The sequence below is a fragment of the Diabrotica undecimpunctata genome, chromosome 7, assembly GCF_040954645.1.
Source record: "Diabrotica undecimpunctata isolate CICGRU chromosome 7, icDiaUnde3, whole genome shotgun sequence".
NCBI classification, from domain to species: domain Eukaryota; kingdom Metazoa; phylum Arthropoda; class Insecta; order Coleoptera; family Chrysomelidae; genus Diabrotica; species Diabrotica undecimpunctata.
In genome coordinates, this window is record NC_092809.1 from 75301995 (window position 1) to 75446173 (window position 144179).

The 144179-nt window shown below is 33.3% G+C and overlaps 3 protein-coding genes across 4 annotated transcripts in view; all 3 read left to right on the top strand.

Annotated features, from left to right (window-relative positions):
- The window catches only part of LOC140445502 (uncharacterized), a 500280-nt gene extending 466129 nt beyond the window's left edge, over window positions 1-34151 (top strand). The window contains exons 9-14 of one of the 2 annotated variants that reach the window (XM_072537554.1): window positions 5385-5595; window positions 7956-8147; window positions 8393-8619; window positions 26882-27108; window positions 28870-29199; window positions 33947-34151. In XM_072537554.1, the coding sequence (XP_072393655.1) occupies window positions 5385-5595; window positions 7956-8147; window positions 8393-8619; window positions 26882-27108; window positions 28870-28954 (942 nt within the window). In that variant the 3' untranslated portion in view covers window positions 28955-29199; window positions 33947-34151. The remainder of the gene's footprint in view (window positions 1-5384; window positions 5596-7955; window positions 8148-8392; window positions 8620-26881; window positions 27109-28869; window positions 29200-33946) is intronic. The other variant, XM_072537555.1, reaches the window with a different exon arrangement.
- A 27726-nt stretch (window positions 34152-61877) lies between these two features.
- Window positions 61878-84448, top strand: LOC140445504 (uncharacterized). Its single transcript, XM_072537558.1, has 2 exons — window positions 61878-61937; window positions 82906-84448. Exon 2 carries the CDS (start codon window positions 83036-83038, stop codon window positions 84332-84334), a length of 1299 nt encoding a protein of 432 aa, XP_072393659.1. The 5' UTR covers window positions 61878-61937; window positions 82906-83035; the 3' UTR covers window positions 84335-84448.
- Window positions 62302-111222, top strand: botv (exostosin like glycosyltransferase 3). Its single transcript, XM_072537556.1, has 9 exons — window positions 62302-62896; window positions 64179-64723; window positions 75634-75871; window positions 76052-76305; window positions 88887-89209; window positions 95661-96038; window positions 105752-105996; window positions 106085-106421; window positions 110890-111222. Exons 1-9 carry the CDS (start codon window positions 62508-62510, stop codon window positions 110992-110994), a joined length of 2814 nt encoding a protein of 937 aa, XP_072393657.1. The 5' UTR covers window positions 62302-62507; the 3' UTR covers window positions 110995-111222.
- Window positions 111223-144179: the final 32957 nt, after the last annotated feature.

Below are 144179 nucleotides of genomic sequence, written 5' to 3' on the forward strand. Positions count from 1 at the left end.
GAAAATTTCTTCTTGCAATACATACAACTAAAGAAGTACCAGATGTACCTGGTAGAAAGTTAAATAAAATCTATTTGTAAATTGTATACAGGGTGGTCCTTAAGTAATTGTACAAAAAGAAACAGTAGATTCTACACTTTAAAATATTAGGATTTAAGCCAAATTGCTTTAATAAAATATTTATATTAAGAAAGATACAGGGTGTTAAATTGCAAATTTAAAATATTATTTTTTGCTATCTATAACTTTCATGTTTGTAAACATTTATGCATAAAAATTTACAACTGGGTTCTTTTAAATATGAGAAATTATAATTTAATGCACACTTTGATGTAACTGATAGAGGGCGCCACATATGCCACATATGTGGCATAAATTTGAACTTAACTTTTTTGCTCCTTGAATTACCTGTATTTGTGGCAAAAAATATTAAAGATACGTTATTTTAACAAAAAAAGGTATACCTGTTAATAACTTCAAAATTCAACAGTTTTCGAGATAATCGCATTTTACAAATCACTGCATAATTCCGATTTAAGGCAATTACTCCAGGCAACGAAGAAAAATAGACAAAAACATAAACAATACAATAAATCTAAATTTTGGTATAAAATACCTTTAACTAAAGTGAATAGTTAACGAAATATTAAGTAAAATAAATATATCAGCAGGATAATTAATAATAGGATTTGACAAAAAACAGAATAATAGGATTTTACATCAAACATTTTACATTTTGTGTTAAATTAAAGTCATAATCAAAACATTTTGTTTACAAACCAAATTAAGAAATAGTTAAACTAAATAGCATAACTTTTTGTCAAAGTAAGTGTTCGATATGTCCACCATTTTCTTTAATTCATTGTCAATATATTCCATAAAAGATCGTCTCATATTAAATAGTATCATTGATTAAATTCTGGGCTACGTGGTGGCTATAATGTATAATGGATGAATATATTCTTTTGGATACATATCAAAATCTTATGGTATATTATGGAACTACATCGTATTTGTAGCAGAGGTTAAATAATGTATTAAACTGTGATGTATCTCATTCATTGGTTACTTATATATACACCTAATAACCTATCGATGACATTACCTATTTATATGATTACGTTACAGATTACGAGTAACTATAATTACATCTCGAACAAGTGGACTATAATGATTAACTAACGAACTAATATTATGCTGAACTAAATTGCCTGTGTGTATACTATATTTATAACAATATCGGTTATTAGGCCAACGATGATGTTTTTGTAAAAATGCTGAGTCTTTAAGGTTAGATTTGTAGCAAAAGTATTATGAAACAACTTTTTTTTTTGGTGAATGTTTTCATAATAACACTCTTTTTGTATAAAAAATAAACATATTTCTGATATTTTAAATTTTTGTAAAATGATCACGAAAGTTTAGAAGAGTGAAAGTTTTGAAATACTTCAATATTAATCAAGAGTTTCTTGTGCGCTTTTAACTTTCTTTTGGTATGATTTGAATTATTTACATTCCAACTTCGTTAACATTGTTTGGTATACACAATATTTCATTATTTAAGTGCCCTTGTTAAAAAAGTTTGAAAAATACCTTTGTGTATTACATTGTTATATAAGTAAATTTTGAAATAAATAAATATACATACAAAAAATTTATTTAAAAATTCCTTTATAATAGGTATATATTATTTTTAAATACATTTTTTATTATCTTTTAGCAAAAGCTGCTATCGCTTTGTTGAATTGAATGGCCAAATATATGGCCTAGGAAGACAAATGTGTTGAACTTCTCTTGGTTGAATCGGTGAAGGACCTCAACATTAGTCACACGATGCACCAATTATTTTACATTTACTATCTACTGTACTTTGTTGTTTTTTTTTGTATTGAGATCTTATCCATATTCTCTCTACTTATATCTGATACGCGCGACATTATTGTTTGTAAATCATCTAAGCTATCTGCAAAAAGGACTTTGTCGTCGGCATATCTAATATTGTTTAGACGCACTCCGTTGACTAATACGCTTTCCTGTAATTCTCCCAGTACTTGCTCGAAGATATATTCAGAGTACATATAAAATGGCACCAGGGACATAATTAACTCTTGTCTCACTCCTCTATCTATGGAAATTGCATCTGTCAATTAGTCATCTACATTAATTTTGGCAGTTTGGTCACTTTGTTGACTCATGCGCCTTCCTGTAATTCTCCTAGCACTTGCTCGAAGATATGTGCAGAGTTCATGTTAAATAGCACCGGGGACAGAATGAATCCTTGTCTCGCTCCTCTATATGTGGAGATTACCTCTGTCAACTGGTTATCTACTTTAATGTTGGTAGTTTGGTTGTAATATAAATTATATATGATACTCAAGTCTCTATCATCTAAGCTCACTTCTTTCAAGATGCTTAGGAGCTTGTCATATCCATCGTAGGTGACAGAAAGTACAAGAATGTCCTAGGCAAAAACCATGTTGTTTATTGGTAATATTATTATTTATATTTAATTAAGGCACAATCTGGTTATAAACTACCCTTTTAAATGTTTTATTAAAGACACTTAGGATTGTGACATCTCTATAGTTAAATGAGAGATCCATTTGTCCTTATTTTAAACAGAAACTAGCTTAGACATCTTTGGAAAAGGTGTACGCCAAGGTTCTAGTTTGAGTTCTACCCTATCTCTACTAGCCATCAATGATATTTGCTCTAATATAAAATATATCGTTAAATTTGCCCTATACGCAGACGACCTTATTATATACTGCCAAGGAAAATCCACAGCTGCAAATCCATGTAGTAAGTCCCTTACTACATGGTCCAAGAAAACTGGCTTCAGGTTCTCTTTCATAAATCCAAAATAATTAAATTGACCAGGAGTCAAATACCCAAAATACCCAAAATAACATTAAACGGAGTAAATTTAGAGTTAATTGATCATTACAAGTTTTTAGGACTAACTGTCGATAATAAACTCACCTGGCATCGTCGTATCGATGAATTAAAAGGCAACTGTTTAAGCAAAATGAATTTGTTAGAGACATTGTTTTACCATCGATGGGGTGCCGATGAAAGTGTATTAATCAAAATATATCGAGCTATAATCCAATCCAAATTGGACTATGATTGTATAGTTTACTTGTCGGCATCCAATAATTTATTACAATCGTTAAACTCTGTTCAAAACACTGCTCTCCGAATTTGCTTAGGAGCATTTCGATCCAGTCCCGCTAAAAGTCTCTATTGTGAACTCGTAAACTCGCCCAGATGTATACTTTCAATCCCACAGATCCTACAACCCTTATGCCAAGATACAAAATTATCTTAAACCTGCATCAATAAAATCAAATGCAAAATGAAATGCAAAATCAGATGCAAACATACTTGCATCTATAAAATCAGAATCCCCGTCATGGTCTCGAACACCTCCTTTTATAAACACTTCCCTCTGTAAACTTAACAAGCAACAAAGAAATCATATCATTTTTCGACAAGCTTTTAAGGATATTGTGAATACATCCCACTATGATAAAATGCTTTATACCGATGCGTCTCGAAATACAGATGGAGTTGGATTGGATGGAGTCTGTCACTACAGTTGAAGTAGTATTAGGACAATACCGAATATCCGACGAATGTAGCAAGTTTTCAGGAGAACTCGTCAGTAATTCAAAAACTCTCGAGTTCTCTTTTGACAATCATCAAAGTGTAGCTCTGTGCACCGACTCCTTATCCGCAGTTCATTAGTTTGAAAATATTTACAATCAACATCACCTAGTGTAAAAAATACTAGAATCGATCCATCTCTACACTCCCCGAGAGACTTCAATAACAATAATATGGGTGCCTTCTCATATCGCCATCCAAGGAAATGAGATGGCTGACAGCGCCGCAAAAGAAGTATCTACATCCAACTTACCCGTCTACAACATACAGCTCCAAGAAGATATAAAATTAATCAAGTGGCAGGAACTTTGGATCACCAAAGACACAAAGCTCAGAGAAATACAACCTAATGTTAACAGCTATTTATCCCGAGCATCTCTGAACAGAAAAGAGAAGATAGCAATACGAAGACTGAGGATAGGACAGACACGTTTGAAACACGGTCATCTTATGTCCTCTGCAGACCAACAGTTATGCTCCTACTGCAACGATATTCCTATTACCGTCAAGCACATCCTCGCAGAATGTCAACACTACCATGCCACTCGCATTGCCAATAATATAACCCACAGTTTAAAAGTACTTTTGAACTGGTCAAGCCTGCTCAAGAGCCTAATAGACTTCTTAAAGACTACACAATTTTTTAACAAAATATAATCTACATGTTGTTATTCTTTACTATTATAAACTCTGTATCATAACTCTGTAGGTACTATTGTATGCTTCCGTGTCAATGACCAAAAAGGTCGAGACATGTTAATTCCAAATAAAAAAAAAAGTAATTTATTAAATTAGTTAGAATTAGAACAATTTATCTGAACATTCTTTCTACACAAAAAATGCTACCACGTCAAATACAGGAGAATTTATATTTTTAAAGTTATTTATTATTTTAAGTACATTCGTTTCAGCATCTGGACTAAAAAAAAATGCACTCACAAGGTGTATTATTCAGTAGCTTATTTAACACTATCGATAAGACTGAGTTAATGAGAAAATCCGTAAAAACATTATCTATATCTTTTAAAGCCATCCCCCTATAGCGACTATATAATAAGTAAGGGTTAAAATTTACATCTGATTCAAAGGTTTCTTGAAAAATTGTACTCTGAATACATGTTGAATATGAGATACCGCTCACATATATAAATTATTTTCCCTAACAGACTCATCGCAGAATTTTGGTTTCGTCTGGTTTCCTATGATTGACTTTAACAAAAGCTGACTTATTTCAATTTAGATTTTTAATTTTTCGTAGGTCTCTGCATCAATTATGCTATCTTGTACAAAATCTTGTTAAATGCCTTTTGATAATCAACAATCAAAAAACACTTCATATAGCAACGTTGAAAAAGCACATCCATACTGAATCAGGTATATCTAGTTCCAAGACTTTTCGGAAAACCAAATTGTGATGGTGATACGTACTTTTTCTTTGCAGATACTCACAAGGCTTGCTATTAAAGGATTGTATATTATTTTTTATTATTTATGATCGCTTATATTACTACTAGGTTACTAAATTCATCTGCAAATAAACATACTGCGTTAATAGTATATAGTCCATGCAGCTAATTTTAAATAAAAAAATTGGTTTTTAATGTCAGTTAGAGATTCATATTTGTTTCCAAAGGTAGCCTGATTAAATAGGGATTTAAAATAACCATTACTAAATATTTTAAACATTATATAACATCATTTTTACATTATTTCAGAAGACAGACTCAATTTCGGATGAAGAATCCAATCCACGAACCGTGCGGTTTATTGAAGAAGAAAAACAAGATAGTTGCAAAACATCTCCAGAAACGGACCGAGAAGTAGAAGGACGGGAGTCAAATAAAGAAGATGAAGCTACTCCGGTCAAAAATGATGCCCCAAATACTGTTATTGAACCTACTGAGATGATGCTGACGTTCAAATTAGGTAATAGTTTATATAAATATATGTGTGGTCGGCTGGACAAAAGCAGACAAGTCCAAATTATGTAATGGGATACATGTATTACAATACAAATTAACAACAACATGAATGTTAAAAATTTTGGATTTTGATTGACTTGTCCAGTTAGGTACGTCTTTCTTTATTGACTTATCTTCTAAGGTACAAATGAAATGGAACTTTTAACTTTACCAACTTTACCAAACACGTATCCCAAAATTCGCTAGACTCCAAACACTTAAGGATTGTATCGTAAATTGACCCTAGAAGGCCCTTTTTTCCCATCTAGGTTGGGATCCTATTCGGTTAGGATAGGATAGCCTAGCCGGATAAAAATGTTTCAAAACTTACAATGATTTTTAATTTGTTTCACTATACACACATTGACTGCAGACTTTATGGGTTCTTTTAACAAATAATGACTATTTAGAGGAACTGATTCATAGCGAAGTAGTTGATAAATTACGAACAATACTTCACTTCCACCCTCATAAGCAGGCAGCTGGACATGTTTTGTCTCTTGTGACCAAGAGATAAATCGGAAATAGGGAAACCATACTATGTTTCACAAAAATGAAAACACCAAAACTTCTAATTCCATTCCTATTTCTGGCGGGCGGACAAAGACAGAAATTTTTGCTTGACTCTCAGATGGGCTAAAAGGGATGGTGCTGGGACAAAACCAGCACCTGACCAAACGCCAGCTCCCTGACCCCTTCAACATCTCAACCAGGAATAATCATATTTCTCACATATCACCCCCATATCAGCGGTAAAAATTCTGCCGGGATAAGAGTGTTCCACTTGGCCTTTAATAGCTTGATGGGTGCGCTATTTTTTCATTGAAAAGTCAGTAATTCTTTTTCAAATTACTATGGGCGAAACAGAGAAAACGATTGAAGGTAAAGACAGTAACTATCTTGGTGAAAGCATCTGACAATGTAAACAACAATTATTGTGCTCAATTTTAAATTGCAATTCTAAAAGCGTTAAATAGGACTTTATTAGTTATACACAGAAACGATTTAAAAAGGACGCGTTTAATTTTATTCGACACAATTAAGACTTTACAAATAAATACCTAGAGTCGGCTTTTTCGTTTAGAATTTAAGTGTTTCTCTTTCGAAGATTTGTAATACGTAGATTAAAACCTTATACAGGATAGAATTTGAAATACGTGAATTAAAATGTCATACACAATGGAAAAAACATACTACAAGATGATGACAGTTAAATATTAGGTAGAAAGCCAAAAGAAAGGCCACATAAAAGAAAAAATTACAAAAGGCCAAGGCTCAATTTGGACATTAAGATTTTTCGATCTTTTAGTATCGATGTATGGCTATAGTATTTATTCGAGATGATGGACTGCCATCTATTCATCAATATATTTGGCGGCCCCCTCTTTTAACTAGTTTTTCCTCTAACAAAATAATCGATAGTCTGTATTGCCCCATTCTTCTCACTTGACTATAGCATTGACGTCGTATTTGTCTTTCCTTATCTTATTTCACCTTGCACTCGACATTGCGCTTTTATGTCTTCCTTTGTTATGTCATTTTTTCTACTTTTACCTGCATTGCTTTGTTAATTATTTATTTTCGCTAGTCTAAGCACATTTTTGTTTTTTAGAGCCTTCATTCACTTTCATTCCATATTTGAAAATACTTTTAGAAAAGTTCGTATATGTTCTAATTTTACTGTTTGCTGTTATATATATATATATATATATATATATATATATATATATATATATATATATATATATATATATATATATATATATATATATATATATAAATATTGTTTAAGTTTACAATTTTTAGACATTCTAACTTAGATATTACTTTTTGATAATTCTTTTTATTTTTTTTTTGCAAAATCTTTGCCACTGAATAGGTCAATTTCTAGATATTTGTGAACTATTGTAAATGTTCTACAGTTTTTCGTCTCCATTGATATTGATATTGAGTTTGCTATTTATCTGATGAAATGTATGCAATTATCTCGGTTTCGGCTTTAATGAGATCCACAAAGCAGACCATACTGATTTGTTTGTTGTTGATTATGTATTTTGTATTTTGAGAACGGGTATGCGTTCTATTATATTATTTTATTTATTAATACATTAAAAAAAATTGACTTATTCTGTCCCATTGTGTAATTCTTATCATCATATATATATATATATATATATATATATATATATATATATATATATATATATATATATATATATATATATATATATATATATATATATATCACCTAAATAGAATAAATAAATCATTTTTAGTTACAGTTTTTTAATTTTAACAATACTGAAACAAATTTACCTGTTATAGGAAATCATGTACTAATTTCCAACAACAGCTTAAAACCTAATTCAGCCGTTCGACAGTTGTTCCCGTGCACCAAAACTCTACCACCCAAAACTGGACAGGAAGATGATCAACAGTACTTGGTTACAGCTGAATCTCTTAAAGCGTTTGAAGAAGCTAAAAGATCAAAACTATCACAAATGATTCAAAATGCTGGTAAGTGTAACCATACATAATTACATTTCATTCATCCGGCTGTATAATAACTCTATTGTCACATCCAAATCTACTTTTTAATTACTTTTTTGTATCTAGATATCTAAAACTATTACTTTTCATTATTGGGATACAATTGTTAACGTAGTCAAGATATTACAAATGTGTGTCGTTTATTTTTAAACTCTTTTTTGAGCAGTATGGCAATATTACTTGTTTAAAATATATACTTTTTATATTCGTAGGTACGACTGACACGATAAAAAGGGTTATTGAAAGAAACACGCTAAGACGATCGCTTGTTCGCTACGAGCCAAAAAGCAAGAAGAACTTGCAAAAGACTGATAATTCTCTAGTTGAGCGAATCAAGCAATTGACTTGTGACATCGATGACGTGAGCCAGGATTCAGATGACCTGTCCGCCAGAGTTAGTCCTACTGGCGAAGAAGGCAATAACATGGATACTAGTCAGGTAAACTTAAAGTCATATTTATATAAAGACATAGTTCAGATAAATACCAAATAATTTGTGGAACATATGGACCAGTCGTCAGATATTTGACCTCTAAAAATCATACGAACACGCTGAATATTGCTGAGAATGTCAATTTTGACACAATTTTACCCCCGGCTTCTCCTAAAACCTTTCTCGTAAGAGAGGGAAACGGAAAATTGTAGTAAATCGCAATTACGGCAATTTAAGTCGTTATCATTTTGACAAAAAGTTTAAAACAGCTGAGATATTGAACAAAACCAATTCCTATATAACCAATTCCCGTAAAGTCTTACGCTTGCGCCTTTACCGCATATGTACGACCTTAAATATTGATTTCAGCAAAACAATGAAAGGGATCAAAATTGTATAAAATATAATTCTCTCCATTTTTGTTTAAAAATGAAGAGAATTGTGTAAAGTGGTTACATGTCGTAAATTTAATAATAATAAACGAGATAATTTGATAATTAGGCTCCTCTCCTTTCCTTATTTCCTCCTTAACTCGGAAAATAGAGACCGCACGAAAAAATTATAAAAAATAAATTATACAAAATCTCATTTGCAACAATTTCAGCCAGTATCATTTTTATCGAACAGTTGAAAATGGCGGACGTATTGAGCAAAATTGGTTCTTCCTTACATTTTAGATGGCGGCTAACGCAACGGTTGGATTCAGTCGCGAACTTACACTACTGTTGACCCAGTCGCCATGCAAGGTTAAGTATTTTTCGTCTAACCGGACTGGACCAAATTCACTTTTTCCCAACTAATAGTTTGGAACAACGTAGTGCAAATTTATCACGCTTTACTTGTCTGAGTTGAGCAATATTACCGTATTTGTGTTCCATCTTCTATCGAAGGTTGGAAATCATCATGGCTATGCGGACTCTATTAACTGCCGCTCTAAATAAATGTGCACTACTGCATTTAAACCATTCCCTTAAGTTCTTAAGCCACGATATTCTTCGTCTTCCCACATTTCTCATTCCTCGAATTTTACCTTGCATAATAAGTTACAATAATGAGTATTTTTGCCCTCTCATCACATAACCTAAGTACTCAAGTTTTGTTTTTTTAATAGTCAACATTATTTCAGCTTCATTTCCTATTCCTCTAGTAATTTCTGCGTTTGACGTGCGTTGAGTCTATAATATTCGTAGAATTCTTCTGTAACACCAAAATTCAAAGGCGGCCACCTTACTCAGATGCACTTGTTTTAATGTCCATGCTTCTAAACCATAAAGGAGAGTAGTTAATACGTAACACTGAAGCATCCTTAGGTGTAGTCCTAACCTTATATTCCGACAACAAAGTTTTAAAGTTTAACGAACGATGCCCATGCATTTCTTTGGTTTGGTCTACATTTGATGTTATCCATGTTACTAAGTATTTGTAGGTATCCATATTCTCTGTGGTTGCTAATGACAGGTATTCTTTTTTATCATTAAATAGCTTTTTAATATAATTGGCCCAGTGACACAATTTCTTTACATCAGTAACAATATCTCCTTTATCATTTTTAAGGATATTCGATCTTTTGCTTTTTAAAACATGTAATTTTTTTTTGTATAAATTAGAGCTATTATACTTTTTATCCAGATCTTCTATTTCCTTGCATCTGTCGGAAGCCACCTCTCTTTTGCCTCTCGAATATTGTTTTCTAGTGTCATCCAAGGTTTTGTTTTTTCCCCAAGTGATTTGAGGGATTCTTTTCCAACTGACACAAGGGCATGTTGAATTTTTCGCCATTTTTGGACAATAGTTAGAATTTCTGCATTATCTTCTTCAACTTTCCTTAAGTTCGCATTTATTTTAAATTTTGTTTCCGCGTGTGTGTTTTCTTGTTTGAGCCGCCTTGTATCCATGATTTCCTTGGAGCTTTACATTCTTAAGTTTTACTCTCATCGATAAAACAATCGGATTGGGATCGCAGGATATGTCCGTTCCTGGATAAGTTTTGGATGATATTATAGAATTTCTATATCTTCTGTTGACGATAATATAATCTATTTGATTTCTGACTATTTTGTTGTTACTGTCAGATGGTGACCTACATGTGTATAATCTACGTTTGGGAAGTTTGAACAAGTTATTTGCAATTATGAGGGCGAATCCATATCACCTCCACAATTCTCCATTTTTCCTTGACCCACTTTATCGTTATACCATGTCTTTTAGTCAGCTTTAATACATTGCCAATTTGTTCATTTGTTCATAGAAGTTCTGTATGGTGTCTTCATCCTTGTCTGTAATGGGTGCTATTACTTGGATTATATTTATTTTACGTTTTAAATGAGAGTTAAGAGACAGCATCAATACTCGATCAGAGTTACAAATAGCTTTTTGGGAATTCATATCAACCATAATGCCAACTCCCTGAATGTGATGGGAGTTGTTGTTACCAGAAGAATACATGGTTCCATTTCTGGTGATGCATTTTCCTGATTCAGACCACTGTATATTGCTAATAGCCAGTATGTTAATCTTCATTTTGCACATTTCCTACACAATGTTATCTAGTTTGCCAGATTGGTATAAACTTCTTACGTTCCATGTTCCAATTTTCACGGCTATAAAGTTATTATTTGTTCGACGGAGATCCTTGCCTGATCTTGGATTCCAAGCTCCATGATCATTAAGTAAATTATCGACTAGTGGATCCATGATGATTTTTACTGAAGATATCCATGCTGATCTTTATTGTGATAGTCATCCCGTGGTTTTCCACATCTCAATGATATTGACTAATTTAGCTCTTCCCCCTTCGGAGTTAATTTCTCACCTCCCGGTAATCGTTCTTTTAATTTAAAACTTGTAGTATCCAATAATAGACCGATTCAGGATCATTTCCCTTACGCTTTATCTTGATACTGGGGATTCCGCTGCCCAACATCAGAGTAGGATAGTTTACTGTAAATCTTTATAAAAACCACGGAGACAACGGAGATTATGTATTTTTTACCAAGTTAAGTTGAGTAGTCTTATGAAATTTTTTGTCCATTGGTCTCACCGACATCGTGCGTTATAAAACTTGGTTCTATAGTTGACGTTGTCCAATACATAATGTAGATAAAATCATTTTTTACAAACTTGTCATGATTCAGTTTCTTTTACCATTGAAAAAATTAAAACGAAACTTTTACCTTTAAGTAGCGTCTTCAGGTTGTTTTGAATATTGTGGCGATCCTGTTACTACACGACCACTTTCTTACAATATAATTACTATACATTTGGTGCTAGACTGTTGATATTTTCTAACGAAATCTTGCTGAAAATATACATATAATTCGCCCTTAAGCCCAGCCAAAGAATTTTTGGTCCGTTTCCACTGTGTTGTTTTATCATTTTCTTTGACCAAAAAAATGACTAGTAACAGGATCTAATAATTCTTTAGAAAAGTTATCTTCTGAACTACCAGAATGCAAGCTAGTGTGATTAGGCACATATTCTAAGGCAGGGTAGCTGAAGCTTAAAGATTCGTCGTTGCTACATAAACTAATTGTCGTTAGACATTTCTGGATCTGCTTACTCTTTTTAGTTCCACTTAGCACTCGGTTAAAATTGTCAGTTGGTGGTAGTTTAGAGGCAAATTGACTAACAACTTCCATCTCTGATTTATCTTAGGTATTATTTAGGTGAATGCGACAGTTTTCATCGGTTTTGTCAATGGCCATTATATATATATATATATATATATATATATATATATATATATATATATATATATAGATCTAGCGGTTAATGTGGGCCCCGTACTAAAACGGTGTTATACTAACTCCAGGAGAATATACACCGTGTATATTATTATCTGGGTAGCGCTTTATGTAGACTCCGACCATCACGTAGGATTAAATGAACTCCGTAATAGGGTAAAACACTTTTGGGATCCGTATGTATTCTTCCCCGTACACAACTAAACTCCTCCGATGTTGCCAATAATTTGATTAGTCGTAGATTTTTAAATTTTACAGCAGGTACGTTTTGGAACTTGAAATTTATTTAAATATCAATCAATTTAGTCATCCCGAAATTTCACAAATACTTGGTTAATGTAGTTAAATATTTTATGGTGGTAATTTATATTACTTGCTTTAATTATTTTTAAACTTAAGTTAGTGTCTGTTATAAGCTTGGAAAAGGCAATTTTTATGTATTAGTATTTTTTTAATGCATTGACACTGAAAAATTTATTATATAAATGTACGTTCCGATGTTTCGATTGCTACGTTTTATAATGTACAATATTTGTTTCATAAAGTAGTAAAATTTAAATTATAATAATATGTAAATCAATCTTATAATTATAATTTTTTACTGTCTAATTTCAATATTTCAATTTTTAAATGTAGGGAATTCAATATCTTACTATAATACTTTAGTATGTAACTTGTAACAGATACTAAAATAATAAGGAGGTATAACACCTAATTTCGTTTTTAACTATAAATGTATCGTATAACGTAACGTAGCAATCAGTAGTGAGTCATTACTCAGATAAAATATTTCGGTGACTTTATGGTAATTTGATTATAGCCAACATATCTATTACAATTATTACATATATGTTCGGTTGTTTTAAAAAATACCTTGTCGCTTGTAAATTTTGTATCTTTCGTTATCAGGCATACGAGTATTTTATTTTTAATTTAGAAGTAAATGTATATATAATATTCTTTTTTCTGTCACTTATTTTAAATATGGTTCACTTATATTCTTCTTGCTTATTTATTTTTATTCGTAATACTTATAACGTACGTAATAACGTACCCGTTGTTGCAAAAAGCAACAACGGGTACGAAAGATATCAGGTATCAGGGGTGGTATTTGTCAATCTAAATGCCGCCTACGACACATTAAATTAGAGGACATTTCTCCAAAAACTGTATGACAAACTGTAAACATCGTTTTATTTGCGTATATCTACAGAACAGAAGATTTTTCGTATCATTCAATGGTAATATGGAGAACGCAGACAAACGGTCTCGCTTGGGGTAGCGTAATGGCACCTACACTGTATTACATTTACACAAATGATCAACAGATACCAGTAGATACTAGGATTTTCATGTAGACCATACATTGCACAACCAAAAACTTTTGTTGCTGGAGTGGAAAAAAATCTAGTAGATGCCTTAAATATAATAAAAATGAACTACGATTTAATTTTAAGCCAAACCCCGAAAATCTTAGGAACGCTCCTTCAATTTTCCCAACACAGGCGCTTTCACAAAACTGAACATCCAATAGTGTGATGAAATCCTTGAACTCTGAATTTCCTATAAATACCTTGTAGATAGTTTATATCGCACGTTGTCAATCACAGAATCTTGTTTAAAACTAAAAGGCAAACTAAGGACCAGAAATAGTATGCTCCGCAAGCTTGTCAGCTAAAAATGGGGCGCACATCCTTTCACCCTTAAAACGTAAATGCTTGCACTTTTCTTCTTGCTTAACTGTCTTTTTCCTTTTATTCCGATATACTCTGTACGAGTACTAGAAACCAATTCGTTATGGATTTTTGCTTAGTTGAGGAGATATGTTGTGGAATGCAATTTTTAGATTCCCCATGTCTCTAATAACAAACAGTTTTATCAACGTCTGTTTTTCCTTGCAATTCTTAGAAGGCACAGATTAAAGCAAAATACTGAATTTGGTTTCAAAAATTAGTTTACGTTTTTTAACCAAGTTTGACATCTTGGCGTCTATGCATGTGTCTGATCTACCTTAAGCGATTTATTTTCCTAAACAATATATTTATAAGAGCTTTCTTTATTTAGTATGTGTTCTTATTCTATACGGATTTGTAGCAATATGATAATGAGGTTAAAAAAGTTTTCTTATTATTTTTCTTTCAAATATTCGGAGTTCTTCCTTATTTGTTTTAGTCATTGTCCATGATTCGCATTCATGTATTAAAATAGGTCTTAAGTGAATTATGCTCTGTATTGAATTGCTTTCTTCTGTTGATTCGCTTGTATTTGGTTTTTATTTTGTTCATTTTAAGTAAAACATTTTTCGTGCTCTCTTCACTTTGTTGAAGATGTCGTTTGCGGAGAGAGTTTCTTATAAGATCAATATTATTAGCAGATGCTAGGACTGCTTTGTACCTTGAGCCATTAATGAATTGCATTTTAAATAGACGTTATTTCTATTTTAGTAAGCTGTTCATTAAATTTTTGAATATTTGAATCGAGAATCTGTATTTTATTCAACTGTTTTATAACACAGAGTTTCTTGGCGCCTATCTTTATCTCTGTTTTTTTTGTTTAGCGTATCATTATTTTTCTTCCTATGCCGTCCCCATTAACGGAGGTTGGCGACCACATTTCTAAAAGTATCTCTGTCTTTTGCAACGTGGAATAATTCGTCTACAGTCATGTTTGTCCAGTCACGAATATTTCGCAGCCATGACTTCCTCTTTCTACCTATTCCCTTTTTGCCATCGACTCTACCCTGCATGATGGCCTGCAGAAGACTTTATATTCCTTAGTATGTGTTCCAGGTATATCTAAAATTCAAAGGCTTCAAGCTTCCTAACTATTTGCGCTTTTACTGTCCATATTTCTACTCCGTACAATAGTTGAGACCAGACGTAACATTCAACAAACCTCAGTCTCAGCACAGTATTAAGATTTTTGTCACAGAACAATTGCTTGAATTTTAAGAACGCTGCCCTTGCCATTTAGTCTTAGTCTGAATCTAATTCTTTGTTGATGTAAGCTCCCAGATATTTATTATTAAATTAGGGTATATATTCAGGTAGCTAACTGATGTAAATATAACCCACATAACACTTTTAAATCCAGAAGTCTAATACAAATCCCTAAAATCAGGATATATAAAACAGTGATTAAACCAGTGCTATTGACTGAAAATGCGACGAGAACGCTGACAAAACAATGTAAGTAAAACTTAGGTATTAATTAGATCAGGATTACTAGAAAAGCCATCAGATCTATTTTCCAACTTACAAAGGTCCGAATACTAACCAATACCGAACCGGAACTAATGCCAAGGTCTAACAGATATATAAAGATAGCAACGTCATACAAGAGACTAAATCTCAACGCCAAAGTTACGCTGGCTACATCCAAAGGCTTTCTAATAACTGCATTGCCAAGTTAAACTGGGAGAATGCCCCGAGAGAAAAAATGCCCTTAGGACGTCCACGAATCAACAGGGGAGGTAACATATGGTCAGATTTAGGAATAATGGGACTACCTACCGCCCCATCATATTTATCAACACATGCCTGTACAACCAACTGCTATCCAACCTACAATCAATACTTATCTGTTGGGAACTATCAAATCCATTACATGTAGTCAAACGAAGTAGGCTTAAAAAAAGTTATCTTAGGAAAGGCACTACAGAAATATTGATATATATTTTTAAAACGTTATTTACGTGGCTAAGTTTTCAATAGGAATGAGGAGACAAAAAGCAGAAAATCCAATAGAACCTTGTTGCGTTCTGACTATACTATGACGATAACCTTTACAATATAAACAATACTTGGGGCAACTGTTTGTCTCAATTTTGTCATTCAGAATAATTATGTATGTATTTTTTAATTTGCTAATTTCCATAGATTCTAATTTCCATAGAATCTAAATATATCTTAAGGCCTTTATTTTAAATATACTTTTTTAGTAATGAAAATACGTAGATAGAACCTGGAATATACATTTAACCTTTAATCTCTGGGATAAATCCATCTCCTAAACAATGGCGCCGATATATTTAGTTAAAATTCTGTGCACTTTATTTTAACCGTTTATGTCCTTATCATTCATATATCAGTTGTGACCGATATTACAAACTCATTTACTTTTCACAAAGAGACTCCATATTAACTATACTTATTACTATACAAATCTGATTCGAAATATCGTCTAAAAGTAACAGTGTGTAAAATTATTTTTAATGAAAAGTTAATTAGCCATTTCTTATGGGGTTCAAAAGAAAAGCCTTTACGAAAATTTGAGTACAAATAAGACCACCGTAATCAGTTGTACCCTGGGTAATGAATAATTAATTAATCGGCTAATCAGAATCACCCGGTCAATATGATTTTTGTCAAATCGGTCCTTTTTAGGATCAATTATTCTAATAATGTCTATAAATATTAAGGGCATATCTAGAGATAAAGACACTTTACTTTACTTAACCTTATCAGACATATGCGCTTAGCACAAATGTGACGTATTTCTAGTGCAGAAAATACATAGAGGGCAAAAAATAGTGTATTTGGTATTAAGCTGATCGCTGAAAATCACATAATAAATGTAAAAGTGCTATCTCTGCCGGCAAAGAAGCAAAGAAAAACTTAAAATGAGTGAGGACAAAACCAGTCAGCTGAAGGAACCGTTTAACGATGATGAGCTTGGATCCACTATCTACGTATATAATGAAGAATAGTACGGCACTGACTGAAGATCTGAGCACAAAGCTTATTATAAAATTTGGACCAAAAATACAACAGTTACTGATATCCAAAGTCTTCAGACAAACAAAGCAAAGACAAAGTTGTTGCCTTGCTTAAACCTGGCAAAAACTCCAACGACCACAAAAGCTATCGGTCAATATATTTATTTTGTCAGCTTTACAAAATACTGCTCAAGAGGTAAAACAGAAGAAAAACTCAAATTAAAAGACAAAAGTTGCTATAGACAGGAAAGATCATGTACGTCACCAATACTAAATCTTGCCCAACACAGCAAAGATGGGTACAAAAGATATTAGGTATGAGGAGTGGTATTTATCAATATAAGCAGCAATTTGCAGTTTTCATTCAACATCTAAGTTACGTTATGCCCTACTCTACGTCCTCTCCCTTGTATGTTAAAGAAATTTATTTAGTCATCTGGGAAAAATTTCTCAAACGATATTAATATTAAAAGGGACTTTAAAGAGCCAAAGCACGCTAAACCGTAAGTCGACTAAACCACACAAAATGGTTATTTGAGAAAAATTATAGCTCGTTCCAGAAAGAATTGTAAATATAACATTAATGTAGATTAAGAAGAAACGCTGAAGAAAAAAACAGTAGCGGTTAGCCTAAATAAAGAAAGACAAAAAGATGTAATTTAATGTTTTGAAAAAATCTGATCCGAAGACTATATGAAAAACATTTCATAGTATAGACATCGAGCGCGGCGATGCCTTTGCCGTCTGGCGGCCTATATCGGAAACTTTTACTACCATTTGACTATTTGTGTACGATTTTGTGTATGGTTAAGTGGCACACCACGAAAAGTGTTTTTATTTTCTCTTTTGTTCAACAATTAAAATGTATTACTATACTTCTAGATGTTCCAATACAATAAAGGATAATAAACATAAAGCACAGGCTACAAAATTTTATTATTTTCTATGTGCTAGTTATTATAAACACATAAGCTATACTACAATTAAAAACTATGACCAATAGGAAAAAATACGGTAGACTATAAATTCATTTGTGCTTTAGCACTATAGTAAGAACAAGATAAAAATCTAAATTCCTACATAATTATATTAACGAGAAGTTAAAAAAACTTTTGTTCGTTATCAGTAATAGAAAGCGCATTTCAGAATATATTATGAAAAATGTTGTTGATATTACAATATCAGATGATAGGAATACAAAAATAAAAAACAACTTACCTTTTCAAAACAACAATCAATCACTTCATTTTATCACGAAAAATTTAAAAATTGCAATGTAATTGAACCCATTTTGTGAGCTATAGTTACATTGACACTTATGTGGCAATTAGCTGTAAAGTCATTAGTCGTTTTCGCCGTATCATATTTTCCTGATATTTTTTGTAGGCAAGCGGTTTAGTTTGTGTAATATAATATCCCCAATTCGTCTCATAATATTTAGTTTTCAAAACAGATGTTACGCTAATTTGTTTAAATTTTTTAAAGCACTTTGCAGTACATTTGAAAATAAGTCGACAGTTTTCCTTGAAATCTCTGAGATTACTCCTTGTTAAATTAATTATTTTCTTAGGTAAGCCTAGTTCTGCAATGGTATTTCATAGTTTTATTCTTATGATTATATCATGTGTTTGTTTAAAATCTATAAATAACTAGTTTAATGTTTTTTTTGTATTCCCAACAATTCTCATTAACTGCCTAATAGTAAATAATTGATCAACAATTTATTAGTTTTTCTAATTCTACACTAATAGCCTCCTATTTGATAGTTCACCTATGCACTCAATCGTTCCAGGTGTATTAGAAAAAATACTGTATATCCTAATAATTAACAGATATATAGCTTATATATATATCTTATATCGCAATAGTTTGTGCAGTACATTTTATTATCCCTTTTGTGTTTGGTATGCTTTTCAGGCCAAAAGGTAAATCTACCTAGGCCAAATCCTGAGACTTGACAAAGAGAACCAAAGTGCGGAAATTACTAGAAGAGCAAGACTAGCATGGGCAGGATTTGGAAAACTTAGTTGGATGCTTAAGAACCGCAAAATACCCCAATACTTGAGGAGCAAAGTGCTCAACCAATACATCCTTCCTATCATGACATATGGAATGCAAACCTAGACCCTAACCAAGGCAAACATGAATAAACTAGCCACAACAGAAAGAACAATGGAAAGAGCAATGTTAGGTATACGACTGTCAGATAAAAAGAGGAGCGACTGGGTAAGATCAAAAACAAAAGTCGAGAACATAGCAACAAAAATTGCCAAACTTAAATGGAGCTTCTCGGGCCAGACTGCTAGACAAAAAGAACAACGTTGGAATACTACAATACAGCATTGGAGACCTTACGAAAGTAAACGACCAAGAGGAAGACCACAGATGAGATGGGTTGATGATATTAAAAGAATAGCCGGAACAAATTGGAAATATGTTGCTCAGGATAGAGACCGATGGAAGGAGTTGGGAGAGGCCTATGTCCAAACGTGGACGACACAAGGCTAAGAAGAAGAAGATGCTTTTCAGCAAGTTGGTACTTGCTCTTACTTCTAAATTGACAGAGCAGCTGTTTAACTGCCTGTACTGAACTTTCTTCTTCATTTTGCAAATATATATATGAAAACTAATAAAACTCTGGCTTACCGTTGATTAAAATATTGGATACCCTATACTATTGAATCAACGAAAATACTAAGATCACACGGGGAGAATATTATGGGTTATTAGTGGTTTCGTAATAATTTACACTGAAATTACTAACAAGAGAGTGCTCTCACTTCCACATGTTCAAATTGATATATAGTACCAACATATGCTAGTTATATACCATCAGTACTAATAAAATGGAAACTATCAAATTAATGTCAATTTTATTGAATAATCAAAACAATCGAAAATATATACTAAAACAACACAATAAAAGTAAAAGAAGAAGAAGAACTAACCGACCCTATTGAAGCTGGCAATGAGATAAGACAGGGAGATTCCCTGAGTCCGCTATTGTTCAACCAAATTATGGATGAAATAATAAAAAAGTAAGAAATAAAAGAGGATACCAAATGGGAGAAAAACAAATTAAAATAATCTGCTATGCAGACGACGCAATACTATTCTTTCAAAGTGAAGATGATTTACAACGTATGCTACACCAATTTCATATAACCGCCAGAAAATTTAACATGTTAATTTCTCCAAAAAAAAAGACAACATGCATGGTTATAACAGCAAGTTTACTAAGATCTTAATTGGAGCTGGAAGGTCAGCTAATAGAACAAGTGATGGAGTTTAAATATCTAGGTATCACATTATCTAGCTACGGAAAGCTCGAAACTGATGTGGAAGATCCACTGAATAGAGCAAACAGAGACGCGGGCTGCCTAAATGAAAAATATGAAGAAATAAAAATATCGGGAAAAAAACCAAAGGCAGAATTTACAAAACAGTTATCAGACCAACAATGACATACGCAGCAGAAACAAGACCTGACACAGGTCATAGAATACATAGAAGCAGCAGAGATGAAACACAAAAATTGATGGTAAGACACCATGGGACAGAGCTAGAAGTACAGATATACGACGTAGATGCAAGGTGGAGAACATCAAGAACTGGTTAAGAAATAGAAGAGTAGAATGAAACGATCATATAAGTCGAATGACAACAAATAGAGTATTAGAGACGGCAAGAGAAGGTTACCCAATAGGAAGACGATCAGTAGGAAGACCACGAAAACCATGGAACGGCAACTTACTGGAGGCACATTGAAAAGCAGAGTCATGTCTATATAAAAAGAAGAAGAAGAAGAAGAAGAAAAAGATACACAGGATAAACATTAAAATAGCTGCAAGAAAGAGAAAATGAATCAGTCATATTATTGTAGAATAGCAGAGGACAGAGTGTTTAGAGAAAATAATGAATCAGTCATATTAATGTAGAATAGCAGAGGAGAGAGTATTTGTCATAGCCTTGGACAAGTGCCCAACTGAAAAAAGAACACAGGTCGTTCAAACAAGACGGAACTCTAGAAAGGAAATAGAATAGATTTAAAAAAATAATAAAAGCATAAACATGTCTTTTCCTACTCTTTTAATATTGAAAATACGCAAATAGAACCTTGAATTAAAATGTAACCTTTGATACCTGTGATAAACCCATCACCTGAACAATGGCGCCGATGTATATAGTTGAAATTTTTTACACTTATTTTAACTGTTTATTTTTTTATTATCTATATACCTATGAGTTGCGAACCATATCACAAACTTATTTATTTTCCACAAAGAGGCTCTTTAATACCTTAAATTATTACTATACAAATCTAATTCGAAATATCGTCAAAAAGTAATACACGGCATGTAAAATTTAAATTTTGAATAAAAAGTAAAACATTAGGCATTACTTATGGGGTTGAAAGAACGAGCCTTTACGAAAATTTAAGTACTAAGAAGACCACCACAATCGGGCATATCCAGGGTAATGATTAATTAATTAATCGGCTAATTCTTCAGTCACCCCTTTAATATGATTTTTGTCAAATTGGTCCTTTAATTTAAATTGCTAGTTGAAGCTAAATATTGCCAGCTTTAATAGGGTCGGTTAGTTCTTCTTCTACTTTTACTTTTATTGTGTTGTTTTGGTATATATTTTCGATTGTTTTGATTATTCAAAGAAATTGACATTAATTTGATAGTTTCTATTTTATTAGTACTGATGGTATATAACTAGCATCTGTTGGTACTATATATCAATTTGGACATGTGGAAGTGAGAGCACTCTCTTGTTAGTAATTTCAGTGTAAATTATGACGAAACCAGAAATAACCCATAATATTCTCCCCGTGTGATCTTAGTATTTCCGTTGATTCAATAGTATAGGGTATCCAATATTTTACTCAACGGCATGCCAGAGTTTTATTAGTTTTCATATATATATTTGCAAAATAAAGAAGAAAGTTCAGTACAGGCAGTTAAACAGCTGATCTGTCAATTTAGAAGTAAGAGCAAGTACCAACTTGCTAAAAAGCATCTTCTTCTTCTTCTTAGCCTTGTGTCGTTCACGTTTGGACATAGGCCTCTCTTAACTCCTTCCATCGGTCTCTATCCTAAGCAACATATTTCCAATTTGTTCCAGCTATTCTTTTAATATCATCAACCCATCTCATCTGTGGTCTTCCTCTTGGTCGTTTACTTTCGTAAGGTCTCCAATGTTGTATTGTAGTATTCCAACGTTGGTCTTTTTGTCTAGCAGTCTGACCCCGCGAAGCTCCATTTAAGTTTGGCAATTTAAATCCAGAAGTGTAATTCGAATCTCTAAAATCAGGATATTTTATATAAAATAGTGATCAAACCAGTGCTAATGTGTGGATACGTGACAAGAACGTATTAATTAGACCAGGATTGCTGGAAAAGCCAGCAGAGGTATTTTCCGACTTACAAGGTCAAACACATATATAAAGATAGCAACGTCGTACAAGAAACTAAATCTCAATGCTAAAGTTGCGCTGGCTTTATCCAAAGACTCTATAATTACTGCATTGCCAAGTTAAATTGGGAGGATGCCCCAAAAGAAAAAATGCCCTTAGGACTTCCACAAATGAAGGGGGAGGTAACATACGGTTAGATTTAGGAATAACGGGACTATCTATCGACCCATCATATTTATCAACACCTGCTATCCTTCCTAAAATCAATACTTATCTGTTGTGGACTATCAAATCAATTGCATGTAATCAAACGAACTAGGCTTAAATAATTATCCTAGGAAAGGCACTTCAGAAATATTGACATAACTTTTATAAACGGAATTTACTTTATTTTCAATAGGAATGAGGAGAAAAAAAAACAAGAAAAGGCAATAGAATCTTGTTGCGTTCGGACTATACGATGACGATGATCTTTATATAAGGTATAGGGAGAAAGAGAGAATAATGTTTATGTTCAATTTAGAACTCGCTGATTTTCACCCTTTTGAATTGGGTATGTATATGTATTACCATAGAAAATAAAAGCAATAAAACTATAATTATGAAACGAAAAGAGTACGAAATGAAAAGATTATATAAATCCCTTATATTTACACAGACTGCTTTACAAAGGGTGAACGAATGAGCATAAAAACACAGCTGTTTTAAAAACTTAATATTATTAGACGAATTTAGGATCAATTTCACTCAAAATATGATATGCTAAAATATGATACGACAGGAAAAAAGGCAATGACTTTTACAGCTGATAGCTTATGAATATTGTCTCGTACTGTTATATAGCAGTTTGTTGTCACATTTTAACCTGTTTATTTTCTTATTATCCATATATGTGTTGTAAACCGATATTACAAGCTCATTTCACAAAGAGACTATATATTAAGTACAGTTATTACTAAACAAATCTGACTCGAAATATCGTCTAAAAGTAACAGTATGTAAAATTTAAATTTTACCATCCAAATAGTCCATCCATGATATTCTGAGAATGCGCCTATAGCACCACATCTCGAAAGCTTCGATGTTTTTTGTGGTCAACTGTTTTAGTGTCCAAGCCTCTACTCCATACAACAGGGTAGAAAAGACATAACACCGCAGCATTCGTATTCGTAACTTTATATTGATATCACGATTGCAAAAGAGTTTGCGCATTCTATTAAAGACTGATCTAGCGATTTCTATTCTACATCTAATCTCTTTTGTTTGATCAGTATCGTCTGTGATCCAAGCACCTAGATATTTATAACAGGACACACGCTCAATCGTTGTATTGTCTATTACAATATTAGCTCTGATGTTCTTTGATTTCGTGATTACCATAAATTTAGTTTTTTTCAAATTAATTTTCAAGCCGTAACTGTTACAGTATATATTGAGACTTTGAACGAGATGTTGTAGTTCTAGTTCTAGTTGTAGTTGTAGTAAATTCTGCTTACGACACCTTAAATTAAAGCACATTTCTCCAAAATCTATGTGATATCCCCTTAGGTAATAAACTCACTTGTATTATCCGCGTATGCCTACACAACAGAAGATTTTCCGTATCACTCAATGATAAGAATAGAAGATGAAGATGGAGAACGTAGTAGAACGGTCTTCCTTGGGGTACCGTAATGGCACCTACACTATATAATATTTACACAACCCATACCAGTAAATACTAGGACTTTTATTTTGTAGACGATACATCTATTGTTGCACAACCAAAAAATTTTGTTGCTGAAGTGGAGAAAAATCTAAATATCATATCTTAAACACAATAAAAATAGATTATAAATTAATTTTAAGCCAAATCCTGGAAAAAGTCAGGCGGGCTCCTTCAATGTCCCTAACAGAGACGCTTTCACAAATATGAACATATACCTGAACCAATAGTGTCATGAAATCCTTAAACACACTTTATAATTCACAGAACTTTGTTTAAAACTAAATGGAAAACTAGAATTAGAAAAATAATATTCTTCGCGAACTTGTCAGCTAAAAATGGGAAGCACATCCTTCCACTCTTAAAACGTAGACGCTTGAACTCTATGCTTCTGCTGCCGAATATACCTTGCTTGTATGGGTGATATCAATACATACTTAACACGTAGATTTAGCTATAAATTAGTCAGCCAAATTCAGCGGATATTAAGACTCACATCCATACATAAGCTCTACAATATCGTAGTTATCAATCCACATAATATCCGAAGATAAGTAGCTAGAGAACAAAAGAAACAAAGTCTAGATTCGTAACATCCACTCCACGAATAACAACCCATTTTATGACTAGAATCGAGGAATAACTAGCTAGACCAACACATCTGCAAGACATACAAAAAAAAATAAGCTGCTTCTCGCCATCTGAACTCTCGAAAGGAACTTCCTTATGGTAGTTATCTTCCTTAAATCTGCAATGAGGACTCTTGCCTTCAAACACCGGTTAACCTGTGTGAATCTGGGGTGATACAAGATTCATTACACTTTCTTAGTTGACTTTGCCATTCCAATCGCTCTTTTCTGAAGGGACAAGGTTTATTTATTTGAACTAAACATGTAAAGTACAGTCAGTAAGCTATTACTTATATTGATCATTGCAAATTTGACACTAACTACACTTATATTGACTACATATTACCCCTAAATAGGAGATAAAACATTCAGTATGTAATATGGGTGTAAGTATGTAATATGGGTGAAGTGGTATAATTGTTGTTAGATAAATTAAGCATTCTTCTTTTTTTTGTGCACTACTATCTGTAGTACACAGATAAAACAAGAAATAAAATAATAAAAAATCTGTATAAAAGATATCATAAAACAATGGATAAAATAAAAGAAGTTCTTATCTATCGAATTCTTAAATAAAACGTATGAAGACATACTCACGTTAACAAAATACATTAGGAAATTTCCGCATGTGAAAAAAATCCAATTTGGTAACAAAATCCTTTTGTATCTATAAAGCTATTTTTAGAAAAGCACGTACCTACCAAAAACAGGTAGTTAGTAGTATTCATATCTGTTACACAATGTAATGCGTTTGAATGATAACAAAAATAAGGAGTCCATATAAACCGTTCAGACTATACGCGAGAAGTATACAGCTTAATGGCAGAGTTGCCAAATTATCAGAGCTTACTTAAACCGATATACCTATGGTTCCAATATACAATGAAAAAGATCTGAACGACCCCTATAAGATATACACGTGAACTAAGCAATATACATTCATGATACAGGGGTACTTAAGGGCTCCACAAAATTTTTAAAAATTATGAAACTATACATGTTGACGAATCGACAGAGCCAATATTATGGAATGGTCAAGTGAGCTCCGTATATCGGTGTCGACTTGACCACGGAGCTCACTTGAACCTGAATTTTAACATGGGCGGAGTCCACTTTATGCCGTAGATATATATATATATATATATATATATATATATATATATATATATATATATATATATATATATACGAGAAAAGGAGTACGACCGTCAATCCAAAATAAACTAAGGTACACTCGAAGAGTGGTGGGTTTTTCGGTCAAAGAGGAGAAATAAAAGACAAAGAAGGTGGCTACTTCATCTATTTATTGAAGACGTTTCGCTTTCTGCTCAGAAAGCATCATCAGTTCATCTAAAAAGAACAATATGAAACCAAACATCCATAGAGAAGTTAAAAAAAAGTGTGTTACCTTACAAAGACATGTAGCAGTCAATGATGTTTAACATCATTGACTGCTACATCATCCTAAAAACACGCTACATTTGTTGATTATTCGGTATTTTCCTAATAATGTATTATTTGTAGTGACAGAACAGCCAACTCCATCTCCGTTTCGGGATGCATCAGTATAAAACACCGTATTATAGTGGGATTTATTCACAATATCCTTGAAAGCTTGTCGAAAAATGATATTATTTGTTTGTTACTTATTAAATTTACAGAGGGAAGCGTTTATAAAAGGAAGTGTTCTATATCATGGCGGGGATTTTGATTTTATAATGCAAGAGTTTAATATAATTGTGTGTGTTGGCACAAGGGTTGTAGGATATGTAGGATTGAAAGTATATATTTGGGTGAGTTTGAGTCCAGGTCTTGGCGAAGTGAAAAGATTAAATACAGGGTTAGTCAGATTCGGGTAGTTCATTAGATTCACAATAGAGACTTTCAGCTGGACTGGATCGAAATGTTCCTAAGCAAATTTGGGCAGCAGTGTTGTAAACAGAGTTAAACGATGTTAACTAGTTTTAATATCCATAAAAGTATAAAAATGCTTTACAATAAGTACTTGAAATTTAACATATTTATTAATCTTATTTTCATTGTTTTTAGATTTCTAATAAAATTAAAGAACCAAGAAACTTTTCTCCCTCCTCGTCCTCAACAGCTAGCTCGAACTCATCCTCGACGTCTTCCACTTACAAGAGAATTACCGATATTTTTGGAAAGCGAGATAAAAATATGGAAATGTCGCCACAATCTTCACTTTACGAACCGAAGGCTGCTCAAACACAGACTTTACCAGATGTAGCCGGTCCATACAATCAAGAATTGTTGGAGTAAGTTAATAAGTTTGTTTTTTGTTTATAACTCGTATTTTCTTCTTCTTTGGTACTACTGTGATGTTAAATGTCATAGAGATTCGACTTCTGTAAAATATTTATTTGATTTAAATTTGAACTTATTTTGGAGGTTTCGTAGCCAACGACATTTTCTATTATCAATCATAACGAACAATGTCTTAAACGAATCTATAACACTTCGCCTAAATACACTTGACTTAAGACAGGTCGAATATAGGCCATTTTATCTAACTTCATTTGACCTAATATTAATTGATCTAGACTAAACCTTAACGTTATTTGTCCAAAGATTCAGCTTATTACAGTTACTTTACCTCACATAATTTAATATTAATTTAACTTTATAGACTGTCGAGTAACTTTCGACTGATTTGACGTCGAGATTCTACTTCCGAGATGATGACAATGCAATTTTTTCTGTTTCAAATGTTTCCAAAGGTGTGGCTTGTGGAAGAGTAGTTGAGGCTTACGGCTTGGTCATATACACAACACACGGACTCTCTTTGTATGATGACGCTGACTGTGTTTGAAGACTGTAATTGCAAAAAGTAGAATTTAGACATGTGGCATTTAAAGACATCACTCCCAAATGGGTCCAGCAGTATACCAGACTTTTCGAAATGTCTTCGCAGCATGGCAACTAGTTTCCACTTTTATGCTGACTCTGAAGAATAATGACTAGTGATTACAATTATTACTTTTTGTTAATTAAATATATAGACATCGACTGAATTTTCTGACGTTAGATTAATTTAAGTTTAAAAAGTAAAGTATCCTTAGATCAAAATTTTTTAGGCCATGTGGTCTTTAGGCGAAATACTTTTAAGTTGTAATGACGGAAGGTTAAATGACCTTGAGTAATGTCTATCGGGTGAAATTTTCATTAGTTCTAATGGCTTTAGTCAAATGACGTTAGATCAAATGAATATTAAGCGAAGTGTATAGACATATAATACAAATAAACTGACTGTTGCTGTACAGACCCGTTTCCCCAGTGCGACAGAAAAAACTGACGCAAAACATTCTCTGCATCTCTTTCTATTGGACCGGGTTTATCAACCACGTGACATTTTCATTGGTCATTTAGTTAGGTTAAGTTAGGTAGGTTTGGGGCAGGAACTGCTTTGCGTCAGTTTTCTCTGTCGCACTGGGAAACGAGAATGTATTGTAACAGTCAGTATATTTTTATTATATGTCTATGGGTCCAATACTATCTCAAACCATTATGCAAAGATGATATTTATTTCTTTAATTTTTTGTCTGCTATGTCGAATTTTGAGTGTAAATCCGTATTTTTTCATCTATCTGATCACTATATCCACTAATCTTCATTGGACTTTGGTACACTCGTGACGGCGTCGGTGTTACGAATATTTTCTAATGAACATAATTACACCTTCCGTGGAAGATGTAAGCTGTAGTTCTTAGTATTCAAACATAATATTTTTAAAGATATATTCTCCATTGCAACTTTTGATATATCATTTCCATATCCTACTATTGGGGTATGGCGTTATTTTGTACCATATGCATGTACTGTATTAGTTAATTTTCCGTTTATCCTACTATCTATTCCAAGTTTTTATTATCCTTCATTATTTCTTCATTCTTCATTGTGTTCTAAAAAAATCGACTTATCTTAACATTGTATCTCAGCTCTCAATATTCGTTTCATTCCATTTATACTCGTTATAGTTACGACGACCAGCTAATAATACCATCGTTTATTTATTGCAGGAGAGATCTTAACAAACCAAATCCACCATATCCAGCAAATCCTAACGACGGTAGAAACAATTTCTATCTACACTCGCTCCCCTAACAGCATGTGTCAGCGGGATGGGTCATCCCGACGATCATTATTACCACCTAAGTAATTCATGGTTCGGTTATCAGTTCTACAGGTAGTGAATACACTCTGGACGATATAGATGAAGCTTTGGTCAATGAGGAAAATAAGAAAATTGCACCGGATGTTTTAGCAGGTACACCAGCTTCCGAATCGGGAGATGAATTGGTCGCTTTCGTACAACAGGATGCTAATAGGATAGAGAGGATTAAAAAGAAGTGAGTTAATTATAATGTATGAAACAGACGTGTTGCAGGAACTATTATTTTGTTGTTCTGAAAGTCTTAGGTAATTGTGGTCGAAAATGTCATATAAGCTTCCCATTTGCTTTAAAAATTTAGTTTATTAAACCTTTTCATACTAATGCTATTAAATACTAATACATTAAATACTAATACAAGCAGATGAAGAAAGAGGCGAAAATGTAAGCATGTGAATATGATTTTTTTTTTGTCTCTTAAATTGATGATATATTTATATTATAAAAAATATGTTATTACCTACATTTTTTTATTATAAATCGAATATAAAAAGAGATGTTCTTATATAAAGATATGAAATAATCGAATAAGAGAAAAAGTTTTATAATATTAAATGTTTATAGGTGTCCGTTTATCCAGCCTCAAAAAAATCGCTAAAGATGGTCATGAGGTTGAAAATGGAGAAACCTTTGGATTCTCCATCTCCTCTAATAAACGACACATAGAGTCCACAAAAATAGAGCTAGATGCATGTGATCAAGGTATCGGTACGGAGGCAGATATATAATTTTTATCTTAGCGATCAACAAGTTCCCACAATTAAGAAAATTCATCAGAAATTTGTAAGCGCGAACTGAATTATGCAGGAAGTAGAGTAGAGTAGAGTATTTATTTAACTACATAACAGATACAAATATTGTTTGTAGCAAGTCAAAAAAAAACATACATAGTATTAAAAAGGAGTATAAAACGTAACTTAAATATATACAAACAAGAACACATATTAAACAGAAAAAACATTTATGGCAAAGTTACGGTAAGCAGTTCAGTGGATGTTCTACAGTGAGTCATATATTCTTCGGGGCAGTAAAAACAATGTTTTAGAAGATATTTTTTGATAACTTTATCGAAACTATTACAGCTTAGCTGTTAATACTTTTTGGTAAAATATTGTAATACATAGTTATAATTAAGACAATTTTTTTCTGAAAGACTTAATCTACAGCGATTTGTTCGTAGGTAGTGACAGTTTCGCGTATTGTGAACATGGACATCAGACTGCTTTATTGAATGGGCACGTTTTCTGTGAATTTCAGTTAGAACTTGAAATATGAACACAGTAGGTAGCGTCATAATTTTGAATTTGATAAAGAAAGGTCGGCAGTGTTCTAGATAACTAACCTCTGCTAAAATCCTGACAGCTTTCTTTTGCATTCTAAAAATTTGAAGTGCATTTGTTGAATTGTCCCATATAATAATTTACACTATAGTTTAGGTGAGAGTGAAATAAACAAAAATATGTCATTTTTAATGTTTCAAAGTTGACAATTCTTGCTAGTTGGGTATAACAAATAACGAACTTGGTAGCTTTTTTAAGTTGTGAGATATGAGCGGACAAATTGAATCGAATATCTATGGTTATTCCCAATAGTTTAACACAGTCTCTTTGTTATCTAGATCATTGTATAAATTACTCGCAGATATAACCAAATTTTGCGTTTATCATAGTTAAGTTTTAGGTTTGTTTGCAGCAAACCATGAGCTAGATTTAATAGAAACTTCTCATCAGACATTTTTAAATCATCATTATTTTTTCCTGATATAAAGTATGTCGTATCATCTGCGAATTGTATGGTTTTGTACGGAGGTATGAATTTAGGCAAATCGTTGATATAAATAATAACAAAAGAGGTCCTAAGACCGAACCTTGTGGGACTCCATATTTTACGGATAGAAAATCGGAGAGATGACCTTTAGACACTACCACCTGGTGTCTGCCACATAGATAAGAAGTTATAAGCTTAAGAGGGATACCTCTGATTCATAGTAATTTAATTTGTTGAGCAAAATTTCGTGTGAAACTTTGACAAGTCGCAAAGAGAAATTGCTATGCGATTGCCGCGTTCAAGCCCCTCAATCACCTTGCTCACAACATTAAATACCGCGTTCGCAGTAGAACGAGCACTTCTGAATCCATATTGTGAGTTGCTAAAGTAATTATTTGACTCAAAATAGGAATAAAATTGTTGTTTGATAACTTTTTCAATCACTTTCCCGAAAGTAGAAACAATACTTATGGGTCTGTAATTGTCAGTTTTTGATGAATCACCTTTTTTTGTACATTGGTAGTACTTTAAAAAAATTAAACCATCTGCACGGGTACTTTTTATTTTAGTACTTCTGGAAATACTCCAGTTGATAGAATTAAATTAATAAGATGAGTGTAAGACGTTAAAACGATTTGGTACGTTTCTTTTAAAATTTTGCTATTAATTTCGTGGACGTCCCTACAATTAGAATTACTAAGAGACTTTATTATTTGAGAGACCTCTTCTTCCAGAACGGGACAAAAAAAAGGACTTGATCGGAGAAGGATGATTTCTATAATTGAAGAGGACATCGACCATCAATAGTGGGAAGAGATGTAGGTAATTAGGTAATGTAGTCTGCAATTGTAATAAAAAATAGATTTATTTCGTCTGGAGGTAGATCAGGTTGTACCGAACTGGATCTTGTGTAGTTTCTTCGAAATTTACTACTTTCCAGCAGTCTCTAGGTTTATTATTGGAATTAGTAATAAAATTACAGTAAGCTGACTTTTTACCAATTTTTAATTGCCGATTTATTCAAATTTTTCTTGTTTATATACTTTGAACAAATCGGATCCTTAGTGGCATCTGCAATGTGTTTAATAAGAGAAAGATTAGATCTGTAAGACCTTAATTCATTATTAAACCATTGCACGGGTATTTTTCAGCCGTTTGTCGTACTTTTTTTAGTGAAAAATGCTTTAATATTAATTGCTATAATTTTCGGTAAGAAAGACTGTTAAAAAATCAGGATAATTATTAATATCATAGAAAAAGCCCATATTTGTACTAGCTAGCGCACATTTAAACTTCTGTAAACCAGAAGAAGTATTAAACCGTTGAAAATATTTGATTAGTGTCAACAACCGTCTTCTTTTTGTGCTGAAAATTTCTGTTATAGTTAAATCTCCTAACGGCAGCTCCTTAGGCCAAAAAATAGAACCAAATATTAGAACTGTAGACTTCGTCAATTTTACCGAAAGGGAAAGATACCTTATATGTGGAGTATTTGTCAGTTCTATGCCATTCAACGCAGTTAAAAGTAATATTTACATGACCTTGTCTAGGAATGGTGTTTACAATAGACGATTCGTTGCTTCCAATAATCGGTTTGTATTTGTTTTCTTTTTTAGATTGGGTGTTCTGAGAATGAGAGTATTGGGTATTCCTTGAAGATGAGTGTCCTGTTTTTAGATTGTTTTTATTTTTTTTTGTTTATCACTCATGTATGAATGAGGTAGACTTGTGTTTTTGTTTATTGACATTTTAATGGGTTCTTGACTGGTAGAACCTGAGTTTTTACGCTAGATGACGTTGGTGAGTAGAGAAAGTATGAGAAGGGAATCTCATAAACTTGGGTTTTACTGAAAAAAAAAACAGTCGACAATAGAAAACTGTTGATAGAGACATGAAATTAGACATTTAAGGCTGCAATACCTAAGAAACATTAGGAAGCTGGAAAAGCAAATAAATTTATAGTTAGACTTATTTATAACGAGTCATATTTTCAAAATATTTGGTGTGACACCAGTAATAATGGACTTATAAAACCCGTGTCAAGAGGGCAACGTTAAATTATTGTTGGGACAGGAAATGAAAAAGGTTTTGTTCCTGGATCTTATTTGAGGTGAAAGTCGACGTCAAAACCTGGATACTATCATGATGACATGAACTTTACAAATTTTAAAAATCGGTTGAAAGAACAACGTTTGCGTAACTTGCCTCCAAATAATGTAATAGAGTTGGATAATGCACCACGCCATAATAAATAGGAATATAAATGTTCTACATCATCATTGAAGAAATGTGTTATGCGGAATGGCTTCGAGAAAGAAATATTCCATATACTGCTTCTATGTTGAAGCCTGATCTGTGTAACATAATAAAATTGCATAAACCTTGGTATGTAAAATATGCAATCGATAAAATTATACGAGCACAAGGACATAATGTATGTGGGAGCCAGAAATGTAGACTTTACATTTACGTCAATACAGCAGGTATCGGACGATTTTTTTTTTAATATTTCCTGTGGAAAAATGGAAAAAATAACTGAAAAAGTCATCGCAACTGAACGCGAATTAATATCAAAAAAGCCAATAATTGATGTAGTTGTGGATAATATGGTTATCAATGTAGACGAAGATTCAGACAGCGAAGATTTGTCAAATCAAATTTTGACAGCAAAAACAGCGATTTTGATGATATTTGAATAAAAACTAATAAGCATATTTTTATACGCTTCTACCACTACCGTTGAAAACAATTTATTTTACCTAAATACCTTATTATAACTTTCTAATCTAATAGACCTTTTGTCATTTTAATAATTATAAAGAATACTTCATCTAATAACATATTTTATCAATTACCTCAAATAACTTATTGATATTAGTGCTCTTATAATAAATATATTATAAAACCATTACTGTAATCATGGAGTAATAATTATTTTACAGTTTAAAAACAAACTTCTAAAATAATAATTGATTAGGCAACGCCGCATAAATGACCCTCTCTATCGCTTCTCTTGTTCGAGGTGTCAGATAAATGTGTTCTAAAGAGCTCCAGACTATGGTATAAAGTGTAATACATACAGCGAGAAATGTAAACTAAAACTATGTCGCAAATGTTGTTTGCTTTCGGTATTTAATTTACCAATATTTTCATTATAGGTACGATAACGACAAGAAGGAAGACGATGAAAACGACGATTACGGATTCAACCACAGACCAAGCGTACGTGGCATCAAGCCACGTTTTGGATCTACAACGGAAATCCTCCAACAAATCCAGAACCAATTCAACTGCCACCAACAAACACCAACGTTTCTTGGCCTTATTATTCAGAAACGGGCTTGAACCGTGATGACGACTCGAACAGAATGAATGTTAAACCAAATGCGACGACTCAATACCAAAACATGCCAGATGAAGCCAAAGTAAGAGGTTACCAATACAGACCCGTATCGTTACATGAAAATTACCAAAGTTGCGCTAATCAAAATTGTTGTAAGGATGTATACAAAGCTCAGGTTAGTATTTTTTACATATAGGTATATACTATTATGTTTATGGTAATATAAATTCAAGTTCTCAATTTGGAAAAAAAATGTTTTCAATAAGCATAACGATATTAAGGTTTGTATTTACAGTAGGCTACTTAAAACAGTGATATAATGTGGTAATACAGGTTTCACTAGTTAACTGAAATTAGTTTATACATTATTTCTCTCTCTCTCTCTCTCTCTCTCTCTCTCTCTCTTTTTATTTTGACGCTTGTCGTATAGCTTTTTCTACGAAGAGTCGTTAGCGGAACTTAACGGTGAATTGATCAACAGTAGTGCCCCATTATATTAGTGTTCCAGCGGCCCTGGTAAACGTTTTCCATTATTTAAATGTCTTATTAAAAATGTCTTTTTCCTTACCAACAGCTCCGACATTGTCCGGAAGTTATCAAAGTGGAATGTTCAAAAAGTGAACTTTCAGGATCGTTAAACATTCTATTTTTTTATTCGTCTTTAACTGTAGCTAGAAGATAAATATATTCTATGGCTATTTTATTTCCTAAGAACTGTGTTATGAATTATTTTAATGATTCCCACGCTTCCATCATTTTTCGAATTTCAGGTCCGACTAATATGCCTTCTTTTAGTTTAGCTTTTGAAAGGCGTTAAATCTATTGGCAGAGATACTTGAAACATAGTCTAGCTTTAAGCAAAGCCTTTATAAACTAACTTCCTTCATAAACTGTTTCATGAGGCCTAACTTTGTATGTAAAGATGATAGGAGAACGTTTTTTGGGTATAAAAGGTTTTTTGCAGTTCTTATTACTAGGTTTTAAAGACTCCCTCACAGATTAGTTCTTTCTGCTTCAACGTTGATGACAGAAGCGATAGTTTAGGCGTTTTTTAATGCTTCTATAATTCTCACATATATATATATATATATATATATATATATATATATATATATATATATATATATATATATATATATATATATATATATATATATATATATAAGAATAAGAAAAAAGAAGTACTTGTGACTCGTTTGGAACAAATATATAACTGTTTTGGATGGGTTGGAGTCAATAATAGGGCTATTGGTTAACTATTTTTTTAATCTCGAGCTTTCAATTGTGTTTACAATTATTATCAAGAGCTAAAAAAGACAAAATACTTACAAGGTTGAACTAAAAGAAAAACAATTTTTTTTGTTAACTTACCAAATAAAAATTAGTTTGGTAAGTAAAAAATCACTGCTTACATGTTCAAAATATTTTATATAAAATGTTTTGATCTAACAAATGTTTCTCCGAAAATTTCTATAATTTGAAAACATTTTTTTTAATATAAAAATAATTGAATTTATAAATAAGTTCAAATAGCAACCAATTACAAATAGCCTCAATGTAAAATATATAATTATATTCTTTCTTTATGATTTATATATAAAAATTGTAAAATGTCATATTCAATTCTCCATATATCTGTCACATTCTTTCAGACATCTGTCAAGGTGAATAAATCTTCTTCTTTTTGTTACTAAACAAAAAGAATGTTTAAACGAAGTTTTACTTTTGGCAATATAATTGTCAAAAATAAAAATTTTATGTTGGCATTTATGACATTGAGGCTATTTGTAATTGGTTGCTATTTGAACTTATTTATAAATTCAATTATTTTTATATTAAAAAAAATGTTTTCAAAATTATAGAAATTTTCGGAGAAACATTTGTTAGATCAAAACATTTTTATATAAAATATTTTGAACATGTAAGCAGTGATTTTTTACTTACCAAACTAATTTTTATTTGGTAAGTTAACAAAAAAAATTGTTTTTTCTTTTTAGTTCAACCTTGTAAGTATTTTGTCTTTTTTAGCTCTTGATAATAATTGTAAACACAATTGAAAGCTCGAGATTAAAAAAATAGTTAACCAATAGCCCTATTATTGACTCCCAACCCATCCAAAACAGTTATATATTTATATATATATATATATATATATATATATATATATATATATATATTATATATATATATATAAGCGATATAAGGTTAGAACTACGCCTGAGAATGCTTCGATGTTACGTGTTCTCTACTCTTCTTTTTGGCTTGGAAGCGTGGGCACTAAAACAAGTCCATCTGAATAAGTTGGCCGCCTTTGAATTTTGGTGTTAGACAAGAATCCTACGAATATCATGGATTTCAAAGAATGTCAAACGTGGAAGTAACTAGAAGGATAGGAAATGAGGCGGAAATAATATTAACTATCAAAAGACGAAAACTTGAGTACTTAGGACATGTGATGAGAGGACAAAAATACGCATTATTACAACTTATTATGTAAGGCAAAATTCGAGGAAAGGAAAGCAAAATGTGGGAAGACGAAAAATATCCTGCCATAAGAACTTAAGGGAATGGTTTGAATGCAGTAGTGCAGAACTTTTTAGAGCGGCAGTCAACAGAGTCAGCATAGCCATGATCATTTCCAACCTTCGACAGAAGATGGAACTTAAAGAAGAAGAATTCTCACAGCCCATAATCCTGTTTTGATCCATATGCTCATCCATAAACAAGATAGGATTATATTATAAGACTGTTTTTCTGGTTAATAATTAAGGGTGAATTACCTCGATACTTACATATGTTTTATTTTATATGAATTTAAAAAAGTTTGTTTTGTGCAGGTCAGTGTCGAGCTGGATTGTCACAATCTACAGAAATACAGAAGTAATCGACCATTATCCCCACCTCCTCAAGAAATATCACGAACGTACCATCAAACAATGGTGTACATACCCTACAACAACATAGAGAGTTACCAACAACCTGTTCCATCGAGCCCGTATCAAACTAATGAGTATTATCGTTACAATCAAAATCAAATTAATAAAAAGTACATCGAACCAATATATCAACAAAAGATGCCGATGGGAGAGGAGCAATATTGTAATACGAACGGACAACACAAAGTGATGGCGAAACCACCATATCCGACCAGCTACCAGCCCATGATGGTACCATCGAGAAGTGAAAGTCCATTAATGAGTAATTACTCCATGGCGAGGTCTACACAGACTTCGGTGGGTTGTATGTCAGGTTGTAGTTTTTACCAAGGTAAGTTACAATTTATATTGCCATTCTAATCAATATAGACATTAAAGTGCAAAGTAGGTTACATTGGTTATAATATTAATGTTTGCTATCGACGGTATTATGTGTTATATAGTATGTAAGTAAATAAAAAGGTTTAATTAAACGTAAAATATAGATAGATTAACAGAAAATCTATAGAATATTCATACTTACATCAAAAAAACTATATGTATCATGTACTGCTTACAAAAAGTCTAGATTTTTACTATATAGCTTGATACATTATATTTTTCTTCTAGGCAATTGATCTTCCTGTCATATTTATGACCTATACATCATCTAATATTCCCAATACTAAACAAACTCTGTCCAGATGCTACTGACGACTTAAAAATTCTGATTGGACAAGTTTCACATCCCAAACAGATATCGCCTTTCCTTCTCTTATATTGTCCGACAATATTGACAATAACATGTTATTAATCACAGGCACCATGCTTTCAGCTGCCAATCTACACATTGGCAAAAGGCGACATAAGGTGGCACTTAAAAATTATCGAAAAAATAACATAGAAAATCTCACGAAATTAAAAAAAAAGCTAGAGCCAAGTCACGGTTTATTATAAAACAAAGTAAAAAATCTTCTTAGAGAAACTATGTATCTTCTATTAATGAAAATAACAATCCTTGTGATCTCTGGAAAAAAATACGGCAAATCCAAGAAATTAATACAAACATTAAAATCTCTATTCATATCTCAAATAATAGTACTATCAGTGATAATCAAGAAATTGCCGAAACCCTGGCAAAACAATTCGGAACAAATTTAAAAGCAAATAAATTCTTCTTTACTTGAGCCATTGGGCAATACTCCTTTCCCATGTTTTATCAAAACAGCTAAGGATATTACATATCTGAATTCGCCATTCTCTTACGTAGAACTTACTTCGGTCATTAAAACTTTTAAGAACACTGCTTCTGGCCCCGACGATATTCCTTATATCTTTATTTAACTATCCAGATTAGGTCACCTTAGACTTCTTAAAATGTTTAATTTAATCTGGTCATCCAACAAATTTCCCAACCAGCGGATTTCAATTATAATACCCATTAAAAAACCTAACACAGCTCGATCGTTACCTAGTGCTTACAGACCAATATCAGTCACTTGCACCTATGTGCAAAATCTTGCATATATATAACATAATTCCCAAACAATAGTCAGATTTCGACGAAATTGTTCAACTCAACACAATTTAGTAATTCTCCGATAATTTAATAAGTAAAGTCATATTTCCGATGCTTTTAACAAAAGTAAAGAAGTCGTCGCTGTTGTATTAGATATTGGAGGCGCATTTGATACTATTAGCAGGTACTCTGTAGTGAACAAACCTCTTTATAATCTTAAGGACAACATATTCAATTTTAGGCAAAATTTATTATCATCACGATCGATTAGAGTATCTGTCAATTTTTTTTTCACTCCACACTTAAACCGATGGGGTACCACAAGGGCAGTATTAAGCCAACTCTTTTTAATCTAGTAATAAGCGATTTATTCTCTAGTATACTTTATCCCATTAGGCATGTCCTGTATGCAGACGACCTAATAATTTACTGCCACGGAAGATCTGTCTCTACAACTTTCAAGCTCATTCAATCTGAAGCAGATACACTCGCTAACAAAACAGGCTCTATAGGCTTATCGTTACCATATACAAAATCCAAAATAAAATTTAGTAGACGACCAACCTCTCCTACTTCTAGTATTATGATTGACAAAGCTTATTTTCCAGTTGTCAGAGAATTGTCAGCTTATTTTCCCGTAAAGTACTCGGTTTAATGTTTGATTCACGATTTGAAACAATATATATTAGAAATAAAGATGAAGCGTACAAAGGACTAAATATTGTCAAAACTCTTTCGCACTATCATTGGGATGCAGATGTAAATTCCCTTTTTAAGATGTATAGATCTCTTATTTGTTCCAAACTGATTTATGGCTCTTACATATACATCTCTGCTTTTAAAACACATATTTTAAATTGAATACATAACACAGCTCTCCATTTTGGTATATGCGTTTTCATCTAGTCTCGTAGGCGTTTCTTCTAATTTCTCTAACCAGTATAACCTCTTTTTGTATTATCCACAAATAAACTGCATAACCTTTCTAAATTACCATCATTAAAACTTATCCCACTAATTTTAGCGCAATTACTTGATGACATTTCTTTATCACAAACAATTCCACTTTTCCTATTCCCGTATCTCGCTGATGCTTCAAAATATAATACCAGAGTAGACTGTTCTGTTACAACGTCACATACTCTTATCACGTTATTCCTAATCCCCTCCTTTTGCAGAGTTCATACTGACGAATTATTCAGCATACTTCAAGCTATTAAATACATTTTATCATCAAATAAGCAAGTCGCTATATGCACATACTCTCTAGCCTCAATCATCTATCCAAAAGGTATCAACTGATCATCCTATCGTCCAAAAGATCCACGACCATTACCAACTTATCTTTTCCCAAAATATAACAGTTACTCTAATCTGGTTACTATGCCCATATTGGTATAACAGGCAATGAGCTTGTAGACCACCACACAAAACTTGCCTCAACATCATCTGTTCCTGCTGTTAACATCCAAGTTAGCAAGGACTTAAAATTTCACAATAAAAGATGAATAAGAACCCGATGGCAACAACACTGGGACACCAACTACTTAACTTTACATCAAATTTAACATTTAATCGACAGTCCTCCTATTTTGGCCCTACAGTTGGTCCAGACGAAATCTTATCGTGGCAAGGAGACTTCGGATCGGACATACAAAATTAACACACATTTACCTGATGTCACCCAGCAACCGACCTACTTGTCAAAGCTGTCAACGATAACACTTGTACGATGACATTTTGTATATTTTGTAACATATTATTTATTATAATATTTTTTTGTAATCGTCCTTGTGCAAGTTGCCTTAGTAGCTGAGTAGATTAATTTTAAAATTTTAGTTTAACATCAATGTTTAAATGTTAAATATATTTACAGTTCCAACACTGAGATTCCGAGATTCTCTCCGGCTTCAGTACAAGCCAGAATACGTCAACAAAGTTCAACGTCACAGCTTCCCCTCAGTGAGATCCAGATATAACACCGCAGATGCCCCTGAACATAGTTACGTAGATGAGAGTAACATCCAACACGCAACCACCTCAATGGCTACTACAACTACCTCCCTCCCAAAGATTCTCCAGCCGGCAGCCCTACCAAAGCTCGATTTATCGAAAGGGGCGTGCCAGAGGGTGCTGCAAGTGTCTCGCCCCAGGATTCTGTAAGCCTTCAGAATTCGAGTACAAACACATCTCCAACCAGCATGTCACACACAACTTCAAAGCCACTTTTCTATGCCATGAATGTTTGAGATTCGATTGAGGCTAAGGATGTAAAGAAGAAAATTTCGATCAGCACTGCAGTGTAATAACGATAACTGATAAAAACAGTGGAAAATGATTTAGATGTCAGTGGTTAAGCAGAGTGAAACCTGATTGTTATTAATTTGCCTTCATCATATTTTGATACGTTAATATATCCATTTTCACTATCGTTAGCATTTATTTTACTTTGTAAGACGTTTGTGGTTACCAAGTTTGTAGCTGCAAGACCGAATACAATAAATTATGTTCATTCATATTCAGTTTCTTTACTACTGCTTGGGTAGTCTATTTGAATTAGATTTATGATTTTTGTCCGTTTTTATGTCCTTAATTACGTCTCTTTTTGTCCTAATTACTCTTTCTATATCCAGTACACCATTCTTTGTATTATTATTGAAATGAAAAGAAGATGAAATTTCTGTCATAGTTCTTGGTACCGTTAGTTACGCTTTTTTCACAAGCTGCCTGATTTCGTGATTTCACTCTGTTATAACAATCGAAAACAGATTTCAAAAAGTTGTAAGTGAAAATTTCGAGCAATAATTGAATTATTTAACGATCTTAACAACAATCAACTGTTCTACTGCATAAATCAAGTCATAAACGTGTATCGTTGTAACATTGTGGTATTTAATTTTTTTATTGTATATAATGGTTATGTTGCTTTAGATAAAGCATTATTTGTTAACATTTGTAGGTTATAATAACCAAAGGCAGAAACATTTTTGTTAAATATGAGGAAATTCATAAGTTTAAATACCAAAGGAATATCACCAGATATTTACCAACTTTAAGCCAAAAGTTTGTATTTAAAAACCAAATATAATGTTAATTAAAAAGTATTATATGATAGTTAAAGGAAAAATATTAAATAAATCCAATATTAATATTTCAGTAAATAAAAATAGACTTTTATAAGAAATATAGAGTAAATAGTGAAGACGAGCATGTATAGGATTTATATTTTGACTTAGTAGTGACGACGCTACTGCAACTTCCGATATTGATTGTAAGTTTTATTTTTACTTTACTCTCTTTGTTTTAAATGAAAAAAATTTAAAAAATTAAATAAATAAGTAAAAAATGTATACATTATAAGTATTATCATTATTAGTACTACCGACTTAGTTGACCTCTGATTTTGCATAGTTGGTTTCGCCAATTAATTCTGTCCATTATCTTTGCGCTCCCATATACTCTATTCCTCCACCTTAGCCTTATTCTGTCCCTACTCGTATTTCCCAAAGTTCGTCGGTAAAGAGATGCAGTGTCCACCAGGAATCTAATTTTTTTATGCAAATTTTTTCTTTCAACATATTTTGAATTGAGATCTTTGAAATTCCCAAAATTTCCTCATTTTCACGAGGTACCATATGTCGATCTTTATAGATAAGCTAGCGCAAGCTTAACTGTTTTTTAAGTGATTGCCGTTTTTTGGTGCACCTTCTCTTGTATCGTCGCTAAAGACTAATCCGTTCGCGTTTGAATTATCTATACCGACGAGAAATTGTTGATTGATGAATAACCAATATTTTGTATCTTAATGCGTTTAGACAACCTTAGCGGCTGACTTTAAGCACAAAGCGGCTTAGATCCAGCAGACAAAAACTTCTGAACGCATTTGTCTCGACATTTCATTTTATGTTTGACGTTTCGACGAATCTAACATAATACATAAATAAATAAATATTCTCGTTCAGTACCAAACTGTACTTTCATTATTCCATTGTAAATCCATTATTCAGATCAATCGACAATTTTTAATTAAAACTCTTGCAAAATTAAAACTCATTATTGCGTACCACGCATGCCCAAGCAACCGCTGAGTTTATCCAGCACAAATAGGTAATGCTTAGTAAACTTAACAGCGGCTGACTTCCAGCGGCTTGAGCTGAAGGCGTCTGAACACTATTGCTTAGTCAGCTGTCCAGCCGCTGATGTCGTGTGAACGCACCCAGAGGTGCGTAAGTTAAAAAGATTTATTTTTAGTAACCGTGTTCGCGGAATACACAATGTGGACTAAATCAGAGGGAGAACGCCTGCTCATTACAAAATTGCGAGTTCGCGGACATCAAATTTTTCCCTCTGAACACCCTCCGGATGTAAAGTTCTGTATTCGCGGTGTACAGATAAAATATCCTGAACATGTTCGGGATGTTCTCCAGACGTTCGAGGATTTTGTTTCGGATTTTAAGTCTGCACAAGCGCACAAAATACTTGAAAAAGAAGCTAAGAATTTTGTTACATCTTGTCAACTTCTTTTTTTTTCCGGATTTTTATAGCGTTCTCCGCTTTCCGGTTCCCAGTTTCCAGCTACGTCGGTCATTCCATTCGCCAGGGTGAAGGTTTCTTTCCGACATTGCCTTCTGAATGCCGCCCAGCCAGGATTGTTTTGGCCTTCTTCTCTTCCTTCTTTCCCTTGGCGTCCATTTTAAAATTTGGTTTGGCAGCCTGTCGTCGTCCATTCTTTTCACATGACCATACCAAATCAGTTGTCTCCTTTGAATTTCGTCAATGATGGTTGACTTGACTCCCATTATATTTCTGATATGGACATTTTGTATTCTATCAAGCCTAGATTTTCTAGCTGATCTTCTCCAGAAGTCCATTTCCAATGCAAGAAGGCGTCGCTCAAGGGATTTAGTAAGCTGTCATGTTTCGCATCCATAGAGCACTATACTTTTAAAGATGGAGTTAAAGAGGAGATGCTTTCTTTGATTTGATAGTTCTTTTGACCATAGCATCGGGTTTAGGCATCCTATCACCCTTTTTCCTTTCACAATTCTTTGCTCTCTCTCTTTTTCGGTGCGCCCACTCTTGTTGATTGTTGTTCCCAAATATATATATTCCTCACAGTTCTTGATTGTTTCATGTTCGCTGACCATTAGATCTTCTACTTCATTCCCGATGCATAAGTATTGCGTTTTGTTTCTATTTACAGTGAGGCCCCATTCTTCATATGTTTTAAACAACCGTCTCGTCATGAATTCTAAATCTTCCTTGTCTGCTGCCACTACTACTTGGTCGTCCGCAAAATGTAGAGTGTATAATGTTGTATCGTCGTCAAGTTGGATCCCCATTCCCGAACATGATCTTCTCCAGTGTTTTAGTGCTTCATTTAAATATATCTTAAATAGTATTGGAGAGTAGTCAACTTCTTAACCTTAATAGTAATTTACGTAACAGTGTCGAAAGTGATATTTTATGAGACGAGTAGGAAGTTTCCATGCGAAGAATCCTACGAGTCACGTAAAATTACTTTTGGATCGTGTTACGTATAATATTTTTTCTGCAGCCGTTTTGTATGTTAAATATGGATAAACTTATAAACTTTTGTTAAACACTTCAAAGTTATTCTCGTGAATTCAACATTAGAAAAATGTACTTATGAATATTAATAACACAATTATAACAATTATTTACATTGAAATATTAACAGAAGTGGCAGTATTGAAATTAGTGTTAAACGTGTCAGTACTTTTACTATTTTTTGAGATATTAACTTGGTTGCGGCCATTTTCAATCTGTAAAGCTATATGAATTTTATTTCTTAAAGAATTTTCTACGCCTCCCTCTGCTACATTAGTTGATTTCCATCCTTCATGTGTTTTCAAGTTGGTTATAGTACCACCACTATCAGCCAGTAAAGTGGCTGGACCCTTCGTACACAGTGCCCGGTGTATTCTTTGGGATGCGGTAATTTAAGAAGTTCAGCAATAGTGCAGACGATTTTTCCAAAAGTGTGAATATCAATAGGTTATATAGTATACCTTCCATTTTTGTAATATACAAATAATCTACGATGCGGTGTGTTTGCTTGACGTAATGACAAATATTTTCTGTATAAAGAAATGTTATTTTCTCCAATAACCACAAAGATTCTTTCCATGTTCGTTTTAGAATTAGGAATTTTAATCACTAACATGGTTATTTTATCTTCTATATCATCTAAACTCATTTTGCAAAGCTCCTCACGACGACAAGCGCCTGCCAAACCAATTATTAACGCAACCTAAAATTTACAAACAAAAAATAATAAAAAAAAGAAATAAGATTTTTGTTTAAAATTTAAATTATAAAAGAAATAATAATAAAAAGGTTTTTTTGGTTTGTAGCCGATGAATTTTCTTTTATGGAAGGCAATAACTTTTGGATAGCGGCTTATATCTATATTATTTTTAACGTTAAGTGTGGACTTAAGCATCGAGTAATTGCTCCAAAGGCTTGATGGCTTCAAGATATTAGATTTTTCCATTAGATATGCAAGAATGACTTCTTCATTTATAGTATGTACATTTTTATCATTGCTCCATTTTTTGAAATAAATCGTAGACCAATTCATACTTCTTTCTTAACTTTACCAGCAATAATTCATAAATCGAAACTTTAGCAGTTTCCCTAATCTCATCTGGAATCATTTCGGCTTCACTTTCACTGCTGATTTCCATTTCTTGGAATTGAAAAACGAAAAACTGAGCGAAAACACACGAATCTTAAATGACAACCGTTGTCACAATAAAATACAAAGTTGATATTATTGTCAAAGCCGTTACCTAGTTACCCAAAATCGTGAAGACCCTTAAGCTAGCGGGGACAAATGAATGGAATCCAATTTAACCTGCGTAATATTTTTTCACCTATTTTTTACTAATTTATTACCACCCTAATAATTTTTCACCACCAAACCACCCTTAACGGGAGCGATTCTGCTGGCTTAAGGTTCAAGCTAGCAGAATTCAAAAAAAAAAACTTTTTGCCGATGGCATATTTTTTCACCTATTTCTCACTAATTTATTACCACCCTAATAATTTTTCACACCAAACCACCCTTAATGTAAGCGATTCTGCTGGCTTAACGTTCAAGCTAGCAGAATTCAATAAAAAACTTATTGCCGATGGCATATTTTTTCACCCATTTTTTACTAATTTATTACCACCCTAAAAATTTTTTACCACCAAACCGACCTTAGGGAAGCGATTCTGCTAGCTTACGCTTAAAACTAGCAGAATTAAAAAAAAATGATATACCACAGTATTCTGCTAGATTTTACGAATTTATTACCACCTTAGTAATTTTTCACCCCTCAACTACCCCTTATGGAAAGTCAATAATTCTGTTAGATTAAAATTAAAGGAGAAAATTTCTTACTTTTTCAAATTCACTGTCGTCTACTTATAACTGAAATAAAAAAGTTTTTACTAGACTTTAAACACCCTGATAATTTTGCACCCCTAAGCCAATCTTATTTGGAATCGTTCCTGCTAGCTTAATATTCGAGTCAGCGAAATTAATAAAAATTATTTTTGAAATACCATAGTGCTCTGCTAGGTTTTTACGAATTTATTACCACCCTAGTAATATTTCACCCTCAACTAACCCATGTGGAAAGTCAACAATTCTTAGGTTAAAATTTAAGGTGATGAAATTTTTTTTTCTCAATTTTACTGTACTCTATGAATCAATCATTCTGGTAGGTTAAAATTTATGGCGAAATTTTTTTTATATTTCACTCTACTCTACTTATAATTACAATAAAAAAAGTGTTCTGGTAAGTTTTTGCTACGGTTTTACCACCCTGATTATTTTCCACCACTAAAGCAATCTTATTTGGAAACGTTCCCGCTAGCTAAATATTCGAGCCAGCAGAATTAAAAAAGAAATATTTTTGAAATACCACAGAGTTCTGTTAGGTTTTTACAAATTTATTACCACCCTAGTAATTTTTCACCCCTTAACTACTCCTTGTGGCAAGTCAATATTAAGCTATTAAGCGAAAGGTCGAATATTAAGCTAATTAGCTATTAGCTAATTCAAATAAAATTTTTGAAATAGGTACCACATGATTCTGCTCGATTTTTACTAATTTTTTACCTCTCAATTAACCTGTGGTAGCTTAGGTTAAAGTCATTTTTAAATACCACTGGATGCTACAAAGCTTTTATAATAATTAATTGATCACCTTCACAATTGTTTACCGCTCTATGGGAAGCCAATTATTCTGCTAGGTTGAATTTTGAACTGACATAACAAAATTAAAAAACGTATTTTTAATAATTTTATACTGTACTTTTACTTCAACCTTTTAGTATTTTTTGCTATCTTCATATTTTTCGCCTAACACACTGAAAGTGAAAATCAACTCTAGATGTGATCGTGCGTAGATGAATGTGCACTGGTTTTTACTATTAAAAATTACTCAAAACTATTGTACTCAGCATAAAACACTCAGGGTCAGTACAAAGGCGCTATATTTGCAATTAATTACCAAAGTTAAATAATAGTGAAGAGGAAATATCACTCTAATATCCAATTAAAACAGCAGCCCCACTCTTTGATTGGCGGTACACTTCGCTCAGGTCTATGGATGTACCTAATAAATACAAATCTTTTAATCTCTAAAATAGGTGCGCAAGGTGTCCCGACCCTCCTTTAAAATTAGACAATTAATGTAATAGACATAATGAAATTATTTCAATTTGAATATTTCTTACCTGGTAATTATTCTGTGAAATATAACAATTCCATTGTATTTACTAAAACTCAACTTGATTTCAGTTATTTTATATTCATAAAAGGGACTCACGATTCGATTTCGCTTAGCCATGTACTCACGACTCGAATCAGAGTCAATTTTTTAAAACAGTTAAAATTTATAATTTTTGGAATAAAGTATTTTCATATTTTCAATATTAAAACATTTAAAAAATAAATATTAGTTAGGACAGAGTAATATTTCAGAATTTTTTTAATTAGGATAGTTGAGAAAAAACTGGCTAGATTGGTAAAAATATAGTAAAAATCTAGCAGAGCACTTTTGTATTTCCAAAAAGATTTTGCATTTAGCTAGCGTGAATGCGTAGCTTGTTTTGAACAGAACTATTGACTTCTAATAAGTAATAAATTTGTAAAAACCTAACAGAGCACTATGGTATATCATAAATATTTTTTTTTTAATTCTGCTAGCTTTAACAGTAAGCCAGCAGAATCTCTTTCCTTAAGGGTGGTATGGTGGTGAAAAATTATTATGGTGGTAATGAATTAGTGAAAAATGGGTGAAAAAATATGCCATTGGCAAAAAGTTTTTTTTTTCTGAATTCTGCTAGCTTGAACCTTAAGCCAGCAGAATCGCTCCCATTAAGGGTGGTTTGGTGGTGAAAAATTATTAGGATGGTAATAAATTAGTGAAAAATGGGTGAAAAAATATTACATAGGCAAAAATTGTTTTTTCCGAATTCTGCTAGCTTGAACCTTAAGCCAATAGAATCGCTCCACTTAAGGCTGGTTTGGTGGTGAAAAATTATTAGGGCGGTAATAAAGTAGTGAAAAATTTGTGAAAAAATATTACGTTGGTTTAATTGGATTCCGCTCATCACAGCTTAAGGGTCCTAAAATCGTCCTGAAAGTGAAGAAATTAGTCCCGAAAGTAGCTACTTTCGGTACGAGTTGTATAAAATGGTACTTTCGATTTAATAAATTATACCGAAAGTTTTATTTTCGGGACGGCTGCAGAAAAATATTGTTTTTTATTAAAATAAAAAAAGATACGATAAGAAAAGACTTCTTTGTATAAACTTCTTGTAGGCAACCCGTCATTACATTCAGAATCCGAAAATTGTTCGCGAAAATCGTGAACATGTCCAATCGTGGACAAGTTTACGTTGACGCCTGCGCCTTAGAAACTAATGTGCTAATCCCGAACTTATTCAAAATAAATGTTCGGGGTGTGATCCGCGAATACAGCTATGGCTTTCATTTGATGTGTGGCGCCCTCTATGTCCTAATATATAAAACATAAAAGACATGCCCTAAAGTGAAAAACAAATTCTTCATTTTAATTTATTTTTTTTTTTTTGGTTGCGATTGTTCATAATGTGCACATGAATTAACCTTCCATTTGCATTATTTGACAAATCCAAACAGTCCCTACTATCTTGTTTGATTTGATGTCCTTATTTAAAATTTGGAATATGTTGAGTGAATATGTACTGATGATATGTAGTACCTAATGCGCTCTAAGTTTGACAAACAAAGTGATAATCCTTTGGTATTTTTGGTTATATCGATGTGTTTTGTTTGTAGCTTAATTATTTAGATAAATTGTTGATGTACGTATTTATCAGTATTACTAAACAAAGGAGATGTTTATATTTATGTGACTTTTTCATATTTTATTACTATTCGACTACTTTACATTGTTTTCAATATTTTGTTGTATTATATTATATCCTTAGGAAAATCTCAAGCCAAAGTGAAATACCGATGTGTAGAATATTACCAAACGTTGAATAGTATATTCTATTCATCAATAGGTCTTTTTCATAAAGTTAGAAAATGAGACAGCGATATATAGTAATAATTATTTTACTACGTGCTTTTTAATATTTCATCCGCATTGGAATTACTACTGGACTTTGCTGTTGACAGATATTAGGAATTTTTTCACTGTTTGGAATTGAAAATCACCAGAGGTGTTTAAAGGTTGTTAATTTTGTAATTCGAATAATATTTATCTACTTACTTTTCAAATGGCCGCTAAAAATTGCTAAAATAGGTGAAAGTGTAAAAAAGTATATGGTTTGGAAATAATTTAAGGGAAACCCAAAGTGATGGAATCAACATCAAACAACAGAGCTAGAAATACTGATCATAACTTTACCATCGAAAATTCTAGCCTTGAGGTAGTAGATAAATTCACGTACTTAGACTTTGACCAATTTGAACTCCCTCACATAAGAAATAAAATGGATAATAATTCTAGCAAACAACTTTGAGCTAAATAGATAATAAAATGATAGAAAGTTTAGTCTAAAAACAAAAATAACAATATATACCTTATTTTACCAGTGCTAACATATATATATATATATATATATATATATATATATATATATATATATATATATATATATATATACCCGGTATTCGGGTATTCCCTACCGGAAGGGCGCCTCGCCCTTCCGGTAGGGATCTATGGAGGAGTATCACTGAGCCGCAAGCCCTTATCTCTTGCCGTACTGCTCCACCATAGGCCGATCAGACACCAGCATATTCTAGTCTAAGCCGCAGATTCATTTAGAATTTTAAACTGCTGCATTAGACTTTTTGCTTTTCTGTACACCGAGCTGGGAATCGAACCACTGAACCACTCGCAGTGAAGCGAGTGAGAGCCGGCCGCCCAGCCCGCTTGGCTATCTGACCGACTATTTACTTTTTTCTTCACAAAAACCATTATAATATATCTGATACCCATATGAGCGGTTTGTGCTTAAAAAACCTGTGCGATCTTCCAGCGTTAATAATATGTAGAAACTATTTTGCTTAAAGTAAAATATAGATAAACCACGAATGAGTGAGTGACCACTACCCTTATATTTTTAATTTATTTGTGTTAAACTTTGTTCTCATTTTACTAAGTGTTATCCGTTTCATAGTTATATTACCAACAGTATGGAATGTCATTAATAAACTACGTGAATATAGAATACAATTATTCATAATTAGGAATTACGTAATAATACATTGTAACGTTATTTTGATCCTGAGAGTAATATCACGTGGCATATGTGAAAATGTAATAAAGAAGAAGATACAACTATGAGATATATATCAAATACAAATATATATCAGGTGGAAAAGGTATCAGGTGCAAACTCTCATGAAAAAAGGAAGCCTGAGATAGAACAACTCTCATAGACTCATGAGTATTTACGCAGAGTATTTATGGCGGAAGTAAATGTAAAGGTAGGCAAAACTTAGATGGAAGGGTACGATTGATTCATGCAAGGACAATTGGTGGCACAAACTGGCAATGGGTAGAAAAGAATAGCGAACAAATCAAGGCTCTACTTAAGGGCTTTAGCAGCAGTGATAATGATATAAAAAATAGAAACTGGATGAAAACAGCTGTCTTTAGTTTCAGCACATTCATTGTAAAAGTACGGGATCATGAGAATGGTAGAAAATGCAGAATTAGATTTAAGGTGTAATAAATGAATAAATGTTCTAATTACTCAGCAAGTGACTTTTAAGCTCAAAATAAAACTGTGCCTTTTCTCTCGTTAGTTATTGGTTTAAGAAGGTAATATTGTCTGGACTTATAATTTGGTGCTGTCAAATAGCAGTTTCTATTAGAAAATTATAAAAAGGCCTGTGGAATTCGGAGAGTTGTAAACAAACAACAAAACTTTTATTATCTTTATCGAAGAGAAATTACTTGAAGAAAAAATATTTGTATAAATTCAATGCAACATTTGAAAACTGTACGATAAATTCCGGAAAAACCATACCGGTGAAAAAGTAATTTGTAACGGGGACTCTGTCCTCTCCGCCAAAACAAACATTAAAAGCTTCGCTTTAATGGAAAATTGATATGTTATATTGTGCGGCGTATTATGCATATAGAAGGCTTGGATGGCTATAATTTATGTCTAACAGTTTGTAAAAGCTGCCTTCTAAATGCGTAATACTCTCTACGGCGCGAATTGCAGCAATGATTCGAAGTATTTCAAATTTTAGCTATTCACATTGACATTTATGTCTTCCATTTCTTCTTGATTTGCCGCGGTTATTAAAGTGTCATCAGCATATCTCAAGCTACTGATTTTTTGACCTCCTACTGATATTCCACCCTTCCATCCGTCTAGTACCTTAACGCATAACGTGTTCGCTGTAGATATTAAACAGAGTTGGCGAGATTATGCATACCTGTCTGACACCTGCCTCTGTTCTGAAATGATCGGAATGGGTGTTGTTTATTTTTACTGTGCACTTATTATTTTCATATACACTTCTAATTAGTTGAATTAAGTGGTGGGGTGTTCCCATTTCCGCTAGTATGGACCATAGCTGGTGCCATTTGACTTTATCGAAGGCCTTTGTGTAATCCACAAAGCCCATAAGCATAGGAGTATTGAATTCACGAGTTTTTTCGATTAGCTGTCTGACATTAAGAATGTGTTCTCTTGTGCCTTTTCCTGGGACAAATCCCGCTTGTTCTTCTGATATCTGAGGCAATAGAAAAGTTTTTAGTCTTTTATGTATTACATGAAGTAGAACCTTGCTTGCATGGGATATTAGGGTTACCGTTCTGTAGTTGCTGCAATCTAGCGGAGTTCCTTTTTTGAATACAGGGATGAAAGTGGATGTTGTCCAGTCGTTGGGCCACTCTCCGGTTTCCCAAATCTTTTTGCAGATCACATGCATAACATTTACTCCAACATCTCCAGTGTCTTTTAAAACTTCTGCGGTGATCTGTTCTGCACCAGGAGATTTTCTATTTTTTAACTTTTTGATTGCTTTTTCTACCTCTGACTTTAAAATGTTTGATTCTCTCTCTGCAGTGATACAATCCCAAAATCGAAACCAAGTTTATACTCGTAATTAATTAATTTAAGACTATACATGCCAGCCTATCTACACACATAATAATTTACAATGTACAAATGACGTTCCATAACGTCATGGGCGTTAGAGACAGAACTCTTATGACGTAATGAACGTCATTGGCAGCGAAAGTGTTTTAAAAAAGAAAACGTTCGAGCAAAGTGTTCGTCCAATCATGACTTACGGCGCCGAAATACTGTTCTTAATCCAGGCTACAGTAACCAAAAAACTTAGAGTAGCGCAAAGAAGAATGGAACGCTCGCTAGTTGGGCTGACTCTCAGAGGCAGGGTAAGAAACGCAGAAATAAGAAAAAGAACAGGCTGTCACAGATGTCGTAGAGCCTATAGCATGTCTGAAGTCAAAATGTCTCCAGAATGAACGATGGGCGGTGGATCCAAAAAATTCAAGTATGGAGACCACGAGCAGGCAGAAGAAGCAGAGGTAGAACATCTACACGATGAACAGACGACGTCAATAGAATCGCTGGAAATTGGCTACAGGCAGTTCAAGACAGACAGAACTGGAACGAAATTAGGGGAGGTCTATGTTCAACTTTGGACGCAGAAGGTTAGATGATGATAATGATGATAATTACACTATGGACATATTGTGTTTTGACAACTCTAAATTTTTATTTTATGATGTAAACTACAAACCCTTTTTCCATGAAACATAAAAAACTATAAAAACTAATTTAAAACCTAGTAAAACTTTTCTAAAATAAATATTGACGTTTGATGAGTGTTTGATCCATTATTGTTTGTGTGATTGGTTTAAATTGCCTGGATAGATATCGGACTTTGTTATATAGCTCATGGGATTCATACCGGTTTCCATGTCTCTCTAGTTCTTCGCATTCTTCATTTATATGTTTATTTTTGTCATCCCTACATGCTCTTTTAATTTCTCTATTTAACCTTGCTAATTCGTTTTTGTTGCTGTCGTTTTGATATATGAGATATTTGATTCTCCTTCGCTCTTCGAGTGTTTTGTGTTTTCTCTTCATGATCTTCTTTTTTTCGGTTCTGATTCTTTCTACAGAGGTTTCTATGGCATTTCTGTAACCTTTCCACATTTCTTCTGGGTTGTCTTGTGTGTTCAACATACTAGTGTCCTTTAAGGCATCTCTAAATGTTTTCGGATTTGAAATCTCCAGCCTGTTTTGATTTTATTGCGGCATTGTTCTTTTTAGCTTCGTCTTGAAGCAAGCCCATAACAATTTATGATCGGATCCACAATCAGCTCTTGGTCTAGTTTTTACGTTTGTAAAACATGTCTTCCATCTGTTTCTAATAAATATGTAGTCGATTTAGTTCTTGCATTCTCCATTTGGGCTGGTCCACGTCGATAAATGACGGGCATGATGTTTGAACATTATGGCCTAACTGTTTTTGGTTGCAAAATCTATTAAACGTTCGCCTCGACTGTTTCTAATACCTAACCCATAGTTTCCTATATTTTGGATGTTATCATTTCTTGTTTCTCCTTTCTTGGCGTTAAAATCGCCCATAATTATGTGTGGTTCTTTAGATGAAATATTTCTTGTTGTGTCTTCAATAACGGAGTATACGTCTTCCACTGCGATAGATAATTCAATAACACAATGCGATAGATAACTCAACGATTTGTACCTTAGAATCTAAAATTTTACTATTGTTAATTAACAACAGTGGCTATTTTTTGTACATACTTAGGCTTTTAACTAAATTATTCATAAATAAGAGTCATTTTGTCTTTTTACTGATGTCATTTTTTGACTAAAAACTATATAATTGTTGTTCCTACCTCTAGTAGGAGACCTTACGAAAGTAAACGACCGAGAGGAAGACCACAGATGAGATGGGTTGATGACATTAAAAGAATAGCCGGAACAAATTGGAAATATGTTGCTCAGGATAGAGACCGATGGAAGGAGTTGGGAGAGGCCTATGTCCAAACATGGACGACAGAAGGCTAAGAAGAAGAAGAAGAAGACCTCTAGTTCTATAAGTTAGTACTAAATGTCAAATTTATTAAGAAAATGTCACTGATGAGATAGATTTTTCAATTTCATTAAATGCATTATTTATTTGTGTTTAACTATTTTTAGAATATGTAATACTTTTTCGTTTTTTGGTGGGCATAATAGCCCACAATAAAATTTTTCAATGGTTTTTAATTGCATTACAATAACTTAAAATTAAGGCGTAGTTGCCACACTTACCTCAATGTATATTACCTATGTCCAGCTGAAAGATTTACGTACTCTATTTGTTAGTGGTAATAACACGTACTCTTGATACTACAAATTGAGAAATGTGGATAAGAGGACTTTTCTGTCTTTAAGTTTGACTTCGACCAAAACTATCAGATGAGTAGGGCGGAACATGTTATAGTGTAGCCGACTTTCAGACATAAAAAAAAGTATTCATGACTTCTAGATGCTCAATACGCCGCTCTCTCTTTTAGAACATGGTTTATATTAGCACTTAAAGTGCTATGTTTATATTTTAGTTAAATAAATGCGTAGCATCACTTTGTTCATCGCTTTGTGGATTCATCGAGTTTGTATTTTAATATATCTGACAGCTAGCCAAGTATAATCTTTATTCGGATATCTGAAAAGTATTAATAATCATCATATCTAATACTAGATACCTAAAAAAAGCAAAGGAATTAAATGGTGACTATTTACAGCCACGAATTAAAAAACAGGAATTGACAACAAATACTAATGGAATAAATTTGTATTTAAGTATTCATTATTTTTAGCAGGTATCGCATAACATTGTATTTTGTAGCTTTATGAAAAAGACTTAAACTCTCAGAAACGTAGCTCTATTTTCGAATATTATAAAACTTGTTGTACTTTGTATTTAAAAGAGTTTATGACCTCTATCACCTGTTTCTTCATAATTTTATTTAGTTTTACTTAACAGTAGCTTAAAATTTGCCAAAGGACAGTGGTTATAGAAACGTGCATACGGGGCGCTCAAAAACATTTAGAAAATAGTCACATAATGCTCAAACTAAATGCGTTGTGAAGGTTATAAGCCCTGTATGTACATCTGTCGTAGATTTAGGTAAAGTTGTCAAAAACTTGGCTTGTCATGAAATGTCTGTTTTAATTGAAAAATATTAGTGCTAAAACTTATTTCTAATACATTTATTAGCAAACAGAATATACAATTATATAGCTTAATATGATGACTACAGAGCCAAATGGCTCTATGTTTAATAGCGTGACAAACTCGTGTTCAGCGACTTCTCCTCCTTTTTACGTTCATAGGTTTGCTGCATGTGAGCGTGTCCAGCTAGCCACAATCTTCAGTCATCTATTGAGGTGTGGTTCAAGAATTAGATGGAGTAGATTATTATTGTGATTTTCAAGTTTATCTTAGCGCAGACATTGTGTGAGATCATCATTGATTATTTAGAATTCAAGTAGTTTGGGCATGATGGATAAAAGGCTTATTGGACTGTAGGAATTGATATTTTTCACCTTTACCTGTTTTCTGTGCTATGAATCATAGACGCATATATACATCTATGCTATGTTAATATACACGTCTATGATATGAATATTTCAACAGCTTTATAATCTCTACGGTGGTAGTTAAGTTTTAGTACCACGTTAAATATGTAGGTGGTATTCTTCAGCCTTAAGCAATTTAACTTTGGACATGGGCCTCCCCCAAATCAATCGAGTGTTTTCTATTTTGCGTCACTTGCTTCCAGTTGTGTCCTCCGATCTTGTTAATATCATCAGTCCATCTCATTTGTGGTCTTCCTCTCTGCTTCTCTTTCCTAACCATGGTCTCCATTGTTGTATTTCGTGGTTCCATCTTTTATCCTTGAGTCGGGCATTGTGTCCTGCGAAGCTCCATTTTAATTTGGCAGCATGTTCTCCTGCGTCTTTTACGTTGGTTTTGCTTCTAATCCATTTGTTTGTTTTTTTGTCTATAAATCTTACCCCGAGCATTGATCTTTCCATCGCTTTTTGTGCCTTTACTATTTTATCATATTAGACTTGGTGAGTGTCCACGTCTGTGAACCATACGTGAGTATAGGGAGGATACACTAATCGTAAATTCTGGTTTTCAAATATTGTTCTGTTTTAGTGCTTTTCAAGATCCAACTTAGTTTTCCAAATCCTGCCCACGCTAACCTTACTTATTCTTCTGGTAATTTCGGCAGTTTGATTTTCTTTGTTGTTAACTTTCATTACCTGTCCCAGATGGCAGGTATGGTAGATGCATTCGCTTACTGTTTCTAAATTTATGTCATTCAACGTTATTGCTCTAATATTCGGTGTATTTGTCATAATTTTTGTCTTTTCCAAGTTCATCTTAAGACCTACTTTTTCTTATCTTCACTTTTTTCAGTTCATATTCTTCTTGCTACACCACCTACCTTTAGCAAGAAGCATATAATATATGCGAACGCGCCTTTTAATTAAAAAGTGACAGTTCGGCGACTAACTTAACCTAACATAAAAAGAGACAGTAACAATGTGGTATTCTTTTTTTATTTTACTGCTTGTTATTCTGTATTTACTTTTATTGTCAGTAGGTACTCATTTATTAATTACAACATCAAGATATCTCAACAAAATATATTTACATTAAAGTATAGACGGTTTCTTAGTTTATTTCCCATCAATATTACAGTTTATAGTGGTTAGTTTCTTTTCTGGATAATTCTTTCATCGTTTTTTGAAGGATTTTTTTCTATTCCATGCACGTTTTTATGGTTAAGGTGACTGATTTGTTTTTGTATCCCTTGTTGTGTAAAGGGGCGATTTCAGGAATGTTAATCACAATGTGTAGCAGGTACTGTTCTAAGTATTCGTCAGTTACATTATTATTATTGATAAGTGTAAAAACATTTGTGAAATTGTTTGGCACATATTGGAGCTGTTTCTTTATCACTTTTTGTCCATTGATAATTATAATAGCTTCATTTTGAACAAAATATATCTGTGTTTTAGCGTCCGTTATGGTTGACAGATTGAATTATCAAATATAAACAATTGGTCGGTACTAAAACACTATTGTATTCAATCAAACTATCGTTATTGACCTATCAACCGTTACTCATACAAACTTGCTACCTCTCGTAACTATTTTCAAGATCTATTTAGCATCCCTTTTAAACTTCTTGAAGTAGACCAACTATTAAATTTCGACATTATCCCCTAGAGATTCCATTTTGATTTCCTAAAGTAATGGCGCTAAAGAATAGGTAGGTAAGCTGTTCGTTTTGACAAAAAGTTTTCGATAGATCGAACTCCAGAATGCCGTTCCAAGGCTTCGTTAAATATTATTTCCGAGTACACTTTAAACAAAATTGGGGATAATACACAACGTTGGCTGACACTTTTTTGAATGAAAATTTTGTCGGTTTATTTGCCGTCTACCAAAATAGAAGCTTCTTTATTACAATATACGTGTAAAAGTCTCAGTTCTCTATCATCATGTTGGACCCCATCAAATGCTTTTTCAAAATCTATAAAGCCGACGTAAATTATTTTCTGTACTTCCTATGATCTTTAAAGTAATGTTAGCATTAAGAACAAAGCTTCCCTCGTTCCCAATCCTCTGAAATTGTTTGTTTCCCATTGTTTCTTTACATTTCTGCTTAATTCTGTTACGAATTATCTCGAGAAGCAGTTTGAGAGAGTGACTCATAAGACTAATCATCCAAACTATTTATATGATGATGTTATGTTATGATGATGTTTTTTTTTGGAAGTGGGATAAATGTAGACTCCAACCATATTTGTGGCATTATTCCAGTTTCATATATGTAGTTATAAATATTAATTCTGAGACGTTTGATCTGAGATACTTGGAACGTATTTTTGATTGTACAAATATCAGCTGCAAATATGACGTTGTTGTTTTTGCACAGATTAAAATTTTCGTTTCGACCTAAACTGCAACTAAGGTTACTTAATTGGTCGTAAAGTAGTTAATAAATTAAGAAAAAACGGAAAATGGCAATTTTAAGTGGTCTATTTCTAATTTTTACATATATGCAGACATTTCATAATTTGTCCAGTTTTTGTATGTAGATACACCAAAAGTCTACGTCATGTTGATTGTAATTCTCATCTCACACTTGTTAAAATATAACAAATAGGTAAGGTTTTAGGAATTGTAAAAGACCAAAAAACTAATAAAAGAAACATATTTCAAAAAGTATATTTTAAGACATTGTAAAAAATATTTTTTGCCGCAGGTGGTATGTAACGTTGTTGTGAATGAAAGGAACCCTTTTAAAAATGTAGATTATCAATGAAATTGATACATTTTTATTATTTTATTATTGTACCTAGCATTTATCTAGGTTGTAATATGTGAAATAATTTAAAACTACAATAAAATTGTATGGTACTTAGCTTTGTGTTTAATTACATCCTTTCCTTTTTTGTTTTTATGGTCTAAGTCAATGGAGGATCTACCATTCACCACTCAAATTTTATTACTTAAAAAAGCATACAATAAAACTGTTTTAAGTATTATGTTTATATGGGATTAAGTCACAATACATTATTCATTATACTTCTCCAAGAAATTAACGCACCACTTCAATAAATCAATTTTATTTGTAAACAGGCAAAGAATAAAAAATGAAACTTTACCAGATTTATTCTACATTTTATTAGCAATTATAGCAATTTGTCTAATCATCAGAAAATGTTGAAGTACGGGAGAAAAAAAAAATAAAACGGAAGATTCTAAAAAAATAATGATAAGAAAAGTAAACTAAAATATGAAAAAAGTCTTAATAACGAGTTTTTCCACCTCTACTACGTATAACAGCCTTACATCGTTGCCCATATTTAAAATTAATTGCCGTATTTTATTTTGGTCTAGTTCTCTCCAAATCTGGATCAGCCTCTCTCCCACTTCCTGTAAGTTATTTGGTTGGATCGGTGTCGCCCTTAATCGCCTACTAAGGATATCCCAGAGATTTTCAATCAGATTTAAATCCGGACTATGTGCTGGCCATTCCATAGTGTTTATTTCTACCTCTTCTAGATAATTTCTGACGATCTGTGCAGCGTGAGGTCTGGCATTATCTTGCATTAGTAAGAAATTTTCACCGATATAAGGAGCGAATGGTACTATATGTTGCTCCAGGATCTCCAATATGTACCTTTCAGCTGTAACATCCATTTTGTATAACCACTAGGTCCGTACGTTCGGTCAAAGAAATACCACCCCACACCATAACGGATCCTCCACCAAAAAATGTGGTGTGTGAGAAGTTACACTAAGCATATCGTACGTTGGGTCGTCGCAACGCACGAACACGTCTGTCGTTATTGTACAAACAAAATCGGGATTCATCAGTAAATAGCACTCGTTCCCAGTCAGCCTCTAACCAATTAACGTGTTCTCTGGCAAAATGTAGTCTCCCACTTCGATGCTCTGCAGTTAATAGAGGACCTCGGGCGGCAATCCTAGGTGTTAAGTTATATTCCATAAGTAGCTGGTGAACAGTTTCAGTACTAATTTGTATAGCATGCAAGTCTTGAAGCTGAATTTGTAGACTTCGATGTGTTACAAAACGTTGTCGAAGAGAAGAAATTCTTAAAAATCGATCTTGAATAGGGGTAGTTACCCGGTTTCGTCCTCGCCCTGGTCTGCGAGTATGAGTTTCGAGGAATCTTTCTAACACCCGTGAGACGGATGTGTGGGACACATTAAACCGACGACCAATTCTTCGGTAACTCTAACCTTCTTCCGAAAGTATCACTGCTTGGGCACATTCATCTCGGGTTAAATTGCGTGATTGACGCTCCATAATAAACACAATTAAAATAATCAACAATTAAACAGTAGCCGAATAAAATTCGTGAACACTTGGAAATTAGTATATTTATAGAATTAGTACATTTTGTGCTTCTTTTTGTTTTGTTGCAAAAAAAACTATAGCGATAAAACACAGTCAATAAATTATAGAGTGTACGAATAGCATATACAAGGGGCTTGCAAAATGTAACATTACAATGGAAATTTTTATTAACGCTAATAAAATATTTTAATATTTCAAATATATTAAAAAAAAGTCATAATTATTATAATGGAATGAAGCAATGTAATAAAAATATGTAAATTTAACAAAATTCATCCATACTATGGCTCTAAAGCCCAATTCGAGCCCTGACCTCTTTTATCAAACTTCTCCAACTATGACAGTCTGTACAGTTAATTTACCATTAGAACTAGAAGAAAATGATCCTTGTTCGGATAGTGAATCAGAATACGTGCCTAACAGTGGAAATAATTCATCTGTTTCAAGTAAGTAACTCTTAACCTTAAAAGTCGGAAATAATTTCTTACCAAAATATTTTTTATGCTTTTTCTGTTTTCAATAGATTAAATGTTAGTAGTAATTGTTATTAAACATAAACACAAAACTTATTATTGTGACTGACATTACATCATATTCATATAAAAAAAAATTTTTGACTTAAGTACACACTTTGACCACTGAAATTTGTTTCAGATGTTTCCAATTTACCTACAGATGATCTTAGGGCAGAAAATAATGTGATTGGAAAAAGGGGCGTTATGGTAGAATCGCCGAAAAAATGGAGAAATCACAAAAAGAATCCAACAGAATGGACACGGACGGATGTTGATTGTAATTGTAGACGACTTTGTTTTCCCAATATAACACTCAAAGAACAACAACTTATTTTTGACTCATTTTATAAGGTAGCTGACAATACAAAGCAGAACATTTATCTTCGTGGACTGATTCATAATAGCTCTGTTCAAAAACGTCGCGTCAGAAATTTTTTAAAGATACCTTTCAAGTTTGTGAGGGGCGTATCTATAAACTGTCTTGTAGTATGAGGCCAGCTTCTTGCATAGACAAAAGAAGTCACAAAGAACCAATCAATAAAATTGATATCACGAAAGTCAAGGAACACATCAAGTCATTTCCTTGCTATACCTAAAAGCCATTATACACTTTGTGATGCTTCAGATAGAAATTATTTAAATCCAGATTTAAATATTAGAAGGATGTATCAACTTTATTAAAAGAAATACGAACAGGATGGTTCAGAACCAGTCACAGAAAAAATCGTGTTTTCTAATCAAATTTTAATCTTCACTTCAAACCTTCATCTAAAGATACCTGTCAGTTATGCGATTCTTTGCAAAATACAATCAAATTTGGGAATAACGACGAAGATATACAGAAAGCAAAAACCGATAAAGAAATTCATCTCAGAAAGACAAAACTAGCGAGAAATTCGCTTGACAAAGATAAAAATTTAGCTAATGAAAACATGTACATATGTTCTTACATTCGATCTACAAAAAGCTTTGCCTTTTCCCAAACTAAATACGTCTGTTGCTTATTATAAGATGAACTTATATGTTTACAATTTGGGAATTCATAGTTTCAACGAGAACAAGGGATACATGTTTATGTGGGATGAAACAGAGGGATCTCGAGGTTCACAAGAAGTTGCCTCCTGCTTGACAAAACATTTAAAAATGAATGCAGGAAATTGTAATAATACCTATCATTTTATATTCGGACTGTTGTACAAACCAGAACTGAAATATTAAACTAAGTCTATCACTGCTCAAACTCATACAAGACCCTGAAATAAACGCTACTTCAATCGACCATAAATTTCTCACCTCAGATCATAGCTACCTACCTTCCGAATGATGCAGATTTTGGAGTTATTGAGTCAAAGGCAAAGAATAAAGAGTATATTTATGGTCCTGAAGATTGGATCAATTTAATTTCCACTGCTAAGAAGACTAATCCATTTCAAATAATTGAAATGAAACGTGAAGAAGTTCTTTCGACAAGAATGTTGGAAAACAGCATAATTAATAGAAAAATCGATAATACGGGGGAAAGTTAACTGGTTGAACATAAAATGGCTCAGATATTCCAAAAATAAACCGAAATCTATTTTCTATAAAGAAACACTACAAGATTTTTAATTTTACGAGATCAAATTGATTTCTTTGCTTACAGTCAGGCTTACGGTATATAAAACATCGACGGCAACAGAGCCAGAACCAATATTCTGGATTATGACTACGCTGTCACGTAAGTGTCATAACTCACATGTCATGTCATTGTAATAAATTTGTTTATTTTTATGAAGTGCAGTGCAGTCGAAAAGTGCAATGTTTGTTTTTAAAACATAATCAGTAATTTTAGGAATATCTGAATAGTCGATAAATGATAGCCGAAATTAAACAATGCAACGGAAATCAAGGTCGAAGTGAGGTTATAAAATAGGACCTCCGTTTAGTAGTATTTAAAATGGTTGTGTTAAATGGAGACTCCAGTAGAGATATTTGCAGTTGGTTAGTTCACGTAAAGCTTTCTCGAATAGTTATAATTCTCCTATCCATTCTTATTCTAACTCCTCTAATTACACACTTTTACCTTTCCAAAGTTGAAAGGAATTCATATTACATAGAACATAATGCACATTCTCATGAAGATCTACCAGAAGATATTTACACATTTAAAGAAGATGATCTTAAAGTAGGCGTCGAAGAGTTGCTTAGAATAAGGGGATCTGTTTTAAGCGAATTGAGAGATATTGAAAGGAAAAGACAGCAATATAAGACAGAAATTCAAACTTATGTTAAAAATATAGAAGAATTAAAACAAGAATTAGCCCATCAACAAACAAATTTAAATAGGTAGGTATTATTATATGCCATTAATAATTAGTAGAAATTATCTATATATCATTTGAATCCCTGGGTTTTTGCTAGATTTTTTTTTATTCTTTATCTTTTGTTCTTCTTTCATAAGATTGATACTTGAGATTTTGCTTCATATATGCTGTGTATGTGTTTATTACCAAATTAACTGTTTCATCTTTACTAATTCCAAGGGTTTAACTTCATACACTTCCCCTTCATGTAATATTTATTTCTCTTTAATTAATGTAATGTTTATCAATGTAATATAATTTCTCCCATATACTCTATTCGTACTACATTTACCAGTTGTCCTCTTATACAAGATATTCATTACATAATATATTAGCTCCCTAAAGCTGAAAATACAATAGTTACTATAGTATAGGTACCTTCTGACTTCAGGATTAGTGCTAAGAAAAAAGCTGATTTCAGTATCAAAAAAACTGCCCCATCTACCTGCCGTTATAACTATACAAATATGTAATGACTTCAAAGCTAGAGTGAAGAACCTCAATCTATACACTTGGTAGATTCACTGAATATAAAGTTACTTCTACCCTGCATTAAAATCAACTCACTCTCATTTAAGTGCCCTAACTTATGTAGGAAAAATATGCAATTCTGTGAACACTACATATAGAACATACTTATCTGACAGCTATCTAAGGTCATCATCTGCACAACCAAATTGCCAGGACTCTAACTTGATTTTATGAGTTAAGCGTATACTCGTCAAATGTCTATTTTTTGCCAACACAGATCAAACTCACAAGGTGATCAAACTTCTAGCTTTTGAATAAAATAGAATGTGTTATAATCTATATTATCTTGTAATTTATGCTGTGTTTTTATTATTTGTTTGTTGTATATATAAACTGTAACTTGTCCTAATAGCCATATAGTTCAGTCATCAAGATTTGACCTCTAAAAATCATGTGAATAAGCTGATTTTTTCTCAGAGAATGTCAGCTTTGGGGCCCAAAAAAAAAGATGCAAAAAAGTTTATCACTTTTACCCTACGTCTTCTCCCTAAAATGCCCCCTCATAAAGGAAAAAATCAATTTATCAAAAATCTGTAAGCCGTAGAAAAAAATGTAGCTGAGATAATTTTAAACAAAAATGTTTATTAGCACTTTGTCTAGAATGAAACGTTTTCTCAGAAACAATGCTTGAAGCAACCAGTAATTTTTGAATGTCAGTTACATGTGTGAAATCAATTTTAATTAAAATTTGTATCAATTCGATGGTAAAAATTTGATATATTTTGATTTTTTAGATTAAAAATATCTGTAGAACAGGCACAAGTTGCGCAAAGGGAAGCTCTACAACAAAACACTCCAGACCTTGCATTGCCCAAGAAATTAACAGCTGATGTACTGCCAGAAGTTTTACCACCTGTTTCAAGATATGTATCAAAAAGATGCAGAATGTTCAGTTGTTTTGACCACTCAAGATGTTCCTTAACGTCAGGATTTCCAGTGTACCTGTATGATCCTGACCAATTTCCAGTGATGCATGATGGTTGGGATGTAGATGGATTTTTAAAAACCACTCTGAAACAAACCCTTGGATACAACCCTCATTTGACAAATGATCCTAAACAGGCTTGTATATTTTTAGTTTTAGTTGGAGAAGCTTTAAAAGATACTGATGATGTCAGTGAGAATGTTAACAATCATTTAAATTTGCCGCCTTTGGATTCTGATGCTTTAAAAAGATTACCATACTGGGGAGGGGATGGAAGAAATCATATTTTGTTAAATTTAGCAAGAAGAGATCTCATGTCTGTTTCTGGAGATGTATTTTCTGGTGTGGATACAGGTAACAAAATTTTATCATAATAATTTTTAGAAATATTTATTTAAATTATATATTCAAACAATTATACATATAATATAGTGTGTGGTACATCTAGAAGTGGAAGTGATGAAAGTGAAGTGGAAAGAAAATGTGAGAATAAAACAGGAAATTTGATATCTAAACCTTCCACCTGTATATTTGAAAGCAACAATGATAGTCATTGTCATAAAAATATATATATATATATATATATATATATATACATATATATATATATATATATATATATATATATATATATATATATATATATATACAACTGTTTTGGATGGGTTGGAGTCAATAAAAGGGCTATTGGTTAACTATTTATTATCTAGAGCTTTCAATTGTGTTTACAATTATTATCAAGAGCTACTAAAAAAGACAAACTATCTTACAAAGTTTGAACTAGAAAGAAAAAAATTTTTGTTAACTCACCAAATAAAATTAGTTTGGTAAATAAAAATTGCTGCTAATACATCTCAAAAATAATTAATATAAAAATGTCCTAATCTAATAAATGCTTCTCTGAAATTTTAGTATAATTTTGAAAACATTTTCTTAACACAAAATCAATTGAATTTATAAATAAGTTAAAATAGCAACTAACTACAAATAAGCCTCAATGTCATAAATGCCAACTTAAAATTTTTATTTTTGACAAATATATTGCCAAAAATAAAATTTTGTTTAAAAATTCTTTTTTGTTTAGTAACAAAAAAGAAGAAGATTTATTCACCATTGATAGATGTCTGAAAAAATGTAACAGATATATGGAAAATTAAATCAAAATGTGACATTTTACAAGTTTTATACATAAATTATAAAGAAATAATATAATTATAAATTTTGCTTAGATTTTGAATTTCTGATCTTTTGTTTAAATTATTATCACTTTTGCTAATACAAACCATTTCCAAAAAAGTCCTTTTGAATTTATTACTTTCACTACATAAAATTTTAATGTTATCAAAATCCATAATATGGTCTTTATCAATTACATGCTATTTATGTAGTGAAAGTAATAAATTCAAAAGGACTTTTTTGGAAATGGTTTGTATTAGCAAAAGTGATAATAATTTAAAAAAAAGATTAGAAATTCAAAATCTAAGCAAAATTTATGATTATATTATTTCTTTATAATTTATGTATAAAACTTGTAAAATGTCACATTTTGATTTAATTTTCCATATATCTGTTACATTTTTTCAGACATCTATCAATGGTAAATAAATCTTCTTTTTTGTTACTAAACAAAAAAGAATTTTTAAACAAAATTTTATTTTTGGCAATATAATTGTCAAAAATAAAAATTTTAAGTTGGCATTTATGACATTGAGGCTTATTTGTAATTGGTTGCTATTTTAACTTATTTATAAATTCAATTGTTTTTGTGTTAAGAAAATGTTTTCAAAATTATACTAAAATTTCAGAGAAGCATTTATTAGATTAGGACATTTTTATATTAATTATTTTTGAGATGTATTAGCAGCAATTTTTATTTACCAAACTAATTTTATTTGCTGAGTTAAAAAAAAATTTTTCTTTCTAGTTCAACTTTGTAAGATATTTTGTCTTTTTTAGCAGCTCTTGATAATAATTGTAAACACAATTGAAAGCTCGAGCTAATAGTTAACCAATAGCTCTTTTATTGACTCCAACCCATCCAAAACAGTTATATTTTTTTCCAAATAAGTCACAAGTACTTCTTTTTTCTTATATATATATATATATATATATATATATATATATATATATATATATATATATATATATATATATATATCGCCTCTTTGCTCTTCAATAACGTGACAAGTACAAAAACTCAATTTTTTTTTATTTGATAATTAAAACCGCTGTGTCACACTTTATTTTCTCCGAAAACGCGGTATCTACTCAGTGAGTAATAGCAAATGTATCAAGAAAAGAGACAGCGGAAAGCATCGCTACTTTGCGATGTCACGCTATCTCTTTCTTCAGAGTGCTTTGTTTCAACAAGGAGACAAGACAGTTGTCACTCCGCACGCGAAGAGGAAGGTTCACTAGTTTTTCGACAAGAATGTGATATCACGACGATATTACATTGTGATTGCAAAGGTATGTATTCATTCAATATTATTTTTTTATTCTATAGTGTGATATGTCCAAGTCTAAGCTGAGAATCTACAAAACAGTAATTAGACCAGTGGTCACATATGGATGTGAAACGTGGACCCTCTCAACCACTGATGAAAATCAACTGAGAATATTTGAGCGCAAAATACTAAGGAAGATATTTGGACCAACCCAATGCAGCGATAGTTCTTGGAGAATTAAAATGAACCACGAGCTGGATGAACTAATGCAGAGCGCAGATATTGTCAGATTTGTAAAATCACAAGGACTAAACTGGCTTGGTCACCTAGAAAGAATGCCAGATAATCGAGCTGTAAAAGTAGTCCAGAGATGGAAGCCCCAAGGAAACAGAACAAGAGGAAGGCCCCGTAAAAGATGGATAGACGACGTAGAGAGGGATCTTAAAACCATGAACATCAGGCAGTGGCGAAGGAAAGTATCCGACAGGGCAGAATGGAAGAACATTGTTAAGCAGGCCAAGACTCACAAAGGGTTGTAGCGCCATTAGAAGAAGAAGAAGAAGTGTGATATGTCTATTTTAAAACAGTGTTGTTGAAAAATGTCCTTGGAGTGTGAATTGGTATATATCTTCGTGTCACACTGTTGCTGAAAATATATAAACTTTGCTTTGTGTTATCTAAGGATACGACGTTATATATGATAAAAGTTTTCCCAGTACAAAAAACAAGTTCAAGTTACATACTGATGTTTCGTTCTTCCAGAAAAAAACAATATTTTTATGAGGATTATTTTTAAATATTACATTGTTCACACTAAAATAAATAACTAGTATGTACTTATTTTTTCAGATGGAATCGCGATCTAAGAGGATCATTGAACTTGCAATGTCAACCGAGAAATCGAACATTCCCGTTCTAGTGACTAGTACAGATATGTAAGTTTTAGTTATCTACGAATTATTTAGGCACCCATTAGACAATAGGTTTTGCTGTCATTTATCGCCGATTCTGCCTACGATTGACCGAAAACTTGTGTAAAATTTAAATATCTGTGTTAGGTAGGGTATGCCTAACAAGTTTGCGTATATGACTTTTATTACTATTATCTTTTGCTTTATTCTTATCTTCTATTATATAATATTATTAAATTTGACATACCGTTTTTTTTTTTCAACATTAAACATACAGAATGGAACTTCAAACATAGAGGACTCAATGTTAACAGAAGAAAAAGTTGATTTAACAGTTCCGAATCGTAGTCGTTGTAATTCGACTAGCAGTAGTTCGTCAACCAGCTCATCAAATAGTAGTTCTTTCAGTGAAGGTAATTTCATGTATTCAATTAATGTTCATTTCAATGTAATCAAAAGCATTTCATTTTTTTTTTACCTAATTCTAGTAATATTCTATTTAATGTAATCAAAAGCATTTCATGTTTTTGCCTAATTCTGATAATATTCTAATCATAATTTTCTTTACAGATACCTATGACTCCGTAAAAGACCCAGACTATGAAGATGTAGAACTAAGACATCGTAATCAAAGAAATGCTTCATGTTCTGACGAACAAAATTTACCTGTTAGCATAGTAAACCAAGACAATATTTTATGTGAAAGTGTGAATCTGCTACCTAGGGAAGACTATGAAATGATACCTAATAACCTTATACCAATACAAAGTGACCCGTCTGATAAAGAAAATATAAGTGCCTCTCAACAGAAGTTAACAAATCCAAATTGTAGTCCAAATAAAATAGGAAAAAAAAAACGAAGACAAGAAGATAATTGCCAAAAAAATGTAGTAAAGAAACTGAGAAATAGTAGAAAATCTTATCAAACACTAAAGGCAAAAAAAACCATTCCAGAACGAACATTGAAACCATCATACAGAGAAAAATGTGCTTTTAGATGTCGGTTAAATATCACAGAGGAGCGACGTTTGCAATTATTTAAAGAATACTGGGATTTAGGAAACATCGAAAAACGGTGGTCATTTATCGCAAACAGTGTTGAAGCAGTCGTCCCAAAATATCGATACGTTAAAATAGATGCTGATGGGAACGTTGCACCTTCTCGTGACAATAACAACGCTTTCTTTTTAACTGTTGCTGGTGTAAAGACTAGGGTGTGTAAACTATTTTTAAAAAATACTCTAGCAATTAATAATCGTCGTATTGAGACGGCCTTAAAGAAGAAAAATAGAGAGAGCAACATTTCAGCAATGAAAGATAATCGAGGACGTCATGAAAATAGATATAAAGTAGATGGAAGCATTAAAAATGGCGTTAAAACATTTATAAGAGCTAACTCAAAAAGATATTACATTGATGGCAGCAAAGCGATTACCGACATACACAGAGACTATGTTACAAAGTGTAAATCACTAAATGTACCTTTTGCCACATATTTGATGTTCTACCGTATATTTACTTAAGATTTCAACATATCATTTTTTGTTCCTAAAAAAGACTTGTGTGATGTGTGTGAAGGTTATAAAAATAGCACTGAGGAAGAGAAACAACAAATAAAAGGGAAATACGAAACACATCAAAGTGAAAAAGTTCTCTCACTTATAGAGAAAGAAATTTATAAAAAAGACAAAAAAATTCTGGTCGCAGTGTATGACTTGCAAGCAGTATTCCAGTGCCCCAAAGGGGAGATCTCGGTCTTCTACTATAAATCAAAATTGAATATTTTTAACCCTCTAACAGACAAGACCGTCTTAAGACGGTCTTTACATTTTATCGTATAAAACTTACACCGAATGTTTTTTGCTACCACAGTAACGACGTCCAACTTTAAAAAACCTTACTTGACGTTATTCTATACAACTAAACACATTCTGGCATCGCGATTACGTTCTTATCGTTAGTCAAGTGCTGACATACCATAAAGTGACAGTGAAAATTATTTATTCATAAACATTATTTTTAAATCATCAAAAAACACGTTTAGATCAAAGTGATCAACTTGATAATTTTATGGTAAGTACATTATATTTCTTGTTTTAGTAATATAATATGCTTTTAATAAAAACTTTTGTGCAAATAGGCTTTATAAACAAAAATATCAAGACCGTCTCAAGACGGTCTTGCCGATTTACGTATGAAATTTTTATCCTTCAGTATCAAATTCAGATAAAAAATATCTCCTTCAGTATGAAATTTTTTGTTATTTTTTTGTGCGTAGGAACACTCTTACTTCCCTGTTCTATTATTTTTCTTTTGTGTGATAGATGCATCGTCTAAATCGTAACCATAAGAACAAAATCAATTTGGAAAAATTGTCTGGTGAACAATTATTCGAATTTATTGATTCCGTTGAAACCGACGATAGCATTTATAGTAGTGACGATAGTATTGTGGATCCCGACTATGTTAATGATAATATTGAGCCTGAGAAGCCTTACAGCCTATCCGAGGTATCAGAGGATAACTCACAAGTTATTGACGAATGCATTCAGGAAATGCTTGAAGCTGAGACAACCGATGCATTGGTAAATTGTATAAATTTGTCACTGGATATTAGCAAAGTTGATCAACCAGCAGCTTCTTCAACATTAGTTTTGGATGATGTATCAACCGAAACATTTGAAGTACAAGAACCCTCTACATCCACTTCTACAAATGCATATTTTAAACTAGTCAAAAGAGCTCGATCTCCATTGCCAACTCTTGAAGATACTGGGCCATTAGTTCAACCTAATGATGGTGGCTTTACTGGAGGAGGTAAGATTATATACAAAACATATTTATACGTTAGGTATATTGTCTTTTTTATTACAGCTTTGAATACAATATCAAAAAACTCGAAAGAGATTTCCAAATTGACGTGGCGTAATCGCTCAATGCGTTTACACGTAAATGATGTGGCTTTTCGTGGCGATTCATCTCTTCCTAGAACAGTCAAACAGCTTCAAACACCGATGCAATTATTTAATTATTTTTTTAACGACGATATCGTTAAACTGATTGTTGAAGAGACAAACCGTTGTGCTTTGGAAAAAAATATAAATACAACATTCAGCACAACTGCAGACGAAATAAGACATTACATTGGTATATCGCTTTATATGTCTATATATCACTATCCTAACATAGATAGTTATTGGGGAAACAATGCTTTTGTGCCAATTCAGAACTGTATGACATCGAAACGATTTATTACCATCAAGAAGTATTTATCCTTTCAGGATAACTCACAACGAAAGAAGAAAGGTGAATCAGGATATGATTCATTATTTCGGATTCGTACGCTAGCTAACAAATTGAATGACAGGTTTAATTCCATCCCCAAAACGACTAGACTTTGTGTTGATGAACAGATGTGCTCTACAAAAACGAAACACCATTTGCGTCAGTATATGCCAAATAAGCCGCACAAATGGGGTGTGAAATTGTTTGTTCTATGTGATTCACATGGTTTTGCCTATCGTTTCGAAATTTACAATGGCGCCGGAGATAATGTAGTCTTGCCTGGTACACCAGACCTAGGAGCAACATCAAATGTTGTCGTTCGTTTATCACAAACGATTCCTAATTTCGTGCATCACATCTTGTATTTTGACAACTTCTATACTTCGCTTCCCCTCTTGGTATATTTACGTGCAAGAGGAATTTATAGTTTAGGCACAGTAAGAGGTAAATAAATTTTCCGTGGTTTCTATTATTTAAAATGATACATGTTTTAATTTTTTATTTGTAGCTAATCGTATACCAGCGTGTAAACTGCCGACTGATAGTGAAGTAAATAAAGAAAGTAGAGGGTTTTCCATAGAATACATGACCTCAAGTTATGGAATCGATGTAAGCACTGTATTATGGAAGGATAACAAATGTGTCCGCCTGGCATCGACATATGTTGGCATTGAACCTTTTATAAAAACCACTCCAAATCAACAAAAAGCGAAAGTACCTCGGTATGACAGGAAGCATAGAAAACACATCGAAGTTGATTGTCCTCAAATCATACGTGAATATAATGCTCACATGGGTGGAGTCGATTTGATGGATGGACTTATGGGTCGATATCATATTCGAGCTAAAAGCAGAAATATTATGATTCGGATATTCTATCATTTTGTCGACATGGCCGCCACAAACGCATTTATTCTATATAAACGTACATGTGCCGAAAAGGCAAATAATTTCAGTGACTGTTGTGAAGAGGAAAGGCTTCTATCTCTTCCAGAATTCCGTGAAAAGATAGCATCTGGCCTTGTTTCTTTCAAGGAGAAACGAAATGTTGGTCGACCATCATCAGCTCGAAATGATGAACCTGGTTCTTCTGGTAAAACTAGTTCATCTGGTGTTGGAAAAAGGGCGGTTCATCAAGTTGCGGATATACGTTTTGATGGTGAAAACCATTTCCCAGTTTGGGTAAACAGAAAAGGCAAGAAGAAATGTAAGCTGTGTAAACAATCTGATACGCAGCTTGTCTGTTCCAAATGTGACCTCCACTTATGCGGTACAGTCGATAAAAATTGTTTTTGGGATTACCACCATCAAAAATAACATGTTCTATACTCATTTTTCTCAATGAAACTTGTTTTATAATAAACATCTACCAAAGTTATTTTTTTACTCATAACCCGGTAAGACCGTCTGTAGACGGTCTTCACTATTTCTCACCTAGCACTCATTCTAGACAAGAGTTTTAGCAGAGAATTTAAAAATAAGTTACTTTTGCCTATATTTACTTGAAAAAAAAAATATCAACTTCAACAAATAATTTATACGATCTTGCCTGTTAGAGGGTTAATTTAACCATATACAACATTCAGAATAACTGTGTTGAAAGCTATGTTTGGGATGAGTCAAACGCCCATAGAGGTGTGAATGAAATCGGTACATGTGTTTACAAGTACCTTAAGAAAGTTTCAGAAACATCCAACAATTTGGACGTTGTGTTCTATTTGGATAATTGTGCAGGCCAGCAAAAAAATAAATTTATGATCTGTAGGTATCTATACGCAGTAAAAACAATTGAAAATCTTAACTCAGTAACGCATAAATAAATAAACGAGGGAGATTCTGCTCATTCTCAAATTGAGAGAGAAATTAAACGTCAATTGGGATCCGGCCCTATGTATACACCTGACGCATTTATTGGTGCCGCAAGGCTGCAGTCAAAAGCATCAGTCAATAAAATAATTATAGCCAGAATAATTGCCAATATTCGGAACGAATAGGCACTGAAAGAAGAAGAAGAAGAAAGGCTGCAAGGAAGAAAAGCGAGCCCTTCCATGTTAATGAAATGTGTTTCGCCGATTTTTTTTATTTGAAGAGTTTATTGAATCAAATGAACTTTTCTTTGCTGAAAGACGAAAATAATGAGACAGTAAAACTAGCAGGTTTAAAGGTGATTCAATAAGTAATGAATTTATTTAAATTTAAAAAATTTAAATTTTTTTTTTAAATTTAAAGATCATAGATCAACCACTTGCAAAATTTTTACATAAATATGATGGATATGCTCCCAGATTTTATTGTCTACCGAAAATACATAAGCCCACATTGAGCATGAGGCCGTTTGTTTCCTCCATTAATTCACCTAATATTAATATTTCAAAAGTTTTAACTGATATACTATCAAAATCTTATAATTATAATAACAACTTTAATATTGTTGATTCTTTTCACTTTAGTGAATTTATTAATAACTTTGAACTTCCACAAGGTTACATTTTAGTGAGTTTTGATGTGGTATCTCTTTTCACTAATTTACCTTTTTTTAGTGTCACGACTTCCTTAAGAAATCATTGGAATTCTATCCAACCTAACTGTCCTGTATCCTGGGATGTATTTTCAGAACTGTTGCAATTAGTATTTTACACTAATTTTTTGGTCTTTGATGACAAATATTATCTTCAAATTTTTGGGACACCTATGGGTTCCTCAATCTCTCCCATCCTAGTTAATTTTGTATTGAATGATTTAGTATCTGACCGTTTGGGCCTTTTAGATTTCCAAATCCGTTTTATTAAGCGGTATGTTGATGACCTATTATTAGCCTTGCCTCCAGACAAGATACAGGCCACCTTATCTTTGTTCAACGAGTTTGATCCTCACTTACAGTTCACTGTTGAACTTGAGGACCCTACCACAAATAGTATTCCCTTCTTAGACATGCGTGTCATTAGAATGGGAGATAACACCTTAACCACAAGTTGGTATAGGAAACCAATGGCCTCTAATAGGTTTCTCCACTACCATTCTTGTCATCCCTACAAATATAAATTAAACTTAATTAAAGCTTTAAGCTGTAGGCTAAATAAACTGATACATCCGGTTAACAGAAGGGAATCCCTCCAATTACTTAAAAATATTCTAATTGAGAATTCATATCCATCATCCCTCATTAATAAATACCTTTATGCACAGAGTTATGGTTCGTCTTTAAATGACATGCCCAATGGTGACCAACTCAGAATAATATCAAATAATTCAATTAATAACACTGTTCTGCCTAATACTGTACTTGGGACTCCAACCACCCATTACTCATCTCTACCTTATTTTCCTCAAGTTACTGAAAAACTTATTAAACTGTACAAACAGGAAAATGTACCGTTTAAAATTGCGGTTAAAAATGCTAAGACTGTCAGGAATTTGTTTTCTAAAACTAAAACACCCTTGTCCCTTCTGGAACAAGTAAATGTCATCTATCACATACCTTGTGCTGAGTGTGACTCATGCTACATGGGGCAGACAGGGAGATCACTGAGAGCGCGTCTTACGACACACCGCAGTGATATCAACTTATCTAAGCATACTTTTGCTCTTGCCCAGCATGCTATTAACACTAAACACAAAGTGGACTTTAATGAAGTTAAGATTCTTGGCAATGAACGCAATATAGTTAAAAGACAGTTTTTGGAAATCTGTGTTCAGTACTTAAACACCCTAACGCTCTTAATAAGAGAACGGACATTAGTAACTTGAGCCAAATTTATCATGCATTAATATTGCAGAATTAGGCTTAATATGTGGTTTACTTTAAAAATTGTCCCCTAAGGTGTAGTTTCTATCATATTTTCATATTAAATAATTTCAAATAAAATAAAATAGTTTCCTACTTTACTTACTTAGATTTATTCAACTTACATTTTATTGATTATTTTGTCAATGTTACTTTTATATCTTTGACTGCTACATATCTTTTTAAGGTAACCCACTTATAATAACTTTTCCATGGATGTTTGGTTTTTCATATTGTTCTTTTTAGATGAACTAATGGTGCTTCTTGATTAAGAAGCATAAAGTCTTCAATAAATAGATGAAGTAGCCGCCTTCTTTGTCTTTTATTTCTCCACTTTGACCGAAAAACCCACCACTCTTCGCGTGTTCCTTAGTTTTATATATATATATATATATATATATATATATATATATATATATATATATATATATATATATATATATATATATATATATATACAAGAAATACTGCATCCCTAATAAACTGATGGTTCTGTATATATATATATATATATATATATATATATATATATATATATATATATATATATATATATATATATAATGCAATACTGCGAAATTCCTGTGAATCTAATACCATTGGTAAAGATAACAATGTCAAAAAATTATATGTAAGTAAATTAAAAAATCAAAAATACCTGTTCTGAACAATTCAGCACAAACCAAAGACTGAGGCAGTGTTACCAACTGTTTTTTTAAATATTAATATGGGATATTTGAAAAACTGTAATTATTGTTCTTTATAGAAATTTATTTACATATATACAGTTTTTTTAAATCATAATATTAGATGGTTAGTAATTTACCATTTTTTTAGGGCGTGCAATTCTAGTACAATCCACTTTTACCTATGACCTGTATCGCCCAGGGTTTGATCTCATTATATCACCAGTTTTGGGACCACCCGGAGGTGATGTATGGCAAGAATGCAATCCAATGTTACCCGCTCGCCGAGATTACCTGCTCACCTTCCAAGGAGAGATAAAGAAACAGAAGTCACCCTCACCTCGACCAAGTTTTGATGATTCTGAGGATAGTAACATGGAACTAAATAGGTATGAATACATCAAACACGTTTTTGCTCTTGCCTCTTGTTTCAATCATTAAACATGTAATGATTTCAATAATAAACACAAATTTCCATAGAGCATCATCGACCTGACATGTTGCACTGGGATATCAGCTACCTCGGCATAGAAGTTTTAAATTAACTACATTTTTTTTACTATTCCTAGGTTTATACTGGATCATCTAGTACAGCTATCTAAAACTACAACATCTGACAAATTTTTGTTTGAATTCGAATGTAATCCTGCCAGTGATAATAACTTAAATGTTGCCAATCAAGATTGGGCGCTTTGTGGAACTGACAGTAGCAGACGGGCGGTCTTGAAAGATTCTACTTTTGTTTTAATATTTGCCCCAGGACAAGAAGATTTGATCTCGACCACTCTTCTTCAAGCCAGAATTTATGAAGCCCTTAGATCAGGTAATAAGAAAGTTACATACCTATCATCAATCTTTGTTCAGGAGAAGTATTTTGTCTTAAATATTATTAGAATAATGTGTTATATAATTATGTATTATATTCGTGCGTGACAATGGAGCGATAGGTAAAGCTATGACAGCACTAGTAAATGGGGGGTTAGGCTAAAAATATGGAAACATTGGACAACTTTTTAGAATAATTTGTATCTATATAAAAATTGTTGAAAGTAGTTCACTCTAACAATGTTTAGATCATGTCATATCTATTCACATGCCTTAGATATGACAGTAAATAATGGATTTGATAAAATTTGGTTGGAGTCCTTATATTATGCGACAAATTCCCTACGAATAAATGAAGAAGACTGACAATATGTTTGGGTTCAGCATGTACATTTTTTGATCTGATACACGATCAGCAAAAGTATGTCAAAAACTCACCTTTATCGACTCCTCCTGTTCCATTATTATAGAGTGACACAACCTTTGATTGTGGTACTTCTATACATTGTTGTTCTTTTTGTCCCATCTCTAACACATACCATGTGGAGCTACTGCAACAAAATTGGAACCAAGTGATATTGAACTCATTTGGTCAAAACAGCACCAGAATTTTGACACATGACATTTTCCGTAAAGCCTCTTTCTATTTTTTTATAATTATATATAGATAGTTTGTAAAACCGATATTTTCGAATTGTGTCAGTTCAATATATTTGGTTTTTGGATAGCCAGTAAGAACTGAAGTAATCATCAAAGAAACTTGACCAAACAACATGTATTCAGTTTTCAATTCCTTAGAAGCTCGCTGATAAATTATAAAATCATAAATAGTTCCAGACACTCCACACAATAAAATCAATTTTACGTCACACTTTGTTGATTTGTTCTTGGTATATTGCTTGATGTATAGAAATCATTTGAGCCATTTGCTCATCGATGCTGTACACTTAGTCGGAATCCAACAGGTTATACCTTTCTCTTATGGTGTTGTACAAAGGTTCTATTTTCCATAGCCCATCGGCAGAATTTTCATCCTGTTGTGTAATGAAGTTTAAAAAATCGATTAAATGACATATTTTCACCTATTAGAAAAGAAGCAAATTTTGGTTCCCAGTTCATGCATACTTTTGCGTAACCCAAATATTAGTCTGAAAAAAAGCCTTATCAAATCGCGCGACCCTAGGAGGACGAATGTAGAACTCTACAACCGACTCTTAGAAGATGCTCTGCGGAATGAAAAAGCTTCAACTCCAGGAACTAATACAGAATTGGAAAGGTATACGGTATCTATCCAAAACAAAATAAGCTATGCTTATAAAAAATCCTGTCCAATAAGGATGGTCCAGGAAACTAGCAAAACCAACTCTTGGTGGTGCACTGAATTGGAACACCTTAGGAAGATAGCAAGAACAGCTTTTAATAGAGCGAAACGCACCAAACTCAAAGAGGATTGGGATTCTTATCAATCAAATCTCAGAGAGTTTAAAAAAGTCTGCAAACAAAGACAAAGAGCTGCTTGAAGAACCTTCTGTCTTCCAGGCTACAAAAAGCGCTCTCAAAGGACCCACATCGGCATGTCGGCATACTAACAAAGGAAGATGGGAACAAAACTTCCAACCTTCGCGAAAGTGCTGAGGTCCTGATGAAAACACATTTTCCCGGTTCTAGTGTCTCAACAGCACCAAACCGGATGGAAGAAGCAATCATACCCTCAATAAACGCCTGGCATCTCACCAGAACAATGATTAATTAGGAAAAGGTAAAATGGGCCATATTGTGCTTCACCCCTTTCAAATCACCAGGAACCTACTACGGTGGGGACTGGATATCCTTCTGCCGCACCTCGTGGAAATATTCAAAGCCTCTTTGGTTTTGAAATATATTCCTAGAAAGTGGAGAGAGGTACGTGTGGTCTTCATACCAAAACCAGGTAGGATGGACTACACCCTACCAAAGGCTTTCCGACCAATTAGCCTAACATCCTTTCTGTTGAAAACGATGGAAAGGCTATGCGAGAGGTACATAAGGGATGAAGTTCTGGTCCATAACCCACTTCACCCAAATCAACATGCATATACTTCGCTAAGATCTACCGATTCTGCACTGCATCGTGTAGTGGGAAGAATTGAAAGATCGCTGGATAATAAAGAATCCACCCTAGGTATATTCATAGACATTGAGGGAGCGTTTGATAAAACCACATTCCCAACTATCACCCAACAGCTCAACGTTAGGAATGTTCCCCTGGCCATAAGCGAATGGATATTCAGTATGCTCTCTAATAGAGCAATAAGCATAAATGTAGAAGACGTTTCTGGTAGAGGCATGGTTACGAAGGGGTGTCCACAGGGAGGGGTGCTATCACCACTACTCTGGAACATAGTTCTAGATACCCTGGTTAACCAACTCAGCAGCAACGGTTTCTACACAATAGCCTATGCAGGCCATATTGCTGTCCTGCAAAGCGGTAAGTTTGAGAACACACTATGCGAGAGATCACAAGTTGCTCTCCGACTAATAGAAACATGGTGCAAGGAACACTCACTATCTATAAATCCTAAGAAAACAGAGATCATCCTCTTTACCAGGAAAAGAAGAATCACGGTCTTAATACCCCCAAGGATTCTAAACTACAGTCTAAAGTTTTCTGACGAGGTGAAGTACCTTGGTATTACCCTTGACAGGAAGTTAACATGGAACTCACACTTAGATGGTAGAGCTAAAAGAGCATATATTGCCTATGAGCAGTGTCGACGAACGGTCGGACGCACCTGGGGCCTCACGCCCAGGGTGATCGCCTGGGTCTATACCGCTGTCATTAGGCCAATGCTAACTTACGGAGCTATTGCTTGGGTACCAAAAGTGCTACAGGCAACAGCGATTAACAAACTAAACCATATTCAGCGGATGGCTTGCATAAATATAACAGGTGCCATGAAAACAACACCAACTGCTGCAATGGAGTTGATCATTGGCATCACGCCTCTAGATATATATGTCAAAGAGGTGGCGCTAGTGACAATGATGCGACTGCGCTCAGCTGGTGCAAACCTAGATGTAGGAATGGGACAATTAAGAACTCGTTTCTGGCTGGGAGAGCTGGATGCGCTACCACTGCTACAGGCAGGCTGCGACTCAATTAAACCAAAGTTTGTCTTTAACAAACCCTACAAAATTGAAACAAGGCAATATATGCAGACAAACGTGGCAAATGCCTATTGCATATACACCGACTGCTCCAAAATGAAAGAAGGCTCAGGATGCAGGATATACTCCAGATCACTGAACCTAAGAATAAAGTGGGGTTTGGGCAAAAATGCCAGCGTAATTCAGACAGAACTGACTGGTATCTCCATAGCCGCAAAAGAGATAACCCAAAAATGTATAGCAGGGAAAACTATAATGATCTGCACAGATAGCAGACAAGCGCTACTAACCTTGAATAAAGTCACTAACTCAAGCTTCGGATGGTAATACCATCATCCTGAGGTGGGTTAAAGGACACAATAGGAATAAAGGCAACCGCATTGCTGACCAATTATCTAGGAAGGCGGCAGGCCTAAGACTCTTAGGACCTGGGGATCTTTTTGGTTGGTCAACTACAACAATCGCGGAAATTGTCAAATGTCACTCCCATACGCAAACCGTAAAAAGATGGGAAGAATGGAAAGGATGTAACTTGCCAGGGTAACACTAAGTAAGCTTGAAGAGTCAACATCAAAGAATTACTTGGGAATAACCAGGAAAAACCTACGTTTGGCAGTTGGTTTTTTAACTGGTCATTGTCAACTAAGCAAACACCTCCACACACTGGGGCTAGCAGACACACCTCTATGTAGGAAGTGCGAACGAGAAGACGAAACTGTAGAGCATGTCCTATGTGAATGTCCGGAGTTATCGTTAATACGAGAGTACGCGTTCGGCGAGTCCTGGCCCACACCTGCCCACATAAGAGAGATGTCTCCTGGTGACTTGTCCACCTTCCTAGAAATGGCAGGATGGACAATGAGCTAAGGGTGACAGCTCCCTGGGAGGATGCACAATGGGTCAATTGTGGCCTAAGTGCTGTGAAACTTAACTCGCCCTCCCTACTCTACAGATACAGATACCCAAATTCCCCATTATATAAAGCATTGCAAAAGATGTCCTTAGTTGAGATACGTTTGTTGCTGGAAAGTTTGGTACAGCATACACATTTGTTTTTTTCTATACACGACTCCAACTAGTCTGCTGTAAAATACTTATAAAAAAACTCTTAAGGTGACAGCAAATTCATTATTTATAAACTAGTAGACTAGATTGTGGATGGTATTTCATAAATTTCTTTTATCCACTTTATATCCTTTTTCTCAGTGAGATTTTGAGAGTACAAATACTCCATCGCAAAATGACTGTTGGGTCTGTCAAGACCCAACGTCTGATTCTTTGGGCTTTGCCCTTGAACTAGTAAAGGTGTCAATTAGTCGAATCTCTTTTATTTCATCAAGAACAGGACGAGTGAGCGCAACAAATAATTCAGCTGAGATAAAATATAGTTTCAATAAAATTGTATGTAATTAGTATCAATGACTTCTTTTTACATTCTTATCAAAACGTTATCAACTTCGTTCCAGCCATCATCTTCTAACCCCAATTCCACTAATTCTGAATCGTCTTCATTGAGAATTTCAAACAACTACCTTTTTCGTCAGTGGCTTCTTCCAGTATCTGTCACTGATGATATATTCTGCAATGTACATATTTTGTTAATTTCATATATTTTTATCTGTTTGGACAGATATTATCTGTTTGGATATAACTAGTTACGGAGATGTTGAAGAAGAAGTACGACAACAAAGCTTAAAAGCAAGTAAAGCGGCGGGATCTCTTAATGACACAATCTGGAAGAACAAACACCTAAGACAAGACACAAAAACAAGAATCTATAAAGCAACAATTAGACCTATATTAACATACACGGCGGAGACAAGACCTGACACATCTAAAACGAGACGACTACTAGAAACAACCGAGATGAAAATACTCCGACGAATATCAGGGAAAAGTCTGTTGGATAGGGAGAGAAGCGAAAACATAAGAAGAGCATGCAATATAGAAGACATAAATGGATGGGTGACAAAACGGAAACAGGAGTGGAACAAACACATTAGTAGAAGGACAGAGGATAGGATAGTACCAATAGCACGAGATAAATCAATAAATGGACGAAGAGGTATTGGCAGACCAAGAAAAAAATGGCGCGATAATTTAAACAATTTAGGAGGCTAATATTGAAGAAGAAACAGGCTTTAAAGTCTACATACAAGAAGGAAGAAGAATAAGAATTATCTGTTTGCATTTTCTTTTCATATACTATTATTGTGTACTTACCTAGTATAATAATTAAGTTAGGAAAATATTTAACACCCTTCAGTAACAAACTTTGCTTCAAGAACTTTAAAAATAAATGATAAGCACATGGATATCGAAAACATGCCGAGTAAATGTTTTCAGATCTAACAAATATCATTTGAAATAGAGATTTGTACTCCCTGCGAGATCTAGCGAGTTAAATATACATTATAATACTGCTGTCTACAATATACCAAAATTTAAAAAGCAGAAAGGTCAGTTTACCACAACGTAAAAACTTACCTAACTCCTTATTTTATCAAGTCCAAACTGTAACAAATGGTCAAGTCATAGCTAATTTATTTATGAACTTCTTCCAAACTGTGTATTCGCCAAATAAAAAAAACCTTTACCTACCTATCCATCCATTAAATAGTAACTTTAGTACAAATATTTCTCCGTCTAAGATTACCATGACTGATATTTTTAATGGCATACATGAGCTGCCCAATAAGCCTACTGCTGGTTCAGATGAAGTGCCTAAAAGTGTGTCTGTACCCTTGTAATACCTTGTAATAAGAATATAACATTTGTTATATTGTTTAATGGACCTCTGGAAACCTCTACCTATGTTTCCTTCTTCATGGAAAGAAAGTTTTTTTGTTCCTATATTTAAAAATGGTCAGAAAGACAATATTAAAAATTGTATACAATCTGCAATCGCTAAACTCTTCGACTGTCTTATAGCAAAGAAACTTTCTTGGTTATGTAAAGGCTTAATATCTCAATCACAACATGGTTTTCATAGCAAAAAATCCACTGCAACAAACTTGGTTTGCTATCAATCTGATATATTATCTCAAATGTAAGACCGTAAACCATATTCCATACTCACCGTGCTTAGCCTATTCACAATTTACTTTGATCAGATAAAAGGCATATATCGAGCACAGTTTAATTAAATCTTGCCCAAGTACTTTCGATCCCTAGATCATCTTCAGGGGCATCTGAAATAAGCCAAGAAACGTTTTTTTATAACCAAAGAAATTGATTAACTTCGATAAAAACTCGAAGTCTATGGTTGAAAAAACTGTGTTGTGAAATATGTGTTTATGACATCTTGTTCTTGCCGGATAGGCCACAATTGACGAAGTAAGTCTATAAACGTTAATCACATAAAAACCTTTTTTCAACCATAAACTTCGAGTTTTTATCGAAGTTAATCAATTTCTTTGGTTATAAAAAAACGTTTCTTGGCTTATTTCAGATGCCCCTGAAGATGATCTAGGGATCGAAAGTACTTGGGCAAGATTTAATTAAACTGTGCTCGATATATGCCTTTTATCTGATCAAAGTTCATTTATTCGAGCATTCAACCTTATATTTATTTATTGACTATGGCAGTCTTGGTTGATACTTATAGAAGACTATCCTGCAAGAGAATGATCATATTCTTGAACATTTGGTTCGTTAGACAGTGCATTTCACATCGAGTCACTCCTACTTTTGCTAAGGTCAAAACATCAAAAAATGTACCCGATAAAGAAAAACAGATTTTGGAGAAAAAGATCCTGAAAAGAGAACTTAAGAAGCACTATACCAAACTTCACCATATTAACGTCAATCTTAAAATTACTTATGATCAAATTTTGCAACAACATCCTTGGTTTCTAGTCAACGACTCCTTTAACAACATAGAAGATGAGGTCTCTCGCTTACAATCCACCAAGAAGAGAAATCTTACCAACAAATTAAACCGTTTGATTTTGCAAAAACAACAGAGAAGCACCTCAACACTTATGCATAAGTTTTCAGATCACCAATTTCATCCTAGAGTCTTAAATCTAAGTAACACTAACTTTTCAGAGGATGAACTGTATTTTTTAGGATTAGGCCTTAAGTTTTCTTGTCAGAATTTTAGGTTAAGTGACTCAGTGCTGGGAGGATTTGCAGTAGAGCTGGACACTCTAATAGAAGGTATGACTAACAATGCTGATACTAAACAATATTTGAGAAACTCTTGCATTAGCTTACTTCAACAACAACAATGTAAGTACAAACGCAATTTTCATAGAAATCACCATAATTTTAAAAAACAAAAGGATTTGCTAAAATCAATTAAACAAAAAATTGATAGAGATTCTCTTGTACTCAGCAAGGCTGATAAGGGTAATTGTGTTGTAATCTTAGAACAAACTCAATACATAGAGAAAGTAGAATCTTTTCTTTCAGATAACAGTTTTGTAGTTTTGGAAAAAAATCCACTTAACACCTTTATTAATAAAACAAAAGCAATGGTCAAATTGTTTAATGATACTATTACTAAATATAACAACAGAAAGTTAATTGTATCTAATCCTATAACACCTAGGTTATATGGACTTCCTAAAATCCATAAACACAATTGCCCCATAAGGCCTGTAGTAAGTTTTTGTAACACTCCAGTTTCTATTTTATCAGAGTTTATTTACAACACAATTCAGTCTATCACTAATTTTAAACCTAAGTTCTCCATCAAAAATTCTTTAGATCTAATAGAACGGTTAAATAACATTAGGATAGAAGAGGGTTTTTATTTAGTTTCTTTTGATGTTTCCAATCTGTTTACTTCTGTACCAAGAGATGAAACATTACCTTTGGTACACAATCTTCTAGACAATTGCAACATATCGGCAAAGACAAAGATGCTATCTTAACTATACTTAAATTCTGTCTGGATCAGGACTTCTTTCAATTCAATCAAAAAATATATAAACAGCCAGCAGGTTTAGCAATGGGATCTCCACTATCACCTTTTCTGGCTGACATTTTCTTAGACAGCTTAGAACAGAAGTTTGTTAACAACAACAACAAAATAGTTTTTTGGTCAAGGTATGTTGATGATTGTATAGCTCTCATACAGGGAACCCAAGATGATGCTTTACAGATTCTGGATGATCTTAATAACCTCCATCCCAACATCTCTTTTACTCTGGAACCAGAATCTGATAAAAAGTTGAACTTCTTGGATATGACTATTTCCCGTAATAAAGATTCTTTAGAGTACAATATTTACAGAAAACCTACCCAAACAGATCATGTTATACATGATACATCTAATCATCCAACCCAACATAAAATGGCTGCTTTCAACAGTTACATTCATAGGTTACTCAAATTTCCACTTTCTAATGATAATTTTAATTCAGAACTCAATACTCTTAAACAAATTGCTTTCAATGATGGTTATGATCCTAACATTATCTATAAGCTTCTAAATAGAGCTAAACTAAAAATTGCAGAAAAGCTTGCATATTCATCACAATGTTTTCTTCAACCTACTGCTTCAAATAACACCAGATATTTCTCCTTCACCTACATTAGCAGCATTTCCAATAAAATATCTAAACTTTTTACTTCTACAATCGATAACATCAAAATTTCCTTCAAGTCACACAACACCTTAGGTTCCTTCTTAATCAACACCAAAGATAGGATGAACACACTTGACAAAAGTGGTATTTACAAATTAAAATGTGATGATTGTGATGCCTCTTATGTAGGTAGAACCATTAGAAAGTTATCCACTAGAGTTTCAGAACATTTGAAAAGACCAAACTCTTCAAGTTTTGGTCAACACTTATTATCCAGTAAACACAATTTTAACATCAACACTGGTTCATCTATCTTACATGACATTAGTAGAAAGAAAAACTATATGGAGTTGGATTTATTGGAAGATTTGGAAATTACAAGGGAAACAAATGAAAACTCTCACTGTCTTAATACTCAAATTAATTTAAATTGTACTAAATTTAAACCTATTTTTAAAAACTTTATTACAGCTTCACCTCGTGGGGGACCCAGCTCGACTGTTTAGACTTCCTGCACTGAGTACATCCATAGTAATTTTATAGTTATACCATTGACTGTGGGTTCAACTGAACTACTTGGATTACACCCCATTTATATACTTTGCTTTCCATTTTGATTTTCAATTATTAGTATTTTAATTACATAGTCAGATCTCTTCCTTTCTACATTACAGATAGTGCTTGGTAGACCATTTTATTGTAGTCAACCACCCACTGTCTAACATATTGTTTAGTCCGCTTCTTGCATTCTTACTTTTCGTCTATTTCAGTTGCTCTCAAACTAACACCTTAATTATTACAGACATGTTTGAGTGTGAGATCTGGATTATTCAATCTACTTAAAAAATATTCTATATAATTTTATATTTCATCAGTGACCTCCTATAGTAGTGTCAGTTGGACTTTTGGTCAATACTTAGTTTCATAGAATTGTAAAAGGTGCAGATCACATATCTATGATTGTGACTGCTCATCCAAGTTGTCATTTGTCACATGTCACCCCAACATTTCCGTTAGATCAGGAGCCATTCTGTCTCCGGCTTCTTCAAGTAATGTAGCCTTCCTTAAATTATTTTAAAGTGTTTGTTTGTCCATTTGTATTGTAGTGTAATGTTTATTTATGTGTTTATGACATCTTGTTCTTGCCGGATAGGCCACAATTGACGAAGTAAGTCTATAAACGTTAATCACATAAAAACCTTTTTTCAACCATAAACTTCGAGTCTTTATCGAAGTTAATCAATTTCTTTGGTTATAAAAAAACGTTTCTTGGCTTATTTCAGATGCCCCTGAAGATGATCTAGGGATCGAAAGTACTTGGGCAAGATTTAATTAAACTGTGCTCGATATATGCCTTTTATCTGATCAAAGTTCATTTATTCGGGCATTCAACCTTATATTTATTTATTCACAATTTGTTCCAGTTCTTCTGGTGATGATGCCAATATAACAGTGTCATCAGCATAACGTAGGTTTTTGATTTTTCTTCCTCCTATCGTTGCTCCACCTTGCCATTCCTCAAAAACTTGACGCAGATGTTCACTATATATATATATATATATATATATATATATATATATATATATATATATATATATATATATATATATATATTGTTGTGATTTGCTTATAATTGTAAATCTACTTATATAGAATGAAATGTAATAAATTTATCTTTATCAAACAAATCAAAAGCAAAAAAAATATCTCAGGGCTGAAAATAATTTTTATATATATATATTTTTTTTTTAATTAAAACGTGGCTTCAAAGTATCTTCTGCTAATTCCATTTAAGAAAGATCAACAAAAAGAAAAAAGAAATACTAGACAATCAATTCTGATATTATAACAATTATTCTTTATTTTAAAATATATCCAATTAATTGAAAATTCCGTTGAGGATAAATCTTACACCATACACTATAAATAGAATAAAAAATATAATCAATCATCCATCAAATCACACATCCCTTAATAATCAATAAAATTTAACTACACATATTTCTAAATCAAATATCTCTTAACATAAAAATTTTTGGAAAGAATTATTGGTTCCTTTGCTTGGATTGTGCCCTGACCTGATCGCAATTTACTTCCCGGATCCTATCAATTTCCCTGCTCGCTATTCCGCCTACTGTTTCTTTTGATAATAAAAGAAAAAGACAAACAGTATGTGAAAATGTCGTGATGTCTTTACCACAATCTCCAAACTCCAAGATAAACAAACTGCTTCCTCTCAGACACAACGAAAATATATCTGTGTGTACTTACACAGTAATGCCTCTATTTCTACTGGCATTCGTCTCTGCTTACCACAATGGCTGCTTAATTTTCCACACAAAACACTAAACACTACTTCTTATAAATTCTAAATTAGAATATCTTTTCTATAATATCAGAAAACCACCAAAACTTAATAAATTTTTTTAGGAGCCTCTCTCAATTCGCGTTCTAGTTTGACAGTCCTTTTGACAGTTCTCTTGTCATCCAACGCATCATCGGATTCTTAGTCCATGAAAATTTTTTTGTTTTTCCAAAAATTACCTGACGTTAAAATACTTTCCTTCAAACGACCTTGAATTCTTTTTTTAACTCATTAAACAATAATACCTACTTATTACTTTCTAATCTATTATAACCGCAAATTTCAAATAGTTGTGTACTAAATCTAACTGCTCATGTCCAAACCGTATTGTCTTTTTTATCGGATAAAACTTTCCAAATGATTTATGATTTTACAACTAAACTATTTCTATATACAGTGTGTTCTCGATTTTTTTATGGTCTTTCTAATTTTAATTTTATCTAAAATTTGGGGATCTTATTAATATATATATATATATATATATATATATATATATATATATATATATATATATATATATATATTGAATAGAATATAGGATATTATGCATCCCTGTCGAACTCCAGATTTTAATTTGAAGTTTTTCGAAACCACATTATTAACGCTTACATTAGCAGTATTATTTACATATAGTTTTTGTAATAAATAGATTAGATGTTCTGGCGTACCCATTTCTCTACTATTTCAATAAAGGCATCTAAACTTCTTAGTTTCGTTACTAGGAATTGCAAGTATTTTTCCATTGATTCAACAAGATTAGTGTATTGTTGCTTAGTTCGAACTATTTTGGAATACTGTTCAATTATTTGGTCACCCTATTTTTAGAACAATATCGATACCATAGAAAAATCCAGCATAAATTTTTGAGATATTGTGCTTACCATGTCCACACTACTATTGAAAAACATGATTATTCCCGTATCGAACAACAATTGTCTTTACGCTCACTTAAGAACCGTCGTGATATGTCAGGAGCTATATTTATATATAAGATCATACATGGATTTAATGATTGTCCAAACCTGTTAAGCCAGATTAATTTTAATGTTTCCCATCAAGCTCTACGTTACCACAATGTTTTCAATATTCCTTTCCACAGAAAAACCTGTGGTATTCTCAATCCATTGGATAGATACATGGGGCTATTAAATATTCTCGATTTTGATATTTTCAATATAACTTTAACTCAGTTCAAAAGATTTTTTTTAGTATATAAGATTGTCAGTCTCATTTTTTAAACTTTTTTATACTTTTTAATATTAATTTTATATTACAAGGAATTTCAAGTTTTGAATCCTGTGATATTGTAATTTAAACTGTTAATGGGGTTATCCCGTGTATTAAATAAATAAAATAAAATAAATAAATAAAAATAAGTACACTGAGGTGTAGATCATGATTTAAGGGATTAATTCTATAATTTTTCTATTCTCTCTAATAGAAAAAAGGGCAAAAATTTAAAATCATACATAGAAAATTGGGTTTCTGTGGTTTACTGTTTTCTACTTTAGTTTAACAAATCGTTTTTAGGTGCCGTCCCAGTCATTCTAGGTGGGGATCAAATTAAACTCGCCTACGATGAAGTCATCCAATGGAAGCGCGCTGCCGTATTTTTACCACGTCCCCGTATTACCGAACTTCATTTCCTTTTACGAGCCATTCCAGACGAAGACGTTTTGTTACTGCGTCGACAAGGGCGTCTTATCTGGGAACGATATCTTGCCTCTGTGCAAAGTACTTTGGATACTATAGTAGCCGTTTTACGAGATAGGCTGAATATTCCAGCCGCAGCTGCAGACACTGTTTTAGCCCTTAGTGTTTTCAATGAAACATTCCAGCCAATACAAGTTTCGGTAAGTATTATTAATATGGATTCTCGGTAAAACAATTTGTTGCTCTAGTGCCTCATTAAGATAGATAGATGTCATGTCACAATATAAATAAGTCACTTATGTATACATTGGAAATAACTAAGAAATAATACAAGAAAACATAATATAACATATACAATAAAAAATAAAAATATAAAAACAAATAATTCAGTTAGGTGTAAAATAGTTTTCATAAAAACGACCACACTACTCAACAAACAAATTCCTGTATACTATAGAAACAGTGTTGCAGCAAGAAGTGTTTTGCTAATAATTTATAAAATGGTTTAGAATTCATTGGCTTAATATCAATATTTTTGTTCAGATTTAAAAGCAATTATACAGATTATAATCTATTGTATTAAGTTGTGTAACACACAATCTTAAATTAGGTATAAAGATTATATATACATATATACATATATATATATATATATATATATATATATATATATATATATATATATATATATATATATATATATATATATACAGTAGACTCCCTCTATAACGAGAAGTGAAATGGCAGACTAATTACCTCGTTATAAGCGGATTTCGTTATATCCAACAACAATAATATTGTGCATACATATGAATATGTAGTTTTCTAAAACATTAACTTTCTATAGTGAAGCCATTCGGAGCAATATAAGATGCTAATAAATATTGTTTGAATGGCGTTTTTAAAACAAAGTTGTTTACTTTTATTGTCAATGAAATGCATTAAAACACAAGAGTTGTTTACTTTTACTGTCAAGGATATACGTTAAAACAAAAAATCTGTATTCTGTAAATATGTATAAAGCGTATAAAGTTATTTTGTCATTTTTGACTGCTTTAAATTGTCCAGTATTCTATCTATCATATTTTCTAAAGATGTGAAACAGTTTTATGCTTCTTCATTTGAGTTTTGTCCTTGGATAAAGTTTCTGACAACCTTTAAAACACTTTTCACATCTTGTCTATTAGGACCTATATTATTAGGTGTGAATGGTCAACCCAATACAATGACACTTGTGAATCATAAATTTTACATTTCCGACTAAGAATCATAAATTGTAAGAAGTTTATTGCGGGCGGCCCGCAGTTAAAAAGGGTATTTATTTATAGCTACGGCCGGGTCAAAACGTAAAAAACACGTTTTTCAATCTTATTTTCCCTCGTTATAAGCAAATTTACCTCGCTATAGAGGGTTATAGTTCAATAGAAATTTCACGGGACATCTAATGTACCTCGTTATAAGCTAAACCTCGTAATAACCGTGTTCGTTATAGAGGGAGTATACTGTATATATATATATATATATATATATATATATATATATATATATATATATATATTATGTTATTATTATTTTTACTTGATTGTGCAAATCAAAAATATAACTTAATTGTTCTCAGGGTGAAAAATCTCCTTATATTAACCTATGTTGTGTGGGTCCAAAGATTTCTTAGTTGTCCTTTATCGAGATAGAGAAAAAAGGATAATAATAAAAATAGTATGTTACAAAAAATTGGTATTCTTTATTTTATTTAAAGAAGAATAAAACAATTATCAAATTTTGCAGTTATCTTATCAATCAGCGTAAATGAATACAATAAAATTTACACAAAAAGAATATTTTAAGTCTTCTTGAAGACAAAACCAATTTAAAGCCAATTTTAATGAATATCTTTAAAACTTTTTATCTTTCTGATTTTTCAATATTTATTTTATTACAAAAACAAAACTTTAAACCATTTTACAAATGAAGTCTACTCTTGAGTTAAAATGGTAGCGACAATGATGTCAACAAACTTCCTTCACAGTTACAAAATTTTCAATTCTAAACAGAAAATCACTGACCTTTCCTTCGTAGATTGTATTTGGACCATACCCAGAATCGTCCACGCTCCACAGCAATGTGATCTGCTACTATTTGCCTCGGCTTTCTTCTTTTCGTATCTGCAATCCTCCTGCAGCGACTGTACGAAACACCTGACTCAATTCTCCAACAATTTACACTTTAATTTTAATTCTCCAAAACACTCAGCTACTTCTCAATGACACAAGGACCTCTTTCTGTCAACTTGGTGCCGCCAAACTATTCGTATTCCAGAAACTGCCCACTTTAAATCCAAGGATATCTTTTCATCGACTTGTAATCTCCTTCCACAATTCTGCTGGTTTAACCCATCTTTTGGAACTAAATACTATTGTCTGGGTTTTCTGCTCGTTTAACTTAAGTTTGTTACAGTTAAACCAGGATTTAAATTTTTCTAATATTTCCTGACTGTAATCAGTTTTACCTCTACATAATAAGGTTGTGTCATCTGCAAAAAGAACACAGTTGGTGTTTTCCAACGCACTTGGTAAATCGTTTATATATATATATATATATATATATATATATATATATATATATATATATATATATATATATATATATATATATATATATATATATATATATATATATATTGTTATGATTCATTTTATCAGCCAAAGATAAAAGTAAAATTACTAAATAGACTATCTAAATAAATTTTCAAGATATCCTGGAGAGTTTTTATGCTATGTAAAAATTGAAAATAATATTGGTTTGCTCTTAATATATTTCAAAGTATAAAATATAATAATTCAAAATATTTCAACTGATAAACTATAAAAGATATTTCGAAGAAATGAAAGTCCATTATCTTTGGATTACCTATAGTAAACAAAATTTAAAGATATGCATAAATTATTTTCTTTGTAAAATATATTTGAGTGAACGTAGTGAAATGAACAATGCGACCGGGTTTTCCAAATGGACTTGTACAGCGAATAAGACAATAGGGTAGAATTTAGAAATTATATTTCTCCGTTAGTTCTTAAGAATTTGTAGAAACTGATTAGTATGTTAATAGTTTTTAGGAAATTTATAATTGTAGGTAAAATTGTTGTTTGTCATCTAAATGGTAGATGGGGATAAGTGTGACGAACTCTGATTGGAGGAGATTAAAAAAGGTGGGATATTTATGTAGGAATGAGAGTTTAGCTAGATTTTAGAGGGAAAAAAGATAATCAGTGGTTTTCCAAGGGTGCAAGGTGAACGGTCGTTGTTCTTTGGCGGTTCCCAAGTGATAGTAAGCATTAGAAGTGAATGTTTGTGAGTTTTCGTGGACTAAGTGTATCCTGACGGAAGCTGATCCAGTAAAATATTGTAAGTCATACTGTTCTACTTATATATTCCAAGAGTCACTGTTCAGACCGGAACGAGAGATTCAGTTTATCGAGAGGAGAAGAGGCTAGCATCTTTTGAACGATACGTGCAACTGAAGGAGATCATTTAAAACGAGAGGCTCGCTATAATTTGTTGTAAGATTGCTGATTACCTAGGGAACGGCTAAGAATAGATAGTGTAGGATACAAGGAACAAGGATTTGGACAACTCATCATCAGAGTTTACCATTCGTCAGTTTTTCTTTATCAACAAAGTTTTTTTCTTTTAATTGCTTCAGAAAAGATAGAAATATTTATCAGGAGATATAGAACTACAATTTTGATTTGAAATTTTAATTTATATAGTATATAACATTAATTTTTGAAGGTTCGCGTACGTAGAGCAAAATTTTGATAATCATTGTATGAGATATTTTTTGTTTAATATATTTGAGTGTGAATTTTATTTCAATATATAATTTTGTAACATATATGTTTATTATTCCGGTATTCCAATAGACCTTACCCATCATATGTAAAGCATAGATATTGGAGCACGAATATAACCCTGAGATAAGAGAATTAAATAGTGTGATAAAATCATAATTGCAATAATCATCATTTAAATAAGTTTAATTAATTAATTAATTAGCTAATTAATTGCTTGGCGCACCTTTGACTTTTAATATCACATTAATATATATATATATATATATATATATATATATATATATATATATATATATATATATATATATATATGTATATATATATATATATGTGTCTATATCAAGCAGAGGTCTCAAAACTGATCCTTGTGGTACTCCGGTTGAAACTGGTAGAGGATTAGATTCTTGATTATTAAATGCAACAATTTGTGTTTTTCGTGTAACATATGATTTTAAAAGATCATATATGGTACCCCTTTTCCCATAGTACTCCAATGTTATCAATAGTGTTTAAATATCCATACAATCAAAAGCTTTTGTAAGATCACACATTAATCCATTAGTAGGTTCACCTGCATCAAGACCGTGAAGAAGATGTTCTATTACTTCTAATAAAGCTTTAGTTGTTGAGTATTTTTTTTCTAAAAACAAATTGAATGCTAGATATAATTGATTTGTTGTCCAAATAATTTGTATATATATATATATATATATATATATATATATATATATATATATATATATATATATATATATGCATCATCTTTTTCTGTTATATGCAGTTGTCTCTTCTGTCTCTTGCCGTCATTGTTTCATCAATATCGTTGCGCCAACTTCTCCGTGGTCGTCCTCTCTTTCTTCTTTCAGGAGTGATCCATTTCAGTACTCTTCTAGGCCATCTATACTCTGGCATTCTTTTAACATGTCCGAACCAGATTAATTGTTTTCTTTCTATGTCATCATTGATATTTCGCTCCATTTTCATTTCGTTTCTTATTTGTTCGTTTCTAACTCTCTCCAGTTTCGATCTACCGCATCTTCGTCTCATATAATCGATTTCTGTCGTCATAAGTTTGTTTCTATTAGCTTTGGTGACGTCCCATACTTCCGAACCGTTAAGTGTAATACTTTGGACTATACTACCGTAAATGTGTTTTTTGGTTTCTCGTCGAATTGTTTTTTGCCAGAGAAGAGAGTTTAAGGCACGGGTTGCTGCTCTGCCCTTGTTTATTCTTTCCTTGATTTCATCTGCGCTATTTCCCTTTTTGTTGAAAATGACCCCCAAATATTTGCAGGATTGCACGCCTTTGACTTTGTCGTCTTCCAAGACTAGGTCACATATTTCATCTGTTTCCACTGAGAGATATTCACATTTTGTCATATTCATGTTTAGACCTGCCACCTCATATTCTTCTTGCAGTTTTCTTACCATATAGCTAAGATCGTAGCTGTCTTCGGCAATTATTACCTGGTCATCCGCAAAGAAAAGTGTATATAGCGTGTGTTCTTCCACCATAATTTGTTATACGATCTTTAATTAAGATTTCAAGAATTTTACGTATTATTGGTACTATGGAAATAGGTCTGTAATTGTCTGGAGCATTTTTATTACCTTTTTTATGAAGTTTTTCTATAAGTTGCTTTACAATCGTAGAGTTGTTTTCTTAAATTTCGAAGTTTGCGATTAAACCAATGAATGCACGTTTTCTGCTATTCACGTTCTTTAAAGTAAAACAAATGCTGTATTCTTCACATACATATCTCATAAACAACTCTGTCATGTTGGTTGAATAGTAAATATATTATTAAGGCAAGATCTTGAAGTAAGTGAAACTCTTGTTGGCGCTTTTATGAACTGTTTTAAGCCGTACTTGGTTAAGAAATTTCGTATTTCACAAACATGCTCTGTGTTTACCTCCATATTTATGTTAATGTCCCCTTATATCAGTATATTTTCATAATTTTTGTAGGCGAAATCAATTAAAGCATATGATTTAGCTTTGAAAACAATAATATCTCCATTACAAGATCGATAAAGTGCAATTATCAAAAAACGATTATATTTAATTTCAACACCACAGAATTCAGCATGCAATTCAATTTTTTTTTAAATCAACAGGCTCCAGTTGAATGTTTACAACCATAGATAGCTACACCTCCATGTAGTCTACTTTCTCTACAATATGAAGAGATAAGTTGAAAATAGCCCAAGTTTATTCTTTGTAAATTATCAGAGTTTAACCAGTGTTCCGAAACACAAAAAATGTCATACTATCCGAAATACAAATATATCCGAAATACAAAAAATGTCATATAAAAAATGCATTTAATTAATCTATCTTATTAGTAATACTTTGTACATTTAAGTGAAACACAGCAAAATCTAATTAAATACACATTATGATTCACACTTCCTTTTGTATACACTTTACAGGAATGTTAGATCGAAATTTCAATAAAAAACCCAACATGGTGTCTTTTTATCGATGTTGGCGACTAACGTGGCTCTTTTCACTTTATTTGCTGCTGTTTTAAACAGCTCCCCTAGCAGATAGTTCCGCTTTTTCGTTTTCTTCAATACCAGTGTGTCCAGGAACCCAGAATTAACTCACTTTGTAACTTTTTCCGATCTGAATCAGATTATGGAGACAGTAGAACAGCCTGTATCCGCCACTGTTTCATTGCCACGATTTACACTGTTAAGCAGTGACTAAAACAAGTCCTTTTAAAACCTGAACGACAAAACTACATCATTTGTTAAAAATTGTATAATCAAACTATCAAATATATTTTTCTTTTAGGTCGCCAGCGAAGTGGAACAGGAAGAAAGTTTAGGTCCCCTTGAACCGCCTTTCGATAGTCCCACATATCGGAGAAACTACAGTATATCATTGGTCCAAGGTCCAGAAATTTGGAACGATTGGGGTGATCCATTTCGGTTATATCCTGCATTACCTATGGACCCTCTTTTATCGTCAGACGCCAAATTCATCGGTTCTGGTCGTGGATTTAGGCCCATAGGTCAAGGTCAGGGCGGTTCTGGGAAAGAATTCTCTGAAGCTTTAGGGGGTAATTCTCCGAGAGAACAATTTACTGTATTACTACTGACTTACGAAAGGGAACAAGTATTGTTGGATTCCATAGCGAGGTTGAGGGGCCTACCTTATTTAAATTCCGTGGTAAGTAGGCGAAATTGTTGGTCTAATTTTTAAACACAAGTAACTCATATAAATTATATATAAATCTTATAAACTCATACACGGCACTGTCTTTTTTTACAATAATAAATGAAGGATTGAAGTAATAAACAAATTAAATCGAATTGAGTGTTGTATACAATTACTGTAATGTATTGCCAAAAATAAACAATGGAAAATTAACAAATTGTTGTCCATTGGGTAGTATACAATGTATTACCGGGCAATACATTCAACTCCGTAATATTTTGTAGAATAGCAAGTGGCATACATGCTCATTTATATTATCTTCTCAAAACTGCACTTGCTGAGAGTTGGGTAGATTAGAGCATGTGATTTTCGATTGTGCAAACTTCCAGATGCTAAACCAAATGTTATACAAGAATCTATAAACAGCAGGAGCTACTCTCCCCACCAATTTAAATGCCATTCTATGTGCACGTAATATAAATTTCTAAAAAATTGTTTATAATCGGCTAAAAATATGAAAATTAATATTTAACCCTTTCGGTACGACACCTATGATAACATAGTGTCGCCATATGCTAAAGTAACAACTGCTAATGGAACGGTATAAAATAAGGTAGGTATTCTTGTCGTATAAGCCGGTAGTGGCATCCCTGGGAGTACTCGTCTTCGTGGTACGGAGGGTCGGAAGTATATGTGTAAATCGGTTCTGACATATTTTATCGTGATATCTCACTATTTACAGGAACTATACAGGAAAAAAAATAAAGAAGTGAAAAGAAAAGTGGCAAATGAAAAAAATGAAAGATGGGAAAAAACATGCACAGAGATAGAACAGTACATAGGAGGAACGAGAAATTCAGAGTCATGGCGCATCTTAAAGTCGCTCCAAAGAAATAAGACAGAGAAAATCAAGATCGGTCAAATCAAAGAAAACGAATGGCAAGAATACTATAAAAAATTGCTAACCGAAGACCGCCCCGAATTCGAAGAACCAGAAATAGACGGAATAGAAATCTACACACATGACGAAATCGAATTAAGCCTAGCTGAGGTAAAAAGAACGATCAAAACTCTAAAGAACAAAAAAGCAGAAGGTCCCGGCGGAATACCAAATGAATTGATAAAAAAACGGATCGGAAAAGTTATTCCGTATGATACATAAAATGTTTGAGAGAGCACTGAATGGAAGACTTACCGGCAGAATGGACCCAAGCATATATGACATCAATATACAAGAAAGTAAATAGAAAAAACTGCGAAAACTATCGGGGAATCAGGATTATATCGTCTATAGGCAGACTGTATGGAAAGACCATAAATGAAAAATTAGAAATATATATACAAGATAAAATCGGAGAAGACCAGGCAGGTTTCACAGCGGGGAAAGCATGCTTAGATCACATTTACACGGTCGAACAACTAATAGAAAAAAGAATGGCCAAAAATAGATCCGTCCATCTGGCTTTTGTTGATTTTAAGAAGGCATATGACTCAATACCTAGAACCAAGCTATGGGAAGCAATGGAAGACATCGAAGTTCCACGAAGATTAATAAACGCGGTAAAAGCACTCTACAAGAATAACGAAGTAGCTATCAAAACGGGCAATAGAATATGCAGTCCATTTAAGACGACAAAGGGACTACTACAGGGTTGCTCCACATCCCCCACCCTGTTCAAAATATTCCTGGAAAAAACCCTGAAACCATGGAAAAGAAAGTGCGAAGGAATGGGTATACCAGTAAGGAACGAATATATATATATACGCTAAGTTTTGCCGACGACCAAATATGGGGATGACCTTAGTTTTATGATGAGAAAACTGGAGCAGGAATATACAAAGAATGGGATGGAAATAAACTTAAAGAAAACTGAGTACCTAACAACGGAGAATACAGAAATAAAACAGCTGGAAATAGACGAAGGTAAACAAATCAAAGGAACAGACAAGTATAAGTATTTAGGCTTCATAATATCAAACAAAGGAACAACGGAGGAAGATATAAAAAATAGACTAGGACAAACAAGATAATGCATACGAAAATGGAACCCGGTACTATGGGATAAGAACATCAGCATGAAAACAAAGAAAAAAATATATAATACCATGACAAGAAGTATCCTCACTTATGGGTATGAAAATTGGACAATAAATAAGAAAACCAAAAACAAAATAAGAGCAACAGAGATGGAATTCCTAAGGAGAAGCTGCAGAGTAACAAGAAGAGATAGAATAAATAACATGGAGATTAAGAGGAGAATGGGAATGAACTCCGACATAATAGACTACATCGAACAGAAGAGGTTAACCTAGTACGGACATGTCAGAAGAGCAGACCAAAATCGGTGGATAAATAGAATAACAGAGTGGAGCCCGATAGGAAGAAGAAAGAGAGGCAGACTCCGAAGATCTTTCAGAGATGAAGTGGACGAAGCAATGAGTAGAAGAAACCTACAGGAAGGGGACTGGCTAAACAGGAAAAATTGGAGAAAACGGTTGAGTGAAGGAATGCAGTGAAAACTGTGGAAATCCTTGTATATATATATATATATATATATATATATATATATATATATATATATATATATACAGTAGACTCCCTTTATAACGAGAACTGAAATGGCAGACTAATTACCTCGTTATAAGCCGATCTCGTTATATCAAAGAACAATAATACTGTGCATACATATGAATATGTAGTTTTCTAAAACATTAACTTCCTATATTGAAGCCATTCGGAGCAGTATAAGATGCTAAATATTGTTTGAATGGCCTTTTTGAAAAAAAGTTGTTTACTTTTATTGTGAATGAAGTACATTAAAACAAAAAAGAGCTGTTTACTTTTATTGTCAATGATATACGTTAAAACAAAAAATATGTATTCTGTAAATCTGTATAAAGGGTATTTTCAAGGATAACATAAACTATTGCTTCTGCAATTGGAAGAAGTCTGTCATTTTTGACTGCTTTAAATTGTCCAGTATTCTATCTATCATATTTTCTAAAGATGTGAAACAGTTGTGTGCTTTTTCATTTGCATTTTGTCTTTGGGTAGTTTCTTACAACGTTCAAAGCACTTTTCACATATTGTCTATTAGGACCTTCTTATTATTAGGTGCGAATGGTCAACCCCCTACAATGACACTTGTGATTCATAAATTGTAAATTTCCGAAGAAGTTTATTGCGGGCGGCAGTTTAAAAGGGTATTTAACAAAAACGTAAAAAACACGTTTTTTGATCTTATTTTCTCTCATAACCAGATTTGCCTCGCTATAGAGGGTTATAGTTGAATACAAATTTCACGGGACATCTCATGTACCTCGTTATAAGCGAAACCTCGTAATAACCGTGTTCATTATACAGGGAGTATACTGTATATATATATATATATATATATATATATATATATATATATATATATATATATGGAAATGTGTTCCATAAAATCAAGTACATCTTGCATCAATAAAAAGTCAGACATAGATAAACTGAGCAACATTTATTGTTACTTACTGGAAAAACATTCAAAATAAAATTAATATCTACCTGTACCCGTACCCACACAAATTACAGTTATATGCATAACATGTTGCATACCATTAAGACAGGTTTAAAAATTAAAATCACCTAAGATGGGCCTCTAGTATTTCTTAAAAAGAAACATGATATTAAATACACCTAATTACTTTTTAATCATAGGATTTTTTCTTTTTGTTCTCTATGTGCCAGAGTTAAAACACACTAGTAAAAGATGACAACAAAATTTTTACTACTTGTACCTAAATTTTAAAGAATTTTAAATGTATTTTGTCCACTATTTTATATTTTATGTGTGTTGTTATTAATGTTGAGTGTCTATGCTTTTGTAAATAATCTCAACGACTAGTAAGTTGCACTGAAGATTTGTGATATTTTATAAATATTTACTTTTTTTTCTTATTATAGAGTCTTGAAAAAGGAACAAAACGATTCCGAAAGCTAGACGAAAAGTCATAAGAGTATTTCATTAACATCCCGGCCAATTTTCTGACTGCAACCCTAATAAACTGTGTTGTTTGTTTATATTGACAGTCACTAATATCCAGTAATTCTTGTATATATATATATATATATATATATATATATATATATATATATATATATATATATATATATATATATTGTCATACTTTTTCTTTCCCAACCAAAGAAAAATAAATAAAAATATTCATCGGAATAAAATTTTAAGATATCAGTATAATCAAATTGTATATAGTAATTTAAGATAAGATTTAGTGTAGATAAGAATAGAAATTTGTTTTTCCGTTTCAAACAAAATTATCAAAAAACCTTTGTTTAGAATTAGAAGACATTTTACCTGTAGGTTAATCTTTTCATTGTTTGTATAGTTGAGTAAAAAATGACCATATTCTAATCTTTTGAAATATGTATAAATGATGTGTTGAAAAAACCAATTTAAGCTATTTAGTTTTCTCTGAAACCGAAATCTAGGCTTTTCCAAAATCATGGTAAACACAATTTAAGCATTTTGATTGGACGGTCGTTTTTAAATGGGAATTTGGGAGTCGATCATGAGACAGGAGAAGTTAGTCATATTTTGGTAATCGAAAGAAAAACAGTCGTTTTGTCTCAAGATAGGGTGTGGTTCGTGAGTTTGGATACCGGCGTAACGAAAAGAAGTGAATAGTTTGAAGAAGGAGATAACAAGTAGATTAAAAGAGGTCCTTGTATCTACCGTGGGCATTTTATGAAGTATATGTGAAAGTATTCTTACGGCATCAAGTTGACAAAAGGAGGTCCTGGTGTCATAAATAAGTAGCTGAGTTTGGAGAAGTGAATGAGGTGTTTTTTGTGTAGTCTGCAGGAGGTTTGCAGAGACGTTAAGAAAGAGCCGAGGTGCCAAAAAGGAGAGATCACATCGTTGAGGAGACTGGACTTTTCTGGATATTTTCCAACATACAACTCAAGAAGAAAATAAGCTATAAGTGTTTGTACAATTGAATTTTATATCTGTGAAGGATCGTTTCGACATCATGGTCATTAGCATTCAAATTTAAGAACTGAGGTTTTGTTAGGCTAATCAAAAGTTTAAAGTTTTGTTGTTTTTTGTTTCAAGTAAAGAAAATTTTAAGTAAAATTGGTTTTTCACGTAATATAAATGTATGTAGCTTTATAATCTTATTATTATAAAAATTTAATTTATTTTCTTGTATGCTGATTGATAAGATAACGACAGAATTAAATAATTGTTTTATTCGTTCATATAAAATAAAGAAACGTAAATCTTTGTAATATAATATATTTGTATTCTTATCCTTTCTTCTCTATCCCGATAAAAGACAACTAGAGAATCTTTTGAATCCATCGAACACAGGTAATATAAGGATTATTTTACTTTTGATAACAAATAAGTTATAATTCTTTTTTATTGGCTCAATAAACTAATATTAAAGTCAAAATAAACAATCATAACAATATATATATATATATATATATATATATATATATATATATATATATATATATATATATATATATATCACTATTTGCAGATTCACGGTTATTTGATTGATTAACAACTTACTTAGTTCACTATGATACGCGGTTAACTTTTAATTCCTCTGGTGTGACTACTCACTACGAGTAACTAACGATTTACTAATGATCTCTTATTATTGACCTCGATTCCTAGTTTTATATCATGTCAATCTGTGATGAATCGCTTTGTTACTGTGGCAATTGTTCTTGACACTATTGTGCTTAGCTTGCAAGGTTCCGCTTGCTGCAACTAATGTATTTTTATGACAGACACGCATATGGTGTACAATGTGTGCTCTAGGTGTCTAATTGTACTAAAATTTGGTAAACAACTATTTCATTTTTTAAAGTATTCTTAAATCGTTACATTGATCTCAATGTTCCTAGGATATATATTTTGTACATCCTAGATTTACTAGGATGTGGACGGGCGCGGACAGCGCTTCCCACTCAGGTCGTTTCCCGTCCTGAAACATTAAACCTATTTATGTCAAAAATATATTATTACATTTTTTAATTTTGCTGTTCCTTCATAAATTTTTGTGGAAGTAGATTGAATTACACTGTGTATACCATCCAACGGCTTTTTTTATTGTAAATTAAGCAACACTAAAATAAACATAAAAAGTGATCAAATCGCACCTAACAGTATATCGTTGACACAGTAGGAGGCATAAAATTATCACCGATAAAACTTACTGATTATCACCGATGGGGAATTTACTATAATTCCCCATACGTAAAAAGTCCTCTATTGTATGTGTTTGACTTAAGTCTCTTGCCGTCTACCGGGCACAGACATTTTTAGGGTTAAAGGGGTTAAGGGGTTAAAAAAGAATAAAATAATTATATAAAAAAATAATAATTAAAAAACAATTAAAAAAAAAATAAAAACAAAGAAAACACATACACACAGAGGGTCTAACCTCCGAGGTGTTAAGTCGGATTTAGATCTTAGCGCTGTGAAAAAAATATTATTTTAATATTTATTAGTATTTAGTACAGTGTCACCTCGACATAAGACTTTAATTCGTTCCTCAACCTTGCGCGTATCTCAAAGCAATTTTCCGCATTCAAATTAATTAATCCGTAAACACCACCTCAGTTGTTTTGGTTAAGTGTTTTTGAATAAGAAAAATGTATTTACAAGAAAAAACATTTATTTATGAATAACAAAAAAATATTCTATAAAAACATAATAAAAGAAAAAGTGAAGTGCTTACGGAAGCGATTAATTTTGATTACTGATGTTCGCTTTTTTCGTCACATGGTAAAGTCTTACGGTATCACCAATAATCCCTCATTATTTTTGTTACAATTATTAATGAAGCCCTAAAATATATCCTATTTATTTTCAATATATCTCAGCTCAAATAAAACGAGTTTTTTGTCTAGTTCGTTATCCGTTGAGACGTCTGTTAAGACAGGTTATTTCTTTTGGAAGCTAAACACGCTTTGATATTATGTTACCGCCAATTCTCCTTTTCTCAATATAAAAAATTATCATTTTTACGACCACAACTGGTCATAAATGTTTTTTCCTAGTACCAACCGCTTCACTAATTTTTTACAAAAAAAAACAATTTTTTGTCTGGTCTAGAAATGGGTGAATAATGTTTATTTGTTCTCGGAACTCGTAAAAGGGCAATAAATCTTTTAGTTTTATTGTTTTATTATTATGCATTTTCTTCATAAATTTATAGAAAAAGTAGCTTATTATAACCAATCGTTGGAACGTTTAAAGTTCGTTGAAAACCGTTGAAATTTGGCGACTCTTTTTGCTATGTTATATTGAAACGGCATTCAAAGACTCTGTTCCCGGTCCCCGTCCGAGTGCACCGGCAACACTGCTAATTCGAATAACCAAAACTCAAATAAAAAAAAGAAGAAACATTTAAAGAAGAAGAAGAAAAATCTAAAAAATTCGTTTTTTTTGTAAATTAGCTGAAGGGAGTAAAAAAGGGCATAAAATATGTTGGTTCGGTGTCGGCCGAACAAAAAAAGAGCTATTTAACCTATCAACTACATCGTGAGGGGCTTTGTTAATCTATAATTTTTGAAATTTTACATCCCAATATTCCTCTAGAGCAGCGATTCTCAACCACCGTGTCGCGACACACTGGTGTGCCGGAAGAACCTATCAGGTGTGTCGCGAGATTTACGAATACGCTATTTTTATTTATATTTTTTTACTTGTTATAATATACCAATCATGCATTCAACCATTTTTTTTAACTATTAGGTATATACCACGTTATACCAATCAACAAAGTGCCAATCCGTAATTGTTTCATCTCTGTTTTTAAAATTTAACCGACATAACTTGCGTTATGAATAGTTGAGCAAAGCGAGATATCTTGTTTCTTATCTTTAAGACGGAGCAACACGTGACATACACCGTGCATTTTCTGCAATGAAAAATATAAAATCTAGCTACCTGTCTCGACTACTTGATGTGGACAGCGAGATAAGAGTGTGTCTGTCTACAATTCGTCCTCGGATAGATATACTTTGCAAAAGTCATCAGGGTCCAATTTCACACTAATTTTATGTATTCTTTCTGTTTTGTTTTTTGCTTGTTATGTTCTTACGAAATAAAAAGTAATATGTTTAATATATTCATCTGTACTTACCTACCACTAGCAAAAATTTGTACATGTAAGGGTGTCGCAAATCTGTAAGGAGTACGTTAGTGCGTCGCTGAGTAAAAAAGGTTGAGAACCGCTGCTCTAGAGGGTTAAGAAAGGGATGGTAAACTCTGCCTCTCCGTTCCGCTCATATTTCCGCCCTTGCAAGGGCAATAACTATATTTCTTTCTATTAAAAAATTATTTGATGTGAACAATGCACAAGCAGAATTGCTTATAAAGAGGAAGGAGAAGAAATTATTTAAACCTGCTATTGAAAACAAAGTTCAATGTAAAGATATTGTATATAACAACGATTAAAAACTATCAGCTGAAATCTTATCTGACGTACACGGGCCTAGTGACAACTGAAATGACAACAATTACTTTGATTGTATACTAGCATCGAAATTCTAATGGTTCAGACCCATTATACGAAATCCCATCCAGACCTTATGCGAAAAAATTCGTACACGCAGTATTCGAAAATACAAAAAACTGGATTTTGAGCGAATTTCTTCTAATTTCGCATGCGAATATGCTCGAATGAATTCGAAAATACGACCCCTGGTCCGGTCTCGTCAAAGTTGAAAACTTGCTGTGGGATGTAATCTCTAGGCTTCTATTAGTTCGGAAAACATTTTGATGTAAACCTCAGTTGCCTTCATATCCGAACTTGCTGCCTCACCATGCCTAACGATGAAGTGGATGCCGGTCCTTTTCCTAAAGTTGTCAAAATCAGCCCTGACTAGCTTTAAACGAGTCTTCCGTTTCTTCGTTTGTGCAAGTGTGTGGGATCTGCTTCAGCAAATCACCGTAAAACGCTCGTAACTTCTCACATATGATGCTTTGTGTTAAGGTTCCTTTTTGAAGCTGCTTCATCTGCTGCTGTGTTACCCACACCATCAGTAGTTTATCCATATTTTCATAGAGAGATTTATGTTGTTAGATGACGCCTTAATGTGAGAAGCCATTGAATTTGGAGTTATATGATCTCTTTGTTGCTGAGAGTTTTAATATTTGGAATTTTAGGTTTTCTACAGTCTGACTGTGACCTTAACTTTTGATCTCTTGCTGCATTTGATGTATAAATGAAGTGGTCTCCGACTTGGTTCTTACAAATATGAGTGATTGTGTAGCATATTTCCACTCTATATCATAAAAACAATTAAGATTTTAATTTTGCACTTTAAGAATTTTGTTTTAAAATTTTCGAACGAGAATAATCTAAATGTTTATTTATACTACCAGATTGATTATCTAACAAGATAGATACTGCCCTTATTTTATTTTGCTTTGCTCTCAATCACGCATGAATTTTAAAATAATATCCGGACGAAACATCCAAATAAGCGGGGAAAAGTCGTGAAAATCTATCAGTGAATCAGTTTTTTATTTTCTTGGATGTCTAGAGTCGGTAGCATTATGGACGTCTTTAAATTTGGGTTTCTTCGTTTAATTTAAATTAAAAGACAGAACAAAATAGCGCCCACCTTCAGAGACTCCTCATTACCTAATTATTATTTTACAATTGTAAAAAATGGTTACTGTTTCTTTTAGGTTGTGGTTTGGAACTCTCCAAGGCCGCCTAGTCCCGAATTAAGATGGCCAGACATTGGAGCTCCTGTTCATGTCATTAAAGCAGCTAGAAATTCGCTTAACAATAGATTTTTACCTCTAGAAAACCTAAAAACTGAGGCGATATTATCCGTGGATGATGATGCCCATTTAAGACACGACGAAATATTATTTGGCTTCAGAGTTTGGAGGGAACATAGGGATAGAATTGTTGGATTTCCAGGAAGGTACGCTGATGCACTAAAAAAATATTATGTTGCTTTGGCACAACGTAACATGCTTTTTAGAATTATTTACCTGTTCATTTGTTTTTAGATATCACGCCTGGGATTTAAATACAAAAAATAGCTGGTTGTACAACTCAAACTACAGTTGCGAACTAAGTATGGTGCTTACAGGTGCTGCATTTATCCATCGCCATTATCTTCATCTATATTGGAAATGGTTACCGCAAGCAATAAGAGACAAAGTTGACGAATACATGAATTGTGAAGACATCGCCATGAATTTTCTTGTTAGCCATGTAACCAGAAAACCCCCGGTTAAGGTTACTTCGAGGTGGACTTTCAGATGTCCAGGATGTCCTCAAAGTTTGTCCGAAGATGATACGCACTTCCAGGAGAGACACAAATGCATTAACTTTTTTACGCAGGTATGATTTTTTAATCTTTTAGAATTTACATTTAGGGTCAAGTGGGGCAGTTATGAGACATTGGGACGGTACAGGATGGGAGGACAGATCCTTAATCAAACAGAACCCGTGGGTATCGTGCATTGAACGTTACCGTCAAATCTGACTCAGAGTATAGCGTGGATCTGCACAACCGAATATTTCGATTGCGAGTGCGTTTGGCGCTTCCGCTGGATTGAGGTGGAAACGAGTATAAGTCTGCGTGCGATTGAATTCGCATATTCCATTTTTTTTTTTTTTCTTAGTGCCCGTTACCCAGAATATCGGAAACTCTGGATAGAGTTAAGGAAGCAAATTTTATCTCAACCATCGATTTGAAACAGGGATATTTTCAAATACCCAGTGACAGCATTCAGCGTATCCGGAAAAGGCCATTTTCATTTTAAAACCACCCTATTTGGACTGCATTCCGCAGGAGCAACTTTCCAACGCCTACTGGATAAGGTAATACCTCCCGATATGGAATTCGCGTTTGCCTACTTGGATGATATCGTAGTAATATCTAAGACGCTCCAAGAGCATTTAAATCACCTACATGAAGTCTTCCGAAGACTGAAAGAGGCCAGACTACAGCTGAACTTCGAGAAATGCACATTTTGCCAGTCAGAACTCAGGCGGGTGTCAGAACACTTAGGACACGTGGTTGGAGCAGAAGGAATAAAAACTGACCCGGAGAAAATCAACGCTATAACTGAACTTGCAGCACCGAGAAATGTGCGTCAACTCCGCCGGTTCCTAGGAATAACATCATGGTACCGCCGCTTCATAGAGAACTATTCGACAATAGCAGGACCGCTAAACATGCTTCTGCAAAAGAAGATAAGATGGAAATGGACCGATAAACAGGAAAACGCGTTTGAAGAACTTAAATCAAAACTTACATCGGCCCCACTATTAGCATGCCCCGATTTTTCGAAAACATTTTACCTGCAAACAGATGCGTCGAACTGCTGACTAACACAGAAATACGACGGCCAGGATAAAGTAATCGCATATGCTAGTCGAACCCTCACACCGACCGAGACAAAATATTCCACAACGGAAAAAGAATGTCCTATCCATCGTGTACGGGATAAAGCAAATGAGGCCATATATAAAAGGATACAATTTTAAGGTCATATCAGACCACTAATCCTTCAAATGGCTGAAGAACCTTAAAAACCCGTCAGGTCGGTTAGACAGGTTTAGTTTAGAACTGCAACAGTACGATTTCGAGGTAATATATAGAAAGGGAGTCCTCAACAAGGTAGCAGATGCTTTGTTACGACAACCACAAGAAAACCAGAACGAAGAACCAGAGTTGGAATTATTAGCATCAGAGCTGGAATCATGCAGTTGGTACGATAATTTATATAGGAATGTACTCCAGAACCCAGACGATTTCCCGGATTTACAAATATCAAACGGGATATTATATAAACACGTTTGGAGCAGCCGTAATTTAGCCGACCCAGAGTTTAATAACCCATGGAAATTATGCGTAACAAGATATAAAAGGAAAGATATTTTGGAGAAAAATCATGACTCGACCACAGCAGGCCATTTAGGAATGGCAGACTACGTTAGAGCCTGTACGAAATGCCTCCAATATAAACAATCTCAAATGCAATTAGCCGGGAAAATGCAACCGTCCACTGTAGAAAAGCCTTGGCATACTGTGTCAATTGATTTAATGGGACCATTCCCAAGATCTGCAAAAGGGAACATTTTCTTGATAGTCATGCAAGACCGGTTTACCAAATGGGTCGTCGCCCAGCCAATAAGAGCAGCATCTACAAACTCCATCATCGACACTCTACGATCAAAAGTAGTTATGCAGTTCGGTATCCCGAAGAAAATCATCTCGGACAACGGCGCGCAGTTTACAAGCGGCAAGTTTAAGGCGTTCCTAAAGTCCTATAACATAAATCACATTCTAACACCGCCGTACTCACCTCAATGCAGTCCAGTAGAACGAATGAACAAAGTACTGAAAACGATGATAGCTACTTACGTGAAGGATAACCATAAAGACTGGGACAAATTCATACCAGAATTCTGCTACGTCATAAATTCGTCAAGACACGATTCAACAGGATTTTCACCAGCGCTTCTTAATTTCGGCAAGGAACACGCTTTCGAGGACCAAAAGAAACATTACGATATAAGACGAAGAGACTGGCGGCCAATAATATTAATTGGCTTAAATTCAAGGAGATTGAAATTTTTTTTGTTAAATATTCTTTCCACGAAGAAGCTCGTGAGATAAGTCTAGAAAAGAAACGTGGAAGACCATCATCAGAACTTTATCAAAATTTTAAAGAATCACTTGTGTTGCTATGGCCAGATGGGAAGCCAATACGAGATAAAAAACTTGATCTAAAATTTTTGCTTAGCCTTATTCCAAAACATGCCAAAGAGTGTTACAAAAATTGACTGGTGATTCAAATATGGTAGATGATATAGATGGGTTAAATGGACCTCTTGATTTGTATCTTGAAGATGATCAACTTTGGTAAGGTCTTATAGCATTTTTTGTTTTTATACCAGACTACAGTTTCATAAGATAGTAAGTATCCTATGAAACAACATTGTTGTTATGTTTAGTTTTACAATGTAGTTTTGTCATAAAACAATAAAAATATTCCATAAACTACATATTATGTTTTAATTCGCATAAACCTCCCAGGCGACAGTTTTGGTTAGTAAACGATTTATGCAAATTATTAAAATGTTAATAATGAAAAAAGCAATACGCCACCTATCGCCATTTTTGTCTATATCAGCTAAAATATCATTTTATAATTATTGAGACAATATTGAGACATATTTAAAAGCTGACATATTTTAAATGTATTTAATTATCATCTAAATTTATAGAGTGGTGAAAGTGTTAGAGGTTTAATCGATAAAGTGCTATGACGGGAGCAGGTTCTAGTACTATTTCTAAAATACGCCAAGAAGCTGCGGAAGGAGGATTGAGGTCCGAAAAAAAAAACAAGAAAACGTACCAAAAGTAGTGAACAGCAGAAAGTTGACTTACGACGCAGTAGTCTTTTTCCTTTAAAAATTTACCGCCGACTTTGAACTGCCGCTCTCCATCAAGTGTGTAAGACTTAGAGAAGAAAATGAGTCACTGACAATCGTAGAATTGTTAGTTTATTTTCTAGAAACAAATTTCTGTAATTGGTTTTATTGAAAATTTAATATAAAAAAGATTTTTGTATTAAATTTAACAGTAGAAATCATTATCAAGGTATGCTTAGAACCATTTTACAATATCCTAGGACATCCGAGAACAATGTACTCACGATAAACGAATATACTTTGCATAAAAATTGATAGTATTATTGTCTTCTAGTATGTTTTCACATATTCCTATATTCAACATTCTTCATTATCACTATTGAATTGCAGTTATCTGAGTACATAACTATTTAGTTTTCAACATTAGAAATCCTAAGATTTTCTACTTGGCGAAACTAAATTCAAACATTTACCACTGTGCTTCCTACAAATTGCAAAGGAGACATATTGATGAATTAATCAACAAGGGAATCTACAATTTGCATTCCATGTGTCGTTCATCACGGCAAATTCTTAGTGAATTACTGTCTAGTACTCGACTGAGTATAGAAATATAGTAGAAAGACGGTTTTAGATTTAATTTCAATGCAGGGCACCTGCCATCCGCTTATACGAGTTTCAACATAATTAGGTCTTATCAAAGCGGAATATGCAGAGGCTCTGAATCAAACTTAAATCTCTTCCATCGTAGTACAATAATTATAAAATTAATTATATACATACGTTACAACGCCATCTAATAACAACATCCTAAGATTTCCTACTTGGCGAAACTAAATTCAAATTTTTACCACTGTGTTTTCTACAAATTGCAAAGCGGACAAATTGATGAATTAGTCGACAAGGGAATTTTCAATTTGCATTCCACGCTTCTTTCATCACAATTAAGTTTTCGTTAGCTCTGAAAAACTTAGTAGTTATGTAGAATCTCACATTGCTATGAAAATTATTTACATCTCTATGTATATTTATAAAAAATTTGTAATATAAGTAAGTAACTTTTCAATTGTATAGCCTAATTTGGGATGTAGCGTCGTTGGAAGAAGACATAAAATAAATTTTTAGCTACATGCGATATTTCTAAGGTTACAACTGTTTTTGTCCATTTTGACCTGATTACAAATAAATTAAAAATTATTAAGACATTTTCAATCGGTAATTAGGAAATGTGCACCATTTTTCAATCAGGTAAAACTTAAAACATAAATAACGAACCTGTTACTCCTGAGCTCCTAATGAATAAAAATGTTTATGCTGTTCCTAATGTAACAATAAAAAAGGTATCAACATTTAAATACACACCTTTTTATAAATAGTTTGATTTACAATTTTTCTTTTTATTTATTTTTTTTTTATTTTTCAGGTATTTGGATACACGCCATTGCTAAATACACAATACAGAGCTGATTCTATTTTGTTTAAAACTAGGATACCTCATGACAAACAAAAATGTTTCAAATTTATATAGATAAGCCTCAAAACCAAAAATTCAAAGCTAGACTAAGTATTACGTATTTTTTATCTACATCTGAGTACAATTTGTATATTATTCAACATTTTTGTAAAGTGAATTTTTAATTTATTTTGTAAATTGTAAACAGTGTAATTTATTGTGATATATTATGACTTTTTTACTGTTTTAAATGTGCCATTTTTTCAATAGGCGAATAACGATTAATATGTAAATAAATTGTTGAAAATATTCTTGGTTATTATTAAAATTAACCTAACCCCTTATTTTCATTGGCCAGAACCCATAACTCCGTCTCCTACACCGATAGTTCAGTCGGGTTAGACAAAAAAAGGCCTAATCTTGCATGGCGAGCTGCCCCAAATTTTATTATTCTAACCTTTAGGTTTGTGTTGTGTATATAGTGTACTATTACACGGCGTGGAAGCTTGGACGTTAACAGTCAGCTCGTTACGACGTTTAGAGAGCTTTGAGATATGTGTATTTCGTCGTATGCTGAAATTTCCATGGACCGACCGCGTTAGAAATGAAGAAGTTTTAAGGCGTATGAATAGAGAACGTTAACTCACAGAAATTGTCAAGAAGCGTAAAACGTCTTATCTTGGACACGTATTTAGACACGACAGGTATAACTTCCTTCAGCTTATTATAGAAGGGAAAATAGAAGGCAGACGCGGCCCGAGTAGACGACAAATGACCTGGCTGCGCAACATCAAAGATTGGACAGGATTAGACTTTCAAAGTTTAATAACGAAAGCCCAAAATAGGGAAAACTTTACAGAGTCATCGCCAACCTTCGCTAAGAAGACGGCACCTAAAGAAGAAGAAAAACCTTAACGTCAATAGTAGTGTAAATTTAAAATGGTGACTGAATTCCACCGTTGTGTTAGCCGCCATCTTGAATTTAAAGGAGAACAGTTTTTGCTCAATATCTCCGCCATGTTGAACTTTTCGACAAACGTGATAAGACCTGAAATTGTTGCAAATACGATTTCTTACAATTTCTTTTTGACAAATTTTTTTGTACGGTCGATATTTTTCCAGTTAGCGGAAGGCATAATAATTATTGAATCATCTCGTTTAAAAAGGATGAAGAAGTACGAAAGATTTTAGTAGCTGAGCCATTGGTGCATAAAAGGCGTGCAAAAAGATTTTATGAAATAATGAACGATCCTGTTATATTTAATGGTATAGCGTGTTTTGTATTTGATATGATGCAGAATTAAACTTTGCCTCGTACTGCCTTATGTTAAGCATTTTATTCCCAGTACTATCTGGGTATTGCACCCCATTATGGTTTAAAATCTAAACAGGATAAAACTGATGTATCATTTTATATATCGGGCAAGGTATGAAGGGTAATTTACAGGTTTGTAGTACCTAATACACCACTTAACTGCTTTTTGTGCCTCGAATCCAGCCATAAAGAAAATTAATCTATTTTATGATGGATGCAGTGCTCAAAACAAAAACTACATTATTCTCTCAATGCTCAGTAAAGTGGCTCAAATGTATGACATAACAATTAATATTACTTTTACCGTGCGAGGGCAGAGTTATTTGCCAGTAGATCGTGTTTTCGGAAGAGTCGAAAAATCATTACGGAAAACTGAAGAAGCTTTGTTACCAACTGATTACCACATTTTATTTGAAAAGTTTGGAGATGTGTTTTGTCTCGGCGAGGACTGGAAAATATCGGTTAGGAGGCACATAAAATCCAAAATGGACTTTAATATAACAGACATGAAATCCATAGAGGTAACAGCTAGCAGAGTGGGTTGCAAGTCCAGCTACTCGGATCTTTCCATATGTTTTCATACACTGTTAAAAAGGAGGAAGAAATGGTCATCTCTTAATCCAAACAGAGAGGCCTTAGGCCATTTAATTAAGAAAGAGAAGTTGAAAAATGTTAAATTACTTTAATAATTAAAAAATTATCTGAAAATCTATAGAGATTGAAAACGTCTGAATTGCCTCAATAAAAGAGATAACAGCACCCGGTTGCCTTGAAGATAGAGACTCTTCTTAAATAAAACATCGCCCGCTCCACTTACCCATCCTAATAAAACTTCTGTAGTAGTGCAGTAATTAGTAAACAGTAAAGTGTCTGAGGGCTCCGATTTCCGATAAAAATATTATTTACTTTAATAAAACTATCCCACAAATGAATTTGTTAAGAAAAGTAGGAGATACAGCATTCTGAAAATAATTAGAGAGTTTTGTAAAGACCAGTCAAAGACCACAAGACAATTTCCCGAAACGAGTAAGTACTCTCATAAATCAGGAATCTGAAGTACTTTTACCAATCACAGTGTCAAAAAAAGAACAGCTTTAAAGGAAATAAAGAACCATCAGTTACCGGAGGCGTTCATCTTCGATATAAATTGACAATCAAAAAGTTAATAGAATATGAGGAGTAATTCAATGCTGTATCACAAATACCCAATAGCAGAAGTAAAATAGAACCACAGTAACCGAGAAACAATAAAAAAGTAATCATACACGTATGAAAAAGTCATTAATGCAATCATATAAACTAAAAATAAAAGAAATTTTTAATTATGCTTAACGGCAACCAATAATTACCAAATCGTATCAAAAATAAAGATTACTTCTTGACAGAAAATTGTCCGACAGGTTCTTCGGTATTATTGATCAGAGAAAAGTTTATGACATCAGGAGATGAATGGAATGAGTGTGAAGAATATGAAGGATACATAAAAACAAAACCGTGATTCGGTAGAGCGCATTATAGAGTTGTTATTCGGTATTAATCATAAGAGAAAACGTATCATATAACATATGAAGTGGAACAGCAGTGAAGGATGAATGTAAGGACGTGGCAAAAATAGAAATGATATCCTACCAAAAAGAAGCTACAGAGGAGGTTTGGTATTACAACGAAAGCGGAGGGACCAGGAAATATAAAATATCTATATCGAAAAATAAAAGATGTATGGGCGTATATTTGAAAAAGCTATATTAGAAAGGGGGACGGGATGACTAAATAACACAAAAAAGCATTCCTCATGAGTGGACCGTAAGAATAAAATAACAGCCCTCTTCTAATTAAAAACTCCGTCTAGATGAAATATGCATCACAATTAGAGGTACCGCCGTTTCCATGGCACCCAACCACAAACCCTTACAACAATCACCATCCTCCAGGTCACAGCCTGGAAAATTTCAGTGCTAACATTCAAAACACGGACACAACATATAAATTACTAACTACACATCAAAATACACACCAAAACTTATCATTCATAGCCACCCCACAAATTAAAGAGTATTACCACAACTGCAAATTTTTCACACACATCTTAAATACCGGAATCCATTCAAAATACGACATCGAACATATGACACAATACATAAACAACTTTATGTTACAAAACCTCCATCTCAACTTAGAGTCCATACAAATATTTACAATCGTTGAACAGGAAGTTGATAATCAGTCGGTATGCATACGCTCATCCCGTTTGGAGTGCCCATTACTATAGATGGATGCCCGATTCAAACAACTGAGATTCAAACACTCACACGACACAAAATACATGATAAACCACATTTCAACCAAATTCTGCAGCCAAACCCCACTCATCCTAATCATTTCGGTAACGAAAACTATTTCTTTGCAGTCTGCCGGAACAAATCGGAAAAAATAGCCTAACTTTACACAACAAACCCGATCAATGGCAAATCTCTGAAGAAAAAACTCAAAGTTCTTACCGGAGCCAAATACCTTACCATCACAAACAGATCCAACCAAAAAACACCCACCTTATTCCCCACTTCAGTCCCAGAAAACATCACATAAACATGAATGAATCAACGCAGATTCATTCGTTTATTTAAAATATATCATCTAATCACTATTGGATACATATATTTCAAACAACACCCCACAAAAGTCTTTTAAAACAACAAACAAAATCCAATCTAACCTTCATCTCGTCATGACAGGCGTTAACAAAAATATTTCACAAAAAGACATTGAACACAGTCTATCATAAGACCACTTCCCTCACACTAAAATCGTCAAAATAATTGCCCTCTAGAATTATATCCCTACGCATTTCGTTCGAATCTTCGCAAACTCAGAACAAAAGTCCGCGGAAGCACTGAAGTACCGTATTAAGCTGAACGGGGAGATTATACATTGTGAGATCCCTGGATCGAATAACGTTATTCCCCGCGCTTAAAATACTGTTCTAGATGCTGCCAAAGCGAACAACACAACACAGAATACCAAAAAAGATCCACTATCTGTCCAAACTGCGGACAAAATCACAAATCGTATGAATGGCAAATGCACCATCCTGTCCAAACTGCCGCGGCAGACACCCGGCATATTCACACAAATTGCAAGCTAGAAAACCCGTTCCCATAACACAGAAAAAGACACAGACAGTCACTACCCCTAAATTCCCTCAAACGAACTCACCTCGGACATAAAGTCGATAATTAACCTTAGGTCTATGATCTTTTTTAACGTCTTACTGGAAAAAACTCTTGCCAATATCTCTGTAACAAGATCTTTCAAAATGTCCCAAAATTGGAAAGTCAGTGGCGGTCAGAAAGCAATTTTGTTCCGGTTCGACTAAAATACAGTTCGAAATGCTGCCAAAGTGAACACCTCAGCAACGAATGCCTCGAAAAATCAATTATCTGTCCATACTGTGGACAACAACACAGGTCTACTGTATGCCCCACGATAGATGTTCCCAAATGCCCGAACTGTAATGGAGGTCACCCGGCATTTTCAGAAAAATGTCTACAGCGAAGAATCAAACCAAAAGACATAAAACAAACACAACCCGTACAAGCTTACAAGCAAATCCCCTCATACGACCGATCCTCGGACATGAAATCCCTAATCCACTTTACATCCATGATCCTCTTCAATGTCTTCCCTGAAAATAGGAGTGACACAATCCGCTATTTAAATTAAATGTCCAATGCACTGTATGGGTATGCAATATCAACTGCCTCCTCCAATTCCATAAACCAAACCTTCACTCAACTCCGCAGATAGACACACAATACAACACACACATTCATTATTCATATATAAACCTATCATTTACCCAAACATACACTTTACCTCCACCCAAAAGAAACAAGCCAACAACACACATCCAATAACTACACAAATCCGCACAATCTACACACACACACACCAAACACTAAACAGTGAGCACCCCATACACTCCTTAAGAGTCGCATTCAAAATCACAACGACAAGGGGAGATTGGTTTTCTTTGGTTTCCCAATATCATTGCAAAACGACACCTGATCCTAGGTATAGGGCACAGCCACAGCTATCCTCCACGCGTTTACACCGAACAAAACAAAAAGGCCAACAAACTGAAAAGGACCGTTTTTCCAACAGAACTTGTACTTAGTTGCGGGCTCGGTTTAACCGGCACCCAAAGGCAGGAAATCCTTCTGACACTACTGCTTTATATCCACGACTTAGTTCCAGAGAGCAGCAATATGCAGATTGACATAAAAAACAATTGACATAAAAAACCCCACCCTTGAAGAGGCGACAAAGCCTAAACAAGGAAAAAAAACGTATTCATTCATAGTTGTCATCTCTACGTCTAATAGACCAAATCATTGCAGTATTTTTTCTTTAATCTTTTTTTAGACTTAAGTCACTTCGGCTCTTTCCCTAATCAAGTCATTCTTCAATCACAAAGTACTCCGCTCATTCGCGTCCAGTTACACCAACCAGCCTGTATCCTGTGGACAATTTCTCGATCTAGTGCCACATTTTCCATTATGTGCACCTTTAAGAGGCCCCTCAGTTAGTGGCCAGTCTCCAGCAGGAGATGTACTATGAAACTCATACAGAATTGTAAAATTTAATTTTTTTTTTACACACAAAATTCCAATACCGAACTAGAACCAACCCGTACAAATCCAGCATGCAGATCAGGAATATAAACAGTGCACCTTTAAGAGGCCCCTCAGTTAGTGGCCAGTCTCCAGCAGGAAAGGTAATATGAAACGCATACAGAATTGTAAAATTAATTTACACACAAAATTCCAATACCGAACTAGAAACAACTGGTACAAATCCAGCATGCAGATCAGGAATACAAACAGTGCACTTGTAATAGGTCCCTCAGTTAGTGGCCAGTCTCCAGTAACATAAAACGCATACAGAATTGTAAAATTAAATTCTTTTCAGGTGAGTTTTTAATGTTTTTTACATTAAGTTTAGATTATAAGTGAGTTTGTATATTAAAACGAAGGCTGAAAAACAGTAAGTTGGATTATTGTAATACATATATATATATATATATATATATATATATATATATATATATATATATATATATATATATATATTTAGGGATTCTACAGTATTCACTGCCTTCCCTCGCTCAACCGTTTCCATCTCTCTCTGTTGTTCCATTCTCCATCGTTTAGTCCTCTCTTACTCATAGCGTCGTCTACTTCGTTCCTCCAGGATTTTCGGGGTCGTCCTCTTTTCCTCCTTCCTATGGGGCTCCATTCGGTTATTCTTTTTATCCATCTGCTGTCGCTAGCTCTTCTTACATGTCCATACCACTTTAGTCTTTTTTGTTCTATATATGTTAGTATGTCTGTTTCTATTGATGTTCTTTGCTTTATTTCGTCATTACTTCTCCTATCCATTCTTGTTACTCTGCAGCATCTTCGCAGGCATTCCATCTCTGTTGCTATTATCTTACTGCTGTTTTTCTTGTTTATGATCCAATTTTCGGCCCCATATGTCATAATACTTCGCACTAATGTTTTATAAATCTGCGTTTTTGTCTTCATATTTAGGTGTCTATCCCACCATACTGAGTTAAGTTGTCGGATTGCTGTTCTTGTTTGTCCTAATCTTTGTGTAATTTCTTCCTCTGTTGTTGCCTTTTTCGTGATTATAAACCCCAGGTATTTGAATTTATCCTTTCCTTTGATTGTTACGTTGTCATCAATCTGTAGATCTTCTATGTCTTCTTCACTTGTAGATAGGTACTCTGTTTTCGCGAGGTTAATATCTAGGCCAGCCTTGGTATATTCTTCTTGTAGTTTCTTCATCATGTAGCTGAGGTCGTCTTGGTCTTGTGCAATCACTATTTGATCGTCTGCAAAACTTAACGTATATAGGTATTCGTTCCGTATCGGTACTCCCATGCCTTCGCATTTTCTTTTCCATGTAGTCAAGGCTTTCTCTAAGTTTATTTTGAATAGGGTTGGAGATGTGGAACAACCCTGCAGGAGCCCTTTTGTTGTGGTGAATCTCCTATGATTCTTGTTCCCATTTTAATGGACACTTTATTTTCTTTATACAGAGCTTTTGTAGCTTCTATGAGTTCCGTCTGTATTTCTAATTTGTACATTGTCTCCCATAGTTCTGACCTTGGTACAGAGTCATACGCCTTTCTCAGATCCACAAATGCCAAGTGTATATCTCAATTTTTTGCTTTTTTCTTTTCCAACAGTTGTTCCAGTGTGTATATGTGGTCTATGCATGATCTTCCTGCCGTGAAGCCTGCCTGATCCTCCCCGATTTTGCCTTTTATCGCTTGCTCTATCTTTTCTCGCAGTATCTTCCCATATAATCTTCCTATTGATGATATTACGCTTATTCCTCTGTAGTTTTCGCATCGTTTTCTATCTCCTTTCTTAAATATAGATGTCATATATGCCGCCGTCCATTCCTTTGGGAGCTGTTCTCCATTTATGGCTTTCTGAAATATCCATTGTATCATCCGGTGTAATTTTTTTGATCTGTATTTTATAAGCTCAGGTGAGATGCCTCCAGGTCCCGGTGCTTTCTTATTTTTGATTGCTTTTATGGCCGTTCTCATTTCCCTATCTGTTATTTCTATTTCTTGTTGTGGGAATCTGCTTCGTCTTCGCCTGTTTTCTTTTCCAATGAATTGTGGTCTTTGTTCTGTTAATAGTTCCTTGTAGTAGTCCTTCCATTCTTTGTCCTGTATATTTCCCAATTTAGTTTTTTCTTTTGAGTTTTGTTTCAATCCTCTCAGTACTTTCCATGACTCCGAAGTTCTTGTACCTCCTATATATGTTTCAATATTTAAGCAGATTCTTTCCCATTCTTCATTCTTTTGCTGTGTTATTTGTTTTTTCACTTCTCTATCTTTTATAATACTCTCTAATACTATCTTTTATAATACTTCTCTATCTTTTGTAATACATATACTATAAATAATAAAATAAACCGTTTTCTTCTTCTTCTCGTATTGTTTTGTGTTTTGTTGTATTTTTTGTCAATTTTGGTTTAACAGGTTTTCTTTTTCTTCTTAATTTTTTTAGGCCTATGAACTATGTTGAAAGCAAACTTCTAGAGTTCTCAAACTTGTCACATAAGTTTTCATGGTATAAGAATAATCTTTTGATTTTGATATCGACATATCTTCTTCTTCTTCTCCTTCATTCTCTCTCGTGTTCTTTAATATTTTCTTTAACTTAAAATTTCTAGTCTTAAAACTTGGCATATACATATTTAGTGTATGAAAGAACCCTATTGATTTTGGGATTGTCATGTGTTCATCTTCTTCGTTCTCAGTAGTATTTTTACACATAGTTACAATTAAGGTGAATTAAGTTTTCTCTTTTTATATACTATAACTTTTCTTCTCTTACTTGAAGAAAGATAAAATTAATAGAGTCTAAAGTTAATACATAGGTTCCTCTTGGGTTAAGAAAGAACTAAGGAACAAAGAGAAGAGTATTAGACTTCTTTTTAACGTTTATGCTATTTTTTCTCTTAAACCCAGTCCCCTGGAGTTTTAAAAGTTGTCCCTTAGTGAAAGCAGTTCTCTCATTTTTTTTTCTTCTTCTTTTCAAATTATTGTGCCTTTTCTTGTTCTTGAAACACAAGTCTTCTTGTAAATTAGTATATAAAATATCCGTAAGTAAGGAAGAACTCTATTAAATATGGGATCAGTAGGTCTTTTTTTTCTTCTTTTTATACGATTATTCCTTTTTGGAGCAAAAGTTCCATGGTCTTAAAATTTGGTAGTAAAGTTCCTTTTGGTGTAAGCAAGAACATAATTTTAGTTCGGGTTTACGAGTCTTCTTCGTATTCCCATTTTATTAGGCATTTCTTTTTCTTGAATTAAATTTCCTAGTCTTGAACTTTAGTATATCGAATTCTCTTGACGTAAGGGAACTGATTACAATGTTCTTCTTTTTATATTACTATAGCTTATATTTTTCTTAAACCAAAAGTCCCAGATCCTTGAAAGTTAACACTCACGTTCCTTCTGGTGTAAGTAAGCACCGCATTGAATTTGGAGTTAACTGGTTGTCCTCTTCTTTTTTAATTAACAAGAAAACCCACATCAAGGGAGATATACACACTCCAAATAATTTTCTTATCTGATACAGAAGCAATACAAGAGTAGCTGGATTATTTTAAATAAAGAACGGTTTGTAAGATAAGAAAATACTTTTTTTATAGCTGTTTTCTTCTAGAGCACTTTTTGGAATGTTGTTTTTGTTGGGGTTTGGCTTACTGGGGCACTAGGGTAACATATTATTTACCATTAGTTTACTATTACATATCCGTACATAGGTTTATTTTTACGTTAAAGTAAATAGAAATGGGTAGATCGCGTATGACCGATGCGAAGAAAAGTAAGTCACTTATTATTTTCTGTTTTTTATTTACAGCTTCTAAGGATGTTGATATTTCTTGGATAAGTACCGCCAAGTTTATTGATATAATATGTCAGTAAGTTTTTGCCTGACATATGATTTTAGGTCAGTATGTACAGATGTGTTGTTGTTATCTATCTATTTTGATACAATTATGCATTTTTTATGTAAAAGTCCTTGATGAAAGCAGGAATCTGATTGAAGTTGGGTCTAACAAGTTCTCCCTTTAGAAGTGATTCTATATAAAAATTATTCTAATAATTTTTCTGTTTTGAAAGTGCTTGAGAAACTGGGACTGGGTATTTTGAAGGAACCATAATTTGGTCTTTTGTAGAATTTTCCGCAGATAAATTACTTTGATCACCTAAAGTTGATGTTTCGTAATGTGGTCTTTTATGAGAAAGTGGTGGTGATGAATATGGTTTTATTAATAGGTAAAGCACTATCACGTATCCGCAATTTGTTGGGAGGGGAAATGGTTTAGTGTGTGTGGGAGAAGGCAAGCTGTGTTGCGACAATGTCTCGATTGTGTAGATCACGTCTTGAGTGGTAGGAAAACAAGTTAGTACACATGTTCCTCTTGGTATAAGAAAGTACTCTGTTGAATATGGTGTTTTATAAACATTCTTCTTCTTTATTATATTATTATGCCTTGTATTTTTCTTAAAACAAAAGTCTTACTAAAATTGGCTCTTAGGTACCTTTTAGTGTAAGTAAAAACCGTATTGAGTTTGAAGTCAGCTTGTTATTATTCTTACTAAGTTTTTTTGTAGTTCTTAAAAAATAAGCCCTTGATTCTTGCAGCTTGGTATATATAATATTTTAGCTATAAAAAATAACTGTATTAAATATTGGAGTAACAAGTCTTCTTATTATTTTTGTATAATTATGGCTTTTTTGTTAACCAAAAGAACTAGAGTACTTAAATTTGATACTTAAGTTTGTCATGGTGTAAATAAGCGATAATATTGAATCTGACGCTAACAAACCTTCTTTAAATTCGGATTTTATTACAATTTATAATAAACAAAACCATCTTGTAGAAAGGTGTTTATACAAAAATTCTTCTAAGGTACAGGATTAGCCTATGAATATTGTGTTACCCTTTCTAATCTTCGTTATATGAATCTTGTTAATGTATTCTGCCACTAGTTTCTTCCAGAGTAAATTTAGCCTGGCTCTTTTTTCTGGTAATATTTACTGCCTTATTGTTCTTTTCTATGCATAAGTTTCTGGTGTCGAGAAATGATCACTATTTTCGCGGACAGAAATACGCCAAAATAAATACCCTACTAGGGGAGGAGTACTCTTAAACTTAAGATTTCGGTAGAGTAGAGTAAAGTATTTATTTAACTACATAACATATTGTTATATGTTTATATTATATATATTTATATGTTTTTATTATTCTAATTTATTGTTTTTATTTATTATTCAAGGTTCTACACTTATAACACTTAAAAGTTTATTTAAAGTCTTTATTTGTACTAATTTATTTTACGCTTAATAATTATATAATTTATCTACATTTATTATAATACGTGCGTTACATTTTAAAACGCGGCGCGATCTTCAAAAACTAACTGTTCTCCTTACGACAAAATTCCTCTTTAAATATAAAATACAGTTATTCGAGAATTGCGGCAAAACCCCATCGAAGACCCCAGAATGTCGCTCAGACTGGTTTTTATTCGGCCTGCCTGGAAATTTCGAATCGTGGGTGATTCATTATAATTCAGGTGAACAGGTCTTTTAGCGAAGGGACTAGAAATTTCTGCCGGCAGGTAAACAGGTCTTTCAACTGAGCGCCGAAATAACTAGAACAGAAAAGATATTAGTAATAAATATGTTTACAGTTTTGAGTCATATGACACGTCATTATTTATCGTAACATTGCCTCCCTCTTAAAAGATGGTTCGTCCTGGAGCCTAGTCGGTACTGGAACTGGAACGGTATGCTGGTATCGGCAACTGGATCCTCTTTTACAACTTCCAGTTGTAAAAAAATGACAAGGGACGGTTTTCTCTCCGCACCAGTAACTATGTGGATTGCAACAGACTAACACCTGGACTTCGGTGTCTTTAAAGATCTCCTCCACCATACTTCGGATAACCCTCCAATCTAATTGGCGGCACTCTAACTTTGGCATGGGTAACTTTTGCACGTCGGACTCTAGTACGCGCTCTCTCAATTGAAGTAAGGCTTCACATACATCTCGGTAGGTAGGTTGGTCACGGGCAGTGTCTTTTGTTACCAGGTAGAAAAGGTAACGTGATGCATCTTGGAGTTTCGAGGCTTTCCCGGGAGCTGGCACTTGGCATTGAAGTTCTGCAATTCGACCGAACTTCCTTCGAAATACGGATGCCAACCCTGGTGCGTCTTTGATACTGACCGGGATGGTAAGGGCCAGCGAGTAGGCATCGGGAAGCGCGAGGAGATCTTGCTTTTCTTCAGTGGTAATACCATGTCTTGCTTTACCGGTACCTCCATAGGCACCCATGAATTCCTCAAACGTGAGGTCAGACACATCTTGGACTTGGTCTACTTCCACTTCTTCATCTACGTCGTGGTCACCTTCGAAAGACGCCAGCCGGTTATGGTGTACTATCATCGGCTTTCCCCTCGGAATCTTACTTATTCGATAGATGACATCGTTGATCTTCTCCATAATGAGGTATGGACCTTCCGAAAACTGCTGCAATTTGGGAGAACAACCTTTTCGCTTCTTAGGATTATAGAGCCAGACTTTGTCGTTCTTCTTAAAGCAACCCTTTTCGGCTTGTGTATCGTACCGTTTCTTCATTCGGTCGCTGGCGATCTGAAAATGGGAACGGACCAACTCATGTACATCGTCCATTCTTCTTCGTAATTCAATCACATAATCTTCACCTGCTACATCTTCTCCAGGTCGACACCCAAACTCTAGATCACAAGGTAGTCGCATTTCGCGTCCGAATAGGACTCTGGCTGGCGTCTGGCCTGTTGATTCGTTAACAGCAGATCTGTAGGCCATTGTGAAGAACGGAAGATATTGGTCCCAGTCTCGCTGATGATCGGACACCATCTTTGTCAAATACTTGCCAACTGTCCAATTCATCCGTTCTACCATACCATCCGATTGCGGATGATATGCTGTAGTTCTTGTTTTCTTCATGCCTAGTCTATCACATATTCCTTGGAATAGATCGCTTTCGAAGTTCCTGCCTTGGTCACTATGGATCTCCAAAGGCACTTCAAATCGGCTGATATATTCTTGGATCAACTTATCTGCAATGGTTGCTGCCTTCTGGTCTGGAAGTGCGTAAATCTCGACCCACTTAGTAAAGTAATCCATTACTACCAACATGTACTTGCCTCCATTTTCACTCTCTAGAAACGGCCCAGCGATGTCCAAAGCTATTCTTTCAAACGGGCTTCCAACATTATATCGTCTCATAGGAGCTCTCCTCTTTCGGTAAGGCCCGTTACTCGTAGCACAAATAGTACATTTCTTACACCAGTCTTTTACGTCGTCGGAACTGTTCCTCCAATAAAACCGTTCCCAAATTCGCTGAAGGGTTTTCTTTACACCAAAATGCCCTCCTGATGGACTGTTGTGTAACTGGCGAAGTACTTCGGTTATTCTGCTCTTTGGGATCACCAACTGTCTTCTCTTCTCTGAACCATCATCATTTTCCAGTACTCATTTGAGTAAGCCATCTTCAATGATAAATGAGTCCCACTGGGCCCAATACGTCTTAACTACTGAGCATAGGTTTGATATTTCTTGCCAAGGTGGTCGACGGTTTTCCTCTTTCCATTTTCGAATTTTCTGTATAACTGGATCTCTTTCTTGTTCTTCCCTGATCTTAGTAGGCGTCCAGTCGTCGTTGACCATCGTTGTTCTTAGCACTGCTGCTTCTTTGGATTCCGTTTTGTTGCAGTGGGAACACTCTGCTGGGCATGGCCTTCTGGAAAGACAATCAGCGTTTCTGTGGCTAACTCCGGCCCGGTGATCAATCTTGAAATCGTATTCTTGGAGTCGTTCGATCCATCTGGCTATCTGACCCTCTGGATTCTTAAACTGCATCAACCACTTAAGGGCGGCATGGTCGGTTCGGATTAAAAACTTCCTTCCATAGAGGTATTGATAGAAGTGCTCTACTGATTTCACTACTGCTAGAAGTTCTCTTCTCGTGACGCAATAATTCCGCTCAGGTTTTGAAAGAACTTTACTAAAATATCCAAGGACTCGTTCTTGTCCTCCTTGAATCTGAGACAGCACTCCTCCAATTCCCACATTACTTGCATCTATATCTAAGATGAACTCTCCTTCTGGCAGCGGATACCCTAAAATTGGTGCTGTGATTAAATGCTTTTTTAAGGTCTCAAAGGCATTTTGACAGTCTGTATCCCAGCGGTAGTCTCTTGCTTCCTCTGTAAATCGCGTTAATGGCTTAGCGATATCTGCAAACTTCTTAATAAACCTCCGGTAGTAAGTACATAGTCCAAGAAAACTTCTCACTTGATGTTTGTCCGTTAGTACTGGCCATTCCTTAATGGAATCGATTTTTCCCTTATCCACGGCCACTCCTTCTTTACTGACTATATGACCCAGATAATTGACTTTACCTTGAAATAGCTGGCACTTCTTGGGGTTTAACATCAATCGGGCAGCTTTAAGTCGATTAAAAACGTAATCTAAATTCTTCAGATGATCTTCAAATGTTTCCCCAAAGACGATTATGTCATCTAGGTAAACCAGGCATGTTTTCCAAGATAACCCTCCCAACACCTTTTCCATAAGCCTATCAAATGTCGCAGGAGCATTACAGAGTCCAAATGGCATAACGTTTAATTGCCACCATCCAGATCCTGTGGTGAAGGCTGTCTTCTCTTTATCTACTGGGTCCATTTCTACCTGCCAGTATCCAGACTTCAAATCCAAAGTAGAAAACAATTTACTTCCAGCCAATGTGTCCAATGTATCGTCGATCCGAGGCAGAGGATAACTATCTCTCTTGGTAACGTTGTTCAGCACACGGTAATCCACACAGAACCTCGTCGTTCCGTCTTTCTTCTTAACCAGGACCACCGGAGAGACCCATGGGCTCGTAGAAGGTTCTATCACCCCGTCTTTCTTCATTTCCTGAACAATTGTTTCAACTTCCTCTCTTTTCGCCTGTGGTAATCGTCGAACTGTTTGACGAATTGGCTTAGCATTACCAGTATCAATTTTATGCTTAACAACGGTTGTTCTTCCCGTCTTTCCTCCTTTCGATACGAAAATATCACGATACTGCCGAAGAAATTCCCTTAATTTCCTTTTCTTCATCTGATTTAGAGGTCCAGCAACTGCAACCATTTGGTCAAATTTGTCGTTGGAATTATCAGATGTTGTCGCCTGACGGATTATGGATGTCACAGGTACACAAGTTCCTACTTTTGTCTCTTTCTTGATGGTCACTGGGTAGTCATTGACATTGATAAGTCTCGCAGGAATTTCTTTAGCCGAAGTCACCAATTCCTTTCCAATTATGATTCCACGGCCAACCTCGTCGTCATGGTTTCTAGGCTCCATCATAACAGGTGTCCCTTCGTCCACAATTCCCTGTAGCCGCGCTACTATGATCGTTCCGCTTCTCGCAGGCACGACTGTATCTTGTTTAATGGCTGCTTGCACAGTGTTGTCATCATGTGGATGAAGAAATACCTCCTCGTTGCCAACTTTGATTACCTTATTCTTAAAATCCAATTGGAATCCATGCATATTCATTACGTCCATTCCTAATATAACGTCCTCTTCGATGTCAGCAACTATAACAGTATGGACCAACTTTTCTGTTCCAATTCCCAATTGTACCTGGATTTCTCCATGAATGTTGGCATTTTCACCTGTAGCGGTCCGAAGTCGGTAACAGTTTCTTACGGCTGTTTATAACTGTTGGGCGTATAATAGTTCTGGTCGCTCCGGTATCCATCAACAACGTATGCCTTTTACCATTTATTTCTCCATCTACATATACACTATCTTCACGACATTTCAAAGAAGCCATTAGTATGAGAGGGTCTTTGGAAAAGTTCCGGGTCGAAGCTGTCCCCCTAAGGCCGACCCGTTTTAGTTTTCCTGGTGGTGAGTTTCTTGATTTGCGTCGTACCTAGGGTGCTTACACAAACTTCGTACGTGTCCTATTTCGCCACAATTCCAGCATCTTATGGTCTTCGTTTTCTTGTATGTCATACTTTTCATCATATTAACGAGCTGGTCAAGTTTATCTTCATCTCCTTCCTCTTTTATAGTCCTAACTTTACTGTATCCGCCAGAGGCCTGCGTAGCTGACTCGTATTCGAGGGCGGCGGATAAAACATCAACCAGCGTCTTGTGACGAGCTAACCGCAGTGTTCTCTGCATTTTATGATCACGAAGACCATCAATAAACGTTTGAACGGCCAATTTTTCCATCATGTCTTCGGGAGCTGTTGGATAAGCATATCGTACTAATCTGGCAATATCTACCTCATATTCTTGAAGAGCCTCATCTTTCTTCTGTCTTCGATTTTTAAGCTGCGACTGATATACATGCTCCAAATGTTCATGGCCATATCGCATATTTAACCTCTTTTTCAGTTGTTCGAAATCATCCGTCTCCTCTACGGCTATGGTCTGAAGCACATCTAAGGCATCTCCTCGAAGAGCGATAGTTAGGTTTACAGCCTTTTCTTTTTCAGACCATCCATTCGCTCTTCCAGCTGATTCGAACTGTTTCATGTAGTTGTTCCATGACGATTTTCCGTCGAAAGTTGGGACTTTCACATGAACAGAACCTCCACTTCCTTCAAATTTCGGCCGTATTTCCAACTTACATTTCGTATCGTCTTCCTTTGTCTCTACTGTAATGGGATTGTTTCCTCTCTCTGCTGTCCCTGTTTCTTCCATCTTCCTTTCCATCTCTTTCATCTTTTCTTCGAAGGCCGACATATCGGCAGCAACTTGGTTTTTTAACGAAGATATTCTATCGTCGAGGGTAGACATCTCAGAAGTTACTTTAGAGATGTTAGCAGAAACTTTACTTTCCAGAGAAGAAATCTGGTTAGGAAACTTTGTTTTCTAATGAAGCGATGTCGCCGGAAACTTTCGAAATATCGCCAGAAACTTTGTTTTCCAATGATGCGATGTCACCAGGAACTTTGTTCTCTAATGATGCGATGTCACCGGAGACTTTCGAGATCAACGAGAGGACAGCATCTTCAAATATATGTTTCTGGATCTAGACCATCTTGCTCCAAAGCGTTCTTTAGTCGTTGGACTAACTCAGCCTTTTTTCCGGTAGAAGCTAATTCTCTGTCTTCGAGATGTCTTCTTAAATTCGTCACTGTGAGCTCATAAATCGTAGTCATTTTCACAATTTATTTACTGTTCCACTTTTGACACCAATTGTTATGTTTTTATTATTCTAATTTATTGTTTTTATTTATTATTCAAGGTTCTACACTTTCTACACTAATATATATATATATATATATATATATATATATATATATATATATATATATATACAATAGCACTAAAGGCCTTAGAGGCCCATGGCTTAAAAAGTTTGTTCTTTCTTCATTTTCGCTTTCCTTTATGTACTGAGATCTTCTCTGGCTCGATATGTGATTTTTCTCCATTCTTTCTTGTTATTCATTTTTCTTTTCTGGCCTTCTAGTCCAATTTCTTCCATATCTTTTTCTACCTCCTGATTCCATCTATTTTTTGGCCTTCTTTTTCTCTTTTTTAAAGTTATAGTGTAGTTCAGTACCCTTTTTGGAGTCCTCGTGTTCGACATCCTTTCTAGGTGACCTCGCCATCTTAGTCTCTGTGCCTTTATGACTCCTATTATGTTAGGTTGATTATATAATTTCTTTAACTCATCATTTGATCTTCTTATCCATAAACCGTCCCTTATTATTCCTCCATATATCTTACTCAGGATTTTCCTTTCCCATATCTCCAGTAAATTTTGATCATTTTTTGTCATTGTCCATGTCTCACTGCAGTACGTTACTATTGGTTGTATATTTGTTTTGTATAACTGTATTTTTGCCTTTCTTGATAAAAACTTGCTTTTCAACATTCCACTAAGAGCATGTACACTTATATTGCCTACCATTATTGTAGCTTGTATTTCTTCTTTAATGTTAGGTTTGCGTGATATTATTGTACCTAGGTATGTAAATCTTTCTACCATTTCGAATTGGTATGATACTCTTTCTTCTACTTCTACTTTAAACTTTTGTTCATCCCTGAACTGATCATCTGTCCACTGCATACATTTTGTTTTAGTTTCATTTATGTAAAGTCCCATTTTCTTTGCTGCTTTTACTATTCTCTGTACTATCTCCTGTAGCTTTTTTTTCCTCTTGCCAGCAACACTATATCATCCGCAAATGCCAAAACTTGGTGTCTTTTATGATATAGGAGTCCTTCTCTATTGATTTTCGCTTCTCGCATTATTTTTTCTAGGCATAAATTGAAGAGTAATGATGACAAAGGATCGCCCTGCCTTAATCCTTCGTTTACTATAAATTTGTCCGATACATGATTGTTTACTTTGACTCTGTTTTCTGTATTCTCTAAAGTAAGATGTATCATGTTACGCAACTTTCTGCTAACTCCCAGTTCCTCAAGGGTCTCTTTTAATTCCTTCCTTTTTATTCTATCGTATGCTTGCTGGAAGTCGATGAATAGCGCTATCGTTGGTAAGCTGTGTTCATAGCTTTCTGCTTGTAATTCTCTGATTATGAATACTTGGTCCGTTGTGCTTCTCCCTCGTCTAAATCCGCACTGATATTCGCCTATTATATTTTCAACTTCTTTTTCTAGCTTATCTTTTATGGATTTTGATAGGATTTTATATACGGTATTTAGTAACGCTACTCCTCTGTAATTACTGCATTCTGTTTTGTCTCCTTTTTTGTGTAATGGGCAAATAATGGCTTCCTTCCAATCTTCTGGTATTCGTTTTTTTATCCATATCTCCTTTATGATCTTGTATATCCAATTATTTAGCAGTTTTCCACCATATTTCATCATCTCTGCTGTTATGTTATCACTTCCAGGGAATTTGTTGTTTTTCAGATTTTTTATGATTTCCTCGATTTGTTCTTTGCTGGGTGAATTATCTTCTATGTCTTCTAAGTGTTCGATTCTTGCTTCTGCTTCCATACATTCTCTTTGGTTTGACTTATTATTGCCATTTAGTAATTCATCAAAATACTCTTTCCATCTTTCGGCTATTTCTGCTTCCCCGCTTATATTATTTCCTGCTTTGTTTTTAACGAATATGGGTTTTTGTTGGAAACCTTTTTTTTTCATTTCTAGCACCTTGATATAGGTTTTTTATTTTTTTATTTCTGTAATTCTTTTCTATTTCTTTTAGCTTATTTTCTATGTGTTTTCTCTTCTTTTCTCTCAGCACCCTCTTTACTTTTTGTCTTTGCTTTTGTAACGGGATTTAATTAAGCATCAGATTCAAATAATCTTTTTAATACCGTGACACATTTGCGAAAATATATTATTTGTTTACGACATCGAAAATATCGTTGTAACGAGGACACACTCTGACCTAGTGAAATTTGCAATGTAATCAAAAGCTTCTTAAATAACGTGTATCAATTAACAAATAACAAACGTATTATCATAACAAACTAACGTGTGTTAAATAGCTGGAAATCACGGGATTAGGGGTATTATTATCAATACAGTTAAGAATGAAGAATCAAGAGAACGCTCTAAGTTAGTCAACGTCAACTGAGTACTATTTAGTATTGTACTTGATTCTAATAAACTAAACTATGAGTATCTAGTGTTTTAAATAAATCTACCATACAAGACGATAAGTGAAGATTATTTATTACATGGCGATCCTGCCTTTCGAATAAGGAGTTTTCTGATTCGCAGAAACAAATCAAAAATGCCAACCACATACTGGAAATTTAAATGGAAATTTACATAATAGATGATATATGGAACCCACTGTGGAAAATGCATCAGCAGGTAAGGGAATTCCCGCCAAATTCCGAACCAAACCCGCCAGGAGTCCCGCGACGGAATTCCAGCTCCTGATAATGGACAATAAATGGGAAAAATGGATAAATGGACAAATGTGAATTATCAAAAACAATATGTGAAATATATTATGTAAGTAAATTTTATTTTTTATCCCTTATGTAAATTATGCAGTCTAACAGACATTATTACTTAGTATTTGAATATAAGAATTTAACTAATTCAAGTTCAGAATGTTGAGTACACAATTTTTATGGCTTTTAAAATTACAGAATATAATTTATTTTTTTTTTTAAATTATCGCTAAATAACTGTTTATATATCAAATTCTATTTATTTTTATTTCTATTTTTTAATGAAACAAATATGTGACATATAATTTTATTTGCTTAAGGTATAGTTTTAAAAATATTTATATTTGACCATGAAAATATACTGTGACTAAGTCGGAAAATATTAAATTACGACAAGAATTTGCTTAAATGACAAATTCTTCAATTAATATAGACGAAGAAATCGGATATGACTTTTTATTTTACTATTTAGCAACAATAAATTAGGATATTTAGAATTATCGTTACATTTATAAGGAAGGAAAAGAATTTAAAAGACAATTGACCATGGCGTCAGAAAAATTTTCATTATGTTGGAACAATTTCCACGAAAATATGAGTTCAGGAATAAATTCATTATGGAAAAGTCAAGATTTTGTAGACGTAACGCTTTCAGCACAAGGAAAATGCATAAAAGCGCATAAAATGGTTCTTTCGGTTTGTAGCCCATATTTTAAAGAAATTTTTATGTCAAATCCCTGTCAACATCCTATAGTAATTTTGACAAACGTGACTTACGAAGCACTAAGAGACTTATTACAATTTATATACCATGGAGAAGTACAAATTAGACAAGAAGATTTAAATACATTCATTGAAATGGCCGAATCATTGCAAATACAAGGACTCACTGGAGATAGAAAAGTTTTAAATGATAATAACATTATGGAAATTTCGGATAAAGAATATACTCAAAATGTAAAAGATTTTAAACCAGTTTCTCTACCTGTGACAAAGAAACAACAACCTATAAAGAAGGAAGAACATAGCTACACAGAGCAAGAAATAAGTATGGCTCTTACAACAAACGAATTTTTAAATATCGCAAGCAAGGTGTTACCCAGCGAGTTTGATGGAAAAGCAGGTAAACTGCAGTCATTTTTAGATGCACTAGAACTTCTTGAGAAAATAGCGATAGGACACGAGGAGACAGCGACAACATTAATAAAGACAAGATTAATCAATAAGGCCAGAAACGTTATAACTACAGAGGATACAATCGCAAGAATAGCAGAGGTACTGAAGAGAGAACTGAGAGGCGACAGTCCAAAGACGGTAATAGCTAAATTGGTGAAGAAAAGACAAGGACATAAAGATGCAGAGGTCTATGCATCTGAAGTTGAAGAATTAGCAGAACAGCTAAAAGTTGCATACGTAGCGGAAGGAATGTCATTGGAACTAGCGAAAAAATACACAACGGAGGCAGTAGTAGCTGCAATGAAACGCAACGTCAACACAGAAAAAGCTAAATTCATTTTGGAAGCATGTAACTTTTCAACCACACAAGAGATAATGTACAAATTTTTATCGATCGACGAGACAGAAAATAGCACACAAGGAAAAGTGTTAAATTACAGGAACAAACACGATTTTGATATGAGAAAAGAAAGTAAGAATACAATATATGGATATTATAAAAATAAATTCGACGAAAGAAAACAATATAGAAACAAAAATTATAGAAATATAAGGGAATATGAAAGACATAATACGAGGATATATCGTAATAGAAACAGAGCAGATTGGCAATCACAACGAAGAACAAAGAATAGTCAATGGATACAGGTGAGATGCCACAGAAATAGAGGCACAGCAAGAGCATATTACGCACCGCATGCGAATGCGAATACAGTGACAGAAGTAGATTTTTGACAGAAATGTAGGCAAACTGCATATGGTTCGACCTTAATGGTTGAAACCTACGTCGAGCAGGAGGCTGCTAAGAGGATAAGCTAGGGTGGTACTTGAATCCCAACCCGCTGAGAGTCCTGCGGCTCCAGCACGACAATACAGTAACTACAGAATGGATTAAAATTGCGGAACGAATTTTGAATAATGATTTTTTTAAATAAAGTAAACGGAACAATTCTTGAAAAGGAAGTTTGTCACAATGAAAGACGATTCCCTACAATTATTTTATTTATATGCAAGAGAAGAAAATATGTTAAGTAAATTAAGTACGCACAAAGGCGATAAATGATGAACAGATTATTTTGAAAAGTATATGTCAGTATTATTACATATTTGACGAAATTAATTTCGAGATCGAACTGAAAAATAGAAGAAACAGTTACAGTAATAAAGAAACCAGAAGTTGAGAAGGAATTTACAGTAGGATTAATAGATAAACCGATTAAAATTATGTTATCTATACGAATCATAAATGTAAATAATCGAGAAATATAAATTAGAAGTTTTATTCCGAAGATACAAAACCAGGAAAAAATTTTGTATATTTTATATGGAAGAAACACGGCAAAGAGTAAAAAAGTGTCAAACAACTATTAAGCACAGTAAAAAACATTAATATTTGAAGAAAAAGACCCATAGAAAAAGTGCAAAATTTGCAGATGTTTTTATTTTGGAAAAGACCCAGATGTACAAGCAAAAGTTAGTTTGTAAAAGACGAGAAACCAAACAATACACAAAAAAAGCATAACTATAATAATTTCATTACGATAGCAAACAGTATTCGTCATAAAAACATTACGTAATGACATTAGGTTAATAGTATGATATTTGATACAGTTGGAATGTACGTAGTAAGCAAGTTCATAAACTTGAAATGAGTGATAACTGACCAGGTTAATTATTTTATTATTAAGATCCGTATGTTTAAAATTTTATTCAAGATGCAAGAAGAACTAACAAGTATGGAATTTTTTTTTTGACAGAGAAGAAAAATCGATGAACAGATATATGTTCATGTTTTCTAAAAGAGGAAATCTTAAGACATAAGTTTTCGAATAAACAGTATCCTACACCTACGCAGAATGCAAGAAAAATTTAATAAGCCCAAGATATATCTAATAAGCCCCGGTTATGGAATTCCCCGATTTATCGAAGAAAAACTAATTTATTTTAAGGATTTATGCTTCAGGAATAGCATTAGGAGACTTGTTGGGATTTTGGCTCACAAATGTGAGTGCAGAAGATTATAAAGAAAATGATAATAATGAAATGAGAATAAAACGAGATGAAAAAAGAATCAACCAATTCTTAATGAAATACGAAGAGAAAAAATATAATTTTTTTAAGGAAAGTATAAAAGCTTGTATAGTACAAGATAAACATAATACAATCAATACATAATATAGTACAAGATAAGCAGATCAAGAAGAGTTATAATTAACGACTTCCACATGTTAGAGGAAGGATATGGAAGAATGAATAGGATATATTAAATACAGAAATATAAGTTAATACTAGTTGTGGAACGAATTACGAAAAAATGTTGAGAAATATGTGAAATGTGAAGAGATGCGACAACTGCCAAAGGCATAAGCACTAAATCATAAACAAGGAACCCATGAAAATATACATGGATGAAAATGGAAACAGATATATTGACGTACAATGCGAATTAAGCAACTACGTAGAAGAATATGTAATAAAAAATAAAATAAGCCAAAACAGTAGCCAAATCATTGGTAGAAAAATTTATATTGAGGTATGGAGTACCCAGAAAAATAATAGCAGACCAAGGCACAGAGTTTATAGCTAGAATAATTAAGGAAACAATACTTTGCTACAATTATGAGAGTCAATGAATATACTCGTAATATATACATGTACTTTTGAATGCAAATAATATATAAAAATATATTTAAATGAATATAATGTGTAAATATAGTTTTAAGTTCGTACAATATATATTTAAAATGTGTATAACAAAAAGAAAAATGTTAGACTGTATAGTAGTAGTTAAACAAAAGAAATAGGGATAAATGAATAAATGAATAAAACGACAAAACTTTATTGTGAGATGTCAAAGTTATTAATAGTGTAAATGAAAAGTGAAAATAGAACTATTACTTGGTACCAAGAATTAATGCAAAAATTAATGCAAGAATTAATGCAAGAATTAATGCAAGAATTAATACAAGAATTAACATAAGATTTTATTATTATAAATTTTTATTTATTATTTAAAATATGTAAAGGTTATTGTAAATATTATGTGCACATAATAGGGGGTAAGATATAATACATAATAACATAATAAGGGTAATATGTAATATAATTTAAATGATTTAACGTTAAAAAAAACGTAGGTAAAATATTAAGCTAATCTAAGGCATAATAAAGGATAATAAACAGATGTTAGGTTAGGCGAGGTTACGAAATTGAAAAAAATTTTTAGATATAAGGAAATAGGTATGTACCAAAAATTTGTATATAGTTCTATAAATATGTGTATGTAAATACTGAATGTAAATAATGTATATATGTACAGTAATCAGTTGATGATGACACGAAAAATTTTCTTTTTTCGGAAGGGAAGAGTAGAAACAGTTCATGTAATTGATTGAAAACGAACAGCACTCAGAAAATTTTTCTTCTGAGGGATAGGGATGTAACGGGATTTAATTAAGCATCAGATTCAAATAATCTTTTTAATACCGTGACACATTTGCGAAAATATATTATTTGTTTACGACATCGAAAATATCGTTGTAACGAGGACACACTCTGACCTAGTGAAATTTGCAATGTAATCAAAAGCTTCTTAAATAACGTGTATCAATTAACAAATAACAAACGTATTATCATAACAAACTAACGTGTGTTAAATAGCTGGAAATCACGGGATTAGGGGTATTATTATCAATACAGTTAAGAATGAAGAATCAAGAGAACGCTCTAAGTTAGTCAACGTCAACTGAGTACTATTTAGTATTGTACTTGATTCTAATAAACTAAACTATGAGTATCTAGTGTTTTAAATAAATCTACCATACAAGACGATAAGTGAAGATTATTTATTACACTTTGTTGTTTCTTTCGTGATCATTTCCATCCTTAATGATTTTCTTATTTCTATTTCTTTTTGGCACTCTATGTCGAACCAGTCTTTCCTCTTTTTATTCTCTTGTTTATTACATTCTTTTGCTGCTTTGTTCATTATTTGCTTTATGTTTTCCCATTTGTTCTCAGTTTGCTCTTCTATTTGTATCTTTTTTAGTTCTCTTTCCATTGTTTCCTCGTATATTTCTTGCTCTTTCTTTGTTGCTAATCGAATTGGGTTATGTATACATTTCTTTTTTTTTATTTTGTTTTTGTTTTCTGGTATCTGTTGCTTAATTTTGATGCCCACCATGTAATGATCTGAGTCGGCGTCTGGTCCTCTGTATGTTCTTATCTCCTTTATACATTGCTGTTCTTCTTTTTCGATGAGCACGTGGTCTATTTGGTTTTTAGTCTTTCTATCTGGCGATATCCATGTTTCCTTGTGTATTTCTTTTCTTTCGAAATATGTGCTCATTATGATCATATTTTTTTCTCTTGCGAAATCTATCAGGAACTGTCCGTTCTCATTAGTTTCATTGTGTTTACTATATTTCAGGTGAACAGGTCTTTTGGCGAAGGGACTAGAAATTTCTGCCGGCAGGTAAACAGGTCTTTCAACTGAGAGCCGAAATAACTAGAACAGAAAAGATATTAGTAATAAATATGTTTACAGTTTTGAGTCATATGACACGTCATTCTTTATCGTAACAATATACAAATATCGTTTGTAGCAAGTAAAAAAAACATACATAGTATTAAAACAGGAATATAAAACGTAACTTAAATAATATATACAAACAAGAACACATATTAAACAAAAAAACATTTATGGCAAAGTTGCGGTAAGCAGTTCAGTGGATGTTCTGCAACGAGTCATATATTCTTCTGAGCAGTAAAAACAATGTTTTAGAAGATATTTTTTTATAACTTTATCGAAACTATTACAGCTTAGCTGTTTTATACTTTTTGGTAAAATATTGTAATAGTTATAATTAAGACTCTTTTTTTTTCTGAAAGACGTAATCTACAGCGAGTTGTTCGTAGGTAGTGACAGTTTCGGACACCGAACATGGACATCAGACTGCTTTATTAAATGGGAACGTTTTCTGTGAATTTTAGATAGAACTTGAAATATCAATAGAGTAGGTAGCGGCATAATTTTGAATTTAATAAAGAAAGGTCGGCAGTGTTCTAGATAACTAACCCCTGCTATAATCCTGACAGCTTTCTATTGAATTCTAAAAATTTGAAGTGTATTTGTTGAATTGCCCCATATAATTACACAATAGTTTAGATGAGAGTGGAATAAGGAAAAATATGTCATTTTTAATGTTTTAAAGTTAACAACCCTTGCTAGTTGGCGAATAACAAATAATGAACTTGATAGCTTTTTCTTAAGTTGTGAGATATGAGCTGACCAGTTGAGTCGATTATCTATGGTTATTCCCAATAGTTTAACAGTCTCTTTGTTAACTAGATCATTGTGTAAATTACTTGCAGATATAACCAAATTTTGCGTATTATCAGAGTTAAGTTTTAGTTTGTTTGCAGCAAAACATGAGCTAGATTTAGTAGAAACTTCCTAATGAGACATTTTTAAATCATCAATATTTTTTCCTGATATAACGTATGTCGTATCATCTGCGAATTGTATGGTTTTGTACGGAGATATGAATTTAGGCAGATCGTTGACATAAATGATAAACAAAAGAGGTCCTAAGACCGAACCGTGGGACTCCATGTTTTACGGATAGAAAATCGGAGAGATGACCTTTAGACACTACCGCCTGGTGTCTGCCACATAGATAAGAAGTTATAAGCTTAAGAGGGATACCTCTGATTCCATAGTAATTTAATTTGTGAAGTAAAATGTCGTGTGAAACGCAATCAAAAGCCTTCGACAAGTCGCAAAGAGAAATTGCTATGCGATTGCCGCGTTCAAGCCCCTCAATCACCTCGCTCACAACATTAAATACCGCGTTCGTAGTAGAACTAGCACTTCTGAATCCATATTGTGAGTTGCTAAAGTAATTATTTGACTCAAAATAGGAATAAAATTGTTGTTTGATAACCTTTTCAATCACTTTCCCAAAAGTAGAAACAATGCTTATGGGTCTGTAATTGTCAGTTTTTGAGGAATCACCTTTTTTGTAGATTGGTAGTACTTTTGAGTATTTTAGTACTTCTGGAAATACCCCAGTTGATAGAATTAAATTAATAAGATGAGTGAAAGGTCTTAAAACTATTTGGTAAGTTTCTTTTAAAACTTTGCTATTAATTTCGTGAACGTACCTACAATTAGAATTACTAAAAGACTTTATTATTTGAGAGACCTCTTCTTTCAGAACGGGACGAAAAAAAACGACTTGCTCGGAGAAGGATAATTTCTATAATTGACGAGGACATCGACGTTAATATTGGGAAGAGATGTAATTATATTCTCTGCAATTGTAGTAAAAAATTGATTCATTTCGTCTGGAGGTAGATCAGGTTGTACCGAACTGGATCTTATGTAGTTTGTTTCGAAATTTACTATTTTCCAGCAGTCTCTAGGTTTATTATTGGAATTAGTAATAAAATTACAGTAAGCTGACTTTTTAGCAATTTTTAATTGCCGATTATATTCAACTTTTTGTTGTTTATATACTTTGAACAAATCGGGATCCTTAGTGGCATCTGCAATGTGTTTAACAAGACAAAGATTGGATCTGTAAGACCTTAATTCATTATTAAACCATTGCACAGGTGTTTTTTCAGCCATTTGTCGTACTTTTTTTAGTGGAAAATGCTTTAATATTAAATTGTTATAAGTTTCGGTAAGAAAGACTGTTAAAAAATCAGGTTCATTATTAATATCGTAGAAAAAGTCCATATTTGTACTAGCTAGCGCACGTTTAAGCTTCTGTACACCAGAAGAAGTAATAAACCGTTGAAATGTTTGATAAGTGTCTTTATGCTCAAAGTCAATAAATAAAAATTGAGCTCGATAGTCAAAAAAACAAGGTTCAAATACGCCCACTCTGTAGATAGTTTCAGGAAAATTTGTCATAATGTTGTCGATGCAACTACTGGACTGGGATGTGATTCTAGTATAATCTTTTATAGTTGTTTTTAGACCAAAAGATATTAATAGATTTTGAATATCAAAAAAGGTTCAGATTTAAGTTTAAAATTTATATTAAAATCACCAAGTATAAGTTTGTCTGCTTCACTAAGCAAGGATGTTATGACATTTTCAAAATTCACCAAAAATAAGTCAAAGTCACCCTTACCCGATCTGTATACAGTTAAAATATTGGTTTTTATTGAAGGTACATAAATTGCACAAGACTCAGAACTTTGCTCTACGTTATATTCATTTAGATTAAGAGAAGAATACATAAGATTTTATTTTACATAAATTTTAACTCCGTCTTCTTTCTTTTTTACCCTACAAAAGAAATTTGCCAATGAAAAGCCGGAGATGTTTATTTATTTTAAATAATTAATTTTAAATTTTCTTCACTTTGCCAGTGCTCCGAAAAACATATTTCGCAAGAAAAGCATTTATCATATCGACTTTATTTGAAATACACTGCAAATTAACATGAAACATGTTTACCGTACCTTTTCGAATTAGTTTATTTTGATAAAATTTTGTAGAAGCTTCTAGGTTTCTTCCTCCGTCTTCTTTTAAAGTTAAAGTTTTGAAGTTAAATCTCCTAACGGCAGCTCATTTGGGCCAAATATTAAGGCCGGTTTTCACGCTACGTCTTATTGTACGTTTTGTTGGATAGGACAAATCCTATACAATAAAACGTGGCATGTAAACAGCAAAACGTACGTCTTGTCGAATCGAAATGAAATCCAATGTCAGATCGTAGAAATGATGGGAGAAGCATAGTTTTGCGAGAACTGATAGGATAAAACGTTACGTGAAAATACATGTTCAGACAAGTCGTCCGATCTTGACTTATTTGACGACTAGTTCCACTGCAGTTCGTTTCATTTTTCCCAAAAAAAGCCTAATAATGTCAGATTTGCGGCAATACACCCACGATTTTCTCGGGGAATTTATTGAAATGTATAAAAGTTTTTAAGTAGTTATGTTTTAAAACCAAGTAGATTGCATTACAGGTTTCAGGAATTATTTGGCTTAACGCTGGTTTGTATATTATGATTGTGAACTCCAAGTCCTTGACGCTGCGTCCTGTTGTAAGATATCTGAGAGTTGCTGTGAGTCTTTCATGGGGTGTAATGGCTTTTCCCATGAGGTGTCTTATTTCAATATGTATGGTGTTACCAACTCTAGCAATTGACAATAGGCTAAGGCGTCCATTCGCAAATAATTGCGCCAGTCATCTGGTTCGCCTCTTTTAGTAACGAGACGTGGGAATATTGGCTTCTTTTTAGAAGCCCACTCTCTTGACCATCTTGTCTTCATCCCCACCCTTTTCCTCAGTCGTAGTATCTTTATAGTTGAAAAAATAAAAGAAAGCAGCCGTGTTTCCTCCATAATAAAAAAAAACACTAAACAAACTTCACACAACTCAAGACTCTGAATTAGAAATGAGGTAGAAAACGGAAGGAAAAACGTAGTATGTATACACTGGACAAAACATACATTTTGTCGTACGTTTTATATGGCCCACAAAACGTACAATAAGACGTAGTGTGAAAACGGGCCTTTAGGACTGTAGACTTCGTCAATTTTATCGAAAGGGAAAGATAATATGTGGAGTAGGTATTTGTCAGTTCTATGCCATTCAACGTAGTTAAAAATAATATCGGGTACCGTCTCACCCAAAAATTTTAGAAGATCATCGGCTTTCATATCAACACCAATGCGGGACACATGTACATGACCTTGTCTAGGAATGGTGTTTAGAGTAAACGATTCATTGCTTCCAATAATCGGTTTGTATTTGTTTTCTTTTTTCGGTTGGGTATTCCAAGATGAGTATCCTGTTTTTAGATTGTTTTTATTTTCTTTTTGTTTATCACTCATGTATGAATGAGGCAGACTTGTGTTTTTGTTTAATGACATTTTAATGGGTTCGTGACTGGTAGAACCTGAGTTGGTCGGGCGTGCTTTATTTACAGTTTTTTCACTAGATGACGTTGGAACGGACATGGCTTAATTTTTATTATATTTATCTTTTAATAAAGAAATTAAATCTTGTTGCTCTTCCGTACGTTTTTCTAAATAAAATGATAGTTTACTTACTGCTGCAAGTTCACTTTTTATATTAGTAAGTTCCTTGTTGGTCTTTATACACTGTTCACACACAAGGCTTACACCGGTAAGCCTAGGCTGCAACCCTAGCAGTTTTTAGCAGTTATTTGAGTGCTTCTAGTGTTTCTGTATTTTTTTAAAAATACGAATAAATTTAAGTGACATCTATCGACCATGTAACTTATGTATATCTTGCTTCAAAACAACTTTGCTTTGTGTTCTTTTTTATTTTGAAACTGTTTGAGAAACTGTAGAGGGGGTATTTTGGAGGAATCATAATTTGGTCTGTTGTAGGATTTTCCAGGTAAATTACATTCTTCTTTTTCTTGTTCATCTTTATAAGCAATTCTACTTGTTCATTGGCGGATTAATACCTCTATGGAAGGTTGGTTGTCCATCTCTTGCGCGGTCGTCCGATACTTCTGCCGATTGGTGACTTATCTCTTGCTATTTTGACACGGGTCTCCCGCATTCTGCTTATGTAGTATTATTCCATTCTTTTTTTCTATTTTGTGTCAATTAGTTTGTACACTGTACGTTACATTTTCTTCAAATGTCTTCACTTCTCTTTCGATCTCTCAGCGCATTTCCTGTAATTCTTCTCAGTACTCTCATCTCTGCCGTTTCCAGTAGCCCTTGTGTTGTGGCTGTGTCGGGTCTTGTTTCTGAGGCATATGTCATTATTGGTCTTATACTGGCTTTATAAATTCTTGACTTCATCTCAGTGTTAATGTGTCTGTTTAATATAGTGTTATTAAGTCATCCTGCCAGTCCATTTGCTTTTTGTACTTAATCTCTCACTTCTTTACGTCTGGTTGGCTTTTTGCCGATGACTATTGTTTTAATTTTCTGAGGCGGACTAACTTACTGTTAGTTACTATGATTAAATTCTGAGTAAATTACTTTGATCGCTTAAAGTTATTATATCGTAATGTCGTCTTTGATAAGAAAGTGGTGGTATTAAATATGGCTTTTATGATAGTTTAAGCACTATCTCGTTTCCGCAATTTAGCAGATGTGGAGCATGAATATGACGTTAATAGGTATTCTTCTTCTTGTAGTAAAACAAGTTTATAATATGTTATTTGCGGAGTGATCGCGTAAAAACTCACAGTTTATATATGCCACATGTACATGTTTACACATTAATGTATTTGAGTTATTTTATTAAGATTTATGAGTCCTATTATTCCAGGCGAACTGGAACATCAAGACGAAGCAAAATCTGACTTGACAATGGCAAGTGTGACCTTGCCGAAAAGTCGTCAAAACAATGGTTTTTCTAAAAACCAAAAATATTTAACGCGGAGTCAAACCCGGAAAACAACTGAAACCATATATATATATATATATATATATATATATATATATATATATATATATATATATATATATATATATATATATTATTGTGATATTTAAAGTCTTGGTGCGCCAAGCAATAATTAGCTAATTAATTTTTTTGATTAATTAAAATTATTTAAATGATATGATTATGACTCTATCACAATTTTTAATTCTTTTATCTCAGGGTTAAATTCGTGCTTCAATATCTATGCTATTACATGTGAAAAGTAAGGTCCAGAGAATACCGGAATAATAAAAAACACATATGATCTAACACTATATATTGAAATAAAAATAATGAAATAATTCACACTCAAAAGTTTTCAATAAACAAATCTCATATAAGGATTCTCAAAATTTTGTTCTCCGTACGTGAACAATCAAAATTAATGGTACAAACAATATTAATTGAAATCTCAAAATCCCAAACTATTCTAACTCTCCTAATCAAAATATTTATATCCTTTCTAAATTACGTGTAAAAATTGTGTTATCAATAAAAGAAAAAAACTGCAGAAACAAAAATATCTCTCTCTGATGATGAGTGGTCCAAATCCTTGTTCCTTGTAGACTATATTATCTCCTCTCAACCGCTCCCTATGTAATCAGCAATCTTACACAGATTGTTGCAAGTATCTCGTCCTTAATGATCTCCTTCAAAAGCACAAATCATTCAAATTATGATAGCCTTTCTCCTCTCGATAAACTGAATCTCTCGTTGGCCCGAGTGAAAAATGACTCTTGGAATATCTTCTCTTTACGATAAACTGAATCTCTCGTTGGCCTGAACAGTGACTCTTGGAATATAAGTAGAGAAATATGACTTACAATATTTTGCTGCTTCAGCTTCTGTCAGATACACTAACTCCACAAAAACTCACTAACATTCAACACTACTGCTTGCTACATTTCAGGAAACGCCAGAGAACAATCACTGTTCCTCTTACAGAATTGGAAAACCAACTGACTATATCTTCTCTCCTCAATCTCGCTAAACTTTTTCCTACATACTTATCCCACCTTTTTCAATCTCCGCCAATCAAAACTCGTCACAATTCCCCATTTTTTCATTTCGATAACAAACAAATTTTTACCTATAATTATAAAATTTCCTAAAACTTATTTACAAATAATATTTTCTATAATTCTTAAAAACTAACAAAAAACCTCTTTCTAAAATCTCTTCTATTTGTCTCTAATCACTGCATTAATGTATTTTGGAAAACCCCGTTCAATTGTCTTTTTGTTTTCACTTAAAATTATGCGGGTCACTCAAGTATAACAAAGAAATAATTTATGCAAAGCTTACATTTTGTTTAGTACAGGTAATTCAAGAAATTAATAACTCTCCTTCTTCGAAATATTTGTTGGATATTATCCTACTTATCTGAATTATTTTAATGTTATTGAATTTTGAAATATTTTTAAACAAACCAATATTTTTCTCGATTTTACATATCATAACAAATCCCCGCCATTTGATCAGCCGAAAACTCTTTGTTAAATTTTAAAAATGACAAAAGTTTTCTAGGATCAAATTATTTCACTATGTTATTAAAATCTACTCATGATATTGATAGATGTCGTGAATGTTAAAAATACCCCGTATATTTCCTGTCTCTATACGGGATTGGATATATTTTCGTTTTAAATTTTTCCAAGTATTTTCCCTTAAAAGAAAGTTCATAATTTTTAACCACTTGATTTACTTTATTAACAAAATCTCCATGGTTTCCTAAAATCTTCTCTATTTCCTTCTCCATGTTTTTTCCACAATTTATTTTTCTTTCAT

Excerpts from the sequence above, each read along its gene's own strand:
- LOC140445504 (XM_072537558.1), top strand. The coding sequence starts at position 83,036 with ATGGCAGTCTTGGTTGATACTTATAGAAGACTATCCTGCAAGAGAATG.
- botv (XM_072537556.1), top strand. The coding sequence starts at position 62,508 with ATGGTTGTGTTAAATGGAGACTCCAGTAGAGATATTTGCAGTTGGTTA. Across the intron at positions 105,997-106,084 it reads ATTGTTGGATTTCCAGGAAG|ATATCACGCCTGGGATTTAA; the intron begins GTACGCTGATGC and ends ATTTGTTTTTAG. Across the intron at positions 106,422-110,889 it reads GCATTAACTTTTTTACGCAG|GTATTTGGATACACGCCATT; the intron begins GTATGATTTTTT and ends TTTATTTTTCAG.